Below are 125411 nucleotides of genomic sequence, written 5' to 3' on the forward strand. Positions count from 1 at the left end.
TAACTTAAGGACGTTAAAAACAAAAGCAGGCGGAATGACTACAGAAGGTTGATCGAAATGAAGGCTCGCATGCCTCTTTCACATTTAAATTTCAACTTGTTGAATAGAGTTCGCTAGAGTTAGTTAGGCCTATCACAAAACAAAATAGTTTAGAAGTAAAAATGTATGTCACTATTATAACCTTAAGCCATATTATCAAGTGTGACAGATCACACGCTTGCTGGTGGTGGAAATATAAATAGAACAATAAAATGTATGAACTATGCTGACTTGATAAGTTCTGGGAATATTTTTTTATTTTCTCCTTAGAAAAATATTTTGGTTTAAGTTTGGCTAATAGGCTGGCTATACAATAAAACGGGGACGTAGTGGCTGAGTGATAAATGGCTTCTGAAACGAGACGTTTCAGGATCGAATCTGGGTTTTGAATTTCGGGATTTTTAGAGAGTCAACCTAACTTTAAAAGGGCACCTGACTTTAGTTGGAGGTAAAGTAAAGCGGTTGTTCGTTGTGCTGGCCACATGACACCCTCGTCGCCCAAAGAATTAGATGACCTTTACATCATTTGCACTACAGTCACTACTTCCGAAAGGGCTACTTTACTTTTTTGGCAAAATGGATGGGAGAGAAAGAGAATAAAAAAAAATATTTAAAAAAAACTCAAATAAATGTAGGCCTACTGGATCCAATCCAATAGGTTTAAAAAGACTTAGGGACTCCTATCCAGCGACTGGCTTTATCATTTGACTACATTTTAACAATATAACCATGATTCTAGTTTCTTCTTTTTTTGCGATATCTAACCCTAACCCTATCTATCCATCCATCTATCTAGATAAACCGGTCCTGTCCTTAACATTTGACTATCACCTGTTTTTTCTTTTCTTTTCTTCCTCCTTATTTTCATTGGAAAGTTTTTAGATTTTGTTTGATAAGTGTCAGACGTAGCCTACCTTCAGGAATGAACTTATTTCGACCTAATTCAAATATCAGGATGGAAGATTAGGGCTATAACTCAAAACCATCAAGACGACAGTCCGAAGCGCAGCCTCGCTACCATGCCAAGGGTTTGGGATTTTTTTTCTTTTTGACTTTTAGGCTTTCAAAGATGAGCAATTAATTTATTTGAGTTATTACATCTTTGGTTTTTCTCTGCGTAGTTTAGTCTATATTATTATTGTTTTTTTTTAATCTTGTAGGCCTATTTGTTGTTAATCAGATTTGTGCCTTTGTCAAGTGGTAGGCCTACGCGAGCCTCAACTGAAGCGCATATCATGTTATGCGCTTAGGTAAGCTTGATTAAAAAAGACCAGTTTTATAACAGTGCTGATCGTAATACGCTAAATGTAACTTTATCTATAATGTCTCTTCTACTTTGACCTAGTTGTAAGTAGACCTCTATTGGCCTATCTTGGGCTCCAATGAATATTGAGAACATAGTCGTATGAATGCCTCAAAGTCCGCCATGGAAATTCGAATAAGGGCATGCTACGCATGGCTAATTTTATTTCAATGTCTTGAAGCAAGCCTAACGTACAGTGCTCTGGTCGAGCATTTCTCAGTGAATCATAAGTGCATTTATTCTCTAAATACTTAAACTCAATATTTCTAATATGTTAAGACTAACATTCTGAATAAAACTTCCTTGTGGTGCGTTTATTAACTTTCAGAACAAATAATGTTAGCTACTTGAGCGTCGGAAACGACCTTTCTTTTCAATAATGGCTAGAGAAATGACAACGGAAAACAGGAGTAAATGAAGCTCTTCCTTTCGGAAACATGAAGCTATGTGATATAGCAGTAATTCTATAAACTGAATAGCTAAGGATGCGAAATCAAATTCGAATTAGGATGGGACTTTTAATGACTTATTTTTAGCAACGAAGTCTCCATTGTTAAAGAGGGTTGCATTGAATAGTAAGGCCTATCGTTGAATAGAGATTCAGTACAGAAGAAAGTGTGGCGTTGATTAATCAGAGGCGTAGCTAGGGTGGGGAGAGGGAGGGGGAGATTTAAAAAAATCCCCCCTTGCCCCCATTTGAAGGGGGCCCCAAATGAGTGTTTTTTACATTAAATATTACGCAAAATGCAAGGGCTTCCAAAGAGGTCAAGCCCCCTGGACCCCCAAATGATGGCAAATTCCTAACTACGCCACTGTGATTAAATAACATTTCACAAGAGATATGCAGTTCAGAACATAGTAAAAAAAAATCGCAGCCCAGAATGTTATTATTGAAGGGTGAAATTCACAATATTATAGGTGTTGTGGACGGTCGTTGGCTTGTAGCACCAAACTGCTGGTAAACGACTACACCGCTCTAGGCGTATTAGGCCTATATCTTAACTAATAAAATTAGAAAATGACTTGATTAACATCTTCGTGAACAATACTAAATAAAACTTTTATTTAAATATAGACTAAATCAAGTTGATACGAGATAAAAATAAATGTACTAGACTTTAGTGATATTTTAAACAAACTCCAACTCACTACAATAGCACAACCTTTCAATCTCACGTTCTGGGGTCGTCTTTTCTAAGACCAATGAAGACAATACCACTTATCTTGCATCATTCACAACCAATCGCTAAAATCGTCCCACTGTCACCATAGTAACACACACACACACACTTCATGCTATTAGAGCTAGCCAGGAAAACCAGAGACTTGGCAGAATTTAAGTCATTGGTTGATATGCATGACTAAATGCATGACGCGGAGGGCGTAATCATCTTCTTTTTTGAAGTAACGTCTGTATTATATAAGATAAGATAACAATAGGAGAGGAACATTTTTGGGACGAGACACATTTTCTATAATGCTTATAGCAAGCTCAGTGCGCTAGGGTCAAATCACTTTGAACTCCTTAGTGAACCAGTGTGTGTGTGTGTGTGTGGGGTATCTGGGAGTAGGTTTCCGTGCTTCATTGAGGGGCTCAGCAAACACAGCTCTGCTCGAGTCTGGATTCGAACTCTAATCTCTTGTTAGGTGAACAAGCCGTAGCAAAGTGTTTTTGACTTCTCGACACAATTTCTAATACAACCCAAGAGACACACTCAGTCCAGCATATTGTTTGGGAAGAGACACAAAAAGTCACACAATCCAGATCATTGTCGGGAAGAGACACAAAAAGTCACACAATCCAGATCATTGTTGGGAAGAGACACAAAAAGTCACACAATCCAGATCATTGTTGGGAAGAGACACAAAAAGTCACACAATCCAGATCATTGTTGGGAAGAGACACAATTTACAATTCAGAAAGTTTGCTCTGTTTTTTTTTTTCGGTGACGCCATTACATAAACTATTGCTTTAAGGTTAAAACATTTGCGATTTTTTTTTCTGGCTGTAACTGAAAAGAGTGTGACTGTTTCTAGTGTGTGCGTGTATGTGTGTGTGTGTTTCCAGGTTGATGATGAAGAAAAGGAGCATTACTTTTTTATCTTGGTGAAATTATACATAATGCTATTCCTAAAGAGCTATTCTTATTTCAAAAACAATTTTAATGTTCAACATTTTCAAACCCAACACATGCCCCTTACCCCTCCCCTATGAATAAATGAATAAAATAATGAAATTGCTAGTCCACTCATGTTCCATAATTCATGATACTGAGATGCAAACAAACAAAAAAGTGGTATATGAACACTTTTTAAGCTGAAAGCAACAACAGAGAAGGGTAAGCAATCCTACATTTTTAGAACCTTCGCTGGGGGTATTTAGTTTTGTTTGTTGTGTTTGAGAGGACTGACACATGTAAACGCGATTTATCTGTTCAGCTCGTGCAATCGGCTTATACAAAAAAAGAAGCCCAGTGTTTTGAAAAGATAGGACATAGGTTAAACACGCTGAAACGAAACAAAACGTGCTTCGCTGATGGTAGAAATCATTAGCAATCAACGACAGGTTTCGCCATGACTGAGAGGCTTGTTGAAGGATTAAGTTCACGAACAATGTTAAATAAACAAATCTAGGTCAGCAAGTTTGACAAACTATAGGCCCATTATAGAAAATAATAATTATAGATTTTAATGCTCGATTAGAAAGTCGTTGAGGCCAACTTCGGAATAATTGATTCTGCTTCATACGAATGATGATTTTATTTTTGTTTTTAGGTATGAATAAAGAGAAATGTCAAAAGTTAATGAAACAGTAGATCTATGTATGCTTCTATCATCAATGCTCACCAGCTCATGGGGAGGCACAAAACGGCAGTGAAAAACGCTCTGCTACTTAGATGAGTGATTATCATTATATCATTGCGGTGTCGGAACGAGACAGCTGGAGGTCACTCACGAAGGCCGCGGGATACACATTTGAGACCAAAAGAAAATCTGCTGCCGAGGACAAACGCAGACGACGAAAAGAAAAGAAAAATCGACCACCTGCGGACAATGGTTATGCTTGCCCTGGATGTGGCAAAATATGTAGGTCACAGCTGGGGCTGCGCAGTCACGGGAAATACTGTATTCCTCACTAATCTTCGGACTCGAAGACAAGCCTTATATTATAATAGAGTCACGAAGTCTACAGTCTTTCTTCTTTTTTTTTTCCAGAGAGAGAGAGCGCATGTAGGCCTAATGGTAGGCCTACTTTGTAACACTGTCAAAAACATAACAAAAAAACTAAATCTTAATAGCATTAAAAAGATAAATCTAGATCTATTGTCATTCGCTATATTCAAAAGGAATGAGATAAACGATTACAGTAACAAAACCAAATTGATATAAAAATAGAATACCAAACACAAATGAAATACTTCGAAAGACACAAAGATAGAAGCACATTTCTTATTCCGTACGCTAGAACGAATTCGTACAAGTGCTCCTTCTTCCCTAGTGCCATTAGAGAATGGAATGGTTTGCCTGAATCAGCCAGGAAAACCAATGCAGAGTCATTGATTAACATACATGCCTAGATGGACAAATGAAATAAGTAGGACGTAATTATCTTCTTTTTTTTAAAGTAACGTCTGCACTATACAAAATAAGATATTTCTTTTTATTTAGGTAATAAAATACCAAAATAAATGTTGAAACGGGAATTTGAATGTGGGATTCAATTGGGGCCTTCGGAATGTTTTGTACTCTAGGCCCTGAAGCTGATGGTATGAAGAAATGTATTTGGTGTCTAATACCGTACATTGCTTGCATTAAGTTTAAAGATTGCGAAAACAAAAAAAGAAAGGGGGGGGGGGAGGTTAAAAGGAGAAAATTCATATGAGTGATTGTATGTGTCGGGGGCGCCTAAAGGAGCGGGTGTTTCCAAAAAGTCAAAAGTCTATGTCGGAGAAATTACGATGCGCAGGTTAACTAAACGAAAACAAAATGGGGCTTCCAGAGATCGAAAAGAGACAGCCAGACAGACAAAAAAGAAAATAAAGAGCGGGCCGTAAAATTTCAATGCAACAGATACACTAGTTCAAGGGCTACAAAAAAGGTGTGTTAAGTTGATCGTTAAAATGTGGCCCCTTTATTACAATTAAAAAAAAAATGAAATGAAAAGGTGTTCCTTCCATAATTATCAATATAAAACCTGGGAATAAATCAACGGGCGTAGCCGGTGTGTATTGCTAGTAACTCTATAATTAATTGATTTGTTTTAAAAGGGAAAAGCCGATATAGAATATCTATTAATATATTTATTTTTTAAACTGCGAAAGAGGTTTAAGAACGAAAATCGTTGAGGGGAAAAAAAAGAATGAGAATGGGAAGAAAACAAAAAAAAAGAAAAGAACCTAACTACAAAGTTACTAGATCTTTCGAATTAAGTGACATCTCTTCTTTAATCGATACAACCATGATAAGGAAATGGGACAGTTTCACAATGGGACCGGGAGGATGGTTAGGGTTGGGGGGGGGGGGGGGAAGTGATATAAAATGTAAAGGCTAATATTAAAATTAGTGACTCTATGCCTAACAAATGACCTAAAACTATATGATTGAAACACTAGTCATTGATAGATTTCAAGGTGTGTAGGCCCCTACTTTGTAGGTACCATATCCATCAGACGACCTTAGGACAGTGTTGGTAGGTAAATCAAGCAATGGTTGTTGGTCGGTGGTACTCAAACCTTTTTCTGTCTTGACTCTGGGGTCCCTTGAATCGCCGGCATGCGTAGGCCTAACACTGGATACAACTAAAAATCCGAGAATTCAATACAATGGAACCTCTGCGGCTATGAGCAAAATCTTTGAAGAGCCGGATAGTACTGCGTCACGATACTAGCTATGAGTTATATACAAGTTATTTCTTACGAGTTCAAAATGTTTCGCATTCACACTGGCTTGCCAAGAGGCGCGGGACCCTGGACAATTGTCATATCAGGGACACGAATATTTGTATGATGGGCTTACGCCTGACATGGACAAAAAGATTCTCTTAAGCGCGAGATCCCTAAGGCGCGGAGGCCTGGGTCGGTTGCCCTACTTGCCAACTCCTAAGGCCTCCTCTGCTCCAAGGAACCAAATAATTAATGGAATCACTGATGTAATGAATAGTATTTCCAGCTTCCTCCAATGCACTCACTCAGTAAAGCGATCACCGCATTCTACGTAATCCAAATTGATTCAATAGCGCGCTGCTATGACAGAATAATTTGAGAGGCCTATTAGCCACTTCCAGGAGTTATGAAAAGGAAGCCCTAAAGCCTTCGACAATTGGCATTGCCAAAGGTATGGACAATCGTATGTAGATATGCAGAGAAAGAGAAATTAAGCTTTTAACATTCTGTGAATCAACTGTGACTCGGTGACAAACCGAATGAAAATTATTTAAATTAAAACTAATTTGTTTTACATCATCTGTAAGCCCCCCCCCCCTCTTTTTATTTCTGCCCTAATCGTAGAACAACAGGAAAACAGCATTTTCTATTTGAAGTGATTTTCATCGGGTCCATGGGATGGTTGCATTGGTGTTGGTCAAAAAACATGCTCATAGTATTTCTCAAGTACCACTCTCAGACGACTTTAATTGCGGACTCTCTACACTCACACCTCATGTAGCCTTTCCAATGTCGAGTAGGTTCGAAGTCTCTGAAAACCATCAATCTAGATTTATGCATATCTATGTGAAAACTCTCAAGTGTCCAGGGAATGGGTACAGACAGAGCTTGGCAGGGCGTCGCACGGCTAAGTGCCCATCACGCCCCAATGTGAACTACAGTTCCAAAATAATCAGCCTTTGACATTTTGGTATGCTGTCTACTTATTGAATTAATTATTGACGCCTTGCTTCAAGACAAAGCCGTCTTGAACATTAAGGTCATGTTTCAAGGACTAACTAACTAACTGTCGGAAGCTATTTCAAACTATCTGACAAACGGTTTCGTCTTTACTTAATGAGATGCAGACATATACAATTACTTTCAAACAACATATTTATTCTTTAATTGTGTCTAGGTAGTTAATAGAAGATAATTACCCTAACCCATGATGATTTTTATATTACGTGTGTCACATACTAATTACTGTCACATCACTTTTAATTAGACCGTGTGGGGGAAATTGTAAGGAGATAAGGACACACAGGAAATATCAGAATTAAAATGAAGCGCGAAACTGAACAAAAGTTCGTAATTAAGCCTACCGAGTTAGCAGTTCATATTAGAAGTTTTGTTTATGTAGGCCTATTATAGGCTTCTCAGAATCAGTTTGCGACATTACGCTAAACAACAAAAAAAAAACGTTGAACCTAAATGTAGTTATTGAAACATGTAACTACCCATAGATGTATCTATTTTAAATGATGATTGTTTTATGACACATTCCTGCGTTGAGTCAATATACGTGACCACTCTTATCAACCTCGGCCTCACTCTCGGGAGTCAGCGTTTCTCCACAGTGGGCCCCTTTCCTGTTTTTTTTTTCCATGGACTAAAATCTTTTGTAAATGCATTGTAGTTTTAAACCCATATTTAATTATTGATCAAGTAAAAACGACATCAATACCTTGATTAAAACGCATAAAATAATAAAACTACAATATGTGGTGTCAACTTCTAAATTAATTAGTTCAAACGGTTTTTGTGAGAGGCGTCTGTTAAGAGAAAAGTTCAAACCTTTTTTTTTTTTTGTCTTAAAGAAATATAAATACGTCTCCGATTCTACCAGTTTTTCTCACACAGGAATAGTCGAATTTCTCTCATTGACGTGTAGTACATCACTCTGTTGACGTCGTTTTGTTTGAACTAAACAGGCTCTCTCTTGATTTCCTGCTACGAACAGCTGCTGACCGGGAAAAATTGAGGAGTTTGGTTACGCGAACTGTCACAGCAGTCGTACGATGAAAGTATACGAAAAGAGGAGATGAAACAGGCTCTCTCTTAAGACATATTGCTAGTGATCTTACGACAATCAAACCCATTAGAAACGTACATGACGTAGACCTCGAAATATATACATCTTTGGTACACGGGATACTGTGATAGTTGAGTCAGAGCCCATTACTTTGGAGGGCAGTCTGTTGGAGAAAGTAGAGTCCTTCCCCTACTTGGGTAGCATTATAGATGAAACAGGTGGAAAGTATGCTAATGTCAAAGCCAGAATTGAAAAAGCAAAGGTCGCCTTAATACAGCTCAAGAAAAAGGGCAAATGAAATTTCAAAAGTAAGGCCCTTTTGCTATATGGAGCTGAGACCTGGATAACAACTAAAACTGTCATTAGAAAAGTCAAAGGTTTCATTAGCAGCTGTTTCGAAGGGTTCTTTACGTCTGTTGGCCAGAAACCATCAGCAAAGAACCAAACAAACTCACGTACAAGAAAAAATCAGAAACAGAAGATGGATCTAGATTGGGCTTATTTTGCGCAAATCGCCAACTAGCATCACAAGGCAGGAATTGAAGTGGAACCCACAACAGAAAGAGAAGGCGTCCTAGAAGCACCTGGCGACGTGAGCTAGAGGCAGACACATTAAAGTTTGGTTACACCTGGAACAAGATGGAAGGAATGGCCCAAGACAGGGGGGACTATGGAGATCTAGTGTTGGCGGCCCAGATGGGGTGACGGGCTGTAAGTAAGTACATGAGAGACATGTGTCTCGAGTCCCTAAAACTTCAGGGTAGGGTTAGTATCAAATATAGGCCTACTTCACCTGCGCTCTTTTTACTAGAAGAATGTAGGCACCTGGACAGTGCCTTTCTGAATTTTAAAATGCAGGAAAACGCTCTGCCCCTGACCAGGCCGGACAAATATACAACGCACTGCCTCTCCGACTAAAAATGACGCGAAAGAATACTTTCTTTTCTTTTTTTCTAGTCAGGCAATGCGGGTGTCACAATTCGAATCTCTGTTACATTAACGTGAGAATATACCACTACGTTATGAATACAAATAAAAATAACTGTGCTACCGAAGAAAAGTTTGGGAAACGCCGATCTAAATATTATTGCGTCTGCCTAGGCTTTATCGTTGTCCAACACAAAGCTGTTAAAGGCAAACAGGCAACTTACAATAAATCCGCCCACTTTACTAGGCTAATGTGTTCGTAACGTAACCAGCACACATAGCTGTGATGCTAATACCAAAATAAAAGTGAAGATAATCAGGGACAGGTCTGGTTTATTTTATGTAGCACCGCTTGTCAATACTCAGATGCGGAAGTTTATTGAATAAACATTGAAATAAAATGTCAATAATAGGCCTTATCATATAGTGTAGCCAACCCTTCAATAATTGCCACCTTCCCCCATTTGAATTACAACTGACTTTATCCAACATGCCAAAGATGGAAATTTTTTTTTAAAAGAAATTCAATATAGAATAAACTTTCACATTTTTAGATATTGTAAATTCTATATTCTGCTAGCTGTGCGGGCTTTTCAGTAGCCTGCGTGGGGGGGGGGGGAGAGGGGGGGTAGGTTTGAAACTCCTTCACCATAGAGCTCAGACAAACCACTTGATTCACCACATTCAATAAGAACCTTAAGACTTACCTGTTAAAAAAAAAGTTTGCCCATCATTGGGCTAGAATGTAGTGGGGCCATCCGAAACATGTCAAACATTTTTTTAAAAATTAAAAATGCCTCCTTGTTTCTCAAGCTAAAGTAGACGCTGAGAGGGGAGGGGGGACTCAATCAACTAGCAGCTAGGACTCGGGCCTAATGCCGCCAATGTTAGATCTTTTTAAAATAAAAAGTATAGTTTGGAGTGTGTTACGAGGAGAGGAACTGGATGCTGGGAAATAAAAAGCCACTTTACGGGTTAAAAAAAAAAAGGTGCAAAGTTCAGACCTTGCGATATAAAGGCAGATGAAAGGTGATTTATTTCTGTGGCCCGCGGTTAACGAGGTGTTATGTGGCCAGCACAACGACCAACCGCCTTTACTTTTTCGTCAACTAATGTCAGGTACCCACTAGAGCTGGGTGGACTCAGGGGCCCCCTAGAAATCCCGAAATGCAAAATCCCAGTCTTCATCGAGATTCGACCACATGACCTCCCAGGCTGTATTAATAAGAATCGGTTAGGAAGCTTTACCACTCAGCCACCGCGCCTCCAACTTTACGGAGTACGTGGTAGAGAAAGTTGAGAAGCTCTGACGTTGAAAACTACGAGACTTATTTGAACATTGATAACGCTCGTAAATTTTAGTTTTAATAATAGATCTCGTTTATTTTTTTAAATCTTAAAAAAAAAGCGTTGCAATAGATAACAAAAGTCTACATTAACAAAAAGTTACAATGCCGGTACCATCAAGTCACCTTTAGAGACATGATTATGCAGAGAGCCATATAACACGCCCACCCTCGAGCCATTGGATAATTTGACTTCCACCTCTCATCCTGTTTCTCAATAGGCGCATTTATAGATCTGGTTGTCTCAACCTAAAACAAGTCGAAAGCTAGAAATAAGCCTTAAGATTTTTTTTTTCCATGCTGATCTATAACGTGGCCAGGCCAGAATATATTGGAGGTCGGGGAAGAGCAGAGGAGATAAAGTGGCTACTTAAAAACACATTTATTGCATGCATAAAATCAAAGCTACGAACTGACAAGTGTAATAAACGCGTTAAAATGTGACTGCTAGAAATCAAATAGACCAACATGACAATTAGGATAGGATCCTTCAGTTTACATACATATCTTATCACTGAGCCCATAAATAAGAGCTCAAGTTTGAGCTTATCTCCTCTCTATACATATACCTAATGAATCTATCTATCTATCTATCTATCTATCTATCTATCTATCTATCTATCTATCTATATATATATATATATATATATCATATATATATATCAAAGTAAAAGACTTAGTAAAAAAGACTGACTGGAGTGAGACTGTGTAAAGGCAGATTGGTGTGCGTACATGAGTATAAAGCGCGAGAGATAACAAATGTCTTGGAAAAGAACAACAACATTAAAGTTAACAACAAAAATCAATAGCAAGCATTTATATGTGTGCAGATAAAAGGCGTTGATCAGAACTCAATTAGATCATAACCTACTTGCCCGTATTCTGTATCAGTAGCAATGTGAACTAGGTATGAATATTTGATCTTGGCTATGTTACTTTTCTTTTTCACTAATGTCAGTGGCGTCCCTTAGGTCGGTGTCACCCTGTGCAGTTCACTAAAAGACGTCAATAGAGCGATGATATTTTACTTGCGTTAGTGAAGCCGCTTTGCATTGTTTTACTTAAGAACCTTTTGATTCGATGTAATGTCTTTAACATTAGTTATAGTGTCGTATTTACTTCATTAATAGGTTTCTCAGAAATGGAATAATATGGCGAATATAGTTTCGAAGCGACTATGGCTGATCTTTTAGAAATGAGAAGAAAGCCTTTGGATGAGTTCTAGTCGAAACCATGGGTGTAGCCAGGATTTTTTTTTTGGTGGGGGGGGGGGGGGGAAACCCACGCGGAAAATATATGTGTGTGTGTGTGTGTGCGTGCGTGTGTACATTAATATTTATTACATTCTGACCCTTCATTCTATCGGAAGACGTTTATTGTACCCTAGAATAGATTCTTTCTGGAGTTAGTGGAAAATTTGTAGACTCCCCGCCACTGCCAGCAAGGTGGTCTGGGGGAGCGCTGAGAGTTCCCCCAGCGTGGTTCGGGGCGGAGCCCCGCCGCCAAGCACTATTTCCGGTATTGAAAGCCAACAAAATGAATATTCTGAGGTATCTTCAGTGCATTATCCTGCTATTAAAAATTTTAATTTCAAAAACTTTATGTGCTATTCTTACTGAATTAGATTCTCCAGCGTCGTTTGGCGCATTGGGCGGCAAGCGGCTTCCACAACAATCTGTCACTGGCAACGCCCATGGTCGAAACAATGTCGCCTACATAAAAGTTACCCTTTCCACACTGCTAGTGCCTCCAAAGTAGAGATGGGGAACGAACCAAACTCGAACATCACCGAACCTTAAAACTGATCGGTACGAACCGAACCGAACGAACCATCCTAACCTTAACCGAACTATATCAAGATTTTGCAATATTCTATTTAGAAAAAAAAAAGTTTTCCAGCAACATGATTCAATAGTTATTTATAATACTTGGAACATTCTTCTGCCTTCTAGAGCTGGCCGTGTCCTTGACATCTTGTATGTGCATCTTTCCTGCGTCAATAGGGGGTTGTCTTCCTTTGGTATCAACACAATGAGTGCCGTACCCTATAATATTTGTGAGTAATGAAATGGGAGATTTGAAGAAACGAAAAGTAGATTCTTAATGTAGAAACTACTAGGAAAATAGACAGATCTTTATCTTTTTGTGGGGCATGTCAATAAGCCAATGCGTAAAAAGGAGAGGCCTACTATCAGAGATGGAAGAAATGTGCCATGAAAAGAAAAATGCAGCCACCATTTTTCCCATGACAATAGAAGTCTCAATTTTAAACAAAGCGATAGAGTTTGAAATTTGTTCTATTGCCGCTGACATACCTGATACCACTCAAGTCTTAGTACTTATTCGCGGTACAAAAAAGCAATTTAAAAATCACAGAAGAGAGAGCTGCTATGAGGAGCGTGCACGAGACGACCACTGGCAAAGAATTGTTCATAGAAGTTTCAGACATAATGGAGGATGTTTCTCTTCTTTGGGAGAAATTAGTTGGCGGGACTATTGATACCACCAGAAGTATGGCTGGATGTCATAGCGGACTGGCAACAAAAGTTACTAGAAAAAAATGTGAAGTTAAACGGAACCTCTGTGGCAAGGTGTTGAATCAGGACCACGTGATGATGTGTTCAGCGCTGTACATTTTATAACATTTCAAGGGTTGAACTACAAAATTTCTAAGAATTTTTTTTTTTGACGTTTTATTTTACAGTGAAATGCGCTGATTAAGCAGAGGAAAGGCTCTAAAACCTTTTTTTTTATATGAGGCATGAAACTGAAAATTTTTATGACAGAGAAATGAAAACAAGTGCCTTTTTAAAGTGACATCACATCATATCAAAATGAACTCAAATAACAAAACTACAAGAAAAACAAGTTGATTTCGCATGTATAAGCTGGCATAAGTGCCTTCTAAACGAAATTACAATTATCATTTAGCAGCAGCACACCCCCCCCCCCCCCCCCGTAACGCCACTGGCTAACGCTTAGTAGCCTACCAGTAGGGTTTTAATAGCTTCCAATTTTCACAAGAAAAAAAACAAAACAAGGATGATACAGAAAAAAAAAATGAAAAAGCTAAAAAAAACTATGGAATGGGTTGCCTGTATCAGCCAGGAAAATCAATACAGGCACGACAAGATACACATAGATACGAGTATGGCGTAATTTTAATATTCTTTTAAAGAAACGTCTGTAGTTTATAAGACGAGACGCCAGTCATGGTTATACAGTTCAAAACGCCGCTGACACAACATTCAAATGGTTAAAGTTCAGGGACGCCGATCCCCCACCCCCTTTTTTTACGCTTAAACATTCAAAATATCTAACAACAGTTGGCCCAACACTCAAACTGACATGTTTAAACGAGGCGCTGGTCACATGACCGACAAGGATAAGTGATCTGTTTCCTAGACTAGGAAGTGACGGGACAATAATTGTTGACAACATTCCGACCTGCAGCTTATCAGCACTCGCAACGCGGCGTTCAGAAGTAGACTAGTCCTACTAGGCGTGATAGCTCAGTAGTTTCACGGAAAATTGAAAAATTGGGGTGGGTTGGGAACAAGATAAAAAAAAAAGAACCTGTAACTGGATTTCGAACTTCCCTCCCCTCCTTTATCGATCACATCAGTGAAGTTCAATATTTTTTAGCCGGGGAACATAAACATTTTCTACACACGTTTCACGGAGCGCATCAAAACAAAAAAAATGTCATTTGGTAAAATCGAGATTAATCGCTATAGGAGGCCTCAACACTGACCAATAGTTTAGACCAATAGCTCGGTGAAACTGCCCACAGGTTGCGACGTCGCAGGTCAGTGGTGAAGCTCTCGGTCCAATTGAACGTAGCTTGCGGATTCAGTTTGGGCGTCACTGGACTAGATAGCCGAAGCTCGAATAGAACAACGTAGGCTCCTATGAATCCGTTAGACCAGTGGTTCTCAACCTTTTAGGCTCGGCGGCCCCTTTTTACAACCCCTCACTCTGCCGCGACCCTTCCCCCTTTCCGTATACACACACAGCAATAGAAGAATGGACAAAAACAATTCATTTTTTCTATGGTCTTAGGCGACCCCTGGCAAATCGTCAATCGACCCCCAAAGGGGTCGCGACCCACAGGTTGAGAACCCCTGCGTTAGACAGAAACCATAGACTATATATACCGTATACAGGACTGCCAACACTAAGGGTAACTAAGCATAAGTTTCGTTCAACTTCAAAATGTGAGTCGAGGTATATATAGCCTAGTGTATATGACAGAGACAAAGGTTTATATTAGAAAATACACGAGCATAATTTCTTTTTTGCTTGTTAGATGTTAAACATATTTCGGATGTTCCTTCAGAGTGAAAATAATCTACATCCTAGTTCAAGCCTCCCGCAGGACGACCGGAAAAGGGGGGGGGGGATGGCAGAGACCATCGAGACGACCGAACCCCACAGTCCAGCGTGCATAGGCCAATCACCCTAACGACCTGGCAGCATAGTTTGCGTTATGCACTTTTTTTTTTGACATATCCACTACCTATGAAAATTATTAGTATCTTAAATCCCAGACATATTCCATTAGTAAGGACTAAAGAAAAGTTTACGGTCATCTTGTAGACGTCGACCCTGTGATCTTATAGAGGACAGGAGAGCTGCAGGTCGTCCACTCCTAAGATATATAGGCTCTTTAAGATCAAAAACTTGTAGTGCAAGCATTAAGGAAGGGGGTGGCGTAGACATTATTAAAAACTTGAAAACGATGTAGCGTTTGGTAATTTTGAATGCCTAACTCTGACCTTGGATGTGTATCAATTACTGGTCTCTCTTCATCATTTGCTGTTGAACGGGAAAGCAATGGGAAATTAGAAAATTTACCTTTCTCTATTGAAACCTTATTATTTCCCTTGCTATAATTTATTTTAAGAGAAAAAGAAACACTTCCCCACTTAACTAACTTTCTGCCATGATCTATGTCACTAGCAGGCATGCCTTTGCTAATGGGATTAACCTGAGTAAAATATTGTCAACCATAATTTTTGGCAGTAACTTTCAACCAGTTACTCAGACTAAACAAAACTTTATTAGAATAGGTCTACACATTTAAACAGGCCTGGACATACATCAATAATAGTTGAGTTCCAAAGTTTTATTAGTTTTAAACAAAAAAGCACATGTCAATACATTAGTTTTTCTTAAAATGATTTCCTATGCTGCAATGTAATGTTAAATGCTAAAAGTCATGGCAGACCTTGAAAACAGTTGTGTAGACCTCCATGTAACTAAATCAAACATAACATATAGCTAATGTCTTCCTGGACTATGAAGTGCAGTAATAAAATGTTTTTTTAGTTCTTATATACAAACAAATTTCCCAGTCAAGAATTGAAGTTAGTAATATCTTCTTCCTCTAAATCTTGTTCTCATGTCCAACTGAGGATAAAACAAATCTAACTTCAAAAACAATGAATAGTTTAGTTCATTTATGTAAATGATATTTTTAAACAAGCAGTATTAAATACAGGTGGAGACTCAGGTGAGACATTGAGAAAATTTGAATGACATGTCAAACAACCAAACAAGAATACCATTGAAATGAAATGTAGTTCAAGAAGTAACAGGGCATCATTTGAGTCAAACAAGCTTGATATAACATAATTGTAACCAAATATTTAACAATAAACGTTTTTGAATAAATATTTTTCTCACAGTATTTATATGATATTTTTAATTTCAGAATCTTTAGGGCACCTCTGAGCACCCAGCTCTAATGGGTACCTGACATTAGTTGGGGAAAAGTAAAGGCGGTTGGTTGTTGTGCTGGCCACGTGACACACTAATTAACTGTGGGCCACAGAAAGAGATGACTTTACATCAACTGCCCTATAAATCACAAGATCTGAAAGGGGAACTTTTTATTTATATTTTAGATTGGCAATGCATCTGATTGGAGAAATTAAAGCCTTTCTGCCCAGAATGATATCTGCAAATACTCACCGATAGTCATCATAGTTGGCAAAATCATGTTCATTTTCTTAGTTCATACTAGGTTAAATGTTTTGGAACATGATTTTGAAAGTTGAAACTAATTACAGTTTCAAGGTCCAGATAATCTCTCTACGTAATTGACTCAAGAGGCAATTAATGCCAACATTAAGCACAATTGCAGTTTTTAATACACGCTATAGAAAGCCATGGATCATGCATGGCCACCCAAAAGTAACATCCACATATTAGGCTCATATGACATTGAGCAATGGATAGCACTGCAGTATGGCAAGGAGCTTGATGTTATATATATAGTCAACAACTATGTCTAATTGCCTTTACTTTCCACAACAAATGTCCGGCATCTATTTATGGTTAAGTGGAGCCGTCACCAGGATTGGAACTAAAAAATTAATGTTTATCTTTAAGTCACACCGCTTCAATAGAAATATATTCTGTTGACATAGGCTTGATTGGGTAAACATAATAACTTTGTATATTTACTACAAACAACCAAGATTGAACAATAAATCTTTTCTTACCAAAGATCTCTTGCATTCAAAGAAAGCATTTCTAAACATGGCACATTTCTCTGGTATTAGTGGGTCATGCAGACACTCTCTGGGTGTTTTCTTATCCTAGAATACACAAAATTACAAGGATACATTTGCAAACTTAGACAAGATTGTAAATATGATTTTAGTATGTACAGTATAAAAGCAGTTATTCCTAGTTTTTAAAACAAAAAAAAGGTGCCCACTCTTAATATTTATGTACACATATTTTTTTTTTATTTACAAAATATGGTCTAAGATTAATTAGCAATTTAGTTATCCCTTCTTACCGAGCTATAAAATTTCATTTAAAATTAATTTGTGCTGATCTAGAGCCATTTTTGATGACAGCTGGATCTCTTTTTGTTATGGAATCCTGAATCCATTGATGTAGCAGACCTGAGATATCTGATGCAATTTAGCTTTTAAGTACCTATAGGCTAAAGTGGTGAACTAACAAAATTTCTTTCCAAGTCCCATTAGAACATTGAAAAACCATATATTTATATATGGTTAAGTGTAGGACATAATAAATTTCTCTTTTGAAGGAATATTCTACAGGATAAGAATTTAATCAATGCTTTAGTTAAGTCTAAAAAAAAGGCATTTATTTATTGATTATCTAAACCTTTTGAAAAAATATCATCTAAAGTAATGTTGATGTGTTGTTTGAATAACATCAAATTCAGTTTAATTAAGGGCTCTCTCATCAAAAGCCTTCACAAAAAAACTATGTGTTTGTATGATTCCTGGGGTCAAGAGGAAGAGGCTTTCCTGATTTATTTATTAAAAATGTCTGTGGAAAGCCTTGTGGGTATCTCCTTTGTTTCCAGACTCAAACTATTTTTCCAGCTTTTGGTTGGTTATTCAGGCATGATGAAATCTACTAGGTGACTCAACTGATGGTGCCTGCAATGCTATTATCAATGAATGATGAAACAATATTGTTAATGAATGAAAATGGTGAATTGAGTATGGTGAAATAGAGGCTAGTCCTGACCAGGGTACAAACCACCGCCATTCAACTTGAGAACTCCACTTATTAGCAATACTTAATACAAGGACAAGGAGGTCAATACAGAACATGACTACTGAGACAGCCAAAAAAGAAACTTTTTTCGGTCAGTAGAATGCTAATTAATATTTGGCAAATTTAATTTGCCATTTTCTCTCATTCAAAAATATTATATAAATATTTTAGTGCTGTCATTTAATATGTAACAAGTACTCATCACTTATTTGTTCACCACTTCACAATTGCATTTCATGGTAATTACCAGTCACACCTATATGTGATTTGGTCACACCTGCATCATCATCATAGTGCCATATAGAGTTGGCTGATCATGTGTGTGTGTGTGTGACCAAGATGATGTTAGTATTGGCAATACAGTATTGTATTACTATGGGCTTGGTATAGCCTGCACTATGAGTTGTAAGTGAGAAAGCGTTACATTGCAGAACAAAAGACGTGTTCAAATCACAGATATATATGAGAATAAGATTTTAATTGAGGCTTTTCAGATAACTTCAACTTTAATGATTGCTTAAGACTTGGTAAAAATAGAGGAGGTGATTTATTCTGTTGGCCACAAAACAATCAACAAAAGTAAGAATGTTATTATTCCCATTCCCATGAAAGCAAAAGCTTATATGATGTCATAGATTCTAGTTTTTAAAGACTCATTTGGACTTCATTTAAATTACCTTTCTGACGCAGTCAGTTTTAGATATGCACTCCAGGAGATCATCTCTCAGACCTTCACATGGATGTTTCTTTTTTTGCTTAGTTTCCTCAACATCTTCATAAAATTTTGGCATGATATAGATCTAAGTGGTCTAGAAAAAGGAACAACAGTACAGATTATTAACATTTTACATTCTAATGATTAAAATGAGTAATACTATTCTAATAGATCTACTAGATCTACTCTTGAACTCTTGACAATAAAAGCCAGATTAAGATTAAGTTTCATGCACGAAATAAGTCAGCTATAATTCAGTATAATCAGAAATCAGAGTATTTTTCAGAGTCAAGTATAATGAAAGTGGGATGAGATAGATGATTTAGTCTTAGATTGTCACTAGAATGACTAGATCTAGATAAATTTAGTAGATGATCACTACTTCTACACTATTGACTAATCCCACTAGATAGATATCTAACATCTAAAATTTAGACAGAATAGATTCTAGATCTAGATGACTAAGATGTATAACAGTATATCAGTATTATGATATTATCAGTATATCTGTATATCTATCTATTAAAATCTATTATCTAGTACTAGACAGTATGAGTCATAAGTCATAGTCATACATAGCAGTAGACTTAGATTAGATAAAGACCTTCTAATAAAGTTTGTGTGTTGAGCACCTTGCTGTACGGAAGTGAAACATGGTCAACCTACTCATGGCAGGAAAAAAAGCTGAATGTCTTCCACCTCCGATGCCTAAGGCGGATCTTTAAAATAACGTGGCAAGATAAGATAACCAATGAGGAAGTGCTACATAGAGCAGGATGCCAGGACATCCGCTCTGTTATCAGCAGCAGACGCCTTGGCTGGCTTGGCCACGTTCATAGAATGCCAGTAGGTCGACTTCCACAGGACATCCTGTATGGCGATCTAATAGAAGGCAGGAGAGCCGCTGGTCGCCCACTTTTACGTTATGCGGATGTATACAAACGCGACATGAAGCTCTTCAAAATCGACACTGGCAACTGGGAAGAGGTGGCACTGGACAGATCCACATGGAGAGAGAGCATAAAGAAAGGGTCACAGATTGCAGATTCTATGTCATATACACAACAGAAGCAGAAAGAAGGGTGAAAATGCAACGGCGCCTGGTGATTATATATGCCCAACCTAGATCGCAGCTGTGTATCAAGGATTGGCCTCTTTAGTCACACAAGAAGTTGCAAAGGGAAAAGATCGTCTCTCGAGACGTAAAATGCCACAGAATAAAGTTTATAAAGACAAAGTTCTAGATTCTAGATCTAACTAATATATTATATGAACATAATCATAATGAACTATACTATTCGTCTATCAGACTATTGTCTAGTATTACTAGATATATGATGATCTCAATTGATCATGAGTATGATATTAGTATGATCAACAAACTCTTTAATTAATTTAGTCTTTTACTTTTAGAGTCCCAATTCTTTGTAAACTGAAACAAGTCTAATTCTAATTTAGATCTAGATATATATAGATCTAGAATGCTAGACTCTAGAGATCTAGATTTATAAATTTAGATCTAGAATCTAGTCTAGATCTAGTAGTCCTTGAGTTTTTTGTGTCCACTTAAAGTTAAAGGTAAAAGGGGGTTCAAGTCATTCAAGAGTTGTCAGCGACCTTCTCTTTCTGCATGTCACTTTTAGTGGCAAAAAGTTGTGTATAATTGGCTTAAACTTAGAATCTAAATAGTTTAGCGTCACAAATGTTTATAAAGGCGGCCAACGATGTGTCATTGCTATCATACTTTTTCTGCATTCAAAATATCCTCTAGAACTCTAGAGCAGAAATGCCAGTCGGTATTAACCTTGTGACTAGACATATATATATATATATATATTTATTTATGCCTATGCCTTGTGATTATAGCAACCGTATGAATAGACAGACAACCGCCACTTGTGCAATATTCGTAAAATTGATAAAAGAACTCTATTCATTGAAATAGCTGTAAAAAAAGAGTCGTTGCTGTTGGTAAGCATAGCCCCCCTTTGCGCACAGGCGCAGTAACGTAAACATATTCGGCTTCCGTTTATTCGCTGGCAAGATTGTAAGTTTCAATAATTTACAATGTAATAATTCCTACTTAGGAAAACGTAGTCTATTAACAAACTAGGTCTAAATCTAGAATTAGCGCGTAGGGTATTATTAATAAATTGAAAAAGTCTTGATCTAAAATAATCTAAATTAGTAAATATAAAATTGTAGATGATACTGGTAGTGGTAGATTAGAAGTGAAGTTACTAAACTATTATTTTAAAGTAAAGTTAGTTACTAGACTAGACTAGATCTACATCTAGAATAGACCTAGATTCTAGAATCTAGTTCTAGTAGTAGTACTAGAACTAGACTAGTGACTTAGAGTGATAAGAGTGACTAGACAGTCTCTAGACTAGTCTAGACTGACTAGAAATTAGAATCTAAGAATGTCACTTGAATCTAGTCACTAGTGACTAGATGTAGATTAGATAATCATACTCATACTCTACTACTACTATATAGTATACTACTAGTGACACTCTAGTCATACTACTCATAGTAGATCTAGATTTAGACTAATTTAGATCTAGATTATTCTAGATCTATCTAGATCTAGTAGTAGATAAAAATCTAGATCTAGAAATCTAGATTATTCTAGATCTATACTATTAGTATTACTATTACTATTAGTCTCTACTAGTCCTAGTACGTAGAGTGTTAGACTCTACTCTGCTTACTTAGCCTAACTAACGGCCTTAGCGCGGCTTAGGCCCGGACTTAGGCTTAGCCTTACTTACTAACTTAGTCTTAGACTTAGTAGTAGATTAGGCTTAGGTTAGGTCTACTACTTTACTACTAACTTAACTATTAACTAGATCTACTTACTACTACTAGTACTACTACTATTACCCTACTACTTAGATTACTACTACTGTTCTAGACTCTAGATTATGTTGATATCTAGAATCTAGTGTCCGTGTCTACTATAGTCAAATAAATTAATAATCTAGTCTAGTGACTAGTCTAGATTCTAGATCTACTCATCATCATCTAATCTAGAAAGTAACGTAACATAGTAGTCCTAGTCTCCAGGACCACAACACTAACACTACTAACAGATTTTTGAGATATCTGAATTTCTGATCATTATTCATTATCATTCATTATCATGACTCATGATCTTATTCATTTATTGTGTTATTAATATAAAATTTAATATTATTATCACTTATCAGTCTAGATCTAGAATTCTAGTATCTAGACTAAATCTAGACCCCATCTATATCTCTATAATATATACAGACTATATTGAATCTTATCTAGACTATTGACCTAATGACCTAATGATAATCATTATCTTGACTCGAAAACTAGTAGATGATTAATAATAATTAATAATCTAGATCTAGAATTATCTAGATTCTAAGTCTAAGTCAACTAAGTCTAAAACTCTTAAGTTAAGTCAAGTTAAGTAAGACTAATTTAGATTTAGATATATATCTACTTTCTAGATCTGTAATTTTTATTTCTAGATTCTAAATTAAAGATTAGTCTTATGTTTGTGTCTTAAGACTTAGGCTGACTTTGACTTTCACTTAGTTAGACGTAGTTCTAGATTTGGGATAGATCTAGATTTTTCTCTCTCTCTATATATATATAATAATAATATTTAAATAATTTTTATAATAATTTTAGATCCACTCTCTCTCTCTTTGGCATTTTACGTCTCAAGAGATAATCTTTTCCCTTTGCAACTTCTTGTGTGGCTAAAGAGGCCAATCCTTGATACACTGCTATGGTCACAGGTTCTTTCTATCTGCTGCTGTTGTGTATGGCATCTGCAATCCGAGACCCTCCTTTATGCTCTCTCTCCATGTGTATCTATCCAGTGCCACTTTTTCCCAGCTGCTAGTGTCAATTTTGAAAAGCTTCATAGGCATTTGCATACATCCATATACCGTAAAAGTGTGCGACCATCGGCTCTCCTGCCTTCCATTAGATCGCCATACAGAATGTCTTGTGTCATTGGTTAACATGCATGACATAATCATCTTTTTTGAAGTAACGTCAGTATTATATAAGATAAGATAATATATCATTAACATATTCTGTTTTGCCTTACGAAGAAAAAAATGCCTCCATTGTGAGAATATTTTAGAACATGAGATGGACTTACTTTGGATAACTAGATTACCCCAAACCTTTGTAACATTTAGAAATATTGTTTGAAATGACTACTAGAGTGAAGTTCAGTTAATTCAAGCTTTATGTCTGGTTTTACTACTTCACAATCCACATTAAAAAGTAGACTGAAAATATGTTGTTTATAGACTAAAGAAGATAACCCTTGAAAGATTATAGGGCACAACATGGCCTAAATGGCCCAAATAACCATAACCTTTTAAATGGCCATAGTCTCAATGAGACACAGTGATTGTTTTTAAATTTATGAATAAATACTTCTATTTCCACTCATCGCTTAAAACTCACATTTTGAATCAACTATAAATTTTTTTATTTCATATTTAAGACTTGAATTGTTTTACAAATATGCACAATGAAATAAAGAAACAAAAAAAAAAAGCCAACTCAGCAGTTACTTGTTTAACATTTAATGTACACATTTAATCTATTTTTAGTTTGCTTGTGAAAATTTCAATCTGAACCAACTAGGAATGAATTATAAATTAAAATTTGCATTATTACTCCATTGTTTCAACTTGTATTAAAAAATTTTACGTTTTGAGTGAAATAGTTATTTTTGATATTTATTAAAAAATGTGGTGGGCTGGATTGAACCTTTCTGTGCTGGCCATAGTTTATCCATCACTGCCATATGTATAGTATAGTCAACAAAATTTATAGTACTAAAGATAAAGATCATTATAATAAGAGTCCATACTTTCAGTTAATATATCTAATCTGTATCATTCCTCAATTTCAGATTTAAAATAATAGAGAATCTAGGACTAGATACAAGAGACTTGACTAGATCTAGAATATTAATCTAGATTTAGATCATCTGGTCTAGAGACCTGGTGTCTGTCTTATTGACCAATTCATTGATTATGCTGGACTTATAAAATATTTAAAAAGTGTAAGTAAACTAATCTATATTTTACATAAAATTTACTATTTAAATATATATATAATATATCTGTAATCTATACAATAATCAATATAGGTTTACAGTTTGATACCAAATCAGTAGTTTGATAGAAGGAAATGGTATTGATCTTTTATTTAATAAACCAGGCAGTTTGTGTTTGATATCAGCCAGTGCTGTAGATGGAACTGTTATCATTTTCTCTTATAGGTAATTTATTTGACCCCCATAATTCAAATTACCTTAACAAAGAATATCATCATAGAATATTTTATCTTTTATTAAATAGAGCTTGAACAATAAAGTGTGAAAATGAAAGATTCTGTGATACTGTATTTATTAATGATCAGGAAAGTGATGTATGGATGGCTGCCTGAGCGTGTGGTTTGCTCGCTTGACTGTCATTCAGACTTATAGATGGTCATGGGTTTAAACCCTGCCTACTCCCATCCCCTAGTGTCCTGCAGGAGGTTTGGATTAGGAAGTAAATTATCTTTAACTCTGAAGGAACATTCAAATCATGTAAAACATTGTATCAAAAATTAGATTATTTTAAGACATATTATATTGCTAATGTGTATTTTCATTGTTTTACATTGTATTCCAAACAAATTATATTTTAGGCTTTCAACAGTTACATTTTCACTAAAGAACAAAAAGTGTTAGAATCACCAATTGAATGTTATTTGATTGTACATTGAGTCAGGCATATTTAAAAAAATAAATAGCTCAAGAATAAATGTTCCTTTCTTTTACCAGAAAAGAAAGAACAATATTGATAGATGGACATATACACATTATAAAATAAATTAAATCAAGCACATTTTTATCTAAATGGCATACAAATTAAAGCTACTACTTTAGATATGAATAAAATTATATTTTTAAAATAAAAAAAAATGATATTCTTTATTAGTAAATCAAATTACACAATACTTCTAATTTTAAAGTAGAATTTTTGTTTTTGAGTTAAAATTAATATTATAATTTTAAAGCTTTGATTTCTTTACACTTAGGTGTTTTAGTAACTATGTCCTACACAAAAGTCTCGCCACCTGTGTCACCTACACCGACACTGTCACCTTTTTCAAGTAGATCTAGTAGCAATGGCAGTACAGCCTCACAGAAACGAGAATCACATCTTACTGCAACTGCAAAAAGGCAGAAATATTTTAGACGTCTGCTTAAGTTCCGACAGATGGACTTTGAATATGCATTCTGGCAAATGATTTATCTTTTTATATCTCCACAAAAAGTGTATGTTTTTATTTTATAATTTTTTTTTTTTTTTTTTTTTTTGCATTGTTACATTCTCATTATACTACCATACTGTAGTTATAATAATAATCTGAGCAATGAATTTTGTAAACCTTATTATATTATTTGTTACTCAGAATTTATATATGCCCTATTGAATTGAAAACTAGAAAATTTGGGTGGAAAATCCAGGCAATGAAATCCCACTTCACCTTATAAATCTCTTAATAATCAAGGCAGTAGTTTAAGTCACTTACTTTTTGTTTTTTGTAGGCTTATACCACTAATTAGTTGAGTCCCAATTTGACTCACAAGTTTACTTTCTCGCTACAAAAAAGAATGTCTGTGTCTTTACCAGAAGACTGGAAAGTAGGACAGTAGAATTGAAGCTGTGTTTCTTCATTAGTTTTCTAGATTTTTTCAATAAGCACACAAAGTTCAAAGTGATTTCACCTCTCTTTTCTAATTTGTCTTGTTGTGTGTTATGCCCTTTAGACTTTTGTCTTGATAATCCTGGGTTCAAATCTTGCCCGCCACCACCCACTGGCCTTCTCAGGGAGGTTTGGGTGATGTAATAAGCTTCATTTCTGATGGAACTTCCAAAACGTACAAGTCCATTGAGCTCTGTACTCCCTTTCTCCTTTGTGAAGATAGAAAGCTATAAACAAGAAAATCTTAGCTTGATGTTTTGTTTGGATATGGGCAATTGCCATGTGAATTTTTTTTTAATGAAAAGATTCATTTCTATCACTGATAAGAGTCTGAAATAAATATTTTTAAGGTATGAATTTTATTCATTTCAAATTATATACGATGTTACCATTTTGTTAGTGATTCAAATAGAATTATAAGGCAAAAACAAATTATAACAACCAAGTTTAAATTTTCAATTTTACTTTCTATTAATTATTATTCCTTATCTTTTTGTCCAAAATACCTATAATATGGTATCTTAATAGAATCCTCCAAGTGGTAAATACTACTAAAAAATGTAATTTTAAAAAATGAGTAATTAAATTATCTGCTATTTTAGTAGGAATTGAAAATGGCTATGATGGCTAAAAATCCTATTTTTTTAAATTTCTAATTATTAAGATATTTTTTTTATATTTACAGTTACAGAAACTTTCAATACAGAAAACGTAAGTACCCATATCATTAAAACATTTTCTTTTCCCTCTTCAGAGTTAGCTCTTGCTCCTTAAGCATGGGGACATCTAAACAGACTAATTTTCTGTAAAATATTTTAGATCACAAACTAATTATGTATCAAAGTTTTCTAAAACTACTTTTTTGTTTAAATACATTTCATTCAAATAAAATTTCTTGCAAATCCTCAGAAACAAAGGATCAGTGGGCCAGAGATGATCCAGCATTTCTTGTTTTACTTACATTTTGGCTTTGTGGTAATCAATTTGTTTATTAACATTAATCCTTAGTATTTTATGCACTCAGAAAATACTAATAAATATAAATTTTATTAGTATTATCAATATGTACATCAAATCTTTAGGCTCTTAATAAGCCAATATGACCAATTCCCCAGTTTAAATTCTCTCATGACATAGATGTGATGACCAAGTAACTAAACAGGGCTATGTCCAACAAACTAAACAGGGCTATGTCCAAATAACTAAACAGGGCTATGTCCAAATAACTAAACAGGGCTATGTCCAAATAACTAATCACGGCTATGTCCAACAAACTAAACAGGGCTATGTCCAACAAACTAAACAGGGCTATGTCCAACAAACTAAACAGGGCTATGTCCAAATAACTAATCACGGCTATGTCCAACAAACTAAACAGGGCTATGTCCAAATAACTAAACAGGGCTATGTCCAACAAACTAAACAGGGCTATGTCCAAATAACTAATCACGGCTATGTCCAACAAACTAAACAGGGCTATGTCCAAATAACTAAACAGGGCTATGTCCAACAAACTAAACAGGGCTATGTCCAAATAACTAATCACGGCTATGTCCAACAAACTAAACAGGGCTATGTCCAACAAACTAAACAGGGCTATGTCCAACAAACTAAACAGGGCTATGTCCAACAAACTAAACAGGGCTATGTCCAAATAACTAAACAGGGCTATGTCCAAATAACACAATTTTCATCTTGATCAACATCACAATAAAAGCCATTATTAATTACTTTCATACCTAGATGTTAAGATGTAAAATGGACTGAGTTTTGAACTGCTAAAATTTAAGTATTTATAAACCTTTTTATTTTTTTGTGTCACAGACTTCAAAACTAGGGTTTTCTGTAGCTTTCCTTAGCTCATAATAAGCAATTACCTTTCTTTTGGACATATGCAATGGACATATTTATATTGAAGCATGTATTAAAAGTTAATTTTGTCCCGCATGTACCGTATGTCAAGTTGTGTTTTCCATTGATTGAGTATATTTTCTATGGTGATAATATAGTTACAGTGGATCCTTTTGTTCTCTCGTAAACAGAAAGCAAGTCAGAATGAATAAAGTGCAGAATAAATGAAATTTCTAAACACTTTATCTAATAAATCTAATGACAATCAATAGAATAACAATAAGGAAATCACATATTTATAAAGCCAAACTAGTACTGGTAATATAAATTTAGTGAACTGTTTTCCTTTGAAAATAGATAGCATCCCTTATTTAGTACCTACCACCCTAGTATCTAGGTAATACATATAGAATAGAATTTTTTTTCCCACTCAAGACCATGTGAAAGCATTATGTCATAAGTCTTTTTTTTTTCTTTTTCAATGTTATGGTAGCAAAGCAAGAAGTAATTTGAACTGAAAGTTCAATCCCTAAAATCTCACATTAGTGTCTTGAGAATTTAATTTTAATGAAAGACCAAAAATATTTGGAAGAAACAAACATGACCAAAAAGCTGAAGCAATAATAGAGTGTTTATCAGTTTCATCTAAATTGTACTCTTTTTTTTTTTTTTACCTCATTCTCTGAGATTAAAAAAAAAATAATATCTTTTTTTTCCCTCAGCCTCTTCCATTGGTTTCACATTAGCTTTAAATCTTGGCATTCTTGGATTTATCAAATTTCTATTGTGGGTGATATTTGTGGATTGTATTGGAGTTGGTCTGTTGATAGCTACTCTCTTCTGGTCAGTCTCTTTTTTAATACATTTTCTATTGTACATTTTAACATAATTATTTAACTCTGTTTGTGACAAAAAAAATAATATTCTCATTATTGAAGGGTTTTTTTTATGATTAAACAGAATTATAAATCTTTATGTCATGCCCATCTAATGCTAATAGAAGAAGCCAAAATGAAAATTCACAGACAGCACTGTTGATTACAGAAGTTTCCCACTAGTCTGTTGGACCTTAAGGCTCAGTGAAAATTTTTTACACGCATGCAATATTGCCATCACAATGCAGGCTTTTTAATTTCAAAGGGAAAATACTTGTTTGCCTGTAACCTCAGGATATAAACAGAAACAAAAATAGTATAGTATATAATATTTTGAATTTTTACTGCTATAATTTGTTAAATATGCTTCTTTGTTTAATTAGTTGAAAAGGCCTGTTGGTAGAGTGGTAATGCTCTTGATTTCCCCCCAAGGGGTCTTGATTTCGAATCCTGGTATTTGATTTTGGATTTACGGTGGGGAAGTAAAGGCGGTTGGTCATTGTGTAGGTCACATGACACCCTTGTCATTGGCCATATATGAGATTTATCTGCACCCATAAACCCTAAAGTATGAAAGGGATGCTCTTTGTTTTGTAATTAAAACATTGTTATAATCTTTGCATAAAATCTGTGTTTTACTTTAGGTTCATAAGTAATCGCTACATGTTGATCAATCCACCTAGAGGCCAAGATGTGGAGTGGGGTTATGCTTTTGATGTGCATCTCAACGCTTTCTTTCCCCTGCTTATGATCTTACATTTTTTCCAGCTACCATTTCTAACTTGTAAGTACTTTTTTTTTTTAAATTAATATTTTGTTTTTTGTCAAAACTGGTTAAAGATTTTTTTGATCTTTTTAATTAGATGCATTTAACTCCTATATATTGCTAAAATGTAATTGACATAGATATCCTTTTGATGTAACTATGCTAAAATAGCCATGTACATTTTGTTTTTACTTTCTCTTAGTTTTTATCAACAAAGAAATGTTTCTGTCAAGATTTTTTGGCAACACATTATGGTTGCTGGCCATTGGTTATTATATCTACATCACATTTCTGGGCTATAGTGGTAGGTTGTGTTTTTCTCCCTAACTATATCAACTACCTTTAAAGCATAAAGGCTAAGTTCCCACTGTTTCAGTAGCCAACTCAGGTGACTATCCACCATTTGTCATCCCTACAAATATCAGATTATTAGAGTATTATTACTGTAACAAAATTGTCCAATATTTCTTAGAATTAAATGTTATGCAAGTCTTCATACCTTCAATCTACTTGAAAGCAAAAAGTTGAAGAATTGATTTCTGGTAAAAACAATTTTATAGTGGTCTCCTTCTTCAATATCATTTTTATGTGGAAGGGTTCAGACGAGAGACCATTCATTATAGAAGGCTTCATTTCTGACCTGCAACGTCACAACCTGTTGGCAGTTTAGACCAAAAGCTCGTTGCCATGTCATAAAGACCTGTGGTTAGGGTCAGTGTTTAGGCCTTCTATAACAATTGGTCTCGGTGCCAACCAGTTGTCCCATATCTAAGATGAACTGTGCAGTGGTTTCCTGATCAGGCAGCTCTACATATAGTTCTATTGGAATGTTTTGGGGCCAGAGTTTTGCTGTTTTTAGAGTATGCAGCTTTGAAGGACATGGTTGACATTCTCTGGTGAGGCTCAACAAAAGCAAATTTCACTAGTCTCAATTTTTTACATTATCCCAAGATATCTATAGAAAGATTCATCTTGATTACTAGAAATGATGAGATTCATTACAAAAACACTAAACTTGAAAGTATTCAAAAGAAACACTAAGCAAGTTATAAGAAGCAGTACATAATAATCAGTCCACTTGTTTTATTTACTAAACATTTATACAATTTAAATTAATTGGATAAAAAAAAAAGATGTTAATAAAATTACCCACATGGATAAATCTGCTATAGAACAAATTTGGCTTTCAAAATATATTAAAAGGCATAGAAATTTTTTTTTTCTTTGTGGTTTAGTATTGTGTGATGAGCACATTGACTGACTGCCCTTACATCTCTCTTTGTCTATTGACACACTAACTTTTATGTGGATTCAAACTTTTCACCATAAGATTAACAGGACCTAGTTAAGCATTCTACCACTGAGACAACACAATACATATTTTTTCAAAGCAGTATTATGAATATTTTAAAGTAACAGAGATAATTTTATTTTTTCAATGGCTTAAATTATTTATATTTATTTGACAGCTCTGCCATATTTGAAAAACACAAGAACGCTGTTGTTCCTGATGACTGGAGTTTTGCTTATTTACATCCTTTCACTGATACTTGGTTGGAATTTTAGCTGGGGGCTTTCACAGTTTTATCATGATAGAGTGATGGATAGTGTTTGATCAATCATAGACTCTGTTTTCTTTTATTCGTATATTGAAAATGTCTGTACATGTTTCACACACACACACAAATAATTCTAAAAAGGAACAAATAACAATGAAAGGAACTTCCATTCTAGACTTCAATCTGATTCATACATTAGTGCTGATATTTGAGTCAACATAAATAAAGAAATAAAAATAAATACATCTATATATATAATACTGACCCTTTTATGTTTGACCAAACAAGATGAATTTATGAGTGATTACAGTGAAGTAATTTAAAAGAAAAAATATTTAAAAAATGTTTTTCCCCTGTTATAAATTGTATAAATCTTTTATTGTATGTTGAGAAAATGAAAAAAGTTTGCCTGAATGAAAATGTAGCTGTTGTGACAGTGTTTGAGAAGATGATGTTTGGTTGGATGAATGTTTTGATAATTGTACATACTAACTTACTATGTTCTGTACATTAACTACAGCTAAAATATTTATAAGTTTCTTTGTACATATTGATAGTATTTCTTATGCAATGTTCATTTTATTTCAATAGACATGCTTTTCTGACAGTAATATCACATAATTTAGGAAATCTGAAAAATGTACTTTTGTTTTATTACCTAAAATTTTTTATATTTTTGAACCAATAAATGTGGGTATTCAAGTATTCATACAAAATTGGTAGTTTGTTGTGTCCTATGTATAATAAACATATGGCTAATGCACTTGACTTTCTTGTTCACTTGTACATATTAGGATAGAAGAATGAAAAAGATAATGCTATAATTTATATCAGAGGCAGCAGAGGTTTGAATTTCAAGTTTTCCTTCTCATAGGTGGGTAGACTGCCATGGCTAACGAGCACCTTCTGCCCGAAGCATACTGGTTAAGGCCCTAGTTACTCGCTTTCGTACCTTCTCCTGTTAGTGAAAACAGTTCCGCCAGACTTGATATCTGAGCCACACAAGAAGGCCGAAAGTTGGACTGGTTGCCATGGGCTATTTGAGACGCATGTCATTAGGAGGCATTTTATTGGTAGTGGAGTGCTTATATCTATTACCACTTCCTGCAATGACACTGATGTTACAGTTACAATTAGCTACTCTCTTCTTAGTACGGTATAAAGGAGTTTGTGTAATGTGGGTGTGGTCAATCCTAAGTCTGGACATGGGCGTACTTCCATGTCATGTCGCTGCCTCGCATTTGCCACGTTTCAGTTTATTTCGGGTTTCTGTCTCCCATAGAGCCTGCCAGAAGTGAGTGATGTTAAGATACTGTCACAACTTCCTGTAGGGCTCTCTTTGCCGATCTACCAAATCATTTCCCTTTGTATTTATAGGCTACTGGAGAGGACCCGGACAAAAGTGACATCTTAATAATTAGATGTTATGAAAACCATTCTAACAAACACCATGTAAGCTTAAGGCACTTTGAGAACATAACAGAAGGCAGCTCATCCAATTGCTGGAGAGAAAGGTTGTTAGCATCTTCCATTATTCTTTTTTTTTTTTTTCTGTAACTGTGTTACTGTGTATTGAGTTCCATTTTTTAGTAGATTTATCTCAATAGCTTTAAACTAAATAAGATCCTAGACACTTTTTACTGCACGACTATGCAAAATCTGCTCACATGGAATAACTTGTTGGCAAGGCAACGCTTCATCTAAACTGTCGCTTAGACATTATTAAAAAAGAGCATCTAAAATCAGACGCACAACACAACCATATTTAAATGAATTTTTCGAACAAAAATGTATCAGAAAAATCAAAGTCATCCCTCCATCATAACTACGTCATCAAGTCGCCGCGAAGAACCGAGCGGTACAAAAACTCGTTCATTCCTTACTCGGTCAGACTATATCAAGGCCACTCGTTGATCAAGAAACATGAAAAGGACCAAAATATCTGTGTGTGGTCGCTCAAGGAACTCTTTTATGTTGTGTCTGTTCTATTTATATGAATGCTTCTGTTGTGTTGTTATTATATGAGAAAAGAGTCCTTGTAATCACAAATTTCCATAAGGAACAACAAAGCAGTCTTTGTCTTGACTTATATTGTCTACCGACTTTCTAGTTTAATTCCTTATATCTGGACTAAATTACTTGTTGGTTCCTGCACTAGTTAGTATGTTTATTATTAACACTATTACATTTTTTGCTGCTTTCATAATTAAATAGGATTGAATGTAGTTACCCCTTTAGCTCAGAATTAGCAGAGCTTTTGCTGTCATTATCCATGAGGGTAATTTAATATTCATTCTGGACTCATTCCATTTGAGATGTCTCGTAGGATCTTGAAAGTCACAATATCACATAGAAAGAAAAAGTGTGCAATACTGAGATCCTTGTGCAAACAGGTATTCCCAGCATCTTTACAGCCCTCAGACAACGCCGCCTGCGCTGGGTTGGATATGTTCGCCGGATGGAGGACAAAGGCATCCCGAAAGTCATCCTCTACGGACAACTCGCGACTGGCACAAGAAAAACTGGTCGCCCCCACCTCCGTTACATAGATGTAATAAAGCGTGACCTCAAATCAGTGAACATCAATACTGACAATTGGGAAGACATAGCTCTAGACCGCACCAGATGTAGAGAGACAGTGACCAAGAAAGCTATGGACAGTGAAAGTACATGAGTCTCAGCTCAGGAAGAACAACGTACAATCCGAAAAACGGCCAGCTCCTCTACCACCGAAGCAAAAGCCACCTTTGGACGGGAGTGTCTCTCCAAAATAGGGCTCCACAGCCACACGAGGAAGTGTGCTCTGAGATGAGCCATAGTCGTTCTACGACTGAAGGAGGCCAATGATGACGAATTCAATATCGGTATTCTAAATGCATCTCAATGGCAATCAACCTTCAAAAGCTTTTCACAATCATCTTGATTTTCCACAATAATCAGTATTGGAGTTCTATTTATGAGAATAAAGTTCAAATAGTTACAATTACCTTTAAAGGGAGATGCTGGGCTCAACTGATTGGAGAGTATCAGCACTCTCTAGTGCCAGCCCACAAGAGCATGTTTTACTTTCATCAACAGCATTGCTTTCATTTCAACTAACAGTAGAGGAAAAAGTGGCACTGGATAGATCCACAGAGAGATTGAGCATAAAAGAAGGGTCTCGGATTACAGATGCCATACACAACAGTAGTAGAAAGAAGGGTGAAAGTGCAGCAGCGCCTGGTGATTGTCAGGGTTATGTTAAGGCCTTAGCTCGTTTGCCCGGGCCCCTGACATTCAACCAGGCACCTTCGTGCTTGCAATAAATAAGTGACTCACTGTTGACAATGTAAATGTTTAATGATGAACATTATAATATTGTGGATCTATTAATTAAATAATAATTCTACACCTTGCTGTCCCACAACGTACACATTAATGTTCGAAAACCACAACAGGTTAAATATGCCATCAACACTGCTGTCTCTAGTCACCAGCGTAGACTTCCAATCCCAAACTAACTCCCTGTAGAGACAAAAGTAAAAACAAACTAAAAAGGTCTAGTAGACTATCACTATGGCCATGGCATCAAAACAACTGCGAAACGCAGTTATGCCTTAGATACTCACCCTAAACAGGGGAACACAGAAGAATCTCAACAAACGTTACTCCAGCATAACAAAAACACTCCATCAGCTTACAAGCAAGGCAACAAAAAGAAAGTGCGTTCACAAATTGTGCACTTAATACACATTGGTGCTAGAATGCCATAATCTACGCACCGACAGTGATGACAGATGCTCAATCTGTGATGCAGCTGTGTATTAAGGATTGACTTCTTAAGTCACACAAGAAGTTGTAAATGGAGGATAATAACATGAGATAATGAATGAAAGAATGAATGAATGAATGAAACCTATCTAGACTTTCTCCATTGGGTCATTCTGTGAGGATACCAAGTCCCCATTTTTAATGGATTCTTCTGATAATCTGCCTGGCTCATTGGTTGCTTTAAGTGCCAGATTCTGTAAGTTATATTATACTGATTCATTCATTATATATTCTTACTAGTTTTTTTTTTTTTTAAGGTTCATTTGAGTCATAATGATTTGTCATACTTTTAGGGTTTGGTTTAATGACTCTAAATATAGTATGTATATTCCCCCCCCCCCCATAAATGTTTTTTTTTTTCATTTTTCAAATCTGCTTGCAATACAAATAACTTCCTACACCTGAGCATTAAAGTAAACTAGATCAGTAAAAACTTGCTCACATTGACATTTCCCAGATTATATTGAAACTGACTTGCTTGAGCTTTATGCAAATTGTATTTGTGTACCAGTATGTAATGTACACAAAAATAAATGAAACCTAACTGAAATCCAAAAATCTCAATGATGAATTGGTGTTTAAATTTTTTGTAATAAAAAAGTTAAAATTGATAATAACAATATCCACAAGTTATTTTCCTTACTGGTATAAGTCTCATGGTGCAGCAATTTGGAGGCAGATACCAAGCAGAAGTGCAAGATGTAGGGACAGTTGGAGAGACTCGCCCAAAACTGAGATGCCTGAAGGAAGCTGACTGGTGGACCATGCCCCAGAATCAGTTCTTTTTTTTTTTAATTTCACTCAAAAGAAACTATACTGTTGTGGGTTGTTTAGTAGAACAGATTACAGATGTATGAGATGTAGATTTAAGTCTAGATGGAGTTCGTTCAACCAACAACATATAACAACATGTAGAATATACTTAAGAAAACGGTATTAATCTTAATAGACAACTTTAATCTAATATGAAAGGGGCACAATCCAAATGTCGACAGTTACTACAAAAGAAGGTCTCGCCATTAACTAAGAGGAGTGAGTCGTTGTTGTTATCCTACTAATGTCTGCTACCGTTAAAATCTATCCCATAATTCCTTATTTAGTTAATTCCCATAATTCCTATGTCCGTCTAAAATAGTCTAATTATAATCTCGTCAAATTCCCAGTAAAGTCTATAACATATTTCCTCCCCCCCTTATCAAAAAAAAATTGTCAATCAATTTTTTTCAGTCCAGACTTTCCTACTGTCTTAGTCTATACAATTTACATGGCCAAGGGAAAGACAATACAAACATATATCTTATGTTGTGTGATGTATCCCTTCTTCCATCCAAGTTGTTGGAACAAAAAGTCATTAAAAGTCCATAGAACAAAAGTTCAGTTCTTCTCATTGTTCAACAACAGTTCATACTTCCAAGAAAGTTCAAAACACAAACTACACTGATAGAAAGTTTAATAGCAATACTGTATCACATAGGAAGTTTCCTCACAAAAAGTCCAATACAAGTTACTACTTTGAGCACTGCCTGATGACTCTGACACACAACACTATGTACCTGTTAGAACAATACAATACTGTACAATTAATCTATTCAATATTTACAACCTAACTCTTTTCAGGGCATTAATAAGTATATCCTCTCCACTTACCATTTTCTCAAAATGACCTAACTTTTTAGTTGATGAATGATGATGATATAAAAAAAATATATTTTGCTGAAGATAAATATACTTACTTTAACAAAAAAAATGATGTTTTACTTCCATGAGTACAACTCAAAATTATTTCCCCTGATTTATAAATTAAACATTTTACTTGATTATCTCCCTTTTTTATAAAAATAACAATACTTATTATCAATGCCCTTAATTAGTACATATATATACACATGCATAAAATAAATATCTCAAATTGACATAATGTTTCATATATATATCTGAATATATATATATATAGCTAATTTAGTTTATAGTAACTGTTGATAACATATCAGCTACAATGTTCAGTTCTCCCTTTATATCTTCTATCCTGAAGTTAAATTCCTGAAGTATTAAAAACCATCTATATAATCTTCCATTCTTTACACTTTTCTCCTGCATAAACTTCAAAGGTTTATGATCACATAATAACACAAATTTATTTCCTATAAGGTAACTTTCTAATTTAGTAACCACCCACACAATAGCTAAGGCTTCCCTTTCTATAACACTGTATTTCCTTTCAGCATCTGATAACTTTCTGCTAACATAAATTATAGGATGTAGTTTTTCATATTGTTGCATAAGGCAACCTCCTATAGCATCACCAGAAGCATCAGTAGTGACAAAAAATATTTTACTCATGTCTGGTAATCTTAAGATTAAATCTGAAGAAAAAATTTCCTTAATCCTATCTATTGATTTAATACATTTTAAATTACATATAACTTTCCTAGGTTGTCCCTTCTTTAATAAATCATTTAGAGGATTAACTATTTCAGCTAAATTTGGCACATACTTCCTATAGTAGTTTATCATTCCAAAAATAGATTTGATTTGTTTCTGTGTTGTTGGTATCTCTATATTCAAAATTTTCTTAACATTATCTTCAACAGGACAAATGGTATTATCTTTAACTTTATGATTATGACCCAAAAATGTTATTTCATCTAATCCTATTTCTACCTTCTCTGCTTGTACAGTTAACCCATGATCTTTAAGTAATTTAAATATTTCTCTAACTCCTTTTATATGCTCTTCCCAACTCTCATGAAAAATACAAATATCATCCAGACAACAAATTACATTTTGTCTACGGCCAATTACAATATTCATCATTCTATTGAATGTAGCAGGAGCATTTATTAGTCCAACACTCATAAAATTCCACTGGAATGTACCATATGGAGTAATGAAAGCTGTGAATGGTTTAGCATTATTAGTTAAAGGAATTTGCCAATATCCCTTTGTTAAATCTAGTTTAGTAAATATTTTTGCATTAACTAACTTGTGTACAATATCATCTATATTAGGCATAGGGTATGGGTCAAATTCTGTGATTTTATTTAATAGTCTATAATCCACACATAATCTAATGTCACCATTTTTCTTCTTTGCTATCACAATGGGTGATGTATAGGTTGATGTTGATGGCTCAATTATCCCTAGCTTTAACAAATTATCTATTTCATTCTTTACTTTTTCCTGGAGATGTAACAGAATTCTATAAGGTTTCATGTATATAGGCCTATCACTATTTAATTTAATGTCATGTTTAATTACTTCTGTTTTACCTGGTAAGCTAGAAAAAATTTCTTTAAAATCCTTAATTACATTTAACATGCCTTTTGCCCTCTCTGGTGATAAATTATCTAACTTAAGTTTCTCCCATGTTTGCTCATTTTTAGTTTCTAATATAGGAATGTTTTTAACATCATTATCATTGTTTTCTTCATTTATCATTACAAGTAGACACTCATCTATTTGATTATCCTCTATGTTGAAGTTCTGGTTTTGAATTTCTTCTCTTTCTTTGTACAACTTTAAATTATTAATATGATAAGTCTTAATTTTGCCATTCATGTTTATCTTATAATTTACATCACTTGTTTTTTCTGTAACTACAAAAGGACCTTTCCATTGTTTTCCTAATTTATTTTTCAAATCTACAACTAATAATAATACTCTATCTCCCACCTGTAATGTTCTCATTAATGCTTTCATGTGCTATTCGTTTATATTTCTTATTATCATATGCCTCTTTCCATATTTGTTTCAAATCAAGTACTACTTTTTCCTCATCATTTTTTAACTTTTTAAATATCAACATTTCTCTAAATATTTGTAACTCATCTCTAGGTTTTGTGCCATGAACTAATTCATAAGGTGAGAACTGTGTTGCTTCATGTATGTTATTTCTCTGAGCAAAAAGTACAAAATTTATATATTGATCCCAATTCCTCTGATTGTTTTGTACTATCTTAGCTAATGATCTTTTTAAAATTCCTACAGTACGTTCACAAATACTACAATTGTTTTACCTTTTGTTTTAGTGAAGCATTAAATAATTGATGAAGCTGAGTGGACAGAGCTGAGAAGCCATTAAAAAACTAGCAAGAGAGAGTGGTGAGTTGTTTTTACTGAGGCGCTATGTTCCACCAGGAACGCTATGGAAAGATGATGATGGAATATTTGCTTTATTTTTATTTTCAAATACCCCTTTTAGCAAATTGAAGCTAAATTAAAAAGAAAAAAAAACAACACATTTAAACTAAGTTTTTTTTTAGTGATTTTTGCAGCCTATTCTGAGTCACCATTACCTGGTACTAAATATATATAAAAAAAAAACAAAAACAAAGCATAATTGGATACTTTGAACAGATTTATATTTACACAATATCAAATACCGGTATATTTTTATCCAATAATATTTTCTACGTTTTTCAATCTTACAAACATGCACTTCAAGTTAATATTCGGACACCACAAGTGTCAATCTGAAATTCTTGAAGTGAAACTTGTGGCCTGCATTTGACCAATTGTAAGAAGTAAACACTTTACAGTCAACATTCATTCTAGCATATCCACTAAGATGTTGTTGCTTTCATTCACAGGAGCGATGAGGTTGTTGAAAGATTGAAAACAAATTCACTGTAGAGATGCAATCTTGTTGTGTGAAAACCCAAAAAGTGTATAAATATATGCACATATCCTAAGCAACAGCCAATTCTGAATTTTTTAAAGCTGGAACTTTTTCACTAACCATAAACATGTCCTGTAAAAAAAAATATAAAAAATTGAATAAAAACAAATATTAAAATTATTTAGTCAAATATTATTACAACGGATGTGGGAAACTAAAGAGTTTAAAAAAAAAACAACTTCCAAGTCTGTCAAGTCTGATGGGGAATTATTTCTATAGATGGCAGAAAAAAACCTGTGAAGAAAGGGAGTAAACCAGAAGTTCTTCAAGCCACTCATACCTATTAGTGTTTCAACCATTTTGAATGTACTGTCGCGTAGTATAGACAAGTGTCTATTTCTTTCTCCTAACTCTGTTTTTTTATTTCCTCTACTGGTAGTACGTGTACGGTGCGAGAGTGTCTTGTATTTTTTTTGTTTTGAATTGTTTTGCTACGTCACAAAGTCCGGTGACATCTATGGGTCATTCTTTGTCATGAGGCAGTTCACCCTCTGAGTTTGGTTGTAACGGACGGTGTGTTGGCCCGTAAAACGTTATTTGTCTGTACCATTTTCTCGGACTTATTATTCAGTTGGATTTTTGGGACCCCTGTTTAGGGTGAGTTATTCGTTTGTGATATCTATTATTGTATGCTGTATGAGGTTGTCACTATTTCTATTTTTAGTGTAGAAGTTGAGAGTATTGTGTTTATTTCGTTTATAGGGTGCCAGTGTTGGAGTTGTGGGCGTCGCTTGCCGTCTCAGAAATACATATTGAAGTTTTTTTCATTGTCATTGTCAAACTTTACTATTACCGAGGTTGGCAGTGTTGTGACGCCAGTCGGTCAGAGTCTGGTGGACCATAAAGCCAGGGTGACAAGTTAATAGCCGTAGCAAAGGTGCTTAAATTAATTATTGTATAATATCTTTATATATACCTATTATATATATATATATATATATATATATATATATATATATATATATATATATATATATATATATATATATATATATATATATATATATATATATATATATAATATATATATACTGTCTATTTGTCATCCTCATTGTACATACACATATATGTTGTTTCATACAATTAAATTCATTTATTTTTGTTGTTATTTAAACTATTCACCTAGTTGTTTACTGTATGTACGACTGTGTGTGAGTGATGTTCTTGTCAGGTTGAACCCCGGGACCTTAACAGTATACAGCTAGTTAAAAACGCAAATAAATCCTAAAACCTGACATGTACAACCCTAGACCCTCCCTTTGACCTTCTAATGAGAGATAATCTTCAAATATTTTATTTCCTTTGTTTCGCATACATCAAAAATGGAAAATATATCTGACTAAAGTAAAAAAAACTGTTCTACTATATACCCATACAACATTCCTAACACTTTTACAAGAACTACAAACCTATGGCTAGTGAAATTACATGTTAATAAATGCAAGATGAACAGTGAGGTTAAATGAGCCCAAACTTTGAAGGAAATATAAGGTATTCTTAAGGGCTGTGTGATTGCTTGGAATTAACTTGAGGGCAAAAAAATCTTTTACAATATTGATAACTTTTATGTTCACATCAAGGTTTATTAAATATTAAACATTATATAGCTAATGTACTGTAACTATTATAAGTTTTTAAGTTGTTGAAAATTACTTTTTTTTTGCATACATTAAGTTATGTGTGTACTGTATATTTGGATTTTTGGCACATCAGCACAATTTAGACCATATCGTTCCCTACTTATGTAGATGCCCAGATATTTTTTTTAACTTATTTTAAAAGATAATGCTTTTTTTCTATTGGGGGTAAGAAAAGGAACATAATAAAAACCAATAACATAATTTTAACATTTTTTTTTTTTTAATATTAATATTTGGACTTATCTCATCTCAGAAGTCTGGTATAAAAATTGTTTGGAATTAACGCTTTAATGTTAGGTTAGAAAAAGTAAAGGAAAATCCATGGGGTATACATATAAAAAATATAAATATCCAGATTTTTAAAAATGTTTTCATTTCCTAGAAAAAAATGAAAAAAAAAATTACCAGGTCATATACAACTTTAATAAGTAATGAGCAACTTGGACACTTGGCGACATCTTCTCCATTTTCCAGTTCTTCCTGAAAAAAAAAAAAATTTTTGACATATATGTATCTTTGTTTATTTATCATTTACCAATATCAATAGAAACAAGAACAAAATGTACTATTTGACAAACTTTAAGAATTTTGTAAACAAAATACTGCATTCCTCATTATTCTTCAAACTCGAAGACAAGCCTTAAAAGTTAAACATAATATTTTGAAAACACTGAATACTTTTAATTTCTTTGTAAACTTTACTGAAATGTTTTCCGTTAAGTAAGTCAAAAGATTAAAATATTAGGTTTGTGTGATGTCACATAGACCTTACACATATTTTATCTTTGCTTGTAAGCAATATTCAAGATCTAGAATTATCTCTGGGCGTATTTTATCTTTGCTTACAATATTCAAGATCTAGGTCTATATTTAATCTCTAAATCTAACTGCATAGACTAGAGCTAGACCTCTCTATTATTAAATTATCTAGTCTGGTAGATCTATTTCTTTTATGAGATTGTAAAAGTAAAATCAGATCTAGATCTACATCAAATGATCAATTAAATCAATACTCTCATTATTATCATCTAATCAAGACTAATCTAGATCTAGAAACTTGTTTACTGACTTAGAATAGTCACTATAGTTGACTATACTAATAAATATAGATCTATATATATAATATATAACTAGTACTAGACTATATTATATAATTAATACTTATAAACTTATACGTTATACTCACTATAATAATGTGACTATAGAGTCTAGCTAGACTAGACACTAGAGTAACTTACATTTATCGAACACCTTCGTTTTAAGGTACTTATCATCGAACACCCCATTGTATTTTTTAAAATTCTCCTTTATTTCGATGATTATGACGAAACTAGTCCATTCCTATTGTGCATCGTCCATTTCTTTATAGTTTAGTTATATTTAGTTTCATTTTCACCCGAGGATAATTTTTTTACTTATATTCAAAGTGTATTGGTAATATTGGTATAAAAATTTCACTTTTTTTTGACCTCTTGGGAAGAGTGAAGTGAGTCTCGGGTTAAGGGTATTTTTTAATGCCAATGATGTTCAGTTCAACAAAACCTATATAATACGCTTCTAATTAGGCTGAGAAATATTTGCAACAATTTTCTTTAAAGTGTTCTTTGCTACCTAAACATGAAAATTGAGGTTTAAAAAGGGGGTGTTCGATAATAGCAGTTTTTATATAAGCAATCTCAGCTTCGTAAGATATCGAACGCCATTTTAATGTTAAAAATAAACATCAAAGGGATATAACCCAAAGAACACAAAATATTTAAATTATATATTTTTTAATTGTTATTTTTAAAAATAATGTAATGCAAAGTACATATATAAATTACCCATGTGTTACAGTTTGTATCAGCTATTTGTGGTTTACCGTAAATGTGCTATATTTTTCTAAGTAAATAGATTTACATCGATAAGCACTGATTGTACCCATTTTAAAAGCTTGATTTTATGACACATATAGTTTGATGCTATTATCATCGTTGTGCTACCATTAACACAAGGAATATAGAATATAACACAGGAACAATGAATTTAGAATATATCCAGTTGTGTTTTTTTTTCAGATGCCCCATTCTACTAACTTTTGAATTATGTGTTATAAACAAATACCTATAGCGCATGTGCTTGATGTGAAGAGATATTAATAAAACGAAAGGGCAAAGGGGGAGGTATAAAATGTAGATATGGTATTTTGAAATAAAAATGTCTTTGGTAGGTAAAAAAAAGGGAGGGAGAGAAACAGTCCAGACACTGTATCAAGAGATCATCAATAATTGATCGACCATTACAATGTGACGTCAGCCTCAAATACATAGTCAGTTGTGCTTCTCGATCTAGACGTGTGGCGCAGGGTCTAAAAAAAAATATATAAAGTACCATATACCATAAAGTATGATAAAGCTCATAATGCGCTACAAAGACACTCCTTTGAAACATCACAAATACTCAAAATAATAACAATAACACATTTAACCACTCTCTTATTCTGCCTACACCCCCCTTACCCGCGCTTTCTTCTTACGCAATTCCACTCTCCAACATTCACACTTTTTCAGTGCAAAGTAACAACGTAAATTTCAAGACTCAATCCAAACGCAGCCACCAGACTAACACACAACAAAAAAAATGGTCAGTGACAGCCCAACACACAGGTGTAAACCAGGCCACCAACGCAGCCCCAAAACATTGTTCAAGTTGTAGTAAGAACAATGTTGAGGGGAAAGGGGGAGGAGCCATCATTCGAGTACCTAAGGTCAAGCCGCTAATTAGGTCACAAACACTAGACGTGATAGATATATAGATATGTTGTTTGTGTGTGTGTGACAAATACTAAGCGTGCTCTAAAATACAGTGTTTTTTTTTGGTCAACCAGGTGGTTTAGGGAGGGCGGATCTATCTACATCTATAGGTAACACAGCTCGCAAGCTACCATAGCTTTTCAACACCCCCCCCCCTTCCCCGCCCAGATCGAAAAATATCTAGCACTGACTTTTGGGCTGTTACATACACTGAGCGTGCTAGATCGGCGGCTAGTTACGTAGGGCCGCGTACCGTATGTTTTGTTTTTAGGTCAACCAAGTAAACTGTTGTGTCCTGCAATGACTTGGGGAGGATTATCTATTGGCTACCAAAGCTTATTAGGCTCTCCCTCAAATAGATAATATCTGGATTTAATTTATTAATGGCCTTATGTCTCAAAATAGCTTAGACCTAAATAAGTACTTCGGTAATGCGTTACTGGGCTTAGCACCGTCAGTTTCTAAGCAGAGCTGATCAGTGATAGATTATAGATTCATTCGATGTGGACCATGTGAAAATGACTAAAATCTGTCTGTCTTGACATGGTGACATGGCATAAAAAGAAAATGATATAAATAAAAAAAAATATAGATTATAACACTTTTGAAACACCATACTTTTCACAAAATTTTAAGATTATAACACTTTTAAAACACCATACTTCTCATGTGTTCGATAAGTTGTTAATATGTTCGATAAGATAAGATAAAGGTAAAAAAGTGTTCGATAATTTAAGCTTTTGAAATCATCGACCTGACTCACTTTATCAAATATAAGTTTAACTTTGAGTAGTCTAGTAATAGAATAAAACATGTCTACTTTTTAAGAGGAGTTCATAAATATAATCAGTTTTTTTCTAGGTCTAATTTTTACGGAGATACACAAATTCAAACATAAAAAATGTCGGCGAATGAGCTTAACTTGTTCGATAAACGTAAGTTTCTGTAGTCATAGTCACGATAGTGACTTACTTACCTTACTAATTTCGAAACGATCACCACAAGGACAGGGATAGTAATATGTTTCAGTGTCTTCATCATATTCCATATCTTCTATTTCGATTTCGTCGTGATAAACTGACATTTTTTAAACAAAAATATCTAGATTTTAATTTAGATTCTAAAACTCAAAGTTTTGATGACTGATGTCTACGCAATAGGGCCAATAGTAGATCTAATAGTCAAGAAATGTGCTGTACAACAAAATTGTTTTTCTAGATCTAAAACTATCAAGGTACGTAACTCTTACTGAGACTTCCTACTTAGATATATTCGCAAAGTATTATTATTATTATTTTTAAAAAAAAAGGGGGGGGTGCTAAAAAAACGAAAATGTCTACAATTTACACGCTTGCCTATCTTTCTTGGTATCTATATAAAATGTAAATAAATAATTCTATATAAAAAAAAAACACTTAGATCTAGATCTAGATTCTTATTCTCTAGTGTTTCTCAAACTTTTTGTCTGCCGGCAAAGTAAAAAAAAAACTAAAAAAAAAATTCGCGGCACACCAGGAAAATCAACAGTTGTTTTATAATAAAAAGAAAAAATATTTTACCTGTTTTTAAGTATTTCATTTAATGTAAAGAGTGTGCCTGTTTTTGAGAGCAAATGCAATCTAATCGAGGCCCCAAAGTTGACAAACTCGAATTTCATCGTCTATTATAAGAAATATCTCTCTTTTCTTAGACTTGATTTCAGTCAGTACTGAAAATCCAAACTCACAAAACCACGAAGATGCAAATGGAAGAATTATTTTGATTGCTTTTAAACTGATTGCAGGATATTTTAAGCTGCAAATGGAAGAATTATTTTGATTGCTTTTAAACTGATTGCAGGATATAACTTGTTGATTGAAATCCAAAGCACATCCAGGCTTTTCTCGGCAAAACTTGACGTAAGAACTGCATCGTTTTTTTAAATCAATGAGCTGCTCTTCTTCTTCAGTTGTAAGATTTGTAGCTTCATTGTTTCATTGTTTGACAGTTCAGGTGGAGGTCGATCGGTGGGAACCACAGACGTTAGGGTGTCTGTTGCCCACAAAGCCATCTGCAGAGTTTCCCGTGGTCGTCGCTTCCTCTTCTTCCAGTTGGCCAGTCTACGCTTGGGGCGATATCGTGGTCGCTGCTTCGACCTCATGACGATAGTCGCTGATGCCAGCCAGCTGACACATGGAGAGTTAGTGGAGGTCACTGTTGCCAGCCACGTAACACAAATGGATGTTGTGGCGATCACCGTAGATTCCAGGGTTGTTGTTCTAAGACGCCGAGTGAGCGGACCTTTTCGTGGACGTGTCGTGACACAGTTGTAGGCCCACAGCTAGCCATGGTTTCAAGCACATAGTCTTTCTCAGCTTCATCTGTAAGGTATGCCCATGAAGCATCCTTGTAATGTTCATCCACCACTACATCAGGTTTCGCTGGGATTAATTCACCACCGTTCAAGTCACTTTCACTGATATGAGCAGAAGTACACATTTTTGTCAAGTTCAGGTCTTGTAGCTGGGTTTCTTGGCATGGGCACTGTCCCCGCAGGACGCCGCATATACAGTTCATGTCAATCGCCTGGATGCAGTTGCCAAGTATGGAGTTCTCTCTTATGCCGCTGCCAAAGTCAAATTCGTTGTTTCTGACTCCGCCATTGTTGGGGCCCGTATTTGCAATTTCACCCGACGACATCCAAGGCAAGGAATCAGAAACGGTCTTGAGGCTTTCATGGTTTGAGTTCTCATCAAAGGTACTGACAGATAAACAGAGGTCTTTAAGGTCCACAGCAGCCAGCTTGGACGCAGACCCAACGTTGTCTTGGTCTGTCCGGCTCGTTGCAGGTATACCAGGAACAAAAGTTTCAGGCTCATAACAGACTTTTCTAGTTTCTTCATTTGTTTCTTTTCTTTCAATTCTGTATATCCCATTGAGATCGCCGCAGCAATCGTTGTCACGTTTCTCGCCATGAAGGTCATCCCCACCAGACTTGCCCACAACACAGTCACAGACAGCGCTCCAATCCCCAGCGCCTCTATCACCACTGTTTGTGCAGCCACAGTCCTGACCAGGCAACTGCTCCTTCCCTAACGAGTTTAGTCATCCTTTTGCTTGCGACACAATTTTATCACTTTGGTCTATTCGGCCTTCTACTTGCAATACACTTTCATCAACTTTGTTCAACATTATGTTCCTGCTCATGTTCAGTTGTTCATCTAATGCATCCAAAAAGTCCTGGATCTTGCCAATGAACTCAACAATCCCAAATTCAATTTCAAATGTGTAGGTCTTCTTCTTCATTGATCAGAGCTTGTTTCAGACGAGCCGTGAGCGTTTCCCTGCTACCGAGGGATTTTAAACCTCGGTCCCGAAGCTCTTGTCTTATCTCTTTAATTGAGAGTTGATGTAATAGCTTCAAATATGTCATTGTAATCAAAGCATACCTCCTCTCGTTGAGTTGCCTATGATCCCACTTCTGACACCAATTGTAATAACATTTAAGGGAGGCAAACTCAAAAAAGGCACATATATCTTTATTTACATGAGATCACAAGTTCATAAAACATCATCTTTCTTAGGCAGTCTTTTCACTTCGGCTCTCAACTTGGGCAGAAATCGTTCGCCTCTCTTCCTAATGTTACATCCTTTTTAGTCTAGTTTATCACAGTGCGCACCTTCTAGCTTAGATGTCGGTGCGCATGGCGCAGTTATAACAATAATAAATATATATAATATCTAACAATATAATTCTGTCAAATCTGATTCATTTTCCCCATCATTATATTGCTTAAAAAAACAAGCGATTTTATTGTCATGACCTAGCAAAACATTCTGTGTTAGTATACCTTACATTCTATGATAAAACATATTTATATTATTAATATAATAAAAATAAATATATTAATATAGTGTTTTTGTCTTGCTGTCAATTATACATTGTTTGTTAGAGTTAGTATACATTCTCTTCTTCTTCGTTCTCATTTTTTTATGTATTGTAATCCTATAGCTGAGTTGAATCGTACATTGGTTTCCAGATAAGGCTGTTCTCCGTAGTATTTTCTATTATTTGTATATCAGGGTTTCGGGGGCCAAAGTCTTCTTCAGGCCTCTTAATAGAATATACATGTGACATGTCTTAATTTCTATTACCCTAGTTATTGTTCTGTATGTCAGTCAGTAAAATCAAATACATACAAACCTAATTTTAAACTATTTCAAATTAATTGGCCTAAGTCTTCAAAGAATAACTTGATATATCAAATCACCTGAATGTTTCTAATTAAATTAATTTAAAAAACAACAACAAATCAAAACATTATTCACTCATGTATTATTTATTACATTTAAAAAATAGATCAAAGCATCATTAGGTTTTCTAATGACATTTCTATACAATGCACATTCTCTTAAATATGAGAACCATTCAATAAATTTATTCTATTGTTAAAAATTACACTTGTAAACAAATCATTTCAGCCAAAAACAATCGGAAGCTATGCATTACAAATTAAGTTTTGTTTTGAGATATATTTCATATACAGTTGTGCACACACACACAAAACAAAAAATATTTTCCCCTCAGAACATCATTGATGATAAATTTGATTGAAAATGTTTCAGATACAAAACACACAGTGAAGAGGTAGACTACTCTAAAGTATTTACAACTTCTAGTCACATCATTTTAATGTTGAGCTTTTGGAAGGTTACAAAGTATTATTATACACACAACTCAATTAAGTGGCATTCAAATAAATTGAACAAAAAAATAAATTCTCTATCGAAACCAGTGTAGTTGTCTTGCACAAAAAGTGAAACAGAAATGATTTATTATGATACATAAAGTTTATAGAAACAAAATTAGATGAAATAAATTGGAAACAAAATGAAATGGTAGGACTGAAGACTGAAAGTGAGAGTTTAGTCTCAGTTTGTTTATAGTATCATGCTTACATCTTTTCCAGTTGAACTATTATTTTAAATTCAGTTTATATTTGCTGTTAGATTACTATTTCAGTCCCAGTTTTTAAAAAATATGATTTGAATAATATTTCGTTTCACTTCCAATTCTGATTCTCAGCTTGCAACTACTTTCGTTTGTTGTGCTTACATGTAATGTTTAATTTTTTTTTCTAAAGCTCAGATTTAGTTCCATTTTTCTTAAGGACAACTACACTACAACAAACAATACCAAATGTCACTGGCAGATTTCATTAGGAAGAGCAATGGTATTAGAGAACAGGAGGCACAGCTTGAAATAAACTTTCCCCCCTCCTAAGATGTTATTTCTCACACAATTTGTGTAAACCAATAACAGTCAAAACTATTAAAATGATAACTATTGTTTTCACAAACAAAAATCAATACAATTTACCAATAAAAAACAAAATAATTTCACATGCAAAAAAAAAGATCAAACTAAGAATCCAAATCAAAATTAAAAATAATTTTTAACACTTATGTGTAGTATCAATAAGGAATGCAGAAACTGCTCATACTTCTGTGTACATATACAACATCCTTATGTTTTTGTCAAGAAGGCAACACTAGTGTCTATATCAAATTAAAAAGGCAGGTCCTATGACACTTTGTTCTGCTTCTGTGTGCTAAAATTGTGTTCATCACATCTCATCTCAACTGTGCCTGTGCTCCCATCTGAGGCACAGGCCACCAACAAGCTTCCTCCCAGCATCTTTGTTCTGGACAAGTCTCTCCAACTGTCCCCATCTGCTTTCAAATATCAGTGCCATGTATTTCCGCGCCAACCCCTCTTTCTCTTTTCTTGGGGGTTCGAGGTCAGGGCTTGTCTTGTGATGTTGGGTGCAGGATTTCAAGTGTTCACTCCAGCAATTTGTTCATCCAACAATAATTTGAACAACAATGTCAGACAAGATTGTCTATTTGCAAACATCACTACTCTGGTTTTGTAAACATGTTAAAATACAGTGTAAGTAGAATAAATTTGTGCTGAAACAAAATTTTAAAAATATTTATCAACAATATTATTGTATAAAATCTAAACAAAGAATGTTGTGAGATTTGGTAGAGACATTACTTTAGTGTGAAAAAGAAATTAATTCTGTCATATATATATATATATATATACACACACACACACACATATTCAAATAAACTACCCTATATGATCTTATAATGAAATAATAAAAGTGTGATAGAGACAGACAAATAATCTAATTTTAGTAATCATCTACTTAGTAGTACAGTTTGATCTGTACTTTTTATTCTATAAAAGTAGGTTTACCAATAAATCATCTCAGACATTCATTGCTTACTTCAAATATACATTACATTTACCAAGAGTAAATTATAAATCTGGTTTACAGCTAACAAGAAACTTTCTCTTCAGTATTGATTTCAATAGATGCTATTTATTAAAATAATCAAAAACATATTTACTTGACCATATTATTTTTTGTATTCAAACTAATATTTTATTTTTATTTTGTATGATGAGCCAGTAAAAAAAAACTATATATATATATATATATATATATATATATATATATATATATATATATATTACAAATTTTAACTTCAACAAAAAAAAAAAACAATAACAAAAAACTTTAGTTATTAAAAAAAAACATAGATAATTTTTAAAAAATTAAATCAAGGTTATATAATATTCATTTAATCATTATATTGTTTTTTATTTATATCTGTAAAGTAGAAATATAAAATATTGCCTTTTAAAATGTGAATATCAAAAGGGCAGTAAATGAAATCTAAAGTTTGCTTGGATGTTATATAAAAATGTAAAGTCTAATTTGAGAACTTGCCAGTATGGCAGGCTTTCACAACAGCAATAAAGTTGAAAGTTACATTTGAAAGGTACTAAACCATTTAATTACATAACTGACCAAACATATCTCAGTGTCACATGTCAATAGTTGCCAAAAAGAACTAAAGTTACTTTATTACAATGTTGTTTTCAAAAGCACTGAAAGCGGTGGTGAGCTAAAATAGCTCATAAAAGCTTAAGGATACTAAAAATAAACATTTCAATTTTTAGAAGGTAAAGAATCTGGATATTTCTAGAATCTATTATTAGATCAAAAAGTAGAGCCTAATAATGGGCAAAAAGAAAATACAATAATTTATTCCTTATGCTTATTTCAATATTTGGACTGTGGACTAATCATTTATGTTATGCCTTTGTACCTGAAGTATTATGTGTGATTATTTATTCTACAATTCAAGTTCATGATATTAAATTTAGTTTTCAGGTTTATGGTTATAGAATACTATTTGACAGATCCTTAGCTATACTTGGATGTTTTGTCACCAGATTTATATATATAATGACCAGACATGCCTACCCCCAAGACCCAGAATGTGGAACACTCAGGTTGAAAATGTGGAATTTTGGGCCCCAGTGTGGAACATATGCGCGTTTATGTTTGTCAGCCATACTGTAGGCATTATAAATAAAACTTCAATTATATTACTTTAATAACAATACTAGTTTGCTTCTTATAAATTAGATGTAAATAGTATAATTAAAAATAAGAAAATCTTTAATTCATAATTATGTCCTTTGTTTGAAATCAATAGTTCTAACTCCTATATGATGAATTCTAACCAAAATGTATTCTAATGACCTAGAGTCTAGACTCAAATGTTACTATCTATTTTTATTTGTTACTACTAGATCTAAATCTAATGACTAGATCTAGATTATTCTAGATCTACTTGATTATCTATCCTTTTCTAGGGCTCTACTCTAGTCACTCTAGATGCTGTCTCTAGTTCTAGATCTAAAATACATAATTTAAGAGTCTACTAGGTTACTTACTTACTAGTACTAGTCTAGATCTACATCTAATAAGTCCTCTAAGTCCTAAGTCTAAGAACACAGATTATAATAATTATATTATAGTTATAGATCTAAATATTTACTATGTCTAGATCTATAGACTTATTGAGAACTAAATTTATTACATAAAGTGCAATAATGATACATATAAATGATCTAGAATCTAGAGATCTATCCCCTTCTAAGTCTATTTCTAGATAGATCTAGATTTAGTATTGACATCTAGATCTAGTTATCTAGATTCTAGTCTAAGTGCTAGTCCTACTTCTAAAAAAAGTCACTATGTAAATAAATTAAAAATGTAATTATTTTAATTAGTAGATCTAGATCTAGAGCCTTATTTACTCAAATAATTTAGGCCTTAGCCTTACTGTGTCTAAGTCTAAGTTAATTAATTACATTTAGAATCTACGTCTAGATCTAGAATAATCTAGATCTTTAATAACGTATTTTGTTAAAAATCCTTTTCTTTGATTTTACTTAGATCTAGAAACCAGTTCAGTTGTGTTACTCAGATCTAGATCTATACTAACTATATGAAACTATCTATAAAGACTAGATCTATTCTATAATAACTGATTCTATATCTACTCAAAAACTAGAATAGACTAAAATTCACTAAAAAAAGATCTAGTCGGTATACTAGACTAAGACTAGATCTAGTACTAGTAGTAGAGCCATTGTCTGGAAAAGAAAGGGATTTAAATGGAAAATTTGGCTTATTAACTTATTAGCACTTACTAGATTCTAAGATTAGATCTAGACTAGTATCTAGACCTAGACTACTAGAGTAGCTCTAGCTGCTAGCTCAACCATATGATCCCCCATATCTTCGTAAATTTAGGACTCGCCGGGTCCGGGAGATAAAATGTAAACAATAAACACAGACCTATATATATTTTAGTTTGCATTCAGTATTTTCATTTCGCACTATTAATAAATAATGAAAAAACGGCGATTTTTTGTGTGTGTCGGAATTCAGACTTGGCGGAACAAAAAATCGTGAATGCGGAACGGCGGAACATGTGAGCTTTTTTTATGATTTTGCGGGACGGTTCCGCATAATGCGGGACTGTAGGCATGTCTGAATGACTAATTAGTAATAAACATGCAACACCAGCAGCCACACATAGTGAGCAACATTTTGGTAAAACACAGAACAAAATAGACCAGTGGTTGATCAAACTGAGGTCTGACTTGCTTTCAAAATAACAAGTAAACAAAATAATGTCATCTTTCAAACTTATCTATTCATAGGGCAATTGTTGTTTAGTTCAGCTATATCTAGGCCTAATGGTTATTAAGGATGATAAGTGAAACCATTAAGGATGTTAAGTGACCTTCTGCTTTTATTTTCCCAGAGTCCAGACAGGGATTTAAAGCTGAATGGAGGTACTTCTGATCTTAGATACAAAATTAAGTGACTTCACCAGGACTCAACCATCCATGTCAAGAGACAGATCTTTATTTTCTCTGATGCTTTTGTTTTAAGTATAAAATGTACTTTCACAAGTGAAACTCTACACCCCAAGCCTAGCAAATCTCTTTCAAACTTAAATAAAAAAAACTCTAGGCAGCCACATAACATTAGGCTTGCTAGCCAGGAGCTAGTTCAAAAAGCTTGCTCATAAAATACCACAACAAAGGAGTTATTCCATCTCACACAATCACCTGGAGACCATGTAGATGAAGAATAGCCCCTTACAATAAGAAAGGAGAAGTTAAGAAATTTGTTAGATACTAATTGACACAAAAACTATGCTAGTATTACAAATATAAAATATGTGATGAACACTATCATATGAGCTTTTGAATTAAATGTTATTGGCTTGCAAGTCATTTACAAATAAATCAAATAAGCAGTCTTAAAGCCATTCTTTAGTTTAGTCTGTAGAGTAGGAATGTTGGTTAGATTCTATATCTTCAGGAAGGGTTTTTCTCTATCAAGGGTGAGATAATATGCTCATCTTGTAACCTGGCCAAAACAATGTCCATAAAAAGCTCTCATTGGGGGAAGGGATGACTTGGAAGGAATATTTAGAAAAGGTTCCTATTTGGAGGCCATACATCATTCACAGTGATTGTTAGGTGTAAAACAAGACAAAACATTCATCACAAAAAAATCAACATGTATACTTGTACATTAATATTATAGTATCACAAGGAAATCAGCAACCTTACACTTTCTGAACCAAATCAAGCTCAAGAAACAACTATGCCAATGATGGCACATAGAATGATACAGCAAGATTTTGAATTTAAACTGTTTTCTCTACAATTTTTTATTCAGCTCTTGCTAAAAAAAAATAACTTATAAACTATCTATAAAAATATTTATTTTATAAAATTATTTCTAATGATAGGCAGTGCAGATGAGGACAAAAAAAAAACAACCCCAAAAAACATAAATACAATTTCATTTGTAAATGCAAATAGTTGTAAAGTAAGATTTTTTCCTTTGTGATTGAAATAAATTAATTACCATTCCATGCGCCACCATCCTGATTCTTAAATAATCATTCAATATTTCTTTTATTCCACTAGCATAAGTTTTTATAAAAGTTATTACCACATGAGTAACAATACAAATGTCTATAAAGACACTTTTAATTGATACAAAAATGGTCAGCACTCAAGACTTGCTACACCACATGGACACCCAACAAAGTCACATCCTCTTCTCTCATGCCAGGACGCAAATGTAGAAACTCCAAAAAATTGTTTTTTAAACCTCTGTTGAAGGGGTTATAGAATGCACCTTTTCCATCTTTTAAATAATTATAACGTTTAAAGTTAATTCTCTCATTGGTTGTCAAGTTTACAGCAGCATGGTAAATCTGTAGAAGTAGCAGGCAGATAAATAACAATAGTTTTACATTTTAAAGTAATAATAATAATAATAGTAATCTTTATTGTCCGTATGGAAATTTGTCAAAAAGATATTTCTCTTTCCCATATATAGGAAAACAAAAAAAAAAAATTTTTTTCTAATAAAAATGAAAAACTTTAATTACACATTTAAAACAATTATAACTGGTTATTCAAAGTAGATACTTCAAATTTTTATTTAAAAAACAAACAAACTAGTTTACCCGAAAAGGAATTTGTAAAAATAATTAATGCTTTGTTTTATTTTTAAATATTGTTTCTGCTTTTTTTCATAACAGTTCTTTCTATCAGACCTTGACAAAATTATTATTTTTTTATTAATAATATACACAGTTTGAAAAACACTTATTGATGTACTGCATTTGAAGTTTTACAAAGCTTATTTCAACTCACTCTGCCTGTCTGGTAAAAAGTTTTTATATGATATTTCCCTGACACCCAATCTCTGATCAAGCTGAAATTTTGCACAATTATTTCTTTACCCGACAGCACGAGAACCAATTAGTTAATTAACTATTTAAAAATTTTGTTTGGTATCTTGAACAAGGGAAAGAAATTGTACTTGACTGAGGTGATGGTATGAGCTGAATTAGTCCCCTTTATATCTTGCCACTTTAAATTAAGTTTGAAACAAACAACTATTTTCATACGTGGTACACAAGCAGAGTGGTTAGTATGTCGGTCATTTCCCCTTTTTTAAATTTATTTTTTCATTTTAAAAATGATTATTGTGAAATTCACCCAGATATCCCTTTCTTTCTCCCCTTTCCTAACTGGTCCAGATAAGTAATAGGATTATAGTGTATTCAGAAAGCTTTAAGCAATTGGTAAAAATATTTCTAATCGCACAGATTTTTTGTTGTTGGTCTAGATCAGTGGTCTTCAACCTTTTTAGGCTTAGGGACCCATTTTCATATTTTTTCCTTTAAAAAAACTGCTAGTGCCCCCCTTAAGAAAAACACTTATAAAGAAGCATGAGAAGGCAAATTTAAACAACATGTTATTTATTTATTAATTTTTATGCTGTCAATAACACTTATCCCGCACGGGAGACGACCGCAAGCCAAAGGCATTCTTCTTTGGTGAGAAAAGAGGAGAACGGCGTTACAAAGGTGTCCCCTGTAAGAGCTATAAAGATAAACTCAGACGCCATTCCCCCTCACTGACATAGAGGAAAGTACCTGGCAGCAGATGGCTACTTAGAAAGACAGTTGGAGAGTTCTCTTAAAAGCTGTGGGACAAATATTTGAAACTCAAAGAAAAGCCAGGCACCAAAAGACGGAAAGAAAACTTAAATAGACTGCCAGCGGAAAAAGGCTTTTGTCTACACAAAATTTAGGAAAATATGCAGGTCACAACTGGGTTTGTATAGTTATGTGAAACAAACTCAATTTCTAACGTTGTTTCTGTTCTTCAATTAGAAGCAAGCTAACCATAATTTGTCTGTATTTAATTTGCCAGCTTTTGAATAATTTTTTTTGTTTTGTTTCAGTGCAACTTTAGTTTCTTGTTTCTCCCAGTATGCCCAGCGCCCCCCCTACTGCCCCTTTGGCTCTCAGCACCCCCCAAATGTCACGAACGCCCCCCCCCCCCCCGGGGGCGATAGCCCCCGTTGAAGACCGCTGGTCTAGATTTATTATCATCTTAATTACATGACTGATCAAAACTAATTGATACAAATACACTTTGTATAAGTTTTTTATTTATTTAAAGTATTTTTTGTTTTTCTCGTTAAGATAATTGAAAATAAAACTGAAACAATTTAATATTTATTGTTCTTACCTTTTCTGTTGTATGCTTCATTTTGATACCACTACAAATGTCTAAATGTATACTACATACTTACCTGGTCTGATATTGCTTCAGACAAGAGAACTCAGTAATATGGAAAATACAATACAAAACAAAAATGTACATCACATTTAAATAATACATTACAAAAAATTTAGATTAAACAAAAAACATGTAATGAAGAGGTAAGGCAGCTGATGTACAGTTTCAATAAATTCAAATTTTTAAAAATTAAATAGTTAAAACTTAACTTGTGTACAAAATAAATGGACGGAATTAAATGTAAAAAAAAAAAAAGAACCTTGCATTGACGTGTAAAATAAATATTTGGGAATGAAAAAAAACCTGTAGATTGATATTTTTGTTTTTATAGTAAACTTTAAACAAAAACAACTTCTTTTGTCTTTGCCAAACAGTTACATTGGAGAATCAGACAACATGAACTTTAGAAGATTCCACTTGTAAGACATTGTTAATCTTTGACCAATTCAACATCAAAATCAAATTCTCCAAATGAAAATAATGTTTCAAATTTTCAACGATCCCTCTGTCATTCGGGTTGAAGAATTCACCTTTGCTGTTACGTAAATAACGATAACGTTTTCGATTAATGATTTCATTTAATGTTAAATTTCTTGCTGCAAGGTAAATCTGAAAAATAAATTAATTAAAAATATAGAAAAATAACTTTAAATTTTTTAAAAGTTAAAAGGTGGAAAAATTGCAGTATAATTGCATAAATTTCATAAAAATACATTTACTATGACAGTTAAGACAACAGTCTTCAGGCTATTCTAGTTATTTAGTCTACCATGATGTTTGTTGATCTAATATCAGATTATGGTATTTGAATTAAGCATTTATAGGATGAGTAGTTTCTCTTTAAGACCTTACGATCTATGGGGTAGATGATGTTAAGTTCATCTGTTTCTATGGATGAGTAGGATGTCATGTGGCCAGCACAACAACCCTCTGCCTTTAATTTCCCCAACTAAAGTCAGGTAACCATTAAAGTTGGGAGGACTCACCGAGATTCGAACCCTGGACCTCAGGTTCAGAAGCCAAGTGCTTAACCACTTAGCCACTGCGCCCCCTTTATAGGAGGATCAGTGGTGGAAACAAAAATTCAGAAGTTTAAATATCCTGGCACATTGAAATTTGATCAGTTATAGGAGGAGATTGATTACAGGTTTATAGAAGTTGAATTACTTACTGTAAGACCCAAAATATTGACAGCCACCAGTCCGTAAACAGCCAACAAGCACAAGGCCAGCAGAAAGTCATATCTGAGAGTGAAGCCTTCCAGCTCAGCTAGCGTGTATAGAAACTTCAGCTCAAACAGCCCATTGATGTTCACCATCAACACAAACAAGATAAATGAAACCCTGAAATGTCCCACAAAGCACAGAGTAGGTTTCTCTCAAATCTTTCACGCTGCCAGTTCAACATGATACAACCTTAATGGATCTTTCAATCGTTTTCTTCTACAGTTCATGTCAAATTTATATAAATATTTTGATATTTGTTTTTAAGCTCAATACTGCATGGAATTAGAGGGATTATTAAAAGTGATATAAAGTGATAAAAACAAAAACTAGCCAATACATTGGAAATATGTTAAAATATACAAAAACAAAATACAAATTAACTAGTCAAAAAAATGCAACTGGGCAGTTACATGAGAAAAATATTACATTTCTAAAACTAATACAACTTTAGGCAGATAGGTGTTGTTTTTTTTTAGTGAAGCTGCCTAATAAATTCATCATCTTGGATTTTCAATTTTGCAAAATTCTTTAATTTATTCTTTTTGTTCAGCTTTGATTATACAAGCATAGATTAATATAAGAGATATTGTACAATTCAATGTATTACATTTCAACTGCTAAGTGCATCAACAGATTAGTGAGTATGATTAAACATAAAAAAAAGGTAAAGCCAATTTTTTTTTCACAAAAAAACAACAAAAAAGCATTAAAGAAAATATTGACATTTACAAAAAAAAAAATAATAATTCATAAATACACCCAATAACAGAAATTTTCAATCACAAATTTACAATTACTTGTTTCATGATGAGCTAATTAAATTAAATTTCAGAAATATGCTGTTATTATAAATAGCTACATTACATTCACATATTAACAACGAGATGAAGTCAGCTTCAAGCATATGGATTAAAATTGCATAGTTGTACTTACAATTCCTTTGAAGCAAAAAATGTAATGATCTAAAACTCTCACCTTCTAATGTTGGAAGGCATCTAAACTAGTCCCAACAGATTCTAGGTCATTTTACTTACTGAGGTTTGTGCTATACAGCTAGCCACTAACAAGAAGAAGGCTAATAGTCCAAAGCCCACTAGATAGTCAATCTGGTACCAGGACATGCCTTCAATGGACAGCACATAGTAGGAGAAATATATAGTCTGCAAGCCCATCAAAGTCATGGTGATACAAACTCCAGTAAAAGAAACTCTGCAAAGATGCACATGTCACTGAGAGAATTGCTGTGTTATCAACAGAAACAAAGTCCAGAAAAATTGATCAGATAGAGATGAAGTTTTGCAAAAAAACACAATACTTGTTGAGTTAATCTTATAAAATGCGGACGTTTGATTATGATTATTAATTTGAAACTCTAAAAAGTAAAAAAAAAATACTTAAAGTACCAATAAAAAAAAAACTAGAACAAAGTAATGACAGAGTACAAGTAAATGTCTAATAAAAAGTTTGGGTTAAGTTAAGACACTGCACACAAAACAGGTGAAATACTACTGATGTTAGTTTTAAATAAAAATATATATAAAAACTGAACTGAATGAAACTGATAGTGAAATTGTTCAAATCCATAGTGCAGTGTTAATAGAAATGATCATGAATTCAGTGGGTTGTATCACACAGAACACTGTTAAATAAAATGTATTCTAGGAACAAATATAAAATGGAAATGAACATGAGCAATGAAATATTGTGTAGGCTTATAAATATTGTCAGTTACACTTCACAGAATAAAGGTTAAGATGAGAACACTAGACCAAATGCTGGTTTTATTTCCTATATAACTTAGAAAGATACATTTTCATATAAAAGAAATAATATGTAACAAATTTTTCTATTCCCTAGAGCTAAGAAAATGAAAACTTGAAATGATTAAATATTAAAAAAGTAAAAAAAAAAAACAAAAAAAAAACAACATAACAGCAACTTTCCATTTTTTTAAAGTGATCAATAATAAACATAGCATGACATGAAAAAAAAGACATTTTTCGCTCTCACCAAAAATCTTTAGAAACATACAGTTGCAGTGTTTTGCAAAGTTATCAAAATATGAAGCATAACAGTCAAAATATTTTACATGAACCAACATATTTAAAAAAAAAACTGAAGACAAAAAAACCCTGGATAAATAATTCCTACAATTGTTCCCCAATCACATTTTTTGGGTAAAGTAAATAAGATATAGGCTAGTGTCAGGTAGTTTATCAAGACAAAAAAAAAAAGATCCCATATGTATATTAGTGAGCCACAATTTGAGAATAATTTATTTTAACAAGAATTCAAAAACATCAACTAAGTGTGAAGTCAGAAATCAAACCTACAATTAACAGTTAAATTTTGAATCATTTGCTTTTACACCAATTAGAATTAATAATACACAACAAGTACTAATATCTGGTTACCAGGTCACCATAAAAATGTATAGTCTATATTTTCTTTAAGCCTTTCGCTTTGTTCTCCGTCAACATACTACCTGTTGTGGCCTTGAGAGTGCTTGAAGTCTACATTATAATTTAGTACTTACCTTATATTAGATGCAAATTCTCCAAAGGAAGAACTATAATAGTTTATTTAAAGCTTCACATTTTTCAAATAAACTACAATGCTAGAAATGAAAAGGGTCCTTACCGCCATACTTAGTACTACACTGACCATGACTGAGACTAGGAATAGCTCCACTGTCCCAATGGCCAACAACCAGTCCCACTGATCAGAGCTGATAATGTGATAACAAAAATAATCTGACAAAGCCACCAGAACTGCCATGCTCAACAAGAAGGCTAAGAACCACATCCTACATGAGTAAGGCAAAAGAGTGGGCCTCGTTAGTCATTGGTACAAACTAAAACCCAATTTCGTTTTAAGTATAACATTCTAAGATATATATATATATATATATATATATATATCACAAATCAAATTTAATTACAAGTAGTCCAATGATAGAAAAAAAAGCATGCACTGAAACAAGACAAAAGAAACATACACAAGAACAGGAAAAAGTTATGACTTTTCTTTATATGCTTAACCTAATTATATCTATAAAAAGCCAAAAGATCAAATCATTCAGAGAATGTTGTCAACGTTTAAAGGTTGATGAGTTTACACTAACATGCCAGGATCTCAATTTAGTGTTGCACAAAATAACAAAGGTTTAGCACTAGCTCAAAGCAAAGGTGAAAATATTCAAAAAATGTTTTCATTTTGTTCTGATTACTATTATTATCAGAATGTTGTATCCGCCAATTTAAAAGCAAAAGAAGGAGACTACAACTATTAATAATTTATGATTTAAGGCTGCACATCAGTAAGCTTACCAGACACCTGCACCTCCATAGGAGGACAAAAGGCGTATAATACCTTTCAAAGAAGGAAAAAAAAACAACTGACAAGTAAAAACAATTGCTTCACATTGCACTTGTCGTCAGCTCTTTTAATAATGCGGGTAATGCACAAGAAAAAAAAAATCACAGATTTTGGGAGCTCTGAGTATGAGGTTTCTTTTGAACAGCCTTCAATGAATAGCTGTTCATGAATCTTATCTTTCAACTTGCACATTTAATTAAATTTGATATGTGAATGATTTGCAATTGAAGTAAAAAACAAAGTAAATGTCAGACATTTTCACACTTTGGACCAAGGCCAAGAAACTTAATAATTCACAATACAGTTAACCCTTGATAATTCAACAGTTACAGGACAAGGTGGTGTCAGATAATTGAAAGAGCCGGATTACCAAAGGTTAGCTGTAATTCAAAGACTTTAGCCATATATGTCAAGAAAATTATAATTGAAATGTACAGTAACAAATCTGAGCAATGCTTCTCAGCCTCAATGTGGTACTCGGGTGGAAAGGGTAGCTAAAGGAGATGATTAGGCCAATAGGGATGAAACCTCCATTGGGGTGCCAAGCGACTAAGTTCATTGCACTGGTGGGGATGAAAGAAAGCACCAACAAACATGTCATTATCCACAAACCATTCCTCTAGGAGCCATTTTTATGGCGGACACCTGCACGGCTGATCTAGTACAGAGTAGGGGATTTTACCCAGTGTACTCAGCCTTTGGCCTGGCTACTAACTCAAGATACGAGCCATCAGTATTCCCAATGTAAACATTTACATCTGCTTGGATCTTTCCCAGACTATTGTTCAGACGCAACTCTTAGGACAATTATGAAGAAGAAAAAGTACAGTAATGAGATATTCTCCTAGTCCTAGACTTTCAATGGTATAAAAAAAACAATAGATGAAAAAGAAAAATTTATTCATCTACAAAATGCAAAAAAACTTCCTCAATTTGGGTCTATTTGCTCTATTTTAGCATTTTTTTCTCTTGGTGTGGTCTTCAACAAATTTCAGAAAATGTTCTATTTTCTGTCATATACTGTAGGTCGCCTGATGCCACAAATCAAAATATGGCAGCGAGAGTTTCACCACGGTCATACCTCTTAATAGTTTACCATTTTTCAGGAAGAGATCATGTCGTATGTTTATGTTTGCCAGCTTTACTTGTCATCTACAAGATGTAACAACACTAAAAAAAATCTGGCAGCTAACCTGCTACTAGTAACCACAGAAAGACAATCAATAAAGTATCACCTCTTAACACATCAAGAAGAACATGAAAGGCAAGACTTGCATGTCAAAACACACATTGTTGCCGAGTCAGTGCCATGTCGGATTATGAATCGTGTCAGATTAAAAAGTGTTGGAATATTAAGGGTCAAGAGAAGAGTAACCTAAACCAAGTGCTTATACTCCAGACAAATTGTTAATGCAAAGAAACTCTTAATGCATTTTGGTATATACAGAGTTTTTGTCTGATTATTTCTACAAATATGACAAACAAACTCTATAAAGTATCTTTTCCTTAGTAAATTTATAGAACGTCATATAGTATGAACAAACCAAGAATTTTACAGAGCATGCCATAACATCATTACAAAGGTTTTTTTTAAGCAATTATTTGAAAACATTTCAAGCTTTTTAAAATTACTATACAGATACACACACAAAATTAAATTAGTATAAAGAAGAACTGTGCAAGCTACAAACATTGAATAGCAAAGCTTCTTTTAACTCAAAGCTCAATAGCTAGAGATACTTTTTATCACATCAGGGTTATTTACTCCATTTAAAAACAAACTTTAAACTCATTTTGAATAATGAATGTATAAATTTAATATTTCATTTCTTTTCTTTAAGAGATGCAAGTGACCTATAATTTAAGAAGCCATGCTATGTTGCAGTGTTTAAGAAAAAGCAGCTAAAAAGCACTGAGCGGTGAGTGAAAATGTTAGCGTTGTTTAAGCGTAACTAATGTGCATAAGTTCACAAGATGAACAATTGACTAGAGGCAGTGGCAAAGCATGGTTTGAAAAAAAAAGAAAGGACTTCCTTTAGAAAATAATAACATTTTTTTAAAATCCTAAATAGTTTTAAATTCCAATTAATTTCAAAAGAGTTTTGTGTCCAAATATATACTTTTGAGCTTAGTAAGTTCTTAGTTCTAGTTTTAATTCACTTGTTCAAAAAATAACCCTTGAAAAGGAATGGAAGTTTTAAATTTGACACAAAGCACTTATGGATATAAGCACAGAAGACTAATTTTAATTAAAAGGATACCATGCAGTATTAAACAAATATCATGCTCATTTACAAGGTGGCTTTATTAACATTGATTGACTTTGGAAACAAACAACTTTCCGATTATTAAAGTCTTAAAGCATTTAAAAAAATTCTATATATTTAAACTAGTTAAAAATATTACAATAAGTGACATAATAATAATTATACACCTACAAAGTTACATAGTCTAGCACCTACCTGTTGTAGTAGCCTACACAATTGTGTATGTAAGGACAGTGATGGTCAAATTCTTTCACGCATCTATTGCACACCCTACAGTGTTTAGCACGTATTGGCTTTACAGTCCGACAAGTATGACACAAGCGTGAAAGTGGATTTTGACCTTGTTTCCATTCATCAAAGTGAGCAACCTTGAAAACAAAAGTTAAAAATTTGAGAACGTATAATGAAAAATGCATTTTTAGGATAATTTTAATTTTTTAAGCAGGATTTTTAAAATAGACATTCAATTGATTCTGTTATTGCTTTTCTTCTTAATAAGTAGTTTTTCTTAATAATAAAAATGTTGCTCTATGCAAACTCACAGATGACCTATGAGGTATGATGCTTAGACATTAGGTTACTTACAAACCTACTCCTAAACTGCACTCACATCAGAAACCTCAAATTAACCAATAGATTATTATCATTAGGAGACTTTGTAGTAGAAATATAAAGATCTCTGTCAACTTCATTTGTAATCTTGCTTCCTTTCCAATCTTGCTGGTTTAAACACATCACCTTACCTATCCCTTAGTCTGTTGAACAGTTGAGGCATCCAAACATGATCTGTTGACCATCTTCCTTTATTACTCTGTCTTTTACCTAAGGTAAAATCTCTGAACAGTGACAGGCCTGTAGACTATTTTATGTTGTCTTCCCATTGCTTTCTTTGTCTGCCTCTTCTTCTTTTCCCTGATTATGTTCCCTAAAAGAAGGTTTTTGCTAGCCCTGAAGATCTTGTGACATGACATGACATGACCATAAAGTTTTAGTTTGCATTTTTGACACTAATCAGCAGGCCATTGTGATCATGATCCAAATCTCCTCCTTATACATATATTTAATTTAAAAAAACGAAATGACACACTTTGGGAAGACTGTAAGTAACCAGGAACATAAGAAGATAAAATAAAGTTGTTCTTAGGTACATAATATGAAACAGTACATAACAGAAAACCTTTGTGCAACCACTTATTGCATCCTAACAGCAAAGTGAGAATCACCTATGTATTGTACTTTTCCACATGTACAGCTTTTTCCTAGTCTAGCCGCACAAATTCGATCTTTTCTTGCACTTCTTTATAGCATTTGTAATTCCCCCCCCCCCCCCCAACTTAATGATAATCCCCCTTATTCTGGGACCAAAAAAAAAAAATCAAAAGCTCTGAACACAAAAAGGTTGTATGTATGTTTCACAGATGTTCTGTTTTGGAAAGGTTATCACTATTGAAGGCACAAAACTTGTTTGAAATGAAGAAATGGACATGAATAAGCAGTACTTACCTGTTTTATAGCCAAGTCATATTCAGGAATATTTCTTGGCAAGAACCCGGGGTCCACTGTGTTAGCATGATATAAACAAATCCACATGACCACATTGGTAAAAATAAAAGTCAGATGATAGATGGGAAGTTCATTCCAGGTCAGAGGGAAACACTAAAAGAAAAAGAAACATTCAAAACATTACCATATCATTGACAATTTTTTTTTAAAGTTGGTGGGTGTAGGTGTTATGGTTTATAAGGGAGGTCAAGTAGAGTTTATAAAGCAATATTAAGCCAGGGCAGTCATACCAGTAAGATAGGGTGTGAAAGTGAGGTGTCAATATCAAACTTGAGAGGATTGCCATTTTGGTTACACATACAGGTCTTAACATTTTTCAGACCCTAAATCACTTCTATCATCATTATCAATTTTGTACTGTTTCTGCTGTCTACTAAAAAAAACAAAACCCTTTCACTTGGTAATCAGAATTTCTAAATCTAATTTGAGTTATTTGTAATTAATATATAAACATCTCTTACATGTGGTTATAAAGCTGAGACACCCATTATTTGTCCCACTGTGAATAGTGTAAAGAAAACAGTACAATATTAATATAAGCACACAGCTTGTTTAGATGTGTTTTGTTCCCTAATTCTGTTCAGCATTCATCAGTTTAAAATAGACCTACATCAAGTCATTACTAAGGTAATTGTTATTGTTTTAAAATGCTAATATTTTTAATGCCTATTGCATAACACCCAGCAAATCACTTTACTCATGCCCTTTTCTTAATGGTCAATGTAATATTGTCAGTAACACAAGTAGCTCTTTAGTCAAATGCTAGCAAAGAGAATCTTATCTTATCTTATATAATACAGACGTTACTTCAAAAAAGATGATTACGTCCTACGCGTCATGCATATTAACCAATGACTTAAGTTTAAAAATTAAATCTTCCAACAAGAAAAACATTAAAAATACTTTTTTAAAAGACAATACCTCCTTTATGCAACTTGTAATTGTTTTTCTGTTAAAAATTAATGAATGTTAGATTAAAGAAAGATCCTGGCTAAGCCAATGTATAGATCTAGTACAATTTTTAATATTCCAATGATAAGCATTTAGATCTAGTCTTAGAAGACAATGAGTAAAATTTTCCTGAACATTAACTTATTACACTCCTGAATCAATAAAGTCTTACATTTGGAAATTCCTGAAAGCAATAGTTGTTTCAAAACGGATGTTGGATCTAGACCTAGATTAGTCTCTAGCTAAATTTACATTTATTTATTTTTTACTTTGAAAAATTATAACAGTCAAACTAGAGTTTTCCCAGTGTGGCCAATAAGCTAGTAGTTCTGTTCAATTTCTAGGAAAATTGTTAGAGCCGTTTTTGAGATTAGCTGTCCATGGATCCAGGTTCCACGAAGTTCTGAATTGAATAGAAGTATTGAAAAAAAAAAAAAAAAAAAAAAGAAACAAGGGAATTCATGTGCTCTAAATCACATAGTCCTGAACTGTTGAGCCCAAAATAACTTCAGTTTTGTTACATTAGGTGTTTGAACAAAATAAAATGTATCTACCTTGAAAATATACATAGGATAGCCCCATAATACAACATTAACCAAGAAGAAAAGAAGAGCTCCTTTTGAATTGCCCGGAGGCCCAAATATGATGGCCCTGAAAAAAAAAAAACAAATGGCTTTATTTTTGGGTTTTCAAATACTTATATATACTACTTGAGTTATGCATTCAAATAAAATCTAAGTATAAAGTATACTGTTTGCTTATATTGATTTTGTGTTCTCTGATTTTTTTCAGTATGGTGTTTTAACAGATATTCCTTATTAAATGCTCACATCTTTGCCAAAAATGTCAACATTTTGATATAAAAAATTAGTAGAACAAAAAAACCCCAACAATTTCATGAACTTTATGTGGCCTGTGAGGTACTTAAAGTAACATTACCTTGCATGCTAACTCATGCCTACAAAGAATTCACAACAATGATCGCAAATTAACCTACATAAAATTAGTATTTTTAACTAAAAAATTGTCTTCCTACTTCTTTTGGAAATAATAGTTAAAAATGTCTAAAACATTTTGTTACTTATCATTTCTAAACAATATACATATTTTAAATTGAATTTTTTTTCATTACCAGCAGTCAATACGAGGTAGAATACTGTTTCTGGTTTGGACTTCTTTCTTCAAATAGTTGACTATTTTATCATGCTTTCTGCCAATAGCAAGCTGTAATGGGGTTTTTCCATTCACATCAGGGATGTCTATTTCTACACCATCCTAAATAAGCATATCATATACTGACATAAATTTTAAGAGCTGATATAATTAGCAAACTAATTTCACATTTTCATTGAATTAGTGTGAAAATATATAGCAAAATTTTAAGATAAAATAAAATCTGATTATGTCAGGTAAAGCATAATAGGGTGGTTAGACTTTAATACATGAATACAGATGGCAGAGTTCATCAGCTTCTGAAGCCAATGCCCTATTGAGCTTATATAGCCAGATGCCTCTATTTCCACCACTAGTGCCAATTATTCTTAAAATAATGAGTGAACTCAAAGATGTGTGTCAAAGCATTAAGTAAAATCTCGGGTCTCCACAAGATTTCAAAATTATAAAAAAAAGAGTTAATTATTACGCGATATTGACCAGAGTCTATTGTGTTATAAAGTTACCTAACCTGCTCACATAGCTCTTGTACAGCTGTTATGTTTCCATTGATACATGCAAGGTGAAGGGCAGTCTGGCCAAAATTGTCTTTTTGTCTTGGGTTAAAACCAGAGTATATCAACAGGCGCATAAGCTCATTATGACCTGCAGAACCAATTATCATAAGCCTCTGTAATCTTACAAACATAACTATAAATATATTTTAACAATAGGTGACAACAAAACTGGATGAACTAATAAATTGATTTACATTCATAAATATGTCATTATCTAAACAAATTTCTAATTCTAATTAACATTTTCACTATGCAATTTGCACCTTAAAGCAATAACGCCTGTTACCTTTAAAAGCTGCCCAGTGTAAAGCATTGTCTCCATCTTTGTCAGTTAACTGAAGACGAGCTCCTTTCCCCATAAGGTATCCAGCCAGCATAGTTTGTCCATACTGAGCTGCTACAATCAAAGGAGTGCAGTTTTTATTATCCACTGCATCCAATTCAACACCAGCCTAAAAGACATATGTTTAAAGAATACCAACCCCATTGTTAAAGTTTTTTAGCATGACAATAAAGAAAATTATAGCAATATCATCATTTATTAGAGTACAGTGATAATCTCAAACAGTATGGTTTGATTCATTTGAAAATCCCAGAGTATATTTTTTTACAGTCTATGCTATATGTCAGTGAAAAGTGCTACACGCCCATTTGATTTTTTTTTTCTCATATAGGCCTATTCATGATAAGAAAATGACTTAATGTTTCTATTTAAACAAAAAATCGTTGAGAAAGTGGGGAAATCACATATGTGGTTTGTAGGCATCAAGCTTGTCTATTAAATGATGTATTTCTAAAGGAGAAGGGGCTTTGAGATTATCACAGTAAAGATTAACAGTAAAGTATTAATATATATGAGATCATTATAATCTAATTTAATTTACAGACATTTTTTATTGGCATTTAATTAAAGAATACCTGTGTGAGAATGTCTACAATGGCAATGTGACCATTGACACAAGCCCAGTGAATAGGCCTGGCACCTAGCTCATTAGAACTTGGTTCATCTATTGGAATTTTATTTTCTATCATATACCTGCCAAAATAGCATGAAGCATTCATTAAAGGGTAAAATTTAAAAGAGCATATTTTTTTATTTTTGTTTAGATTAACTGCCATTTTAGCTGTCGTGTTTGTGTTTGTAATGTTATTACAGCGCCTTGAGCCTACATTTTGTTTGTTAACAGCGCTTTATAAATAAAATTATTATTATATAAAGAAAAAAAACACAAAAAAAGTTTTAAAGAAACATTTTCTAGCAAACTGTTTACAAAGAAGTTTTGTGGCCAGCAGAGCAACCAGGTAACTTTTACTATGTCCAACTGGTAGTTACATGGTTTAAAATGAAATTACTAAGCAATATAAGTAAATAAACATGTTTTCATTATGAAAGGTAATATTTATAGCACCTTCACTTCAAAGCTTTCTATTTATGTATATTAATACATAAATACTAATTTATTGGAATCTTGTTTACAAGTGGAAACAAGTTTATAATTTTTTTAGATGACAAGATAAAAACCTGAGAATTGCAGTGTGTCCTCCAAGACAAGCCCAGTGAGCGGGAGTGTGTCCTTTATCATCTCTGAGTGTTAATACGGGTAGTCCTTGTGTTTCTACTAACGTCTGAACAGGAATAAGTAAACTAAAAACAATAAGTGAAAGAGATGTTATTATAATAATAGTATTCCTTTCCTTCAAAAGTGGTTGGCTTAATATATATACCTACACAAAAGATGACAAAGTTAAATTTGAATAAGTGGATGAAAGATATCTTCTTAGAGCAATGTACAGTGCAATGAACTTTATTTCTATTATAAAACTGTAATCATAAATATTTACAGTCAGAATCAAAAGCACTGCAACATGTAACACTAATTTTTCTTTTAGTAATGTCAACTGTTGATTTAAATTTTACTCTCAAAGCTGAACTCTAAAAACTAAATGGAGGAATGGGAGAAAGGGCTGGGCTGGTGGGGAGACTCATTTATATTATTATAATAAGCCTAAATTAAGGTTGCCTTCCTTTGTTTTTCTGTTTAAAAATCTAAATTTTACACACAAAAAAAAACTTTAACAAAACATATAGATATAGATCTAGTCCTCTGTATCTTAGTAATATTACAATGCTGAATCCCTTTTTCTAAAATAACTATTTGAACAAAGAAAGACTAAGAGCCTATATCTATGACTTTAAAAGTTTAAAGAGGTTCTTTGTTCTGTTCCCATGACAGCATAATTGTTTTGAAATATAAATATTGATTAAATTCTATTCAGCTAAAACAAAACACATGAAAATGGGGGAAAATGTTGTTGAATAGTTTGCCATTTTCATTTTGAAATGAAAAAATTTAGCTCTATTTAAAATATTTTTGAGAAATAGATAATTAGATTATAAATATAGATCTAATCTAGGTCTAGCTGTATTGCTGGCATTAACTTAATCATTAGTCTTAGTATAATTAAAGTTATGCCAGGCAAGGACAACTCCAGTCTGATCTATAAAATTATAAATCAAGGTGTATCTAGATCTCCAAAGTCCATATTCTAACGACACTAAAGTGAATTGAATTGTGATGGATTACTGGATAACGATAACAACACATTTTCCCTTTTATTAACTTTACATTGATTAACAGTAACTAATAACGATTAGTAACGTAGTAACACACTTCTTAACACACACACTGCCACAGCACACCGACTCAAGTCAACTGTCAAGTCATACTGAACAGTCTACATCATCATGATCATGTATTCTTTATTAGATATTAGATGATTATAATTAAATAAATTACAGCCCTCAATGTCTATTAGATCTAGATCTACGAACCCGGCTTTGACAGCTTCAAAAATGGGATGTGATTTTACACCAGTTTCTTTATCAGCAAAATTTACTTGTTGGCTAGGTTCAGACATTTTGCCAAACAAATCTACTAAAATGCTTAAAACATAACCGGAAAACTTTATGAATCAAACAGCAAGAATTTTATCTAGATTTCTCCCACGCCCCCCCCCCCTTTTTATGTATTCCCCATCTTTCTGTATAGTTTATTTAGTATATTAATATAAAAATCTATATAGATCTATATCATAGGCGTAGCCAGAAGCGGGCCATGGATTCAAACGCCTCCCTGAAAATAAAATAAAATTCCACCCCTCGGTTGGACCGTTGGAGAGTGACTGACAATGGAGAGAGGAGGGGAAATGGTGACCAGTTTTGCGTTATTATTTTTTTTTTAACTAAAGCAAAATTAGTACATTATAGATCTAGTCACCAGATCCACGATCGCAACATAGCCGGGGCTTTTAATGATGCATTCCAATAATTAAAAAAATATAGCCATTACTACAGTCGCCAGAGCGTAACCAAAACAATCAAAGTATAAAGAACTCCGCACTTACAGCTATATTACTGAATACTGTATAAGCTATTTCCTTTTTTTATATCAAACAAAGTATTAATTAACAATAATTAATTTTGGGTTCAAACTAACTTCAAACCCCCTCCAATAAAAACTATATCGAAACTACAATTACCGAATTCCATGAGCGTATCACCCCCCCCCCCCACCACCACCAAAAAAAAATCAATCTTTGATCTGTTTTCCTATCAGTTGTTGGAAATCGTAAGTAAAGTAGGCCGTAAATTGATGAGAATTCAAGCCTCAGCCTAAAACTAAGCTAACTCGTCATTTGAGCTCAAACCCTACCCCAGAGTAAACATTTTACACACTGATCTGTTTTTCTACCGGTCGCTGGGTTCCATTAATAAAATCAAGGGTATAGCAGATTTGATAACCTATTTGACCTGCGATTTTTGTTAGAAGAATAGAATAATATTGTGCATTTGATCTGCATTTGTAAGTTCCAAATACAAGAAATAAGGCTTGGCGACGGGAATACAATCCGAACCTTGCTGGTTCACAGCGATCCTTATGCTTTGTCTGTGTGTGATACCACATCAGTTCTAATGACATACTTTGACTGTGCGTTATACCGTATCATTATACCGTTATACCGTATCTAATGACAGACCCAAAGCTTTGTCTGTATGTAATAAATCAGTTTGAGTGAAAGAACCTCAGCTGTGTGATAGGCCTACCACATCTGTTCTAATGACAGACCTTCAACTTTGTGAGTGATAACACATCTGTTCTAATGAAAAGACATGCCCCAACTTTGTGAGTGATACCACATCTGTTCTAATGACAGACCTTCAACTTTGTGAGTGATACCACATCTGTTCTAATGAAAAGACATGCCCCAACTTTTTGCGTGATACCACATTTGTTATCATGACAGACATTATGCTTTGTTTGTGCTGATGCCACATCTGTTCTAATGATAGACCTTAAGCCCTGTGATGCAATGTCATTTCCAGAGATAGACCTTCAGTTTTGTCTGTGCATGATGTCATGTCAAAAAGCAAATACTGTTTAAGAAATGTAATAGTATTTAATTTTGATTTCAACAATACGTGTATTTTGCTCATTTTTAGTTTGATTACTATTCCCTTACTTAATTCATTTCTTTATTGTAGATTGTGTCAACAACTGTACTACTAAGTGCACGAAACATTACTAGCAATGGACTAGAAAAAATATTTTTCTACCAAGTCTAAAAAAAAAAAAGGTTTTGTAGCATAACATTGCAAAGTTGAAGAAGCTTTGGACCCCTCAAATTATTTTTAAATATATAAAATTTGCAGATGCTATATGCAAGGAGACTTCGAAGGCTTTTTCCTTTTTTTTTTGTTTAAAGTGTGTAATATTGTAAACACACTCAAGCATGAAGACAACTGATGATGAGTCTTTCACAAAATGCAAATAACAAAGAAACATTGAATTCAAATAAAAAAAGATCTTTATTTGGGAACAGAAATAAGTCTCCTACAACACAAATTGTAATTTTGTCAAACAGAAATGGCTATGATAGAAATGAAGTATTCACATCTCAGAAATAGCATTTCAAAAAAAAATCCTCAAATATTGTTAAATATAAAAGTTTAAAGAAAACAAAATTTCAAGTCTTTTGATCCTAAGGATTTAGCCCTCAATATGTATACATGCAGGGCCGGATTTAAGGGAGGGCAGGCATGGTTACACCACAAAAGAGAAATATATCTGAATTTTGACGGTCAGAAACTTTTTTTTTTCCCGAACATTTTTTTCCTCATTTTTACAGCTAGTAAAAATGTCTTGATTAAAAGTGTATATGATTATGATTGCAGCATGCTTGGAATAATTAAATACAGTACAAGATTTACGACAGTGCGTCTACCAAGGGCCTTATCCCAGAAACTAAAAAATATAACTTTTTAAAACTAATATATGCTTTTTAAATATTTTTTTAAAAGGAAAGTGAGATTAAATTTATAGGAACTCAATTTCTTTCTTCTAAAATATAGCATGCTTTTAAATATAATCACTCACAAGTGGATCTTTATTAAAGCTTTAAAAAACTTGTAGGGGCCTCCACATAAATCCTGCCCCGGGGCCTCCACATTTTAAAATCTGGCCCTGTATACATGGCTTTCATGACCAAGTCATGTGCAAATCACATCAACATTAATCATTAGCTGACACACTGCAACTAATTGTTGCAAATTTATATACATCATTCAGACAAAACTTTTTCATGTTCATTTTAATTATATAAAAAAATCCAACAATAACATTCATCTGCTCAAACATACTGACAGGACATCTGATGTCAGGTTGAAATTATTTTATATTTTATACATTTGATGCAACTCCATTTGAAAAAAAATAGACATTTTCTCTTGTTGTTATTGAAAATAATTTTTCAATACAATATTTACAAAAGTTGAAATAAAACCTTAAGTATAATAACTTATTAAAATACACAAGGCCTGTCACTTAAATTTAGCTAAATGTTTGACTTTTAACGCTGATATATTTATTTTTTGTGTGTGTGACCACTTATATAAAAAAGTGTATTCTTTACAAACAAATCATCACAGAGCGTTCACGGCATTGGAAAAAGTTGAACATTTAACCTGAAATTTCCACCAGAAGTTAAAAATAAAATTCTCAGTTGCAAACAATTACATCTTGTAGTTCTTTGTCGTTTGTCTATTGTATTATAAATATTGGAAGCAATGGCATTCAGGATGACACATGAAATGAAAGGACTATTTGCACTTGGGGATTGGTGACATAGACTCACAGATTGGTGAAAGCATTATTTAAAGGTACTTTCTAATACTTTTAATTGAATAGGATTGAAGAATATGTTAATCTTTTAATCTGATCTTAATAAAATATATCTTAGACAAAAATATACGTTAAATACAGATTTTGAAAATGGAAATCTAATCTGGTACTATTGTTATTCATATTAATGAATATGAATTTATTTAACTAATTGGCAAAATTTTATAGAAAATTATACGATTTTATATTCGGATTTACATTTTTCAAATGATTATAATAGACACAAAACATTTTTATATTTTAATTACATATTATCCTAATGTTATTACTGTAAGCTACACTTACATCTAAATAATAAAATTGTATTATAAAAGCTTAAAGTGTGTTAACTTTGGATTTTAAAAAATTTAACGTTCTCTGCATCTTTATCTTATAAATAAGTTATTCCTTCAAAAAAGAAGATAAAAAAAGTAGACCTTAAATCCTGAAAATGAAAAACATTTGGAAGGAATTTTTATATGATATTTATGTAAAAACTGTAATTAAAACAAGCTGATATGGGTTGCTATCACTATAATTTTGCCATATGTCACTTGTAATTTTTAAAATTTTTCACATGAGCACTGTTAATCTAGAATAAACACGAAAGTTCAATGTGTCTGGCAGAACAAGGATTTTAGACTTAAAAAAAAAAAGGTTCTTGAGTTCAACAAGTTGGTAAAAAAACAAAACAAAAACAACAACAACAGTGATATAAATAAATACAAACATCTCAAAAATAAGGTTCAGTTAATGGGCTAAGGAATGAATGACTCAAAAAAGTGCCTTCACAATTAATGAGTGAAATGATCATGAAGTTTTATATCAAAAACTGAAATTCATAGGAGTCTCAGGTTTTACTACCAGTGCAAACATGGTGATGTGCAAAAAGCGTTTCGTTGCAATTACAAAAGCATTTGCTTTAGGGGATAAAAAATCTGCAAATTATTTGTCTTCAATCAGCACACACTTACAATGAATGCTCATACACAAACTGGAAAAGTTTTGATCAACATCAAAGGGGTATAACCAATGGAAACATTCTGATACCATGGGCCACAAATTTGGGGGGAAAATTAACACACAAGGAAAAAAAAAGAGAAAAAAAAAAGACCTCATTAAAATAAATCACAAATGGAGTATTTTTTCTCATTTTTTTTATGAGATTGTACACTCTACTGCATTGTCTGTGCCAACTGGCAGATTAATGATATTCACCAATGCGCGACACATATATGCCATTGAACCAAACCGTCCACTTGGAGCACTGTCATAAAAATATAAAGATATATTGGCAGCGCCCATTGCTTTGTCAATTACTTCTGGTGTCATTTTCTGAAAAACAAAAATTAGCCAAAAAAAAAAATTAATTTTTTAAATAAAAAAATATTGCTTTAAAGTATATGGGTTAGCTAGTGTAAAGCAGTGCATCACACACATGTATACTAAACTCAAGAGAATGTATAAGTTGAGTGCTATCTCTGTATTCAACATTTAGGTTATTACAACATTTAAAGTAGTAGTAACTGTTAAGGATGCCTGTTCCAAAACACAGTCCTTACTTAGCTGTCAAAAAAGAATGTTGTTGGGGCACAAAACTATGAAATAAAAAAACAAACAATGCCATCATTTTGTCTAAATGAAGATATGACAATATTAGCAGTTCCCTAGATTTATCAAAAAAGGTTAACCCTAAAAAAATATAATTTAACACTACTTAGCGAATGATGGAGAACTCAACCATAAAGGACTGCTAAAAAATGTCCTAGAAGACTAGAAGAATTCAATAACATTACTAAATAAGAGAGACAAATATAGATATCCTTAAGTTTTTCTGTAAAAAAAAAAAAATTAAAAAAAGAACCAAACTCCTGTGATGAGACTAATAAGCAAGAAATGTTTCCACTTTTTCTTTATCCTTTTTTATGTTGGACAGTTCAGACCAGTAATGCCTTATCTGAAATGAACCGTGCAGTGGTTTCCAGATTAGGCAGTTCTCCATATAGTTTTTCTTCAATAGAGCCTGTTCCCTACCTGCATGGTGGGATTTCACTGGCAGGATGTCACATCTATAAGAATCATTTCTGAACTCAAGCAAAGATGAAGTTGTGTGTCAATGTGTTATGTGCCTGGAGGCCTAGTGACTCTGCCTTTTCTTTCTAGGTGTGCTCCATATGCCTTTGATCATCCAAGATCATCAGCAAAGGTAACAGTTGTTTAACTTCAGAGTTCTCTCCTAGATCAATTGCTATCCATAGTAAAAGAGCTTCATCTACCACTTATTATAATTAAATTCTTGCTACTTAGCAGATATTTGATAAAAAGATTGTTAAGCGACCTGTACTTGTTTAGCAACTGAACTCGCTTCTTGCAATAATTTCCCTGGAGATATTTGAAGTGAAAATCCTAACCACTGGAAATCTCCACCTTATCCTCCATGACTGCAAACCAGTTGGTCTGCAGCTGTTTATTTGATATTCACAGATTAACCTTATATCTAAGTTTTTTTCCCCCCTATCCGCCACTTAGAGGACTGCTAGGTAGAAGATTTTTCCACTTATAATTAAATTCTTACTACTTACCAGATCTTTGATAAAAAGATTGTTAGCCTCATGTACTATTTTATCCACTTCTATTTCCAGAGAACTTAGGTTAACCCGTTTATTATCATACTCCACAAGCATTGTTAGCACCATCATGGCTTCCACCATCAGCTGGCGATATTCAGGTTGAGGAATTCGATTTAACACCATCTCCACTTGAAGAGCAAATTTGAATTCACCTTTGGTCATCTGAGAAAAAACAATTTGTTGTTTGTTTGTTTTTTACTTTGAATTATTTTAATTATCTCAACAACTGTAAAAAGTCACACAAAATTTTTTTTGGAGATTTTTAATTTTATTTAGTTGCTAAGCATATTTGTAAAAGTTGTTTAGAGTTATTGAATATATTAACTAAGAACTAGCAGCAAAATAAATATGTTTTAACCTGGAAGTCATTTAAACATTAAGCTGATTGTTTAAAACTTTAGTCAGGTAGATTTTACTATAAAGCAATGTCTTTAATTCAAGATTAAGGACGAGTGCAGTTTTTCACATAACCACAAAAACCCAGTTGTGACCTGGATATTTTGCTACAACTAATGCTTAGAAAGCTGTTGTCTCTGGGGGCTATGTTGAAATTTTAATATAAGTATTACATTAACCAGGTATTAGAAATACTTTATAGGGGTCAAGTTTAGTTCCAAGGGAATACTTTAGACAGGTCAATTTTACGTTATTTTAATACAATAGTTGAAGGCTGAAGGCATTTTTCATTTAAACATCAGATGTTAAATATTTGTTCAACAATTAGTTGACCTGCTCTGAAGCCTGCCTGTTCTTCAGAAATGACCTCCTCTGCTTTTCTCTTAAGTCTGTTGAGAATTATTCTTAGCATTACTTGCTCAGATGACTGATCAGACTTTTGATGACTGATCAGACTTATTATCTACATTTTTTTTTCTTGGGCAGTGGAATAATGTTTAATTGTTCCTTATTTTCTTGCAGATTGTCCTAAAACAGTTATATGTGAGGCACCATGTTTTAAAAGTTCAGAGGATAATGTTATCAATTCCAAGAGAATTGCTACCTTTAAGTTTTTAATTTGACTATAGTTGGAATTTATCTCAAAGTTATAGAGATCTTTAAAATAGAAAAGAGAAAAAAAATTTCAGCTAAGCATCCGATGTCATGAGCAAACTGGAAAATCTGGAATTTTAAAATTCACTGTCTAAAGTCATTCTTCAAGGTACAGTTGAGGAAGCACGAAGAAAGGGTCATTCAATGAAAAGCTGGCTGGACAATGTAAAAGAATGGACCGGCCTCTCTCTTGATATCCTGCTAAGAACAGCTACTGACCAGAAAAAATGAAGGCATTTAGTTATCCAAACTGTCACAGCACTCCTACGACCAAAGTCAAGGGACAAATGATAATTATTTGATGCAATGTGCAAAGCCAGTCGAAAAACTTACTTCTCTTGTCAGGGTACTTGGTAAAGCATTACCTTTGATCAACAAACCTCGGCACTGTGAAGATTAGAAACATTGATAAATTAAATTGGTTAGACATTTTCTTTTTACACAAAAAGAGTAAGGTTTCAACAAGTAACTTGTTTATAAAACCAGTGATTCATAATACTGTTATTTAAACAAAGGCCAAGTACTCATTATATATGGGTTAAAATAGAACAAAATTTTGGTAAAAACTTTGACCTTTAGCTCTACATTCAGTCCATGGACACATACACAAAATTTTTAGTTATCAGCCACCAACTACTGTCTTTTGCTTTTATTTGTTATTAAAAAGGTTTATGAACTAGGGCTGCTTATTGATAGAAAACTTTACTGCCAAGCCAAATGTCTTGAATTTAAATTCTGGTAATAAACAGTAAAGGACATCCCAGAAGACATTTAACTGTAATAATAAAAAAACTTTACTAAAAAATAGGGATTAATCATAATTAATTAATGAGAACACTGTCTTTGAGATTAAAGGGAAACTTCGATGGTTTTGACAATTTTTGATATAACATGTGTTTTGATTTACAGATAATGAATATATTATTCTTTTTTTTAATTTTCAATAATAACTTAGTAATTGATTTTTTTCTGATGTAATTTTATGCGCATTCGAAACGATCAGATTTTCCACCGGGTTTCTATGTGACGTCACACAAACCTATAAATTTATTATTAATATAACGGAAAACCATACAGTAAAGTTTACATTTTCGTAAAAGAAATATATCTTCATCTATGTAGTTAGATCTAGATCTTGTAAGCAAAGAAAAAAATATGTGTTAAAAGTAGATTTACATTCTTGACTATCCACGGCAGTGTGTATTTTCTTGCCTGACCACTCAACGCGCAACAAACACTATTGTTTGGTTGTCTTGTCATGACTGACTACATGTAGTCTAGACTAGCCTTACACTGACCAGTTTGTTTGAATCAGTCAGACACACGATCTATTAACTTCTTGGGACAGGGAGAGGCTTAGATGAAAAAGTTATTTTATTCTCGAGTTGGTTATCCTAACGCTTTTAGATCGATCTATCGTCGGAGTTTCGAATATACAATGACATCTCAGAAAATACATTTTTAACAACTAGGTGAATCACATAGTTTGTTGTTTTAAAATGGCAGGGATGTTGAATAAATTCAAATATAAAGAACTATTTTTTCTTTGTTCTTGTCTTGAACATTACAAAGTCTAGGAAACAAGATATATGAAAATACAAAGAGCTAGTGCCTTTTTTCCCCCCCTTTAATATTGAGACTAGACAAATCATTAGTTTATTATCCTTATTTAACTAGAAATTAAAATCCCATCCCCCCAAAATTGTAAGAAAGAAAAAGAGCAATAAATGATTATTAAAAAAACAAATAAGATGATGCTGACCCTCGTTAGAAGTTCCCAGAGGTGAGGGTAAAACCCAAGTGGTACTCGGTTAAGTGAGCCATCCAGACGGCGTCTACGCAGCCACTGTCCTTGACGATCAGCAATTTCTTCTTGATTCTGCTGTTCTTGTGAGATCACCAAATGGGTATTTATGACAGGCAAGTCCGAGATTATCTAAGAAAAAGTACAAGAGCAATAAGCATGCATTGTATCCTCAGATATGATACAAAACTTAAAACTATCATTTTACAATTCAAATTTATTTCAAACGTGTTTAATTGCTTAAACTTTATTCCAATTAACAAAAAAAAAATCCTTTTAAAAGAAAAGAAAATGAGAGACTGCAATAAACATATTCAAGATGGAATAACTTCTTTAAGATAGACAAACTTCACTGTTACATTTCATATGATTTTTCTTTATAAAATATGACTTGGTTGTAATGAGAAGCAAAGAAATCATTCAATTCAGCAACAAATAAATTACAAGGTTACTTAAACAATAGTTGCTTATAATGTTAATAGACCCCAAATTACTATTCTCTATGAATATATATTGTGACAAATAATTGTCAACAGACAGTTTAAAATGTTTTTAATGATCAATTATTATTCAACAAGAAAAAATAAAAAAAAAAAACTGTCAAAAAAAAAAAAAATCAAAATGAAAAATAAGGTCATATGATTTAAAAAAAAGAATCCTGCAATTTTTTTTTTTGAGATTTAAAATCAAATTTATTATTTTAAAATAATTAACTTGTATATAAAGCCTATTATAATATAAGTAATTAAAAGTAAGATATGTATTCTTGAAATTGAAAGTAACTTACTCTTATTGAGGCTCAAATAATATTACTAAATAATGTGGACAATACAAGTATATTAAAGGAACATTTGGATTTTATCCCTCCTCCCCCTTGTAACAAATCGTAACAAAATCTGAAACCCCCTCCCATAGAGTAACATAACAAGAAAATTTAAATTTTATTTTACAAAAGATTTATATTAATTATCATTTTTCATCATGGTATCTATAGAAATAATGGTAATAGTATCGACTTCTATCTGCGCTATAATGTAGTATTCAGTTTTACCCCAATACTGTACAATGTACATATACATGGGGCATGCACCAGAAAAACCCATGGAGTTGAAAAAAAGACGAGGTATTTTTTAATTAATATTTTTTGAAAACCAGTGGTATAGCCATCTGGCAAAAGTTAAAGGACCACTGTAACTTTTAATATAATAATTTAAATTTACAAAGCACTGTTAACAAATATTATTTAGGCCTGGGGCGCTGTGATAATATAACAATTTAATATTGTTTTTTATTGTTTTTTTAAAATGTAACAAATCTTCAGACCCACCCTGAAACAAATTTGTATACCCCCCTCCCCAACTTAGACATTACGTAATATCTCTTAAGAACATATTAAGTTATATTTAAAAAATAAAAATGTGCGTACAAAATGTTCATCATGATACTAATAATCTACACTTAGGACAAGTGTTATAATATTTTTATCATTTACAAATTTTATTCAAATAAACAAAACTAATTCCTGCTTTAAACAAAAGTGAATAATTCCTTTAAAAAATAATGAATAGCTACTGGCAACCTCCACATAAGGACAGGGTTTTGGAATCATAGCCCTAAAAACTACAAAACCTGACAGTTGAACTTATTGGATAAAAGTATTACATTCCATTATATAAAAGGAAAACAAAATGAAAGATAAAAAAAAATCAAACAGGTGAATAGATTAGTTATAGAGTTAAAAAGGCAAGCGACAAAGAATGGGCCAGAAGGAATACAATTAGTACAAAGCCTTTTTTTTTTTTGTTAGTTTTTAATATGAATCTCAGCTCAGGATGGCTGCCTGGTCGTGCGGTTTGCGCGCTGAACTGTCATTCGGATTTATCAACGGTCGAGGGTTCAAACCCTGCCCGCTCCCATCCCCCGTTGTCCTGCAGAAGGTTTGGACTAGGAAGTAAACTATCTTCAACTCTGAAGGAACATCCAAAACATGTAAAACATTTTACAAACATTTTTCTATATCTGTTGGGAAAAGGGAAAGTGACTTGTCTATGTGTATGACATTAACTGTGGGTCATAGACAAAGATGGAGGTGCGGTTGCTGAGCGGTAAAGCGCTTGGCTTCCAAACCTGGACCGGGGTTCGAATCCTGGTGAAGACTGGGATTTTTTTATTTCGGGATCTTCAAGCACCTCTGAGTCCACCCAGCTCTAATGGGTACCTGACATTAGTTGGGGAAAAGTAAAGGCGGCTGATTGTTGTGCTGGCCACATGACATCATCGTTAACAGTAGGCCACAAAAACAGATGACCTTTACATCATCTGTCCTATAGACCACAAGGTCTGAAAGGGGAACTTTACTTTTTTTTTCTATAGACAAAGATGGCCCCTCACCTCATGGACCTCCAGGTCTTCAAGAGGCATGAAGTAATATATGATTAACATATTTAACTGACAGAAAGAGGGAAGAACCAGGTGAAAAATCATGAAGCAAAGGTAATTGAAATTTTCACAGTGGCTAAATCATTAAGTTTGAGTGTTAGAAGAGTAACATAATGACATTGACATCACCGAGGACTATTATGATAAATATAAATCTTCTTTGCTTAACAGTTTTCAAAGTCATTTATACCAACTAAGGAAGGCCAGTCAAAATTTGTGTTATTGCAGAAGAATCTTCATGGCCAACCCACTAGTACAGTGCACAATGAAGATAGTAAGGCAAGATATAACAATTTCTATCATGAAATATATATATATATATATAATAAAATCTATGTGTAAAATAACAAATTATTTCCTTTCATTCAATGCAGCTTTCAAAAAGTGTGGAAAAAGTAATGTAGTTTCATGTCAAAGAAAAGAAGAAATCTGCTGGAATAAGATCTAGTACTCAAGATGTACAAATCTCTAAAAACAAATTATTGCTAGAAAAAACACTTTTTTTTCTGAAATTATTTAAACTAACATGATGAAATAGAAATATGGAGTTTCTTCTAATAGTTCAGACATGGAAGCCAATGATAAAACACTTTAGCAAGAAATTCATTTCATGAGATCAAAATTTAGAGTATGGTCTAATCCATTAGCACTAGATTTATAGCTATTCCTCCCTGACATATACATTAAATGCAAGGAAGGCAACTCACTTATCAAGCCAACATGCAAGGAAGGCAACTCACTTTTCAAGCCAACATGCAAAAAATAAATAGAAAAACAAAATACAACAATATTTAACCTCAATTCAATCAAATGTTAATTTCAATTGCAATGCAGCATTGTGTGAGTAGTGTGCTCACTTATGTATTTATTTCATTGTTAACTTTCATTGCTGCATGGGTCAGTCCATGCTATTGTGATAGACTTAATTAAGAAATAAAGAATAGAAATGTTAACAACCAAAATGAAAACAAAGAAAAAGTTTAAATCCACATGAATCGACTCTTGGTAGAGCACAAGGCAAGTTATTTGCTCTTTTATCACTAACCAGTTGCCTAAATGAAATCAGTTTGTTGAAGATTGCAGCCAATGGATTAGTGACAAAAGAGCTTTGACGTAGCTCACTTACTAATGTACTTTTGCTTCTAGATTTCAAATCCAGGATTTTTTCACCCAGCATGGTATCACTAATACCTGGTATAAATTAGTGAGCAATACATAATAGTAACAAAAAGGATGAAAACAAAAAGAAACAAATATCTGTTATTGGCTCACAAGAAGTGAACATCTAACTAAAAGTAGAAAAATGTAGAGGAAAAAGGGTGCTAAAGATAAGTTATTTTGTTTTTTTAGATTTAATTGACTTTATATATAAATGTTGTAATATATATAAAGGTTAATACACATTTTTAAAGGGTATTTTTTTTTAAACTTGTCGTAATTCCATTCCTAGTTTTAATCTAATTATTAGTTGCATTATTTTTACCTAACAAATCTAGAATAGAACTAGCTTCAAGAAAAATACATAAAATTGGCACAACATTTAAAAAAAAACCCAACTAACTCTTGTATAGCACATATTTCAATCCATAGCATGGTGTGCTAAGGTCCAGTCTCTTCTATGGATTGGGAACGGGGGTTCTATGCTGCCTTTAGGCACAACTCAGCTCAAGTTGGGATTCAAACTCAAGACCCCTTTTATGTCACTTAGCCACATATCCCATTTTTAAACTGGATTATAAATTCCATTTTCATGTTGTAATGGAATAATTGAATGAGCATCCGACTTGTACACAACAAGAGTGCTCTGTATTCCTAACTGATAACCTACTTATTCAGCCCATCAAAACCAATACTTTGCTGAACCAACTTTGCATAGCATAGAGACAAACTGATGGGGATTTGAAAAGCCAAAACAACTCCAATGTGTACAAATAAAAAGAACACAGAACACTACACTCGAGCTATCACAGAACTAGTCATATCGCTATCAAGACAAATATGTGTCCGCCAAGAATAATCATAAATAACAGTGCAAGTAATAAAAAAAAAAAATCAAATGTAGCATTCTAAAAAGGGAACAAAAGAAAAGCAGACCATGCCAAGAAGCACAATGATCACATTAGCATTAAAACTAAAAATGCAAACATGGTTAAAACTTAATTTAGGCATGCAAAGAAGTTAAATAGAGGCAAGTGATGTGTTAGGAAATGATGAAAATGAGGAAACACAGAAAAGTGTTAAGTATACTTTGATATTGGGTTACAGGATCAACCAAAAGCTTCCTAACTAGATACCAAACTAATACTACCATTTTTATACTTCAAGTACTTACAGACTGTAATCCACAAGGTGAAAGTAATGATTTAAAAAAAAGAAAAGAAAAAAAAAACAGTTGTTACCAATATTCATTTTATAGCAAAGTTTTCAGAAATTACAAGAAAATAATAAGGAGTCTTGCAATGTTTAATATTAAATAACACTCATAAGTGAGTTACTCAAGAGAATATCTTTATTTATAAAGTTTGAGTTAAAAATAGACTTCCTGTTTTTTACATTTCAAACATTATAACCTCATAGAATTATACTTTTTTTTTTATGAAGAGAGCTTTATGAATACAAAAACTGCTGCCATATGTGCAAAGTTTCATATCACTAGGAATTCCAAACCTTATTTCTGCAGCTCAGCCGTGCAAAACGTGATGTCTCATTCTTTGAATGGAGACTTTTAACTGACAGTTTGGTCTCGGCAAACTCACAAGGTACTGGAGAAAGATGCGTGAAGAGGCATACCAATTTAAAGTATTAAACAGTTGTTAGAGAAAAAAGAAAAAAAACACAATTTGACACATTTAGAGCGGATACCAGATTTGTTAGTGGCCACAAATAAAGAATTTAAGTTGCTATGAAATAGGTCAAAGATAAAAACAGTGGACTTTTGAGGGTTGAATAGAAATATTTTAAATCACAACAACACAATGCATGGTTTAAAAATCTAAACTATGAAAAGAACATTTAGAAGAAGGCAATTTATTTAAGGTCTTCCAAAAAAATAAAAATAAAGTCAAATATAAAGCTGTATTATTGACTTATTCAAACGTTTCTTAACCATTACACTGGTATTAATAGTTCTATGAAAGTTGTCTGAAAAAAACAACAACAATTCCTTAAAGTGCCCTTATTTAATTTGTGTAGTTTCTATGATAAAATCCATATGAATTGTGGAATACGGTGTTAGACCTACAAAAAAAACCTGTCACCTGACAATAATATACTCCCACATCTATTTCTTTGTAAGCTTATAAGCATGTATCTTGAACAAATCTGTTACATTTTTACTGAAGAGGGTTTATAAGTTTATGAACAAGTTATTTACAGAAACCCTCAGAAGAAGCTTGAAAGCATTACCAATGGGAATCGATGCAACCAACTGAGACTACTGACAAACTGGAAAGATATCAATAGCTACACTCAAAGTATGATGACAACTTTGACATTTACTTATGAGATGTACTTGCTCATAATTGGGATGAATTAGATTTGACATATGCTACTTTTCATGGTAACATTAAACATGTTATGCATTGCAGTCAATGAAAAATGATTATTGCCCAGAAATTATAGTAATAATTCCTTCATGAAATGCATCCTGTTCTTTTTATGGATTTCTGGCCAAAGGCTGACAGCTTTCAAAATGTGCATTTCATCTTACTTAACCTTAATTAATTAGCATATTTAAACAACCTTTTCAAAAAAAAAAAAAAAAAAAGGATGGTAGAAAAAAATATTTTTTGAACTTAAATATCAGAAAACAATTATTTAAGTAGGAGATATCCATTAAGTAGCAAATTTTGTTTTCTTGTATGTGACTTTTAGTTCTACAAAACTTTTGAAATAAGTCATTCAAAATATTTTTTTGCAGAGAAGAAATATATTGACATGCAATCAAAAATGTTTTAGCATGCAACCAAAAAAAATGGGGGAGGGGTTTGTATAGACTTAATGAACCAAAAAGTTAAAACTACAAAGCAAATTTTCTAGCATCTCATGTTAACACATAAATATAACATGTATTTATTATAATAAATCAAACAAACAAAAAAGATTTTAGACAATCAAAGCAAAAAACAAAACAAAACAGAAAGCTAGTTTAATGAATGAAATTAAATGATCTACCTGCTGTCATTGACCTATCTATAACTGAAAAAATTATATGCACAAAACTTTGAAAGTTTAATAAGACAGATTCATTTAATGGTTGTAAATTGTAGTAACTAAATTTAAAGCCAGTTTGTTTTAAAGCAAATGTTTTTGTTAAATTAAAAAACAGAACTAATAAAATTAGCACTAACAATCCATTACCACAAAAATATGTTAAAACAATAGAATTAAGCTTCTCCAGTAAATAATGAATTCTCTAATATTATTTTCTTGGAAACTAAATATTTGTTTCTAATGCAAATAAAAACGTAAATTAAACAAAAATACATGCTATATATATATTTTTGAGCAATACTAATTAGCATATAAAAACACCAGAAAATAATTTGAATGGCAGACAAATATTTGTGAGCAAGTAAGAACATCGCTCTGCTAAACACTTCTGTTCTCTTTTGCTCTCATCACATTCACTTCTAAACACTAAGATTTAAAATTACAGTCAAACCTGGGAACAGAAAACAACTTGATAACTTTGTATTAACAGCGACTGTTAAGCTCATCTTCAGGATCAGGTTCATCGCAATGTTTTTGAGCATAATAATTGTTTGTTTCTTCTCCATATACGAATGAATTACTATGTGTTTACCAACTGACCATCTTAAAAGTAAGACGTTAACCTCGCATTCGAATTTGTCTTCCAGTTATAGTTCACAGATATATTGAAACAAATCTATGATTAAGAATAGAACTCACCACTGTTGATGACAAACTCCTTGCCACTAAGAATGTGATGCAACAACGTTTTCATCTCAAATGGACTAAGATTCAAAAGATGATCTGAAGCTTCTTCCCCTAAAAGTTAATTGATATTTTTTATATTGATATTATTGATATTTTTCTCTTTTGAGGTTTCAACAACAACTCACCACTTTCCTTATGTTAGACTTCACAATAGTAACTACTTAGCTGCATACGAAAGTGTATTTTCAACAATTTCAAGTTAAATAATACAAATGATACATTGGATCCAGTCAAATGAAACAATCTAAACAATCTGTATCAACACAATAAAGCTGTACATTTCTAAGTTTATTATGAATACTTTTCTGTTCTTTAATAACCTCATCTGAGTTAATTAAAAAGATTTAATGAAATTCTCTTTGCATTTTCTAAAAGTGAAGAATATTTTATAATTTTCCCAGTTCACCAATCTTACACTTCTTTTATTGATTCTTTAGTGTTTATTAAGTAAAACTCCACTCACCAGAACACTGCAATGTTCTAGAAAGTTCTGAAGCCATGACCTGTATAATAAGCCCAACTCTCAACCTGAGCATTTCATCAAATAACTGAGGCTCTGTCCTTATGAACATGGCAAGGTAGACTAGAATTTCCTGAAGAGACAGACAAATTACATAATCAACATAATGTAATTTTAAGGGCTGAAATAATGTAAACTTAACTAAAAATTAAATCAAGTAGACTCTGCATTTACAAGGACAGTTGACACTTGAACAGAAAAATTTCAGCAATAAAAGACATCATTACACTAACAAGTTCACTAAAGGAAAGCTTTACAGCAATTACAAATACTTACTGTGAGCCATGGAAAAACATAAACTGAATGCCAAATATTTGAGAATGAATATTGATCTTTCAATGAGTAACATGTATGCCCCCTCCAAAAAAGCAAAAGCATTAAAAAATGTGATGTGACATTTAGGGACAACTTTCATAGCTACACAGTTTCTAACTGTTGCAAATGTTTTGGTAAGGAAGAAGTCAAGCAGCCTTTACTTACTTGAGTGAGGGAAGCTGTACTATGATCCTCACCACAAGCCTCATAAATGATGGCAGCCAACTCATCTGGTGGTAATGGACTGAACACACAAAATAAGATTGCACAAAAAATAGAACATATGTATATGTCATTTTCAAATAAGAAAACAACTTTATTTAAATTAAAAAAAAACACAATTTAATAATGACTTATGTTATGTGATATACAAACAAACTGTCAAACATTTGCTGTTAAACTATGTAACATCTTGGTGGTAATGCTTTCTTTTAAGATGTTGCAGTATTTATGGGAACTTAAGCTAGTCTCACCCATTTAATAACCAACAGTGGACAAGTGCTATCCCATACACAACTACTATTTGAACTGAATGGAATCAGTAGTATTTTTAAACCCTAAAGAAACTGTAACATTTAGATATTTTGAGTTGATACAGAGTGACTTGTATGATGTCATTAATATGTTTCAAAATAAATTTTCTGCTAACCAGGGGATAATCAAGATAGCCATTTGTTGTTCATTGTAGAGGTAGTTGATTTTATAAATATAATACCCTGAGAGTGATATTGTTTCTGTGTGACAATAGTTTGAGAATAGTGTATTGAATATATATATACATATATATTTATATATATATATATATATATATATATATATATATATATATATATATATATATATATATATATTATCCATATTTCTAGATTCATGTTTTTGATAAGGACAGATATTAACTTATTGAATAAATATTATTTGTGTGTAGGACGTAACGAGTTTGTTATTCTATGAAGTGACTGAAACATAAGTTGGAGAAAGTACATAAAATATAATACAGAAAGATTGTAATAATAATTATAAGAAGACCATCTTGTGACAGAAACAAAACCCACATCTCTACTATTATTTCAACCCATGATATTGGCATTGGAAGCTAAGTGCTCAATTACTTTGGACAACTAAAATAAGTCTTATAGCGTAGCCTGAGAAAAAAAAATATAGTACCAATACTTTAGTTAGTGATGAATATATTTTCTCTTTTTTCCCCAAATGTTTGACCCTCATCCTGAACCTTTCAAAAATAATTTTTTTTTCTTCTAAATTTCCACTTTCTTATCATTGGCAAGTTACTTCCCAGCCCTCACTTTTTTCTTGACTTCTTGAAAATGAGGTTAATATTGTGTTTCCACCTTTAACTAACAACTCACCTTGTGATAGTAGTTTCATGATCAGGCGGCAAGCCTACAGATAACTGTTTCTGTCTTACCAACAAATCTGTGGCAGCCTAGGAAAGCATATACACCTTTTCAAAAACAAAGTCTGCACTATAAGAGGAGAGTTATTAAATGTAGTATCTTCTGAACTACTTGTCATTAAATACAAAATTCATCTCACCAATGCCAAGTCTTCAACTCTTTTCCTCAACATGCCAGCTGTGTGTCTGACTAGCCACCATTGTTTCCAATGACCTGCCTGTATCACAAGAATAGCAGTGGTATCAAAGTAAAGCCAAATTTAACATAGTTAGTTAGTCTAGGGGCATGGTGGTAAAGAGCTAGGCTTCCAAATCAAGGGGTCTAGGGTTCATATCTCAGTGAAGACTGGGATTTTGGATTTCATGATTTCTTAGGATGCCAGAGTCCACTCAACTCCAATAGGTACATGACATTAGTTAAGAAAAGTAAAGGAAGTTGTTCAATGTGCTGGTCACATGACACCCTCATTAACTGTCAGCCATTAAAACAGATGATTTTTACATCATCTGCCCTTACATAGCAAGGTCAGAAAAGGGTACTTTAATTCTTTTACTTATAGTTAGTCTAACTATAGCAGGCACACCTCAAATTCTAAGTACTACACCATTAAACACAAATTCTAAGTACTACACCATTAAACACAAATTCTAAGTACTACACCATTAAACACAAATTCTAAGTACTACACCATTAAACACAAATTGTAAGTACTACACCATTAAACACAAATTCTAAGTACTACACCATTAAACACAAATTCTAAGTACTACACCATTAAACACAAATTCTAAGTACTACACCATTAAACACAAATTCTAAGTACTACACCATTAAACACAAATTCTAAGTACTACACCATTAAACACAAATTCTAAGTACTACACCATTAAACACTAATTCTAAGTACTACACCATTAAACACAAATTCTAAGTACTACACCATTAAACACAAATTCTAAGTACTACACCATTAAACAGACATAAAAATTATTAAAATAAAAATGAAAATCTGATGATGACTGGGTTAAGAGTTTTATGTGAAGTAGTACCCTTACATTCATCTTTTTATGAATAATACATTTCACTAAGACGTTTGAATGTCATGCTGTCCACATATTATACTCAAAGCTTATCACATGCACCTCTTCCATTTTTTCTTCTCCTGTTAATATAACAGTGTTATCATGTATCTTTTAATTATGAACTTTTTCCAGCCTTTGGTTTCCTTAATTGTATTATTGCTTTGACAAGTTTTAGTGCTTGCCTACCTTCCACTACAATTTTGGATAGAATGGAAACAAGGGAGTTCAATCAGTAATGTACACTTTATTTGATATCAAACACCAGACTATGTTTATCAATGTAATGTATCTGAATACCTTTTCATAAAGCTCCACCAGCAACTCTTTCACTGGAACTTTTCTGTTTTCTTCAATGTGAGTATCAAACTCAGGACCTCTGGAACAAACAAACAATTCTAATTTTTAAAGATCCTTAGAAACCTAGATAGTACAGAGCCTTTCTAGTCATGTGTAAAAAGCTTTTTATAATTTTTCTTTTTATTCCCAGACTTAATACTTCTAGGCAAAGCAATGATACAAATCAAAACTTGAAACATAAATTTGAAGCTTTTAATGCTGAAACATATTATGAATAAACATGGACATAATATCAGCACTAAGGTACCAAGGTTATTAAGAGAAGAAGACAAAGAAAATATGCCTAAATACAGATTAGCCCTGAGGAGGGCCCGAAAATGCACACTAATTACATATATATATGGGTATCCTTTATTTAGATGTTAAATAACATCCTTCAGTTTCCCAATTTTATTAGTGCTTTGACACTACTTATGACAGCATTCAGTGCTTGCCCCCTTCTAAAATTTAAACTATGAAAACCATAGCTTTAAAAAAAAATGTGGACAATCAGTTATACACTTTATTTTCTACTAGTACACAACACATAGTGTATCACCTTTTCATAAAGGCATGTATTTTGACAGTAATGTCTCCCAGAATAGAGTCGTTCAGTCACATAAAAACTTTCTCTATGATTCTATGACTGAAAAAGGTCTTAGATAAGATTAGATTACATCGGATAGGATAGATGTACCTTGTCATAAAAAGATAGTGGATTATGTCTGCCTGCTCCTGAAGGTTGGCTGTCTGTTTCAGCTGTTCAATCAGCTCTGTGATGTCTGTGTCCTCACTCTCTGTCACAGACTTCAGGTTCTTCCTGGCAGACTTTGGAGAAGTGTGTGGACTAGGCTGAACTGACAAAGAGTCTGATTCATCCCTCAGATGATGAGGCAATGGCTGGACAACTAAATATACACAAAGCATAAGACAGATACATTTCTGGTTTAGATATTGTTTTGTATACTTGTTATAAAGTCTCAATAAATAATGAAACAGAACAATTTAGATTATTTTATCTCAATTAACAAATGAATAAAAAACTGATAACTAATTATATTTACAATGCTTAAGTAAATTACTAAAACAAATTATTGTCTCAGTATATAAAATGTATTCTAAAAACTCAGAATAATAAACAATAAAAAAAATTGATAACTAAAAGTGCTTTATAAAATTACAAGTTAAATGTATTGACTTTACTTTAAATGAATCAATGGGTAGAAATAAAAGCCTATATTTCTATAGTTTAAATAAGCATCTTACAAATGATTTTCAAGAAATGAAATAAGGATGATTAAGAAAAAAGTTATTTCACATTTGACAAGACAGTGTGCTCTGTAGATCAAGCGTCTGTTTTTCTTTAGTTTTATTATTAATCAGTGGAATAAAAAAATTATGTTAAATCTTAAGTATTTATAACTTTTGAAAAGTCTTATTTCATTTCATATTTTTTTTATCTGATTGCTAATGCAATTAAAAATTCTTTTTATAATGTATAGATCTAATTAAATTAAGAATTCTGTCCTTGAAATATAACAAAAGACAAATAATAGGACAAGAAAATTCTACTAATTCCTATGTAGAAATAAAATGAATTAGGGCCTCAGACAATGTTGAAAGCTAGAAGAGTAGAAAAGAAACACAAGTTTAAAGAAAATACATTAAAAATGATAAATATACTTTGTCATTCCATTTCTAAAACTCAAAGATAATTTTTAAACACCAATTAAACCAATATAAAACTGTAGATTAGATTGAAATGACTAGTAAGAAACAGTATCGCTTTAAAACACAATAAAGCAATAAAGTGCAAAGTAGTGCAAGATGAGAGAACTCTACTCTGTGATTTATTTTATTTATATTTCATAATAATCTATTGTACTGTAAAATCATATTTCTAATATAGCATAATATTATGTATCTATTATAATTTATTTCATTAAATTTTACATTTGTTCCTCCCACCAAAGTTAACTGCTTTGATAATGGAAAAGATTTGCCGAATTTTAATAACCTAACCCAATCCAGATGTAAGAAGCAAGGGCAGTGTAAAAAAAAAAAGTTCTGTCCAAAGCTAAATATAAATGTGAAGGCTAAAGTGCATATCAAAGTAAGATGAGGAATTATAGGAATGCAGACCAGAATGAGATCTTTACAAACAAAAAAAAAGGGGAAAGAAATTCAAGTCTAAAGTAGCTCTGAGTGAGAGTAGGTCAAAAAGTACCAGAATCATTCAATGCAACAATATCTGAGTTGGATGGTGAAGATGTTACACACATAGGCTTACTTTCACAGTCACCTGTGTAATGTCAAATCAGAAACATGAAGCGATGCAAAAACAAAAAAAACAAAAACAACACCTCATGCTCTATTTATAGGCAAGAAAAATAAATAGCAAAGGATCTATAACTACGAAAGTTTAAATGCAAGAAAATATAACTATCAAGTTTAAGGATACCTTCTGAAATATAAAGCTGTTAAGTTATTAGTTTTTAGAAAATGTCAAGAATGTTGGGAAAATATTATTTTTTTTTACAGTGAACTAATTTGTGTGTAGATTAAGAAGAAAGTAATTGGTAGATTGAAAGGATGATTGATACTAATTGTAATAGCTCAAACAAATGTTATATCTACTTCTAAAGAACAAATGTTAGACATGGACCATTACCACACAAAAAGTATAAAAAAGTAAAACGTGCAATAAAGTTAGTCTTTGAAGTATGGGGTGAAGTGTAGCAGTAATAAACTAACATTTGCTGTTGTTTTCATTCAAACAAAAAGATGCAAAACCCATTGAAGACAAAGACAAACAAAATAAGTTAAAAACAAAAGGGGGAGTACTGATGTCATTCTTTAAAAAAAAAAAACAAAAAAAAAAAAAAACTAGTAAACTACAAGCAAACATAAATAGTTGATCATGCAAAGAGACAACATCCAGCCAGACAGCAGAAACCACTAGAGCATCCAAATGTTACTGGGCTGTATCTGCACTACTATTACATCTGTTTATGTCTTTTGATTCTTATAAGTTTGTTTCAATAAAGTTACCATGATCATAATTAAAATGACAGGATGTTGGGCTTTCAGGAGAGCTGCTAGGCCCAGTGCTGTAACTGCTTTGTCGGCTGTAAGGACTGGTTGCAGATCCATGTCCTGACCCAATGTGGTCGTAAGCATTTTGGAGGGGAGGCAAGTAAAGATAATTATAGATAGCATTGGTATAATGTCAATTTTATGATAAAAGAGATCAAAGCTTTTCACTGAAATTGAAGTAAATATACAAGTAACATCTCACAAAATGACATACACATTTATTTTTAAATTACTTCTGTATAGAACATGCAACTACGCCGTGGCCCAACATCTTTTGTGTATCTGTCTGGAAAGAGGGTTTCCATGCTGCCTTTAAGTGCTCAGCAAACACAGCTCAAGTGGGAATTTGAACTCAAGCCACCTTTCTAGGTAGCCAAGCAGGGTATGCCACTCAGCCATCCCAGCAAAGCAAAATGTGTGTTTGTAGTGCATGTAGATATTTAGTCTTGAATGTGACAGTCAAAAACAACATGCACATTGTTTAGTACAATCAAATGACATTGAGAGTTTTTGCATAAATTAACTTCATTTTGATATCTGGCTTCCCCTCGTACACAATTAATTCTATGCATGTACACAATTCAAGGAAACTCAATAAGTATTAGAATACATAAACATATAACTTCCTGGAGACCTTTAGAATTCTAAGATAAGAAATGCTATGTTAAAGTCAATAGAAATGACAACTTAAACGTACACAATGTGAACCCATTCAAAGACCAAGGTGTAAAACTACCATGTCAAACATTAAAGATAACCAAAACTAGATAGAATTTTGAGGCATTCTATTAAATTGTTGTCAAATAGAAACTAGAGAGTTTTGAAAACTTCAAGTTACAATATTCTCATAATAGTGCGTGTAGCTTACACAATTACATAGAATTTTCTTATTGCTAAATGACAAAAAACTGCCTTTATCATTATAATTATTGAACAATAAAAAGATTAAGTATTTAGCACACACAAATATAGGCATGTTTAGAATCATCAAAAGAGAAAGGTATATAATACAACATTTCTTAAGGAAAATTAATTTCACAGTTCAAAAGGTCAAAACAAAGTAAGTTTAAACTTTAAAAAAATTAAAGTCACATCCTTTTCATTCTTGAAACTCAGAGTTAGGTAAAATAAAATTTCATATGTATTGCAATTTGTATCACCTCCTAAAATGTTTACTTTAAAGAAACAAAACAAAAAAAAATTATTTTGAAACTTTTGACAATGTAGACTTAGATAATTACATTTATTTTTATTTTGTAATATAACTATTAATTGGCTTAGAAAATCTACTGAGTAATTTTCAAACTTAAATCAGTTTCATCTTTCATTTCTTGAAAAATTTAATGAATAAGTTAATGATGGAATGGAAATGAACAATTAAAAATTGGAAAGTTTTGGTTGTGTCATTTAGATTTTAACTTCCGAGCTCCAAGAAAGAAAAGAATAGGTCCTAATTTACCATGGTCAGTTGGAGGTTGAAATATACATTCAGAGGAAAGACATCGCTCTGCGTTACACAAGATAAGTTTTTTTTTATTTGCAATACTATAAAGTGCCTATATCTTAATACTAGGATAAAGTACATTTGTACAATATATGGTGCAATTAATTTGACTACAACAATCACAACAGTGTGAATGGACGTCAATGACATAGACAAAAATACAACAATAACAACAACAAAATACAAACCAACCTTCATTATCACGCTCATTTTTGTCATTCAGGGTCTCATCATAATCCACTGTATTTAGAGATGTAGCAAACAATTTGGGTTACATTTTGGTTTTATATTGGAGTCTTATACAAAATAATCCTAAAGCTTAAAGGATATGTGATAATTTATTAGTAGGTCATATGGACATTTCTTTTGAGATTGTCGATTTAAATAAAAGTGATGGTGTGAGATTCAAAAAGACAAAAATTAATCTAAAAATCTTAAGATGGGCCAGAAACTTCAGTTTTATTTCACAATTACTGAATTTTACATATTATTCGCCTAATTCAAGTTTTAAATATTAACTTTGAAATATACACATTAACACTTTCTTAAAGGCCAAAATGATTTATAAAACAAATATAGTAATTAATATAACATTTCAAATTTCAATCGTATAACATTAAAAAACAAAACATTTGAGTTGGAACAAAAAAAAAAATTTGTTTATTTCTCAATGATTTTATTTTTTAAGTTCTGATAAATAAAAGATGTAAAGAAGTTGTAATCTTCACTATAACTTCTCTTTTATTGATAGATTGTAAAAACAAAATTTTCATGTTGACATTTAAAAGCATGTTTAGAATTCTATTCTATAACTCCATGTGAAACTTGTAAAAGATTGTATGCCACTTGGGTGCTAAACTTGAAGGAATAGTATCTAACCCCCCACCCCACACACACATTTCTATATGATGATATTTTTAGTGGTATTTGATTCTTTACAAGCTATAGATATTACTTTACTGAGACCCTGAACTTTCTTTTATTCAATTATATTTTGTCAATGTCTATATCATAATGAAGTGTTTAAACAAAATAGAACAACAAGCTACTAACTGAAAGTGCTAAGTTCCAGTAAAAAATAAATAATAGCAATGACTATAAAGTATTAAATTATGCTGCATTAAAAAAAAAAGACAGTTTAAAGATTTTGACAATTTTGTTAATAATGAGTCACAAAAAATGTTTTTAACGAAATATAACTCAAAAAAAAAAAGAAAAAAGAGAATAAACTTGAAAAACTATGAACACAAAGTGAATAACAATGTGTGAACACTTTGAAGGTAACCTGTGTGACTATGTCTTTTTCTGAAGAAGCCAAACCCTATTCAAACATAATCATAAACAAAGTTTGTCATGTATCCTTAACAATCATTCAACTGAATTTATGATATCCTGAAAGTCCATACTAAACTGAATATTTAAAACATTTTTTTTTGCAGCCATTGTGGAAAGTCTAAGGGGCCTCTCAAATTTCCTCATATGTGTACCTAAATTAAGAAGAAAAAAAAACAAACTCCCACATGTTTCAATAAAGTTGTTGATGTCATAAAAATGTTGGTTTTCTTCACATTTCTTTGAATATCATCAGATAACTGGAATGTGCTGATGTGACTGACTGCTTCACCCTGTCCATACATCCTTGTTGTATTCTCAAGTAAGTTTCATCAACATCAAGAACATCATACATTTTTTCTTTTGAAAGTATAATATGAAAAAATGAAAACCCTCTTTGAAAAATGTGTTTCCCAGTTTAAATGAAGGCATTCCACCATCTTAGGGTTGATCCAAGTTCTACTTTGAAAGATGTAGATACTATTATCATTTACAAATGTTCAACTAGGAAACACTGAAGGTTTATCCATTGCTTAGAACAGTGATGCCCAACTTTTGTTCAGGCCACATTACCATGAAAATCATCAAGTCCAATAGAACCGAGCCTATGCAGTTTCACTATGCCTTCTGCGCTGACATTGCGATGGACCGGATATAGAACCATGTCATAGGCCGGATGTAGGCTGCAGTTTAGGCATCACTGGCTTGGATAACTATGAACACTTCTGAGCACAGTGTAATTAGAATAAATCAACATGACCCATTGTAAGTCAGTCAGAGTATAAATATCTAAAGACAAAACTTATAAAACGATTTCTTATAAAATATTATTCTAGCAATTCATATGAATATTATTACATTAAGTCTATAGATCATGTCATTCAATGAAATTATTACATGATTCTAAACAATACAACAGATTTTAAAAAATGAAGATTTCAACAGCTCACAGAGGACTCATTAAAAAACAAAAAAAGTGTACTAGTGGAAAAAATTATGGGGAATAAATATTTTCATTACAAATCATTCTGAGATAACTACACTAAAAAAAAACGAGCAGGCCTACATGCTATATCTTGATTTATGTGGCAATAAATATATGCTGGAAACATTATTGACTACAAAAGATAAAGATGACAGACAACAAAAGTTATTGTCAACTTTAAGGAGAGAAATATCAAAAATGTTAATGAATAAAAAAAATACTACAGAACATACATGTAACTTTATGTAACTATTTCACATCTAGTGGATAAAACTAACAATGTTACATAGAGCGTTTAAACCAATGAGTGTCCTCTCAACTCAAAAGTATTTATTACATAGCATGGACATGGATTTCTTTAGAAGATACTCAAAAACAAAACACAGAATGAAGGGGAAAAAAAAAGAAAGGGCAATTTTGGTTTCAATTTTTTATTTTCTGTTTAATGAGAGAAGATCACTGGTTTAAAATGTAGGGGAAGTACTAGTATTAAAATGAAGTCATAATTTGTTTTCCGAGTAGATAGAACAAGAGATTACAAAACAGACAGTGTTATTGCCGTGCTAGTAAACAAAACAAAAAGCCTGTGGACGAGACATACCTGACATCTTTCTGCCAAGACCAATTGCAGTTTGTAAGTCTTAGTGAAGACAAACGCACAAGTTTTAATCACAATGATAGTTTATGGGATTAATATGGAACTTAAACTGTGGCTTCATTATTCAAGCATTGTGTTCAGTTGGCAAACTTAACAGCCTGATGAGTTTGATGATGCCATACCCCAACAAAGAAACTCAGACCATCCAATGTTTAATATAATTTAAGTGCTTGTTTTTTTTTCCTCTATGACATGATTACTTCCATGCATTTAACTGTTTTTTTTTAGATACCAATACACCGAATTCATCAATACAATAAACCTCTTGATCAACAAAAAAAAAATGGTTAGTTTTTGTTTGAAATAAATGACTGTCTATGCTAAAATTGTTTTTATCAATGCAGCAAGATATGAAAATGATTACTTATTTTATATAAACATTGAAGAATAACTAAAAACAAAAATGTGAGAGCCTAGGCAGTATTAACTGTGTAGCACTAGTCATTAATAAAAAGTATTTGTATTTACATGTGCTTTAAATTAGATTTAACCTTGAATACATCAAATCTAAAAGTTAAACCCTACATGATGATAGTCAAACATAATTTGAACTGTTTCTGTTTTAAGTTGAGAATGTATAAATTAAATCAGATTTTATTTCATGCAGTTTTCTTCAGGGAATAACCTATATTACTTATACAGGCCAATATAAACATTCCACATTTATTTAAGGCAATATTTGGGTAGCAACGCAGACAAAAAAAAAAAAAGTACAATAAATTAAAATAATGTAAATAGATTTTCAATTTAACACCTAAAGACAAATAATTACTCTAATCATATTTCAAAAACACTATTTTCTTAACATTAAGAATTTGTTCCTATGGCAGTAAAAAAACAAACATTTTCAGAGTGTGATAAAAGTACTATACCATAAAAGCCATAAGTTTCCTACAACCAACTTAAAGAAATGAGTACCTAAAGGAATTCTTTATCAGGCAAAAAATATAAAAAACTCTTTTAAAACATGCATTCTTAATGGAGCACCAAAATATTACAAAGTTTACCTGGAATTTCATCTGGATCAATTTGTATTGAACGCGATCGCCTGACAATACCATGAACACTCAAGACTGCGCTTCTGAAAGAGGGCCTGCGTTTTCCTTTAACATGACTTTCACTGAGAAGCCTCTGTCTGGAAATAGTAGACTGCCCCATGAGAAGATCCATCATATTCTTGTCTGGTTTGCCAGCTGTGGGAGAGATAGCATGGGCTCTATAAAGAAATATATTAACTGGTAAACAACAGCTGAACCATTAAGTCAGATCTCAGCAAGGCAAGAGCCCAAAACTATCCTAACATAATAAAAGTATTAATTTTAATGATTGCTTGAAACTTTATCCTAAAGACTTATAGTCATGCTCTTCAATTGAAAAAAAATGTTTATAGCAAGTAGAATTTAAACAACCAGTGACTATAAGGTGGACTATGCAGACCTGTATTAAATTCCAACTGAATATTATTTATTTGTTCATATTAAACATTGTTTAAAAATAAAGTTATAAAAATAAATAGTCAAAAACTATTGCTTAAGGGATGCAAAGGATTTGAACCCAATGTTACATAATTAAGGTAAAAAAAATTCTACTTTACAATAATATTACAAAGCCTACATAAATGTGACATTAATTTAGCAAGAAAAAATGTATTGACTAGACCAAGCTTTTTTGTATCATGTTTATGGTAGTGCAATATTGTTTCATTATGAAGCATCATTAAACATTTGATATAATAAAATGTAAAATGAAATGTACATATCACATGTATTATCTTATCATTATGACACATCATATATATATATATATATATATATATATATATATATATATATATATATATATATATATATATATATATATATATATATATATATATATATTTTACTCTGGAAAGATAATCAATTATAAAATTTCATTCATTCATATATAATTATAATAGATTCTTTGCCATTAATCAAAGATTCATAGAAGCCCTCTTTTTACCTACTATAAACAAAATCAAGACTGTTTAAAAGTCAACTACCTTGTTTAGCCCACTTTCTTTTTTTTTAAAGAGGACAATTATGATAGCCTAAACTATTTTGCTGTAATATTTTTTTTCTCTGGTTGCCTGATTGTGCGTTAGAAGACTGTGTGCAAAATGTTTCTGAACATTAATTTACTATTAATGTGCTGAAATACCTGTAGACATAGTCTGTTCAAGATAAATATTTTCTAGTCCTCAAGCCAAATTTAAATTAATTTCTTTTATACTTAGCAAAATTATAACAGTCAAACTAGAGTTTTCCAGGCGGGCCAACAAGCAAGTAATTCTTTTCCCAATGATGTAAAATTTCAATGAAAATTGTAAAGCCGTTTTCAAGAACCAGAACAGAACCCAGAAGGTTTTGGCAACCCATTCGGAATGTTCAACTTGAATAGAGCTATTGTAATAAAAACAGTGCTATATAAATTGTCAGCACTATTTGTCAGAAATTTGTTTTGTTTATAATGTATGAATTTCCATTTTGGTTTCCTATACTTGCTAAAATGTTATTAAAACAAAACCAACCATACAATCATTTGTTTGTATTTAACAGAAGAAAACAAAATCTTACAATAGTCATCTACATCTCTGAGGAAGCTGAGCTTTGTAATGCAGGAAGTATGAAGGAAATCTGACAACTTGCCAAGATGAACTCTGAAATTTGATTTTAAAACAGCTTAATACTTGTTATAATCTTTAAACACTATTTTGACATGCTAATATTGAGCTAAAATAATAAAATGAACCCTGATAAATCTTAACTAGATTAATTTTTCAAATCGGACAAGTTGATAGGTTTAAATGTTCTGGGAAGCCACAAGTTCTTGAACTGTACATGGTTACACATGTGCATTACGCTCAACAGCAGGGTTTAGGGCTTTTGATTTGACCCTCTCAGGCGCTCACTCAAATGGAGTTTGATGAAAGGTTCAAATATTGTGTTCAACATACCTTGTACCACTGATATAGCCACTCTGCAGTTTCTTTATGGTAGCCAACAGTGCATTGGGAGGATGCTGGTAGTTGTCTGTAAATTTGATTAGAATACATGTAGATCTTTTAGTTCAAATGAAACCCATACTAAAACATAAACATACTGTGGTGAAAGAAACCAACCAATCAATAGTGTCAACTTTTTTTTGTTTCAATTGAACCTGTACATTACTAGATTAAGTTTATAATGCCAAAAATTAAGCCAATATTATGTAATTTAGAAATTTATACTTTCCTTTGAAAGAATTAAATTAGAATCATTATTTAAAAGTACCAAATTAAAATTGAATTGGAATTTTAAGTGTTAACAGAGAAGCCTAGCCTTAAGTAGAAAATTGATTTAAAAAAAAAAAAAAAAAAAAGCAATTAAATAAATTGCACATTAAATTATTTGCACATTTAACAAGCTATAGTGAATTTAAAGAAAAGAAGAAGAAAAAAGTTTAAGTGACAAACTAAGCTATGATTAAACAGATTACACACAACATAGAATAAGCTTTACATTCATGTCTTTGATGCAGTAGGGCTTAATACACATCTATCTGAATGGAATTCTGGGATATTTTTTTGTTTTACTTTTTGTTTTAAAATCAAGTATAAAGAAATAAAAAGATTACTTTTAGAATTAAAATGTTGAAAAAAAAATTCAATAAATAGCAAAATTTGGCTTTATCTACTGTAGAGGAGACAAAAATTGTGATATTTTTTTCAGAATTAATTATTGAATTAAAAAAAAAATAGTTTGAATAAAACTTCTGCTTAAATAATAAGTTAATAAGAAAAAAAAACAACATAAACACCAGCTTCACACGGCAGAGCATATAAAGTCAATACAGACAACTAGGATGGTAGGACAGTGGTACTGCACCCCTAAGCATAATTGCATTTGAGGAGATAAGTATGCAAAATGTGACCGTCCATTCTCAAGATAATTATACAATAGAGAATTTTGATTTTCTAGAAGTGTCATTCAGTTTCATTTGCCCAATCAGCACATCTATCAAAAAAAGATATGTTCAAAAAGATAAGCTTTTAATATGAACTTTATTCATTTGTATTTTCACTCCCAGCATCAGTAATGAGAGACATCTGTGTACATTTTCTCTGTAGTGCTAAGGGAAGCTGAAAAGAAATATTGTTGTTTTTTTTAAACCAACCATCTCCTGTCAAGGAGAAAATGAACATACCGAGCAATTCATGAGAGATGGTCAGAGTAACGATCGGGCGACCCAGAGCTTTCCAACTTCTTTTTAGGTAGGATACCTCAGTGCGGAGGAAATCCACCAGGAAGTTTGTATCAAGCACCATGTAGAAACGTTGCAAATCCATGAACTGTGGGTTGGAAAGACCAGATCAAGCATTGGTGGTGGAAGGAAGGAAAGAAGAATATAAAAGCTTCTTGAAGAGTGTTGTGGAACCAGAACTGTAACTAAACAAAAAACTGGATACAAAATAGACAAAGAATAAGTGTTTCACTGTTTCTCAACCTTTCCATTCTGCTTGACCATAGACAAGCTAAAATATTTAGTCATATACATGTCTTATCTTCTTTTTTTTTTAAAAAAGATATTCTTAGCTTTATATATTTATTAAGCAATGTAAAACATTTTTTGGCATGTATAACTCATGAAATATTGAACTAAGAGATCTGATATGTTATTAGAAAAGTATATAATATAACAAAATGAAACATCTGAAATAATGTGCAAATAGATCTACTCCTAAGAATTGAAAATCAGCAAATCAGTACGGGAGAGAGTTTTTTTAAATATTTTAAAAAGGATGGTATTAATATTAAATACCGGTACTGTATTTTATGGTTAAAAAAAATGAAATGTAGAGAATCAGTGAAATCATATCAAACTTAAATTGGATGATGAACCGATGAACATGTGTTAGTGATGGTGCAACAAGATGTACAGATTTCAAAACTAAACCACTTAAAATCATTGTTAGTAAAAAAGCAGATATTCTACACATCAACAGAAAAATGTAATTTGCGTATTGATTGGTTTGTTCTTTAAGTTCCTTACATTATTGCTTACATAAACAAAAATGCTGATGACTCCTAACATTAACATATAAAAAAATGATGACTTAATAGCCAACTTAAAAAATAAAGACAGTCCTTTTATTGTCAACAAAATTAATTAAGCAACTGTTACAGTTTGTTTAGTTTATACTGGTTAATTAGCTTAAAAATGCCAACAGTAAGTGGGGCTTAATATTGAATATTGCATTTAAAAGTACAATGATGGAAAATTATAATTATTTCAGAACTAATTTCTCACACTAGAAAATGATTTTTTTTTTCAGTCCCCTGTTCTCCTACCCCAATTTATATTTTAAAAAAATATTTTATAAAACATTTTGTCTAAGATTGTGGCACAAACTACGGCAAATATTTCAAGAGTAATGGAATTGTACAACAGTATCAGGACGTTGGATAGCTCTCTTCCACAAACACAAAACAAAAACTCCACAAAAGGTCCATAAAATCATGTCATACTAATACTGATGTTTCAAAGATTCAACCAACCCTAAGGATCTAGAAGTAACTAGTCAGCACACGCCTAATTTGTTCAAAATTGAATTGAAAAACAAATCATTTTGTTTGATGCCTTGATGTAAGAAGGAACAACCAAATGTCACAAGGCTACTGTGTGTTTTCTAGCCAAAATGTAACTGTGAAGACATGCCATATCTTGGAATGGGAAGCCAAGCTTATAGGATGGTCACATATGCAACATTAAATTGCTTATACTGAGTACAACATCAAAACATTCTTAGTTTTTTGAATATCTGCAGAGCAGTAGGTATACTCTTGAAGTGAACATCATATGAAATATTCTTTACAAATACATATTCTTCTTTAATTTAATTTCACATCTGTGATTATACAATCTGAATTTCTTTCTATCAAATAGTTAAAATAGTTTCTCAACACTAGAGACATCCTACCATCCTGATGTTTTACTAACTGCAACCACAGACATGCATAAGAAATGAACAACACATCAAGCATCCTGGCCATGTAATGTTATTCACTTATATATTTTCCATAAATATCAAATGTAAACATATCAAAGCTCAAATGTCAAAGTTATAATTAGTTTGAAAATGTTTTACTGAAAGGAAATGTTTAGTCACAACATATATATGTGTCCATAAATAAAGGAGGAGCTACATTGGATTACAGTGAAACATCCATTACATTGGGCTAGTGAGCTTTGCTCTGTATTTGAAGCCAAACATTCAATAAACTGGTGATGTAGGCTACATGCAGTTAACAGAAGCAAGTAGACATGCTGAGTTCCAGGCCCAATAACTATTAGTAATAATATACAATAAGATCCCTTTCCAGGAAAATTCACTAATTATTTTGTAAGCTTGTCAATAACTTTTAGTTCAATTTTTGAATTTCAAAACAAAATGCTTCTATCTATTAAATGTTTACATAATGAGTATTTTAACTCTTATGGAACAATGATGGCACAAGTTTCTATTGCATTTTTCTGAAAAAATCGAGGGGGTTTTTAGCAATATACACTACTAGTATTGTTATACACCATGTACAGTAGTAGTAGAATTAAATGCACATTTAAAATACATTACTGACATCTAACAATAATGAAGTTTAAAAGTTTGCCAAAGGAGAAAATCTGATTTGAGTATATAACATCCATAGCTACTAATGTATTGAACTTCTATTTGAAAAGATAACAAAAAGCTAAGACTAGTTAATGATGAAGCTTACAAAAAGAAAGAATAGTGGATTCAGAAAATAAAATGTGCTCTACAACACTAAGCAAGGGAGATAATGCCAACCTAGTGCACTGCGAGTGAGATTATAGACCATGAGAGGGCGACCCAGTCCTTTCCAGCTCTTGCTAAGTAAGTCTATCTTTGTTTTGAAGTCATCCACAAGATACTCCATGTCGAGGCCCAAGTAAAACTGGCGCTGGTCCACCAGCTAGGAGAAACGGTGTGAAAAGTGTGGGTTTTGTTTTTAATTTGCTCTTATACCCAGGATGAGGTGGACTGAACATATTTCTCAGTGATTACATACAAATTAATATTAAAATAAAAATATTATTATACAAAAACATAAATTTAAAACATAATTTTTACCTTAAGTGAAACAAAAAATGTATAAAAATGAAAGAAATTTATTGCTAGCTAGTTGAAATTCTAAACTCCTATCTACGATTATAGAATGAGTGAATGAGTTGGCTAAGATAATAAACCATGGCACTTGCTTCCAACACATCCTATGCTTACAGTTTGCATTGAAGTCACCAAGCAATAAGCATGCATGTTCTATTCACTAGTTAGACTAAAGAAGCATTACTAACATTAACAACTGCATAACACATTTGTATGTTCTGAATGTTGCTAAAAAATGTTTCACAAAAAAAAACAAAAAAAAAACTTCAGGAAATTATAAACAAATGCCTATTTATATATATTTGATTGATAAAGGTCAATGTTAAATTATGAACAAAATGTAGTAACACATTTTGAAAACAATAAAAGTTCACTTTTTAACACAGGTGACTCTAATATACAACTTGGTTTAAAATTGTATGATTCACTGGCTCTGAAATGTTAATTATGAATGATTTATAAAACTAAGTAAATAAATGAGAAAATATGTTTTCAAAAACACACTCATAGATTGCTTGTTTTAATGAGTGAATATGCATATATATGAATATATAATGAAAAAAAAAAGGCTGTAAAGAAAGTACATATATTATTAAACTAAAGAATCTCAACTGATTATCAGTTTCTTTTGAATAACCTTTGAAAATGACTTGCATAATTAAAGGTAAATATAAAATACAAAAATAATCCCCTCCTGTCTCCCATTTCAGTTTCCTTTTTCTTGAAAGAATTGGTAGGAACTGACATGTAGACACTTAAGATTTTGAATTTTCAATGGGAAGCATCATTAGGATAAAACTCATATTAAATAATAAATAAAAATAAAATGAACTATGTAAAATGCTTTGCATTTAACAAAAACATCATTTGTTATTTAAAAGATTGTTTCAAACCCTCTGTTGCAGAATTTTTACCAGCAGTCAGACACAAGTTATAAAATTTATGTATACATATTTAAAGTTCAAAATGATATAACCAGCTCAAAATTAATTGTTAAACAAAAAAAATCAAAGACTAATCATCTGTGATGAATAATGTTAACAAAACTTCCTTACCTGTGGCACGAAGGCTAGGATCTTATCATGGAGCATGTATAGCTTGCTTGTAGCCAAGAGTCCGATTTCACTTGAGGATGCTCGGCCTGTCAAACCCAATCTTTTATTCTTACCTAGAAGTGATATAATTGTGAAGAGAAAATTGGATCACTAGTGATTTGGGCTCATACCTTAGTTGGGAAGAACAAATGTATCCAATGAAAAAATACAATTTTAAAACAAAGAGCAGAAAAGAAAACAAACCGAGAAGAGAATAAATTTTGGACAAAATTCTGGCTGGGTGGATTTGTATAGGAGCAACTTCTGCCACAGTCTGAAGCTCAATACCATGAAGAGCCATTTTGTCTTGTATCATGCTGTCTTCTGCAAGCAGCACAACTGAAATCAAATGTTAAAACATGTAAGAAATCGAAACAAAAATGTTGCTCACCAAAAATGAATTAAAAACATATTTCATTGTGAAAGGAGGTTAAATAGTTGTTCAGAATAGTTCTATAAATATCAAATGAAAAAAGGATAATATGTAATCAGTGAGTAAATATAGATTGGTCTTTTTCTAATAATGAATAATGTTAAATTAATCTTTAGTAGAAAGATGAATCAAATTTTAAATATGTAGTTAATGAATTCATATAGATTAGTCGTATACTAAAAATGTCAACTCATTCTTTATTAGAGATGACAACCAAACTTAATGTTGTCAAAGTTGAGCTTCAGTTTGGTTTGACCTTGAGTTCTAGTTTATTTTGTAAAGTTATGTTCAGGTTTAGTTGTATAAAAACAAAGACAACCTACCCTGTACAACAACATCAGGCTTGGTTTCAGTCACATGTCTCCTGTTCAGTGGATCTAGTTCACCAGGTGAAAGAAAGCCCTGAAATATTGCAGAGTTGTTGTTTTTTTTCATACTAAATCAGCATATCTAGTGCCTAACTTAAATTTAGAATAAAGTTGAAATTGAATGATTTTAAAATATCCTCTGGTTTAAGACTTATTAAGCTATGCTATTTTTTGTTTAGTGCCAACATTTTAAAACTAAAGATACTATTGCTATGCAGATTTTCTTTAAAAAAAAAATGAAAACAAAAATGACTTTAAGTAATGTAAAATGACCACCAGGATATATTTTACAATACTAGTAGACAGCTGAGTCATTATGCTAAAAAGTGTAAGTAAAATTAATTAGTTTTAGCCTGATTAAATACTTTTAGCTAACTTTTGAAGAAGGTAGTTTAACTTTATTTCAAGAATGGAAACAAAAATTTAAAAAAAAAATTTCAAGAGATGTAAAATGATGATTTTGACTTTATTTCATGTTTAAAAACTCACCTCTATCATAAGCCGACCTAGTATGTACATTGACTGTCCCCACATATGTGGCATTTTACCAGCAGGTGTACGAGCTTGACTGTTAGGATTTTCATATTCTTTCTCAACCTTTCAAACACAATTATTTACAAAAATTAAGAAATAAGGAAAATTAACAAACAATAATGTGCTATTTATGAAATAGTGACCATTTATAATAGCTTCTTTCAACAAAAATATTGCATGTTCTTGAATTACATTTGTATGAGATTTTATACTCTTCTTTGAAACAATGTATAAATTTACCATGCTCTAAAAATGGATTTACAATTAAAAAAAAAAAAATCTAATTAACAATATATAAAAGAAAAGCTGAGAATTTACAGAGTCTCTTGGCACTGCATACAATTCTGGGACATAAGGTATTCCATCCTCTGTCTTTAGAAGAACATTATCTAATTTTTTCTGGTATTCTGCAACCTAAAATTTCAAAACAAATATATATATATATATATATATATATATATATATATATATTATATATACGAAAAGTGAACTATCAGCATAAAATTAATATTATTGTAAATATTATATAGTCTGTATGTATTTCACAAAAATCTTAGACACAATATTGAAAATATGAACAAAAATAAAGAACATTTTAAAAACTTTATTACATGATTTAGAAGAAAAAATCAGCACAAACCTGATCTTGGTTATTATTAAACAAACCATCCAAAACTAAATATGCAAAGAAAAGTGGCCACTGGCATTCAATTTTCTCAAACACCATCAACTCCCAAGGCTCATAATGTAAACGTCTAGCATCCTGTAAGAGTTTAATCATTATACTAATTATACTAACTCGTCTAGCATCCTGTAAGAGTTTAACTATTACATCTATTGTATTGACTTGACTAGTATCATGCAAGAATTAAGCCTCTACATCAATTATATAGACAGTGGCTCTATAACATTAATAAAACATATCAAGAATTTTTCAAGCAAACTAAAAGTATTTGTAAATATGAGTTTATTCTATGTCAAATGTTTGAGATATACAGAACTCAGCAATAATAGGAATGCTAAAGTACATACCTCTTTAGCAGTTTTATAACCATCTCTTAGAAATCTACAACACCCATAGGGTCCCTACAAGATAAACACAATTTAAATCAGTTGTTAAATGTACATTTGTATGCTTACAAAACAAAAGATGATATTTTTGCATAATAAATCCTAACTATTCTGGTTAAAAAAGTAATGCTACAGTTAAGTGAATATTAAATGAAAGAAATTCAGCTGCCTTAAAATGACAAAATCGGTTACCTCTAACTTTTCTTTTATAGTTTTGTGTGTCAAAGCAATCAGCTCTGGGTCATCCACAGCAAAGGCTGGGAAACTTATCACAGTCAAAAGTGCTGCATCTACTTCCTAGAAGGGAAAAAAAGAACTAGCTAAAACTTTAAATATGTATGCACTAATGTTCAATTATATTTATGAGCAAAGTTGCTAATATTTGTTTACAACGATGTTAAGAAAAGAAATACTTTAAAAAAAATTAAATTACAGTGCTTATTGTAACAATCATAACAAAACTGAAAGGGTTCAGCATAAAATTAATTCTGCTATGATTGGTAATGAAAATCAAGATGACTGCAGAAAAAAAGGGTATTATTTCATAATCACATTAAACAAAAGAGTGTATGGCTTTTATGTTAGTCATTGTTACATATGAACAAATAACAATTGTTGTAACAGTACTCACTTCCTATGTCAATGATTTTTGTCTAGGTAGAAATGGAACAGTAACGTGAAAACTAAATGTGTATTTTATTGTCTTTGTTACATTCAACACAAAGATATGTATTTAAAAAATAGATCATGTTAGTGGAAGACAGGCTTGATTTATTCAAAGGAAAGAGAGGTGTATGATAAGAAAAGAAAAAAAAAACAAAGCACCTGAAAGCCTCTCTATAATTTTATCAATATATTCAAATCATTTCTTAAAAGAAATTGGCATTATGCAACTTTTGAAAAATATCTGTTTTATTTCATTTTGAATAATGCCATAATATCACATTTAAGGAAATAAAGAAAGTATTTTCAATATTTTAAAAAATGTATTCCTACTATATTTTACTATACTATTATACCCTTTCCTAAAACAAAAATATTGATTGGAATTTAAAAAATGTCTAGCTACCTTAGAAATAGATTCCCTGGGCAGCATGGATTGAAGAATGGCTTGACACTGCTGAGCCTCATCAGGAAGCACGTGAATAACAGAAGCAGGGCCTCCACGTGAACCAAACAAATCAAGCTCATTTATTGCTTCCAAAGCAGCCTGAAAACAATTGCGTTTCAGGCGTTAGGGACCAAGTAGAAATGTAAACAAATCTAATAAATTTTATTTAAAAAAAGAAAAAAGGATCTAGATTATTGGCCTAAACATTCACCTCAAACAAAAACTATTCGGCCCTACATCAATCTGGAAAGATGGCCTATTTTTTGTAATAAGAAAAATTACACTTAAAATTTTGTACATTGTTCGTGAACCTCCTTGATCAATTGCAGCCATTTTTTATGAAGCAGTGAAAATAGGATTTGAAATTCAATTTACAATAAAAAATTACATTTACAGTTCTATATTAACTAATATAGTTTCTTTGGAGAAACTACATATTATGACAAACTTTCATGGCTAAAAAATGGAGACAAATGATTACAAAAAAAGGAAAAAAAAAATAGCTTAAAAAAAAACACCTACTTTTGCCATTCCTATCGAACTGGCATTCAGTTCAGGTAATCCATGGTTTGTTTTGTCACCTCTTTCCCAGATACCATAATCCTAACAAATAGAATAGAGCAAATCAATAACTTCAGACTTTTGTGACTTAAAAAAAAAAAGAACTACCAGACAATAAATGTTGACTTACTGGTGTCCTGTAGGCAGCCTCAATATAGAAGACAAGGTTCTGAACAAAGGCCACTTCATCAAGGGTGAAAACAATGACCAGACCTTGGATAAGCAAACAAAACAGACAATTATTTATGTACCTTCATGTAAACGATAAGATAAGCACTAAGCTATTCTTAATTTCGACTATATTTACAGTCTACCATTGTTCTACACTACAGTCTAACGGTATTACATAATGAAGGAAGTGTTTTAAAAATTATACAGATTTAGCAAGTGACATTTAAAGCTGTTACAGATTAAGAATGAAAATGACCAACAGCAAATATAATATATAATCATCACTCATTGGCCCCCTTCAGTCGTTAAACAACTATGGTTCATCTCAAACACTTTTTCATTTGGCTGTGGATCCATATTTGGAAAGACACTCCTGCCCACATATATTACATGTCAAGGTGGCGTTCGCTTTGGTGGTAGAGGAGCTGGCTTTTCTTCAAGATTCGAGGCCCATGTTTTCTTGATGTCTATAGCGTTCTTGGTCACCGTCTCTCTCCAACTAGTGCGGTCCAAGGCTATGTATGTCTTCCCAATGGTCAGTATCAATGTTTACTGATATTAAATCCCTTTTTATCACATCAACGTAACGGAGGTGGGGGGCGACCAGTTTTTCTTGAGCCAGACGCAAGTTGCCAGTACAGATTGATTTTTGGAATGCGATTGTCCTCCATCCGGAGAACATGTCAGAGCCAGTAAGACTTAATTGAAATAAAGAAAATAATGTCTTAGTGCTCAAACTATACTTCTAAACAAGAAACCAATGTTTATCATCAGAACAAACTGAATGACGAATCCTAAGTATTCTTTTCTGTGGGAACATATAAATGTGCTTTAAGTTATAAACTGACATCAAAAACACACTCTTGTATGTTGTATATGCATACCTGAGGCTGTCATCTGAGCCAAAGCCAAGAGATACAGAGATGTAGCATCAATCTGAAGATGACCCCACTCATAGTCTCCCACAACCGTCTTGCCAGTGATGCTACTGTATTTGGCATGCAGAGCATCTCTGGGGCTCTGAGTTCGCTTGAAACTTTCCACCTTCTCACTCTGCATCAGCATGGCCCGCAACAGTCCCCTCATTGCTTCCACTACTGCCTGCAATTACCAAAACAAGTAATGGATGAAATTTTTTTTTTATTGACATGAAAGAAGATAATTGAGTTTAAGTTGAAACAGTTAAAAAAAACCTTTCATAGTTACTGGCTTATAAAATTGTGAGAAAAGGTTCTTACTTAACTTTGCATTTGAAAATATTTTTATCAAGTTTCTTTCATTATGGAAAACTAAACAGCAAAATAACTGTTATTCAATGGATACCAGCACATAAAAAATGAGAAGGAAATGAGAAGGCTGACACACTCGACAAGAGCAGGAGAATAAATTCACAATTAAACATTGCACTCTATCCAGAAGAAATGAAGAAACTAATTGTAAATAAAATAAATGAGAAATAGACATGCTCTCATCTGAATCACAAGAAAGATGATGCCTATGATAAGCTATCCCGACAAGATCAACGTCTAATCTTTCGACTCAGGACCAGACACAACAGAATGAGACAGCATATGTACCAGAAGCTCAAAATTGGAACCAGTGAAATCTGCCCATGTGGAGTGCCACCAGAGAATGCTGATCATGTCTTTCAAAATTGTTCTCTTTACCATGAGGCCCGTACAAGACACTGACCCCAAAACACCCCAATAGAAAGAAAACTATATGGAGCTCACTGATTTGGAAACCACTGCCCAGTTCATATCATATATTGGTCTAGTCATCTGAACGCTCCAACAATTCATCTCCTAAATTGGTCTAGTCATCTGAACGCTCCAACAGTTCAGTTCATTTAGTGGTCTAGTCATCTGAACGCTCCAACAGTTCATCTCATATAGTGGTCTAGTCATCTGAACACTCCAACAGTTCAGCTCATATAGTGGTCTAGTCATCTGAACGCTCCAAAAGTTTATCTCATGTATTGGTCTAGTCATCTGAACACTCCAACAGTTCATCTCTTATATTGGTCTAGTCATCTGAACGCTCCAACAGTTCATCTCATATTGGTCTAGTCATCTGAACGCTCCAACAGCTCATCTCATATTGGTCTAGTCATCTGAACGCTCCAACAGCTCATCTCATATTGGTCTAGTCATCTGAACGCTCCAACAGCTCATCTCATATATTGGTCTAGTCATCTGAATGCTCCAACAGTTCATCTCATGTATTTGTCTAGTCATCTGAACGCTCCAACACTTCATCTCATATATTGGTCTAGTCATCTGAACGCTCCAACAGTTCATCTCATGTATTGGTCTAGTCATCTGAACACTCCAACAGTTCATCTCATATATTGATCTAGTCATCTGAATGCTCCAACAGTTCATCTCATGTATTGGTCTAATCATCTGAACGCTCCAACAGTTCATCTCATATAGTGGTCTAGTCATCTGAACGCTCCAGCATAAAAATGAGAAAGAAGAAGAAAAAGGAAAACTACGAATAAAAATTAAAATATCTTGCAACCATAATGACTAAAAAAATAAAATAAACGGTCAACAGACTTATCTCTTTGTCAAACAAAAATATTTTTTGTTACCTTTTCCAATTCATAAGCCTTGGCTCTATCTTCATCCAGGTCAACAGTCTTTCTATAGGCCAGAGCCAGACCCCACACAGCCATAATACAGTAGACATTATCTCTCACCCATGAGTGATTTTTTTCATTGCCAGCTATTAATCCACTGGCTGGATTCTTAGGGGAAAAAAATTGAATAAATATGTACAATCAGTTAGTTCTTCAACTCTGAAGGAACATCCGAAACATGTAAAACACAAACAAACAAAACATTTTACAAACAGTTCATTTTTATGGACTAATTTTATTTGAACATTAAGATCTATTTTCTTAGACTTTACCCAAATCTATAAAATAACATTTTCTTTTTATTTTTAGAGTTTTATTTAGAATCTAATTTGTACATTTCTTTCAAACAAAAAACATAATCATGCAGTAATTTATCTTCACACATATCCTTTGGTTAGGGGAGCAAAGGACATTGTATTTTTTAAAAATCCAGATTATAATTGCACACATTTTTTTTACAATTTTTTTTCACTAAACAAAAATGACAAGATCTCTAGAAACTCCAAAATAAAGAGGCTTACAAGCTCAACATTGAAACCAAACAATTCAAACAAAATGTAAATAAAATGACAAGGAAAAATGTAGAACTGAAAAAAAAACTTGTTGAACAAAAATGTTAATAAAGGCTAAACCTCAACATCATGATGCTCATCTATAACTTCAAAAGGCAAAGGAATTAGTTTGCCTTTTTTGCGTTTCAAGATATCCTTTGTTTTTTTTAGCACACTTTTCCCACTTGGGACATTTATTGATTTATGCAGGATGAAAAAAGCATCATAGGAGTCTGGGCACGCTATCAATCCAGTACTGACATTCTAAAAAAGACATTTAAATGTACTGCAACTAAGTTTATAACAAAAGTGAGAGTCAGAAAGAAATATAGCTTTAACTTAAGAATGGCAAATATATAATTGCCAAAATAAGCAGAGAAAAATATTAATACTGGTACATGTGGTAAAAGAGTTTGATGTTCACACGAGGGAAACGCCTGCCATAAGGTTTTTATGACACATTCTTAGATCCCTTAAATTGTTCTAGATGACTTGTAATAGACTTGCCTTGGGTAAAAGAAAATAAAAATACTACTGTGCAACTGACAATATGCTGTAAATATATAAATATATATATATAAGAATGTTTAATGCTTCAACACACTAGCGAATTTCAGTAAGTACTAGCCTCACTGGCTTGTGTCACATTTCTTTACAATATATATATATATATATACGTATATAAACAAATGAAGATCGTCCTTTGGCTAAAATTTAGCCACTAGTAAATCCGGATGAAGATAAGGATTTTTAATTTTGGGATTTTTAGGACACCTTTGAATCCCCCCAACTTTAATGGGTAGGGGAAAAGTAAAGGCAGGTGGTCATTGTCCTGGCCACATGATACCCTTGTTAACTGTGGGCTACAGAAACATGACCTTCATATCTTCTGCCCTATAGATAGCAAGGTCTGATAGGGGTAATTCATTTTTTTTTTACTTTATATAATGGTTCAAATTTTTTTACTAACATATATTTTTGAAATCCTGGTTATAATTTATAAAATAAATGAAAACTGCAAGGTCTGGAACTTTATTATAATTTATCATAATCATGTGCATTGATCCCTTAAAGAGTATTCTAGGAAAGAATCTTGACATCTTTCATTCACAAATAATGTTGTAAGTAAAGTCATTATAAGTTATCTTTACATTTAATGGTGTTAATTGGGAAAAGATTTTCATATTCTACATAAGCATAATACATAGCATAGATCTAGATATTGATTTCACAAAAAAAAACACTAAAACCACAAAGTTAGTCAGATAAATGAGAAATAAATCCTTTTTTTTTAACGAAAGATGTGAGTAAGAAATGAAGCCAGGATAAAATTGTTTCAACATAATTTATTATTAAATGCTGTTTCACTTTAACTGACTTCACGTGTGTGATGCTGTATTGAAAGACAATAGTAATATAAATGTATAAATAAACAGACTTGAGATAGACAACTCTACTAGAAACATTTCTACCCCCATCCCCCAAAAAATCAGCATGAAAACATTCTCCCAGATTCCTCTCAACAAAAGATTCACCAGAATTTGAACCCAGGACCCCAGTTCAGAAGCCATGCACTTAACCACTCAGCCACAGTGCCTCCAGCTAAGCCCCTATGTTCCATTAATTCATTTAATTTTTAGCAGCCCCCAAAAGGGCAATAGACGCTATTAGTTTAGTGTGGTCTGTCTGTCTGTCCGTCAATCCATCCTTTTAGATCTCGTAAACTAGAAAAGCTATTGAAAATCCAAAATTTTGAGATCTTTAGGGTGGCTCTGAGTCCATCCAGCTTTAATGGGTAGATGATATTAGTTGGGGGAAAGTAAAGGCGATTGGTCATTGTGCTGGCCAGATGAAACCCTCATTAACCATGGGCCACAGAAACAGATGACCTTACATCATCTTCCCTATAGATTGCAAGGTCTGAAAGGGGAACATTACTTTTTTGGGGGGCTTAGCTAAATATAATCTAGGAAGAAAGGTAGCTGTAAATGCCCACCCTGTAAGGAGAGAAACAAAAAATTTTGCATGTGGTGTTCTCATTTTTTTTTTTTTTGCACTACAAAACAAATGATAATGAAAATAATGGCACATGAAATTAACATTTTTATCAGATTTTATATTTTACAGAACAAAATAAGGAATAGAGGGAGCAGTAGATATGCATGCTCATTTTTGTTTCACTAACCTGATATCTTAAAATGCATCTGTTGACCAATCGTTGATAATAATCCAGCCGAAGGCCAGAATTACTCCTGCTTCTCATTATTTGAATTGAAGAAGTTGGAATTTTGAAAATGGAACAGGATCAAACTTGAACAAAAAATAATGTTATGACTCTTGTCTAGCTTCAATCAAGTCACTCTAGTGTAGTATAGAGTTCAATCATTAAACTTTCTAGTCCAGTAGAAACGAGAGCAATGTTAAAGGTTAAAAAGATCTGCAATCAGTTTGTTTTTATAGATTTTACATACTAAAGAATCTTGAACTTTTGTATAAATATGAAGATCTAGATTTAGATTGAACATATTTAATAAATGTAGATCTAATAAAAAGTTACATTGTGTAAAATGTCACAAATATTTTCATATGGATTCAGATGCCAGGCACATCTGTCAGCTCCTTAGCAATGCACTAATGAGACTTCTCAAAATCTTTTAAAATTATGAACAGTGTTGTACTCACTCCTCAGGTCCTGACAAACAAATCAAAAGGTTGAAAAGTATAGCTTGCCCTTATCTTAACAAACACTAGAATTTTTTTTCTGGTCCTATCTAGCTTCTAAAAAGATCTTAAATGCTCTGAACTAGTGGCTTCATTAGGGTTGGTGTCACCTATTGTGATAGCTCATGGTGTAACCCCCCGACATAGACGTTCTCCAAAAAATTTTCTCAATAAAAAAACTATTGTTGGTAATTTTTTTTTTCGTTGAACCATTTTACACTGAGCTAATTATCTATATTTATTGCTTGTTACACTTTGAAATGGGTGTTGACTCTACTTGAAAATTACATTTAAATGACATTTATTAATATTTATTACATATACATATATATATTAACATGTGAGATTATTATAATTAGAAACTTAACATGAAATGAACATAATTTCTTTATTAGACTTTAAAGATTGTTAGATTTCACCACATCAGTTTTACCCTATAGGCCTACCAGTGCTTTTTTTTTTAACTTGACACCCACTTAGACCAGTTGTGCACAGCCTTTTTCTGCACAAATAGCACGAGCTATACCAACACACGAAAAAATCCTCTGCAATCTCACTATGTAGAAATTTCTAGAGACTGATAACACTGTGTCATGTTTTGGACATCACTGTCCAAGACCAATATATTTATGTTAGCATGGAGGCATGGGTGAGCACTGCATGCTTTCACAACATGGTCCGGCGCAAATTTTTACTGCATTTTTTTACTTTGAGAAACTCGTTCTCCAGATGTATGCAACGCAATATTTCGTGTAGTAAGAATATAATATCCAAGTCAGATAACACATTAAATAAAGAAGGGGTGTGATGAGTCGACACTTAATGAGAGAGGTATTTCAAGCTGAAGAGCATGCAAGTTTGTAATGGGCTTGATAGTCGTAAGTCCCTCATTGTATTCATCAAGATCCCTTGTTGTGGTCCTGTTCTGTTCACACAAAAGATGCCAACAGGTCAATGGTACATTGCTTGGAATAAAGTGTCCATTATATTTAAAGAGGGTAGTAGATTTTAAATTGTGTTGGTGATAACACATGGAAATGCCTTCTTGAAATGAATGTTGAAATTGATATAGTTTCTAGCGTGTCTCGCAAAAAAAAAAAAGGCATATCTTATCTTATATAATACAGACATTACTTCAAAAAAAGAAGATGATTACGTCCTACACGTCATGCATATTAACCAATGACCTAAATTCTGCCAAGTCACTAATTTTCCTGGCTAGCTCAGGCAGCCCATTCAATGCTCTAATAGCACTAGGGAAGAAAGAGCATTTGTACAAATTTGTCCTAGCATATGGAACTAGGAATGTGCCTTTATCTTTGTGTCTTTCTGAGTATTTTATTAGATTTTGTTTTTGTATTTGAAGATTATGGTTCAGTGTTTTATGTATAATTGCTACTTTACTTTTAAGTCTTCTATCCTTAAGGCTTTCTAAATTTGGTGATTTTACTAAAGGTGTTACTTTAGTCAAATGTGAATATTCGTTTGTTATGAATTTCAATGCTCTATTTTGTGTGTGTTCCAGTTTTGTAATGTTTTCTTGAGTTAATGGGTCCCAGAGGATGCATATTCTATTATTGGCCTAACCAAGGTTAAATAACATTTTAGTTTTATGTTCTTATTTGATTTATGGAAATTTCTTTTAATAAACCCTAATGCTTTGATAGTTTCAGCGATATGGGGATTCCATGACAGTTTTTCATTTATTATAACACCTAGGTATTTTGTGATTTTAGTTTATGTTACTGGTAAACCATGAATAAGATAAGTGGAATTAATTCGTTTTAGTTTTTTTGTTACTCCAATTTGATTCCTATTTCTGTAATTCATCTAATTCTCTTTGTAAAATTTCCGTATCTTGTGTTGTTTTTATTGTTCTATATATTAAGGAATCGTCTGCTAATAGAGATCTAAACCTATATATATATTCAACGTGCATGAGCATTTCTGTTACCAATCTGTCTTATAAATTACATCTAATAAAGACGAGTATAGTTATATGCAGACTTAAAAAGTTGACAAAAGAGAAGATTTATGTTTTACACAATCATTGAGATCTAAACAATATCTATCTATTCAATCTAGATATTATATTTATAAAGTATAATATAATATAGATCTAGTGCTATTTTGAGTCTTTTAAATAGTCTTAGTCTTAGAAACTCTATATATCATAATCTATGACTAGATCTACTAGATGTCTTTGTCTACACTACTAGTACTACTCTAGACACTAGTGACTATGTCTATAGTCTATAGAATATAGAAAATACTATAGAAGTCATATACATTATACATAGTCTTAAGTCTATAACTATAGATATCTTCTATAATCTAGTGACCTAGTCTAGCAGAGTCTAGCTAGACTGACGTCACTGAGACTCTAGTCTACTCCTACTACTCTAATGTGGCTCTAATATAGATTCTAGACTTAGACAGTCTAGACTTTCTAACTAACTCTAGATCTAGAGTATAGAGTCGAGACACAGACTGAGTCTGAGAATCTATTCAGTCTACTGAAGTACTAGTCTAGACTCTGAGAGTAGACTTTTTTTAGAGTTTTTAGCCTAGGGCCTAGAGTCAGTACTGTTTAAACTAAGAGTTGAGTAGGGAGTTATATTATAATAATTATACTCAGTTAAGTAGAGACGGAGTCAGAGTCTGAGACTGTAGACTGTGTGTGAGTCTGTAACTGTAGACTAAGTGTAGACTCACTCAGTCACTGTACTTGTAATGTATTGTTTGTAGTGTATAGTATAGTCAAGTCAGTATAGACTATAGACTTCAGGGTTAGTAGCACTTTTCCATGACAAAATTTTAGGAGATTTTAGGAGGTTTTTTAAGGATGAAATGTATGATGTGTGTGTGTGTTTCCTATCCGTTTGTGTGATACATAGTAAAACATACACAAAACTAAGCATTTATCAAATCAATTATTGTTATTTGATTTTTAAAATAATAAATATCTTGCCAATATGCCACAGAAACAATGTTATCAGCTGTGGTATGTCCACAGAAAATGTAATGAAAGTTATCTTTTAATCAAGTAACAACTTGACTGTCATCCCAAAACCTCAAACAACCATTTTTTTTTTCAAAGATTTATTTAAAAACATTACAAATGTTTACTTTTCCATTTTTTTAAAATAAGAAGCATTCTTAGAGATGCCTTATTGATGATGCATCTTCTCTGTGATGGAAATGTACATTTTTAGTTCCTATGTGTATCTTATAGATACTAGAGTCATGGTGTGCATTTGAGGTTATGTTTTATTCTTCTATTAGTTAACTTAAATCCTTTTCATAAACAGAGCCAGTAATATATAGGGTAATATTGGCCTATTTGAATGTTTAGTTGACATTTGCTTACTAAAAAATGGCTTTTTTTTTGGGGGGGGGGGGGGGGGATTAGACCTATTAACGTTTTTTTTCCTAGCAGAATCTTTTTCAACCATATAGGCCTAGTTTCCCTGGCTTTTACGAGTGAAATAATTTTTACGGACTTTTCACAGCTGTATGCGAAATATTTTCGTTAAATCTACAGTACATCTAGACTCTTTTGATCTAAATCACTAAAATGCGCGGACTTTTCACGGCTGTGAGAGAATTATCTTCACTGAATTTACAGTAGATCTAGACTCTAGATCTAAGTCACTCTAGATCTAAGTCACTAAAATTCGCGGACTTTTCAGAGAAATATTTTCACTATATATATTTAGTGTAAATCTAGAGTCTACATCAAAGTCACGAAAATTCGCGGACTTTTCACTGTGTGAATATTATCTTCACTAAATTTACAGAAGATCTAGACTCTAAAGCTAATTCGGTAAAATTCGCGAACTTTAACTCTAAGTCACTAAATTTTGCGGACTTTTCACGGCTGTGGGAGAATTATCTTCACTAGATTCTAGTGCTTTATAGTTAATCTAGAGTCTATATATAATTTCACTAAAATTCGCGGACTTTTCGCGGCTGTGTGCGAATTATCTTCACTGAATATACCATAGATCTAGAGTCTAGATCTAAGTCAATAAAATTTGCGGACTTTTCGCGGCAGTATGCGAATTATCTTCACTGGATATACCGTAGATCGAGAGTCTAGATCTAAGTCACTAAATTTGCGGACTTTTCACTTCTTTGTGTTAATTATCTTCACTAGACTCTAAGTGATTTAGCGTAAATCTAGAATCTAGCGTATTTCTAGAGTAATCTAGACATTAGATGTATCGAGATCATTAAATTGACTAAAATTCACGGAGTTTTCAGGTTAGGTGCGAATTATCTTCACTAGATCTAATTTAGATCTAAATCTAAATACTATTACAGTTACTAGAGACTAGCTAGATCTAGAAGATTTACCGACTTTCCACGCGAAGTCACTCTTACACTTACAACAAGAAGATTTTAGGTGAGGGAGGGCCCGGAGGGATGTAGCCTACAAATTAGTCTGGTAATTGCTCTAATTATAGACAATAGTCACTACAGACTAGATCTAGAGCGTCTTTAGTGGTAACAATAAATGGAAACAAACATTTCTACGCTGACTTCAGAAAAATACTGCCAGTCCAGGTGAAATGCTTGCTTGAGCCAAGGCCATCTTCAATCACGAGGTCGCGCTTCACAAGTGAGTGAAAGGCGGTGTAGACGCGTCACTAGTCAGGTCATTAACACAGCCAGCCCGTAAGGTCATGCGATCAGAATGCCTAGTAACGCTGTTATCCCCTCACATTTTTAACAAGAAATAAGCAAAATTATATTTTTAAAAAAATATTGGGTTAAAATTTTAGGAGAGTGGACAAAATTTTAGGAGACTTTCGGCAATTTTTAGGAGAATTTTAGGATTTTAGGAGACTTTTCATTTTTTAGGAGATTTTAGGAGTTTTTAGGAGCGCTACGAACCCTGAGACTTATAGTCACAGTGTAACTAAAGTAACTTGTAAAATGTAAGTGTAGAGTAAAAAGAGTATAGATAGCTGATACTGATAGTAGACTCTAGATAGTAGATACAGGTTAGTGCAACAGTTACACTACAGAGTCAGAGTCTGCAGTCTCAGAGACAGAGTCTGAGACTTGAGAAGACTGAACTGTAAGTACAGTGTAAGTTACTGTAGTGTAGAGGAGTACTAATGTCCTACTAATGAGTAATGTCTAAATCTAGTCTCTATCTACATACGATTCCGGCATTGCTTCTGAATCACATTATTTTAAACAAAAAAGAACTAGATCTATATAACAAAAGCCATATTGAAAAATAGTTTGTGTAGATTAGGATCTAGTCAAAGATGTTGTTTTTCATGGTTGTCAGTTTCGTTAAGAACGAAGTTGATTGTTGCTTAATTAATTGCTTTTCTTACAAAGGAGAGCTCTAGATGTAAAGAACGTTGGGATTTCAAGGACAAATCACTAGCCTACACAATCATTTACATTATCGTTACTTTTGAGACCATGCCACATTCCCCCTTTTCCTTTCCTTTCTCTTCTTTCTTTTTTTTTTTCAGCAGTCCTCAGTTAATATGAATGGCCTTTCACCTTTTCACCATAAATTTAGATCTAGATCTAAATATAGATGAATTACAGAAATAGGAATCCAGAATTTCCATCCAGAAAAATGTCAGTTATTAAGAGTAACAAAAAAAAAAAAAAAAAAACCTAAATTAAAATAAATTCTACTTATCTTATTCATGGTAAGCCATTAACACAGACTAAAAACGCAAAATAATAAATGAAAAACTGTCATGGAATCCCCATATTGATGAAACTACTAAAAAATCTAAAAAAGCATTAGGTTTTTTTTTTTTAATGTATAAATCAAATAACATAAAACTAAAATGTTATTTAACCTTGGTTAGGCCAATAATAGAATATGCATCCTCTGTTTGGGAAATATTAAGAAACTGGAACAGACACAAAATAGAGCAGTGAGATTCATAACAAACGAATATTTACATTTGACTATAGAGTAACCACCTTTAGTAAAATCACTAAATTTAGAAAGCCTTCATACAGAAGACTCAAAAGTAAAGAAGCAATTAAACATAAAACACTGAACCATAATCTTCAAATACAAAAACAAAATCTAATAAAATACTCAGAAAGACACAAAGATAAATAGGCACATTCCTCGTTCCATATGCTAGGACAAACTTGTACAACTGCTCATTCTTCCCTAGTGCTAATATAAGAACATGATATATATGGATTGCCTGAGCTAGCCGGGAAAACCTGTGACTTACCAGCAGAATTTAGGTCATTGGTTAATATGCATGACGCGTAGGCCTACGACGTAATTATCTCCTTTTTTAAAGTACCGTCTTTATTATATAAAATAAGATCTAGATCTCTAGAGGTGGTTGCAGCACCAATGTCAAAATGCAGGGGCCCCTACAGAGGTTAAAACCCTCGGGCCCCCATATCCCTATAATAGCTACGCCACTGCGTACCACTTATATATATATATATATATATTTTTTTTTTCTAACTTACGCGTCCATTTTGTTTTCTCATTTCTCGTCGTAAGAGTGGCTTTAGCTATCTTATTCCACCACTTTCCGTTTTGGTGTTCTCTAGTAGAACCAGTGGCGTAGCTAGGGTGGGGGGGGGAGGGGGAGGAATTTGAATAGTTAGAATAGAATAGATCCCCCCCGGGCCCCAACTTGAGGGGGGCCCCCAAATGAGTGTCCGAAATTTGTTTTTAAATAAATTAAATTTTACGTCACTGTCATGTAAACTTGCAATTCACGTTGTTATTAAATAAGTTGTATATATTCCACACAGAGTATTAACTCTTTCCGTGCGGGGTTACACTCAATTTCAAGGAGTAACTTCCATACCGCTGAGTAGTGCTTTGTTACTCACAGGAAGTAACTTGGTATATAGGGTAGTTTATTTTATCATCCTTATCATTTAAGAAGAAACATGATAAGAGCACTGAAAACAAAAGAGACCATGAACGTGTCGAAGAAAAGTATCACTATTCAGATGATTCATACAAAGATACAGCAGTCAAAGAAGTAAAAATGTCTCTTAATGAGAGAATTAGTGCTGAAGAAACTCCAGGGGAATACCCTTTTACCACAGTCAGTGAAAACATCTGAAGAAAGTGATACAAATCATCAAGTGATGTCTTCCAAAATCACTTTCTCCAGAAGTGGAAGAAGCTGTAGTTAAGTACAAAGACTTCCGAAATATCCAGCCTGGAATTTCATCTGAGGAGCTGTAAGCACAATTCTGTTAAAGGGTAGCTTATTTTTCCAAAACAAAGATGAACGGTATTGTTTCCAATAGAGTTTCCTCAAAATAAATCACGAAGTTTGACATCATGGTTCACTAGAATGCTTCCAACAGGAGAAATTTGCAACCGATCTTGGCCCCTCTTCTCTCCACACTTGGGATGTCTATTTTGTTTTGCGTGCGTACTGTTTTCTGAGGCATCAAAAAAGACAACATCTAGTGTATTGAGCAAACGAAGAGTTGGTTTCATTCTGCTAAGATATATCCATCAATTGTCACCTTTTTTTTTTTGAAACTGTACATGAATTATTCAACTTTTTTTTCAATTCACCCCAGAGATGGACCAACTGAAAGAAGCTGGAGCCTGGAGTTTAAAAAAGGAGAGTAATACAAGGTGGTCCTCAAGAGAAGAAGCTACGTCGGTAGTTTCCTTGCATCTCGACAAAGCCATCAAGCTGTTGGAGAAACGTTCTGAGTCAACAACTGAAAGAATGGACACAAGAAGCAGTGCACAGAATCTTTTCATGCAGTGAAAAATTATGATTTTTTTTCTGCTTATATGGAATTCTGATCAAATCTACTTAGCCAAATCAAAATAATTCATATGAAACTATAAAAGTCTGGACTGCACATTCGGGAATCTGCTTTAGAAATTAAAACCCTTTCATGCTTCCTGCAAAATGACGAGAAACTGACGAAACGGGTCATCAAATCCATCGAAAGAGCAAAAGAAGGTAGAATGCTATTGATTTCCAGAAGAACCAGAAGAAAGAAAAGATGGGGAGTTGAGTTCCTATGTAGTACTGTCAATAGAACTGCAATTCAAACTATCTCAGGAGCACAATGACTCAAGAAAGGCTTAGCATGGCTTTAATGTCAGTGGAGTCATAAATACTAGACACTATCGATGCAGATGTTATAGATGCCTTTGCTGCACAGAAAGCACGACGTGAAGCGATATGAATTGAAATTTGTCACTTGTGCATTATTTCGCCTATAAACAACGGTATTATTCCTTAAAAGAGTCTTGATTATTTCCTGTTAATTTTACTGATATACTGTACCAATTTGAATGTAGGGTTATATATTTATTAACTACATTATCTCATGTCATGATGCCGAATGTCAAAATGCAATGGGCCCCCAAAGAGGCCAATCCCCCCGGGCCCCCAAATCCCTAGCTACACCCCTGAGTAGGACATCAACCATTTGTTTTCGATCAACTGTAAGCTGCATGTCTTTCATCATCAGACTCTCATACTCTCTGAAACCTGCTGAATTTTATTTCTACACATCGAGGCAAAATGATGTCTCCCCTTACACGCTATAATAGGCACACTTTATCCCTTACCGAGGACTTTTTGTTAAGCTATTCGTGAATCCTTCCTCAGTAGCCTACATTGTCCTTTCCGTATATTTGACTTTGATGTTGTTTCTAATTTTTCATAATTCCAGAGTTGATTTCACATCTTTATTTTCACCTGTTTTTTGGCAGTCTCGTAGGTTTGGCTAATTTATCTGCAGTTTTTCAATGTAGATAACTCTCGGTCCTGTAGTTTCACTCTGAGCCATTTCTGCCTAGCTCTGAGATCGACTCTGTCTCTAATTAATCTCCAAGGTGTTCAAATCTACACGTCTTTGCCAGTCTTCTCAAATCGATGATGTACTGTTAAACGTTCTCGCCTCTTAATTAATTTTGCTGTTCACGGAGTGTTAAAAACGTATTGCTCATAGGTTTCATTCGTTTCCCAAATGCGAAAATGTTCAAATTTCTTCAATATTTCTTCCATCTTTCTTTTCCTTCCTCTATTTCAAGACCCTCATATATGTTTAAAGTATTTGTTCCTATTATTGTTAAAAACGTTGCCACTCAGACTTTCTCTGATTCTCTCGCCAATGTCTTGACATTGGAGTTAAATATTCTTATTTTAGTCTTCTTAGTACATCAAACAAGAACATAAAACTAAAATATTATCTAGCCGGGGTTAGGTCGATATTAGAATATGCTTATCTTCTGTTTGGGATCTCTACTTAGGAAAACGTAGGCTAAAGAAACTAGAACAGATGCAAAATAGAGCTGTGAGATTTATAACAAACGAATATTCACTTTTAATTAGAGTAACACCGTTGGTAAAGTTACTAAATTTAGAGACT

General features: G+C 32.8%; 4 protein-coding genes and 1 long non-coding RNA gene across 38 annotated transcripts; 1 reads left to right on the forward strand and 4 right to left on the reverse strand.

The window, feature by feature from the left end:
- Positions 1 to 15685: 15685 nt before the first annotated feature.
- Positions 15686 to 20720, reverse strand: LOC106059423 (cytochrome c oxidase assembly factor 5-like). 3 transcript variants are annotated; one of them, XM_056037745.1, is made up of 4 exons: positions 20583 to 20720; positions 18801 to 18932; positions 17082 to 17177; positions 15686 to 15984 (listed from the first exon to the last, which is right to left on the reverse strand). In XM_056037745.1, the coding sequence occupies exons 2-4, from the start codon at positions 18912 to 18914 to the stop codon at positions 15943 to 15945; spliced, it is 252 nt and encodes an 83-aa protein (XP_055893720.1). In that variant the 5' UTR covers positions 18915 to 18932; positions 20583 to 20720; the 3' UTR covers positions 15686 to 15942. The 3 variants fall into 3 exon arrangements, with proteins under 3 accessions (XP_055893720.1, XP_055893721.1, XP_055893719.1); XM_056037746.1 differs by lacking the exon at positions 20583 to 20720 and adding an exon at positions 20456 to 20578; XM_056037744.1 differs by lacking the exon at positions 20583 to 20720 and adding an exon at positions 20246 to 20428.
- A 45-nt stretch (positions 20721 to 20765) lies between these two features.
- On the forward strand, positions 20766 to 31423 carry LOC106059421 (protein unc-50 homolog). Of its 4 annotated transcripts, none has more exons than XM_056037740.1 (9): positions 20767 to 20885; positions 23760 to 23912; positions 24947 to 25178; positions 26295 to 26320; positions 26519 to 26584; positions 28183 to 28303; positions 28980 to 29119; positions 29304 to 29405; positions 30571 to 31423. In XM_056037740.1, exons 3-9 carry the CDS (start codon positions 24952 to 24954, stop codon positions 30714 to 30716), a joined length of 828 nt encoding a protein of 275 aa, XP_055893715.1. In that variant the 5' UTR covers positions 20767 to 20885; positions 23760 to 23912; positions 24947 to 24951; the 3' UTR covers positions 30717 to 31423. The 4 variants fall into 4 exon arrangements, with proteins under 4 accessions (XP_055893716.1, XP_055893715.1, XP_055893713.1 ...); XM_056037738.1 differs by having other exon boundaries at positions 20768 to 20885; positions 24938 to 25178; XM_056037739.1 differs by having other exon boundaries at positions 20791 to 20809; positions 24938 to 25178.
- A 2467-nt stretch (positions 31424 to 33890) lies between these two features.
- Positions 33891 to 39158, reverse strand: LOC129927673 (uncharacterized). The gene is made up of 3 exons (XR_008779313.1): positions 38487 to 39158; positions 34269 to 36023; positions 33891 to 34164 (listed from the first exon to the last, which is right to left on the reverse strand). It is a non-coding gene; the product is annotated as an uncharacterized LOC129927673 (long non-coding RNA).
- Positions 39159 to 47880: 8722 nt separating this feature from the next.
- On the reverse strand, positions 47881 to 70196 carry LOC106059420 (uncharacterized). 4 transcript variants are annotated; one of them, XR_008779369.1, is made up of 12 exons: positions 70073 to 70196; positions 68762 to 68884; positions 68158 to 68275; positions 67526 to 67691; positions 67194 to 67327; positions 66642 to 66784; positions 66064 to 66160; positions 64499 to 64651; positions 63191 to 63363; positions 58385 to 58559; positions 52144 to 54239; positions 47881 to 49532 (listed from the first exon to the last, which is right to left on the reverse strand). XR_008779369.1 is itself a non-coding variant. In XM_013217048.2 (11 exons), exons 1-11 carry the CDS (start codon positions 70156 to 70158, stop codon positions 54045 to 54047), a joined length of 1563 nt encoding a protein of 520 aa, XP_013072502.2. In that variant the 5' UTR covers positions 70159 to 70196; the 3' UTR covers positions 47881 to 54044. The 4 variants fall into 4 exon arrangements, 3 of the variants coding, with proteins under 3 accessions (XP_013072502.2, XP_013072503.1, XP_013072501.1); XM_013217048.2 differs by having other exon boundaries at positions 47881 to 54239; XM_013217049.2 differs by lacking the exon at positions 58385 to 58559 and adding an exon at positions 59991 to 60156 and having other exon boundaries at positions 47881 to 54239.
- Positions 70197 to 72087: 1891 nt separating this feature from the next.
- On the reverse strand, positions 72088 to 121375 carry LOC106059418 (probable phosphorylase b kinase regulatory subunit alpha). 26 transcript variants are annotated; one of them, XM_056037676.1, is made up of 36 exons: positions 121201 to 121375; positions 115492 to 115812; positions 113388 to 113570; positions 112708 to 112863; positions 110996 to 111212; positions 110071 to 110153; positions 109902 to 109982; positions 109338 to 109478; positions 108461 to 108565; positions 108230 to 108283; positions 107838 to 107960; positions 107516 to 107611; positions 107153 to 107260; positions 106619 to 106697; positions 106067 to 106201; positions 105824 to 105936; positions 104430 to 104574; positions 100560 to 100635; positions 100180 to 100262; positions 98590 to 98775; positions 97526 to 97564; positions 94800 to 94847; positions 92235 to 92309; positions 90705 to 90915; positions 89969 to 90047; positions 88729 to 88806; positions 88542 to 88618; positions 87340 to 87418; positions 86803 to 86932; positions 86292 to 86390; positions 85554 to 85577; positions 82426 to 82571; positions 78900 to 79073; positions 77471 to 77524; positions 76040 to 76249; positions 72088 to 74792 (listed from the first exon to the last, which is right to left on the reverse strand). In XM_056037676.1, the coding sequence occupies exons 2-36, from the start codon at positions 115567 to 115569 to the stop codon at positions 74616 to 74618; spliced, it is 3942 nt and encodes a 1313-aa protein (XP_055893651.1). In that variant the 5' UTR covers positions 115570 to 115812; positions 121201 to 121375; the 3' UTR covers positions 72088 to 74615. The 26 variants fall into 26 exon arrangements, with proteins under 26 accessions (XP_055893651.1, XP_055893653.1, XP_055893652.1 ...); XM_056037678.1 differs by lacking the exon at positions 104430 to 104574 and adding an exon at positions 101789 to 101933 and having other exon boundaries at positions 115492 to 115616; positions 121201 to 121374; XM_056037677.1 differs by lacking the exon at positions 104430 to 104574 and adding an exon at positions 101789 to 101933 and having other exon boundaries at positions 115492 to 115696; positions 121201 to 121374.
- Between the last annotated feature and the right edge of the window lie 4036 nt (positions 121376 to 125411).

Source organism: Biomphalaria glabrata, chromosome 8 (genome assembly GCF_947242115.1).
Source record: "Biomphalaria glabrata chromosome 8, xgBioGlab47.1, whole genome shotgun sequence".
NCBI lineage: Eukaryota > Metazoa > Mollusca > Gastropoda > Planorbidae > Biomphalaria > Biomphalaria glabrata.

What these genes read in the sequence shown, in the direction of transcription:
- LOC106059423 (XM_056037745.1), bottom strand. Translation starts at nt 18,914, where the DNA reads ATGCCAAAATTTTATGAAGATGTTGAGGAAACTAAGCAAAAAAAGAAA. An exon ending in AAACTGACTGCGTCAGAAAG is followed by an intron (nt 17,178 to 18,800) that starts GTAATTTAAATG and finishes TGTGTATTCTAG; the next exon opens with GATAAGAAAACACCCAGAGA. An exon ending in TTGAATGCAAGAGATCTTTG is followed by an intron (nt 15,985 to 17,081) that starts GTAAGAAAAGAT and finishes TTTTATCCTCAG; the next exon opens with TTGGACATGAGAACAAGATT.
- LOC106059420 (XM_013217047.2), bottom strand. Translation starts at nt 70,158, where the DNA reads ATGTCTGAACCTAGCCAACAAGTAAATTTTGCTGATAAAGAAACTGGT. An exon ending in TTTGAAGCTGTCAAAGCCGG is followed by an intron (nt 68,885 to 70,072) that starts GTTCGTAGATCT and finishes TATTGTTTTTAG; the next exon opens with TTTACTTATTCCTGTTCAGA. An exon ending in CTACCTCGTATTGACTGCTG is followed by an intron (nt 66,161 to 66,641) that starts GTAATGAAAAAA and finishes TTTTTTTTTCAG; the next exon opens with GGCCATCATATTTGGGCCTC.
- LOC106059418 (XM_056037676.1), bottom strand. Translation starts at nt 115,569, where the DNA reads ATGAGAAGCAGGAGTAATTCTGGCCTTCGGCTGGATTATTATCAACGA. An exon ending in GTTCGATAGGAATGGCAAAA is followed by an intron (nt 109,479 to 109,901) that starts GTAGGTGTTTTT and finishes AATTGTTTTCAG; the next exon opens with GCTGCTTTGGAAGCAATAAA. An exon ending in AGATAGGTCAATGACAGCAG is followed by an intron (nt 82,572 to 85,553) that starts GTAGATCATTTA and finishes AATTTATACCAG; the next exon opens with GTATTAGTGATACCATGCTG.
- LOC106059421 (XM_056037740.1), top strand. Translation starts at nt 24,952, where the DNA reads ATGTCCTACACAAAAGTCTCGCCACCTGTGTCACCTACACCGACACTG. An exon ending in AAACTTTCAATACAGAAAAC is followed by an intron (nt 26,321 to 26,518) that starts GTAAGTACCCAT and finishes GCAAATCCTCAG; the next exon opens with AAACAAAGGATCAGTGGGCC. An exon ending in TTGATAGCTACTCTCTTCTG is followed by an intron (nt 28,304 to 28,979) that starts GTCAGTCTCTTT and finishes GTTTTACTTTAG; the next exon opens with GTTCATAAGTAATCGCTACA.